The 120995-nt window shown below is 47.9% G+C and overlaps 5 protein-coding genes and 1 pseudogene across 5 annotated transcripts; 5 read left to right on the top strand and 1 right to left on the bottom strand.

Annotated features, from left to right (window-relative positions):
* Positions 1–1589: 1589 nt before the first annotated feature.
* On the top strand, positions 1590–11733 carry LOC136639143 (zinc finger and SCAN domain-containing protein 16-like). The gene is made up of 6 exons (XM_066613156.1): positions 1590–2291; positions 4563–4704; positions 5156–5214; positions 8082–8205; positions 10961–11243; positions 11496–11733. Exons 1-6 carry the CDS (start codon positions 1590–1592, stop codon positions 11731–11733), a joined length of 1548 nt encoding a protein of 515 aa, XP_066469253.1.
* A 3250-nt stretch (positions 11734–14983) lies between these two features.
* Positions 14984–29125, top strand: LOC136640337 (zinc finger protein 271-like). The gene is made up of 7 exons (XM_066615384.1): positions 14984–15032; positions 18072–18813; positions 19612–19753; positions 20162–20259; positions 25043–25166; positions 25394–25501; positions 26675–29125. Exons 2-7 carry the CDS (start codon positions 18190–18192, stop codon positions 28339–28341), a joined length of 2763 nt encoding a protein of 920 aa, XP_066471481.1. The 5' UTR covers positions 14984–15032; positions 18072–18189; the 3' UTR covers positions 28342–29125.
* Positions 29126–32741: 3616 nt separating this feature from the next.
* Positions 32742–59254, top strand: LOC136639142 (zinc finger protein 845-like). Its single transcript, XM_066613155.1, has 13 exons — positions 32742–32801; positions 33733–34444; positions 35045–35186; positions 35534–35634; positions 37166–37289; positions 38767–40046; positions 47464–47705; positions 49191–49926; positions 51974–52115; positions 52503–52600; positions 53934–54057; positions 54796–54903; positions 56683–59254. Exons 2-13 carry the CDS (start codon positions 33821–33823, stop codon positions 58299–58301), a joined length of 5340 nt encoding a protein of 1779 aa, XP_066469252.1. The 5' UTR covers positions 32742–32801; positions 33733–33820; the 3' UTR covers positions 58302–59254.
* Positions 59255–60910: 1656 nt separating this feature from the next.
* Positions 60911–76289, top strand: LOC136640403 (zinc finger and SCAN domain-containing protein 30-like). The gene is made up of 7 exons (XM_066615516.1): positions 60911–60983; positions 62817–63819; positions 69380–69521; positions 69910–70007; positions 71513–71636; positions 73313–73444; positions 74064–76289. The coding sequence occupies exons 2-7, from the start codon at positions 63034–63036 to the stop codon at positions 74645–74647; spliced, it is 1866 nt and encodes a 621-aa protein (XP_066471613.1). The 5' UTR covers positions 60911–60983; positions 62817–63033; the 3' UTR covers positions 74648–76289.
* Positions 76290–81907: 5618 nt separating this feature from the next.
* Positions 81908–90130, top strand: LOC136639141 (zinc finger protein 165-like). Its single transcript, XM_066613154.1, has 6 exons — positions 81908–82621; positions 84666–84807; positions 85196–85293; positions 86946–87069; positions 88183–88248; positions 89226–90130. The coding sequence occupies exons 1-6, from the start codon at positions 81908–81910 to the stop codon at positions 90128–90130; spliced, it is 2049 nt and encodes a 682-aa protein (XP_066469251.1).
* Positions 87544–87658, bottom strand: LOC136642752 (5S ribosomal RNA; annotated as a pseudogene).
* Positions 90131–120995: the final 30865 nt, after the last annotated feature.

The following is a 120995-nucleotide window of genomic DNA, read 5'->3' as shown; positions in this document are numbered from 1 at the left end:
AATGTCATTTTGGGGCTTTTATTCTCTGAACCTGGGGAAAGAAGGAAGGAGGAGAAAACTGAGACCCAAATCAGTCCTTGGATCAGCACCGTGATCTGCACTGAAGCAGCCCCTATATGCTAGTCACACTTGTGTATGCACCAAAACTGGTTTCAAAATGAAGAACAAGAAATATAAGGAAAACTGCTTAAAGCAATGATACTGAGCCTGTGTGGTAAGAAGCGAGACAGACCGATTGTAAAAGCACAAACTCATTTTTTTTCCTCTTCTAGTTAAAACAAAGACCTATTCATTCAATGTAGCGACATTGTTCTGCAGAGAACTTGGCACGCGGCCAAGTCTTGCCAAACCCTTGACTTTGAAAAAACCAAAACCATTTTAAAAACCGAAACCATTTTTTTTGCTCTAGTTGAACATTCAGAGATGGACCGTGCTGTTTACATTTCAGGTAAGCATATAGCATAACTAGCAGTCCTTTATACCTTGTATCACTGGTTATGCCAGAACTGGTTAGCAAATGCTTAGCAAGCAGTGGAGGATGGGGGGAAGGAAAGCTCCTTGCTGCCTCCTCATTCACTTTCCCCCCACTAGGCTCCGCTCCCCACCTCCACTTTCCTTCTCTATTACCATTTCCTCCCCCTGCAGCCCTGGGACTCCCTTTCCCCCCACCCCCAGCCAGCTTTGAACTCAGCCCCACACCCAGAAGGGGCTGCTAACCTTGGGCAAGTGGGCAGGAGAAGCCACATGAGTCAGGAAGTGACCTTCACATCCATTGCCCCTTCCCCTGTTTGCCCCTCCAGGAAACTGCAATCACCCTTGGGCAGGGGGACCAGAGGTCCTCTTTTTCTAGCACATGTCCACTTTTTTAGCCTCATGTCCTGGAAAAGAACTTAAATGCCCTCCTTTTCCTTGTGAGCAGCCCCTGCAGGCAGTGCATAGCCTTGGAATTAATAAATTATGAGCCCTATCCTATGCATGTCTACTCAGAAGTAAGTCCCATGGGCCTTACTCCCTGGTAAGTGTGGATTGGATTGCAGCCTATATGTAATAAACAGGGTTACCAGATGTCAAAACTCTAGAAGAGGACAAGGCACCCCAAAAATGTAGGACATCCAAGAAAAATGTAAGACATGACAAAATGAAAGCTAAAAACACTCATATATTGAGTTCATATGGTTAATTTAAACAGTGTATTACATTTAATTTATTACATATAATTTATTAATTTCAAGATTGCTATGAGCTGCCTGCAGGGTTGTGTTTTAAAGGTTCCACTATGTCTGTCTTTAGCTCAGGAGGAAACTCTCCTTTCAGCTCAGTAATACCTCCAGGCAATGGCCTTGGATTGCTGGGGACCTCCTACAGTTGCAGCTCTTTTGTTGACATGTAAATCTCATTCACCTGAGCCATCCTTTTTGGGAGGAGAAGAAGACTAGCCAGGACCACAGAAGTTGGGTCATTTCCTCCTTCTCCCCTTCAAGCAAGTTCAGGGAGTGGAGAGAAAAGGTGTTTGCCTGAATTCCCTTCTCCAGAAGGCCATCCCAAGTCTCTGATTCCCAACTTGTAGGAGAGGAGCTAGTACTGAAGCCATGAATGAGCAAACATCTGAAGGTCCACAAGCAGCAGAGGGATCTGGAGGGGCTGACAGAGACCAGCCTGAAGCTGTGATGGAGTCACAAGAGGGCCAAGAGGAGCCAGGCAGGGAGATGGAGCAGCGCTGGGAAGCCCAGTGGCAGGAGTTCCTCAAGACCCTGGAAGCCCCTCACTCCACATGGGAGATGCACCAGTTGTCAGAGGACACACCCTGGGAAGATGCCAAGGCCTTCCTGGCCTCCTTTGAGCAAGTGGCTGCAGCCTGTAGGTGGCCCCGAGGAGAGTGGGTGGCTCGGCTCCTGCCCGCCCTGAGTGGAGAAGCCCAGCAGGCCTTCAGCCTCCTGGCAGCCAGAGACAAGGAGGACTATGGGAAGGTGAAGGCCACCATCTTGAGAGGAGATGCCCTGAGAAGGGAGGTGCAGCGCCAGCACTTCCGGCAGTTCTGCTGTCAGCAGCTAGGAGACCCGCGAAGGATGTACAACCAGCTGCAGGAGCTTTGCTGCCAGTGGCTGAAGCCAGAGAGGCACACGAAGGAGCAGATCCTGGAGCTGCTGATCCTGGAGCAGTTCCTGGCCAGCCTGCCGGTGGACATCCAGAGCTGGATCCAGGCTGGAGGGCCGGACGACTGTGCCCAGGCTGTGGCCCTGCTGGAGGATTTCTTGCTGAGCCAGAGGGAGTCCGACACAGGGACATGGCAGGTGAGGTGTTGGTATTCAATTCCAAGATTCCAACAGGGTACAGAATGTGGGGTGGGTTGTTTGGAACATCTGCCAGTCCACAGCTACAACTGGAGAGAATGGATTTCAGGTAGGCAAGGCCAAAACCCTCCTGACAATCCCAACTTTAGTCACTGAACATTATTTTTTTCCACAAAAGCATCTCTGCAAGCAGACAAAAGATGTTCAAGCTACATATTAATAAATCTCTAACTGGAGGACATTCGGAAGACTATCCTTCTTTGTATCATTTCAAGTGGCTCACATTGACTGAGTACATTTAAACAAGATTTAACCTTTGTGTTGGATACCAAAAAAATATGTTTTTGGATTTACAGTAGAACCTCTTTAAGTTGACAACCCAAGGGACTGGAGGAATTGGTCAACATAGGGAGGTGGTCAACATATGCACACAAAAAAAAGGCTATAGAAAATTAGGTCTAGAAAAACCCAAGGCTCTAGAAAATTAGGTCAACTTAAGGAGGTGGTCATTATAGAGAGGTGGTCAACTTTGGAGGTTCTACTGTATATGTATTTAGTGGTCCTGCTTGTGTAGAAAAGGAAAGAAAATATTCAGATCCAAGAACAACTGGAGTGATGTCGAAAATGAATCATTATTGAGAGAGGTGTTTGTTTCCAGTGAGCAGGATAGGATTTCAGCCAAGGGCTACAATCCCATCCACACTTACCTGGGAGTAAGCCCCATTTACTCTAATGAGACTTACTTCTAAGTAAACATGCCTAGGATTGGGCTGTAAGTCCTTCTGAACACAATGGGCTTACTTCTGAGTAAGGAAAACAACACCGTTTTCAAACTCCTCTACTCCAAACTCTATATGATTGATTATCATTTTTAATATTCCAGCAGATGTTTTGATACTATCTATCCCAGGGGTGTCAAACTCGTTTCATACCAAGGACCGAATGGCATTCATGATGCCTGCTGAGGGCCAGAAGTGATGTCATTAGGCAGGAAGTGATGTCATTAAACAACTCAAAACCAAAAATAGCACTTTTTCTCACTTAGGAATTCATTAACTTCAAATGACATAACAGAAAACATGCAAATCTTTATCATATTTCAAGATATGGCAGAGCCCAATTTTCATGGGGCTGCCCTTTTAGCAGTAACACCTCAGTACTGCTCAGCAGCTGAGAGCCTGAGGGTCGGATAAAAAGCTTCTGTGGGCCGCATCCGGCCCCCGGGCCTTCTGTTTGACACCAATGATCTATCCTGTTGGTTTTCTGTTTCTCAAAAACTTTTCAGCATATGTCGTCCTTTCAAGAACACATCCAAGTGAGTATGCAATTCTATACACAGTTGCCTAGGTGTAAGTCCCATTGACCTTCGTGGGTCTTACTTCTGGGTAAATGTGGACAGAGTGACACGCTTACAACCCAATCCTATACTCCTCAGGCTGAAGCCGTGTGCGCTACCTACCATGGGGGGAGGGTAGACAGGGTGACCAGATACAATGGAGGACACAGTGCCTATACCTTTAACCATTGCAATAGAAGAGGGAATTTTGGCAGGTGCAGCTTAGTTCTGGTGTTGCTGGTTGCCAATAAAGTTGGACTGTTAGATTCAAAATTATCCTGCAAGGGAAATTTATGTTGTCATTTTCCTGTGCCTTTAAGCGCAACAGGGTAGAAAATCCACAGGCATAGCTTTACCCCAAATATAAATCGCAGTACTGAAGGAGCACTGAAACTGCGCTGTCAGTCTTAATTGTCCCCAAGTTGTGAATGAGAAAAACACTTGGCCACTTTACTTGGTTCTCTTAGGCTGCAGTCCTATGCACACTTACCTAAGAGTATGCCACATTGAATAGAATGGGACTAACTTCTGAGCAGACTTGCAAAAGGCTGGACTGATAGTAGCATAGTTGCCCCAGTCGCAAGGTATCTTGAAAGCTATTGAAAAATTTATTTGTCACAAACCACATCTGGAATTACGCACCAAAGGGAATAGGATGTACGAGAGCAGGACTTGTCTCTTGTCTGTAGTCCAGTGATTTTCAACCATGAATGGCCCACAGGTGTGCCGTGGAGTTTGGGGGACGGTCATTTACTAGTAGGGCTGTTGGAGGATGTGAGCCCCCCCAAGCAGTGTGGTGTGCCTTGTCAATTGTCAAAAAACTGATGGTGTGCCTTGACAATTTTAATGCCTTGCCAGTGTGCAAGAGATTATAAAGGTTGAAAATTGCTTCTGTAGTCCCTGTGTTCTGAGTGCAGTTCTCTTCACTGCTTCAGGAGCCAATGCAGGAGTGGGCTTTGGGGCCCCTGGAGGCAAACAAGGAATTCCTGGGCACGGTGCAGGAGGAGATCTCCACAGAGCAAGCAGAGAGATTCAGAGGCACCCAACAGAATGCCAATGGGGAGGTCACTGTGCCAGGTAAGAGTTTAGCCTGTGACCCTCAGTGCTGTCATGATGGAGGTAACAAAATGTCAAAGGAGGTCAAAGTCCTGCACCTTTAGCAGTCATGTGGGAGTTTGGGATGATTCAAGTGAGGGTGCAGAGGGCAAGAAGGCACCTGTGAAATGTCCCTCTTCTGCCCAAGTTATAGTCCTTCTGCTCACCCTCCACTTGCCAGGTCTAGTAATCCATAAGGGTGATAGTGGTCGGGATAGAGGGAATTTTAGCAAGGGCAGATTTCCTTGCCCTTGGGATGACAGAGACTCTGTACCCGCTTGTACACAAGTGTTCAAGGGACAGGAATTTGCCCTGCTTTGCCTCTGGCCACCTCTAAGGATGAACAGGTGGACCAATCCTTCATCTCTTTAAAATGTCCCTTCTATCCCTCACAGGCATTGAATCGTATGTCCAACTGCATTGCTTCCTCCAGAAGGTCAGGACATGGCTGAAACTGAGTTGAGGAAAGTTCTTGGTGTCCAGCTGGACCAGGTTGGTTTCTGTAGGGCTGGGACAGACACGTGAACCAAGTGGCATCCAATGTTCCTTTGTCGGAGGTAACCGGGGCTGATCCATCATGGGCCAACTGAGGTGTTTGCCTTGGGTAACAGATCAGTGGACAGCGTCCACCTCCATCCATCCACTTGCCTCCTGGGCCTCTTCTGCTCCATAGTCCTCTTCAATTTCCAGTCGAGGGAATGGGAGGAGCAGATCTAACACATTACACAGGCCAACACAAATTTTGCTTCCTTAAGCGTTACACCAATTCCTGGGTATATTTGGGGTGCTGATTCCAAAAATGGCATATGTTTTGCCCTGTCTAGTTTTGGAGACACTGCATAGCCTCTTTAGTGAATGGTTCAAGCAGCTTCCTCATGAGGAAGCCTACACCATGGCTTCCACATAAGGAAGCTGATTGAACCATTCACTAAAGAGGCTATACTATATCTCCAAAACTAGACGTGATAGGGCGAAACAGATGCCATTTTTGGAATCAGCACCCCAAATTCATATCAAACCACCATTAAGTTTGGGAAAAACTTTTCTGACCCTCAATTTTGTAGGCCTGTGTTACCAGTAATGAAACATAAGAACAGCCCCACTGGATCAGGCCATAGGCCCATCTAGTCCAGCTTCCTGTATCTCACAGCGGCCCACCAAATGCCCCAAGGAGCACACCAGATAACGAGAAACCTCATCCTGGTGCCCTCCCTTGCATCTGGCATTCTGACATAACCCATTTCTAAAATCAGGAGGTTGCACATACACATCATGGCTTGTAACCCGTAATGGATTTTTCCTCCAGAAACTTGTCCAATCCCCTTTTAAAGGCGTCTAGGCTAGACACCAGCACCACATCCTGTGGCAAGGAGTTCCACAGACCGACCACACGCTGAGTAAAGAAATATTTTCTTTTGTCTGTCCTAACCCGCCCAACACTCAATTTGAGTGGATGTCCCCTGGTTCTGGTATTATGTGAGAGTGTAAAGAGCATCTCCCTATCCACTCTGTCCATCCCCTGCATAATTTTGTATGTCTCAATCATGTCCCCCCTCAGGCGTCTCTTTTCTAGGCTGAAGAGGCCCAAACGCCGTAGCCTTTCCTCATAAGGAAGGTGCCCCAGCCCCGTAATCATCTTAGTCACTCTCTTCATTTGGCACTCTGCCATAGGAGCCAGGAGATTTGGAGGAGTCCCTGGAAACAGCTCTGATTTTGTGGAATCTCTAAGGAAATCTTTGTCTCTTGGGTGAGATGCCAGAGCACTACTAGAGTCACCATTCTTTGGTTTTCTAAATATTACACTGGTCAGGCAAATTGATCTTGTTTCAAGTACACAGCTGTGAAGACACACATGTAGACATTTAAGGCTCCATAATGGTGCACAGCCTGCCTTTCTGAACTCTCGGTAAGATATTGGAGGTTTTCTTTGATATCTTTACGCAAAGGAATAAACACTCTATTTGCTTTTAAATCAGTGTGCATGATGGGCCACTGGGGAAGCCTATACTGTAGGGAAGCATAACTATAGCAGGCAGGAGCTGATCTCCAGCCATGTGCGGTAAGCAGGATGAGGGTGAGACTTGGGGAAGTGACCTGTGGTGTGAGATGTCTTGCAAGCATCCCACCACCTGGGACACCCATATCCATGAGTGGATCCCATGGGACTGCCTCTTAATGACATAACCACATGGAACACTTTTCAACCTCTTTTCAACCTCTTCATAAATGCTTTTCAACCTCTTCATAAATGACCTGGAGACAGGGTTGAGCAGTGAAGTGGCTAAGTTTGCAGACGACACCAAACTTTTCCGAGTGGTAAAGACCAGAAGCGATTGTGAGGAGCTCCAGAAGGATCTCTCCAGACTGGCAGAATGGGCAGCAAAATGGCAGATGCGCTTCAATGTCAGTAAGTGTAAAGTCATGCACATTGGGGCAAAAAATCAAAACTTTAGATATAGGCTGATGGGTTCTGAGCTGTCTGCGACAGATCAGGAGAGAGATCTTGGGGTGGTGGTGGACAGGTCGATGAAAGTGTCGACCCAATGTGCGGCGGCAGTGAAGAAGGCCAATTCTATGCTTGGGATCATTAGGAAGGGTATTGAGAACAAAACGGCTAGTATTATAATGCCGTTGTACAAATCTATGGTAAGGCCACACCTGGAGTATTGTGTCCAGTTCTGGTCGCCGCATCTCAAAAAAGACATAGTGGAAATGGAAAAGGTGCAAAAGAGAGCGACTAAGATGATTACGGGGCTGGGGCACCTTCCTTATGAGAAAAGGCTACGGCGTTTGGGCCTCTTCAGCCTAGAAAAGAGACGCTTGAGGGGGGACATGATTGAGAGATACAAAATTATGCATGGGAAGGATACAGTGGATAGGGAGATGCTCTTTACACTCTCACATAATACCAGAACCAGGGGACATCCACTAAAATTGAGTGTTGGGAGAGTTAGGACAGACAAAAGAAAATATTTCTTTACTCAGCGCGTGGTCGGTCTGTGGAACTCCTTGCCACAGGATGTGGTGCTGGCGTCTAGCCTAGACGCCTTTAAAAGGGGATTGGACGAGTTTCTGGAGGAAAAATCCATTATGGGGTACAAGCCATGATGTGTATGCGCAACCTCCTGATTTTAGGAATGGGTTAAGTCAGAATGCCAGATGTAGGGGAGGGCACCAGGATGAGGTCTCTTGTTATCTGGTGTGCTCCCTGGGGCATTTGGTGGGCCGCTGTGAGATACAGGAAGCTGGACTAGATGGGCCTATGGCCTGATCCAGTGGGGCTGTTCTTATGTTCTTATGTTAACACATGTGCAACACATTTTGAAGTTAGGGTGGGGATGTTTTCTTATTTCCTACAGGTGACAAACCCCAGTAAGACTGGTGGGACTTTGCACGTGGTGGAGCAGACACCGATGCAGTCAAGCCAACAGACCATGTTCTGGAAGGTTCTGCAGGAGGAGGATGAAAATGTGGATTCCCTGGGTAAGGACCTGCTCTGCTCAGCTCCAGTAAATCCAGAAACCTATTGCCCAAATAGTTCTCATATTTAAAATTTGAGATATGCCTATAGATCCTTTCCTGAATAGTACATTTATATGCATATATGAAGCAAGACAGAAATTAGTTTTTGACACAAACATGTAATGACTAAAATATCCATCAAGTGATGGAGAGGTAAAGGAACTGTGGATGGATGAGTTGCAGCCAAGAAGATCCATTGGTTCCAGAACGTTTTCTGGAACGTTCTTTCTACTGATTTTTCCTCCTTTCTTTCTCTGCTTCTTCACCTCTCATTCACACGTCTGCCTCCTTTGCATCTCAGATTGTTATGCATGGCAACCGTTTCCTCTTTCTGAGGTGTTTTAGGATTGTTGATGACTAATTCTGCAGTGAACAACACCTGTGAAGACTCTGTGAAGCTGAAGAATGAAATAACTTTTATTTCTTTTTCACATTTCCATACCGCCCTTTCTCCAAGAAGCTCAGGGCAGTGAACATAGCTCCTTCCCTCCATTTGTCCTCACAACAACCCTGTGAGGTAGGTGGGGCTGAGAGATAGTGACTGGCCCAAGGTCACCTAGAAAGCTTCGTAGCTGAGCAGGGATTTGACTCTTGGGTGTTCCAGTCTTTTCTAAATGAAAAGATTGGAGGTGACGCTCCGTCCCTTTCAACCCATGTGGACCATTTAAGAAGAGTTTAAGAATGGCCCAAGAAGGCTTGTCAGGATTTGAGAGGCAATCCCAATGATGAGTGGAGGAAAAAAGATATACCTGATGATATAAGCTAAGATCTGGACATCCAAATCTTCGAGTGTTTAAAAGTTGTATCTTGTAACACATATACGATATGAGGAATAACATTCATTTTTAAAGTGTTAACTTGCCCCAGTGGAATCTTGGGGAGAAGAGGAATTTAGAGGGGGGGGGCGGGCTTTCTCCAAAGGAAAAGGTTTATTTAGGAGCAATGCATTCGATCTATCAGTTCACATCTTATTGATTTATTGCATGGTAGAAAAAAAGGATGCAATACATAACGTTAGGAATCCATGAATGTTTTTGTTTTGAGAGATTCCCAAGCCAAGGCTCAGATAAGGGGTTGGAGTGGAATTCTGGGGTTCTTCTTGCAACATGGGACGATATCTGGGTTCCTTCAGGAAGACACTCCCATCAGTGTTCCTTCTCTGCCAGAAATACATGGCTCAGATTTCCTGATACATAGTTAGCAGGAACAGATTCACAGCCCAGTCCTATCCAGTGCAGGTGCAGTGGGACCACAAGGCCCATGCAGTGTTGGAACTGAGCAGGCTGGAGGTGTCCTTGGGGTAGAAGAACATTTGCTGGCGCAAGTCCCAGAAGCCCTATGTAAGGCTTTTAGACCCGGGAAAGGGGTTAGGGTATGGCAGGACTCCTCCACTGACCCTGCCCCTCTCCCGTGCCTGCTCCACCCCCATTCCATCCTTCCCCCACCTTGCTACACTCACTTCCCATCTCCATTCTACCCTTCTCCACACCTGCTCTTTTCAGCGCTGTACTCACCAGCGCCAGTAATTGCAGCTCTGGATTCAGCACTGGCAGAACACTGCAGGCCTTCTATCCACGCTCCTTATCTCAAATGTGTTTTACGGCACATTTGGGATGGCTAGCATTGGCACAGCTATTGTTGCACCAGCTTTATTTATATATTCATTCATTCATTTTTATACCACCCTTCTACCAAAGAGCTCAGGGCAGTGTACATGGCTGGTCCCCTCCTTTTTTCCTCACAACAACCCTGTGAGGTAGGTGAGGCTGAGAGAAAGTGACTGGCCCAAGGTCACCCAAGAAGCTTCATGGATGAGGGGGGATTTGAACCTGGATCTTCCAGGTCTGAGTCCATAGTGACCAATAGGATTGGGCTATCTGTTCTATTGAATAGGACAAGATGAGCATCCCTCTTCATCTCTGTGTATTTGCAGAAACCTTGCAGAAGATGGTACTGGGATTGCCTTTGATTGATCTTTTAGTGATCCTTTTATCATTAGTTCAATATATTCATCTGTTTATTTATTTAAAGAATTTATAGCCCATTGTTCAGCCACTGAGGGCAATCTAGGTGGCTTACAATATTAAAAACAATAATAAAACTGTAAAAAGAGTTAAAATTACATTTTGTTAAATCCCAGCCCACCATGACAGCTATCAAATGCCATCCTTAAAGTCTCCAGGAAGATAGAAGTTCTTAATTGCAGGGGGAGGGAATTCCACTTTCGGGGCAGCACAACCTAGAAGGCCCTCTTCCTTGCAGCCATCTCCCTCACTTCCTTCAATGGTGGCACAGACCTTAGCCAGGTTGTTAATGAGCCCTTAGTAAAACCAAAGATCAGCTTGGTTGTATGACCTTTCTGTAGTCCGATAGCATGGGGTCGGTCAGGGCTGGATAAGAATTCCAGTGGTCCAGGGGAAAGTCTTCACTGGCTTCATTCCTTTTCCTGCTGAGTACCAGAAGTAAAATCCATAATACAAAACAGCTACATTTCCTGAGCTGTGTAAGCACTAGGAAGTCCAAGTGCAGAATCTGTGTTTCCTTGGCAGCGAAACTTGGTTTTCCTGTTTTAGCAGAGATGGCTCATGATCTTGGACAAGAATAGACTTTGGGGGCTAGAAAGGGAGATGGGCAGGAGGGGAAAGGCAGGATGTGTCAGGAAGCTTAAAAAGAGGTCCCCACAATATAGACGAAATTCCTCTCTCTGTCTCTTCAGATGATGGGAAGGGAACTCAGCTGAAGGTGAGGAGTACTCAGCTTGGAGGAAATGAGCCAGTGGAAACACTCAGGAGAGGACAAGAGAGAACCCAAGAGGATGTCCCCATGACAGTTCAGATGCGGGAGGAAAGGTGTGAGCCCAACAGCAGACAGAGAACGGAGCCAGTTCTGGGATCTAAAGAATCTGATGAGCTCCCAGAAGGTCGTGGAGCTGCCTGCAACAATCCCAGCCCAGCGGATACAGATGGGGAAAAGGCATCATTTTCCAAGTATGGCAGAAGGTACAATCCTAAATCAGGACTTGTTTTTGAGCACACCGGAGAAGAGTACAATGAAGGCCCCCCAGTGGGGGAAAAGATTCAGCCAAAATCAGACCTTGAGAAATATCACAATAGCCAGCTAGAAGTGAAAAATGATGATTGCCAAGTGTTTGGGGTCCGTCTCCACTCCAATTCATTAACAAAACACCCAAAAAATCATACTGCAGAGGATCTTCACAAATGCTCCAAGTGTGGAAAAAATTTCTCTTGTAGATCAACTTTATTAAGGCATAAGCAAATTCATACTAGAAAGAAACCACCTCACAAGTGCCCTGAATGTGGAAAGCGCTTCAGAGATGTGACAGATTTGAGCAGACATCTGACAGTCCACACAGGGAAAAGACCACACCAGTGTCCTCAATGTGAAAAAAGTTTTTCTCAGAGATCAGCTTTATTACGTCACCAGAACATTCATGGTTGTGAAACCATCAGAACATTCAAACAGGAGTGAAACCTCACAATTGCCCCGATTTTGGAAGAGGCTTCTTTTGGAAATCAGATTCCAGACAAAATTCTTTTGTTAAACCATCAGAAAAATCATACTGAAAGAAATCTTGTGGGTGTCCTGCATATGCGAAAAGCTTAAATGAGAACCAAACACTGATTAGCCACCAGAGAACCCCTGTAGGATATCAACAGTTAATAGATCAAAGGTACAATGTTCTCTCAAACTCTGATGATTTCTATAGTACACTTTGCTTTGTTTGTTAACAAGTTGGTGGCTTATGCTGCAGTCATTAGAAGCAGAGTTACAGGGAAGGAGTTTGAACATTGATGGGCTCAGTGCTGCGTAACTGTGTATTGATGGGCTGAAAAATGGCAGTCAGTGTTCAGTAACATGACCTGGGTTAGGTAAAATCCTCAGGACCACAGAGAGCTCCATTTTCCACCTTGTGGCCAGCAGCTGCAGAATAAATATTTGGATAACCAAGATGCATATATGGGCTTGTCTTGTGGAATTGATACAAGTTTACATCTCATCCATGTGGGTAAAAAAGGATCGGGCCCTCACAGGCACCCAACCCTTTTTTAGGATTTTGCTATTCCTGGTTCTGCTTGCCAACACAGAGCAGCCCAGGAAAGACTGTCTAATTAGAATCTTAAGCCAGTCTTGGTAGAACTGCCACCCAGGGCCTCTGAGAGGAATTTTATCTGGGGGTACAAAGTTTCTTTTGGGCCCCTTTGCAAAGGGGGAGGGGTGAAACAGAGCAGGGGAAGGTAGTGATGGGTGAGCAGAATAGGAGCAGGGAGGGATGAAGCAGGGTGAAGGGAGGGTAGAGACAGGTGGAAAAGTCTTAGGAGCCCAGGTCTACCCACCCGTGTGGCATCAGTAGTGTCCCCAGCATCCCGTACGTGCAACATGTCTGAGTAGGCAGGAAAATGTCAGATCCCAGGAAATTTCTGGGCCCCTCCTTTGGCTTCTGGGCCCCCCTTTAGACCCTGGGCCTGGGGACAAATTACCCCCTTTACCCCCCTCTCCTAGACCCTGACTGCCACCACCCTGATTCTGCCAGTGCCCCAGTTCAGAGAGGCTGGGGCCCTATGGGCTTGCAGTAGCCCTTATAGGTGCTGGGCTCCCTCTAAACCTAGGCAACAGCTCTCAAGGCTCTAGGCTGCAACAAACCATTTCTTAATAGCTTGACCAATTGGCTAGGCTGGATTCTGACCCCCATGCCCAGTAGTACAATAACTCAGACTTGTAAAAGACATTTTGATTTATTAAATAAAATAAGGTTACACGTGCTAAGTTTAAGGCAGCAAGGTGCAAGAGGTTTCCAGACATCTGGAAATACATCAGTATAAAATCACAAAGCTAACTTCCTAAAGGTGCAATCCAGAGGCATCCTTAGGCCAACACAAGTCACCTACACGGTCACCTTGTTTCTTACGGCAAGAGCATCAGGACTCAGCATCTCACGTGCAATGTCATCCAGACTCATCCCAGAGAATCCTCCCCAGCCTTATAAGGGTGAGACGAGCCCCCCCTATGCAAGTTGCTCTCAGATCTCCCTGCTCTACACATCTTCAGGGTTAACAATGCCAACATTTGGAGTTAATGACACTACAAGTCCGCTTTTGAGAGCAGCTGAGGGAGAAGGCCTTATGACAACCCTGCAGTGTAGTTCATTGCTAACTGGGCATCCTTTAAAGTGGATTCCTCTTATATGTATCATTCCCTCCTGCCCCACATAGTGTTTTTTTCAAGTGGCTATGGCTAATTTCTCTTCTGCGCAGGAGGACCAGGCACAGCCACTCAAATGGAGTATTGGGAGAGTTAAGACAGACAAAAGAAAATATTTCTTTCCCCAGCGTATCGTTAGCCTGTGGAACTCCTTACCACAGGGTGTAGTGACGACATCTGGCCCGGATGCCTTTAAAAGGGGATTGGACAAACTTCTGGAGGAAAAATCCATTACAAGCAATGCTGTGTATGTGCAACCTCCTGATTTTAGAAATGGGCTATGCCAGAATGCAAGGGAGGGTACCAGGATACAGGTCTCTTTCTGTCTTGTGTGCTCCCTGGGGCATTTGGGGGGGCCACTGTGAGGTGCCCAAGCACCCACAAGCCATATGCAGAGCAGGGAGGGCAGAGGAACAGGCAGGCTTGTGTGTTCTTGGGTGTCTCACATGGTGTCTCACAGCGCTTTGCAAAGGACTCTGGTGGAGAGGCCCTGCCTCCCCACCCACCGCAGGTCCCTGGCTGTTGGGCAATAGCCATAGTTCTTTCATTTATTTATCAATGTTGTTCAAACAAGCAATCTTCTGGCACCTTAAACTGACTTCCGTTTTCCTGTGTCAAACTAAGGCCATGCACAGACCATCTGGTGCCAGAGGTTGTACGCCCAACACTGCCCCCTCCTACCTGGTGATGTGCCAGCCTCTGCCCCGCCCACTCCCTCACCTGGAAGCAGAAGAGGATCCTTCCTAGATCCTTGCCCTCTTCATTCAGTCCTCCTGTGGCTGAACTGTATTTAAGCCCAAGCTGGTCTTTACTTTGAATTTAAACTAAATTGGCTTCAGAGATTTAGAACTTGGCAGAACTTAAATACTCAAATTTAAATCCTGTTTCAAGTTAGAACACTGAGGCTGCAATCCTAAACACGCTTAATAGGGAGTAAGCCCACAATGAGACTTATTCTGAGTAAACATGTTTAGGATTGTGCTGTAAAGTGTGCTTTCTCCCATCTTTTACCCTCTTCCTCTAACTCAGTGATTTTCAGCGTTTTTCAGCTCAGGGCACAATGACAAGGTACTAAAATTGCCAAGGCACATCATCAGGTGTTTGGCAATTGACAAGGCACACCATGCTGTTGGTGGGGGCTCACATGCCCCAATGGCCCTACTAATAAGTGACCCCCCAAAACCCCTGTGGCACACCTGCAAACCATTGCAGGTGTTCATCCCCCCCCCCCCAAAGCCCTGAAAGGGGAAGAGGAAGAAGAGGGAGCCCAGCCAGAGGGGCTCCTTGGGGGGCAGAGCAGCCCAGTCCTGGCTCCAGCGGCCGCAGAGGGAGGGGGGCTTCCCGTCCAGGAGCGCGGGTGGGAAGCGGGCCAGGCTGGAGGGAGCCGGACTCTCCCGGGGCTGCTGCGGGGAGGCGGCGCGGAGAGTCCGGGGCAGGGGCGGGGATGCTCGTGGGGACGCCTCTCCCTACCGGGGCGGGAAGGGAAGGGAGGCGGCAGGAAGGGGAGGCGCGGGAGGGACGGAGGCTGTGCAGAGCCGCCTGGCCGGAGACGGGAGGGCTGCACCCCGGTGAGTCCCCGCAGGAGCAGAGCCCGGGAGGGTGCGACCCCCGCAGCGCAGCCCCAGGCCGGCTGTAGGCACGCGGGGGACGGGGACGGGCGGTGGGCGCGCTGCCCGGGAGGGATCTTGCGGGGGGCTCAGCGCCAGCCTGGTCGGGGCTCATCCGGAGCGAGAACGAGACCCCTTGGATGCCCGCAGGCTTGCAGTGATGGGAGAGGGGAGGGGGCGCCCACTCCAGGGGGGGGGCAGGCCGGGCAGCAGAAGAAGACATCAGAGACATTTCCGGTCCCTGGTGATGCTGAAAGTGTCCAAGGACAGGAGCTCACAGCTGGCTGAGGATCCTAAGAACATAAGAAGAGCCCCGCTGGATCAGGCCAGAGGCCCATCTAGTCCAGCTTCTCACAGCGGCCCACCAAATGCCCCAGGGAGCATACCAGATAACAAGAGACCTCATCCTGGTGCCCTCCCTTGCATCTGGCATTCTGACATAACCCATTTCTAAAATCAGGAGGTTGTGCATACACATCATGGATTGTATCCCGTAATGGATTTTTCCTCCAGAAACTTGTCCAATCCCCTTTTAAAGGCGTCCAGGCCAGACGCCATCACCACATCCTGTGGCAAGGAGTTCCACAGACCAACCACACGCTGAGTAAAGAAATATTTTCTTTTGTCTGTCCTAACTCTCCCAACACTCAATTTCAGTGGATGTCCCCTGGTTCTGGTGTTATGTGAGAGTGTAAAGAGCATCTCTCTATCCACTGTATCCTTCCCATGCATAATTTTGTATGTCTCAATCATGTCCCCCCTCAGGCACCTCTTTTCTAGGCTAAAGAGGCCCAAATGCAGTGGCCTTTCCTCATAAGGAAGGTGCCCCAGCCCAGTAATCATCTTAGTCGATCTCTTTTGCACCTTTTCCATTTCCACTATCTCTTTTTTGAGATGCAGCACCAGAATTGGACGCAAGACTCCAGGTGTGGCCTTACCATAGATTTGTACAACGGCATTATAATACTAGCTGTTTTGTTCTCAATACCCTTCCTAATGATCCCAAGCATAGAATTGGCCTTCTTCACTGCCACCGCACATTGGGTCAACACTTTCATCGACCTGTCCACCACCACCCCAAGATCTCTCTCCTGATCTGTCACAGACAGCTCAGAACCCATCAGCCTGTATGTGAAGTTTTGATTTTTTGCCCCAATGTGCATGACTTGACACTTACTGACATTGAAGCGCATCTGCCATTTTGCTGCCCATTCTGCCAGTCTGGAAAGATCCTTCTGGAGCTCCTCACAATCACTTCTGGTCTTCACCACTCGGAAAAGTTTGGTGTCGTCTGCAAACTTAGCCACTTCACTGCTCAACCCTGTCTCCAGGTCATTTATGAAGAGGTTGAAAAGCACCGGTCCCAGGACAGATCCTTGGGGCACACCGCTTTTCACCTCTCTCCATTGTGAAAATTGCCCATTGACACCCACTCTGTTTCCTGGTCTTCAACCAGTTCTCAATCCACGAGAGGACCTGTCCTCCATTTCCCTGACTGTGGAGTTTTTTCAGTAGCCTTTGGTGAGGGACCGTGTCAAACGCCTTCTGAAAGTCCAGATATATAATGTCTACGGGTTCTCCCAGGGATCGGACAACCCCTCCAACACCAGGGGTTAACTAGGCTGCCCCCCCCCAATTTTCTGGCAGGCTCTTGTGTGGCAGGCAGAAATTCCACCGGTGCAGTTGCTCAGCAGCCAAAACACTGATGTGCAGCTTCCCTGCTCCCCGCCCCACAAGACTGTCGCAGTCTCAGGCACCTTTTCTGGCCTTTGTGCTCTGGGCGCTCCACCTTTGGCTAAGTGGGAAACTGCCTATTTGGCTCGGCTCAGGGATTCCTGGATACCTGCAGCCCTTTTGCCACCAGGTCGATAAAACTCCCCCACCCAAAGCCCTCCTCTGGGGGTGCACTAAGTGCAACCAGGTGGCAGAAATCGGACCCTTCCTCCTCCCTCCTTCAGGCAGAGTCCGGGATTGGAGAACAAGGCGCTTGCTTCAAGGAACTGCTCCAGAAGGTCATCCCCACTCATAAGAACATAGGATGAGCCCCACTGCATCAGGCCCAAGACCATCTGCTCCAGCCTCCTGTACCTCACAGTGGCCCACCAGGTGCCTCAGGGAGCACACCAGACAACAGGAAACCTGCATCCTGGTGCCCTCCCTTGTCAGTTGACCGTAAGAGCCCCACTGGATCAGGCCCATCTAGTCCAGCTTCCTCTATATCAGGGGTGCCCAAACCCCGGCCCGGGGGCCACTTGCGGCCCTCGAGGCCTCTCAATGTGTCCCTCAGGGAGCCCCCAGTCTTCAATGAGCCTATGGCCCTCCGGAGATTTGTTGAAGCCCGCACTGGCCCAACGCAACTTCTCTCAGTGTGAGGGCGACTGTTTGACCTCTCGTGTGAGCTGTGGGATGAGAGCCCTCTCCACTGCTTGCTCTTTCACATCTGTGATGCAGCAGTGGCAGCAAAGGAAAGGCCAGCCTTGCTTTGTGCAACGCCTTTTATAGGCATTAAGCTATTGCAAGACCCTGATTCATTCATATAAGTTCATCTTTAATATATTCATTTATGTAAACTTATGCAAATTTATTCAAATTTTAAATGTAAATTAATTCTTTTTTCCCCCAGCCCCCGACACAGTGTCAGAGAGCTGATGTGGCCCTCCTGCCAAAAACTTTGGACACCCCTGCTCTATATCACACAGTGACCCACCAGATGCCTCAGGGAGCACATATGACAACACCACAAGATACCTGCTTCCTGCTGGCACTCCCTTGCATCTGGTATTCTGAGGTAGCCTCAAACCAAGAGGTTGCACATACCCATCCTGCCTTGTAACCTGAAATGGACTCTTCTTCCAGAAATCCGTCCAATCCCCTTTTAAAAGCATCCAGGGCAGACACCATTACCACATCCTGTAGCAAGGGGTTCCACAAATTAATTACCCACTGGCTTAAAAAGTATTTCTTTTGTTTGTTCTAACTCTCACATCTCTGTTTCTAAAGTTGCAAGAGTGGAGCCAGGAGCAAAGCTGTGAATGAGGAAACATGTGAAGGTCCAGGGACAGAAGAGGGACCAGGACAGGCAAGAAAAGCCCCAGGCAGAGATCAGCCTGAATCTGAGATGGAGCCTGACAAGGGCCAAGAGGCACCAGGCAGGGAGATGCAACAGTTCTGGGAAGCCCAATGGCAGGAGTTCCTCAAGACCCTGCAGGCTCCGCATTCGACATGGGAGAGCCTCCAACAATCAGAGCCCACACCCTGGGATGATGCCAAGGCCTTCCTGGCCTCCTTTGAGCAAGTGGCTGCAGCCTGTAGGTGGCCCAGAGGAGAGTGGGTGGCTCGGCTCCTGCCTGCACTTGGTGGAGAAGCCCAGCAGGCTTTCAGCCTCCTGGCAGCCAGAGACAAAGAGGACTATGGGAAAGTGAAGGCCGCCATCTTGAGAGGTGAGGCCCTGAGGAGGGAGGCACAGCGCCAGCACTTCCGGCAGTTCTGCTGTCAGGAAATGGGAGACCCGCGAAGGATGTACAGCCAGCTGCAGGAGCTTTGCTGCCAGTGGCTGAAGCCGGAGAAACACACGAAGGAGCAGATCCTGGAGCTGCTGATCCTGGAGCAGTTCCTGGCCAGCCTGCCGGTGGACGTCCAGAACTGGATCCGGGCAGGAGGGCCAGATAGCGGTGCCCAGGCTGTGGCCCTGCTGGAGGATTTCCTGGTGAGCCGGAGGGAGTCCGACACAGTGACATGGCAGGTGAGGTCTTCATATTCAATTCCAGGATTGCTAACCAGACACAGAAGGTGGAGCGGGTTGTTTGGAGCACCTGCCAATCTTCAGCTCAAACTGGAGAGAATTAATTTCAGAGAATTAAAGGTGGACCCTTGATATCCGTGAGAGTTCTGTTCCTGGACCCCTCACGGATACCAAATTCTGCATGGAAACCAAGTCACACAGATTTCGGCACTGAATGCAGCTGGAGCCTTGCTCCGGTCGTGTCTGGAGCTGTTCTGAGGCCTGCGGAGGCAGCCTCAGATTGATATATTTCCAGTGATTGATATATTGGTATTGGTATTGATATATTTCCAGTGGATACAAAGAAGTGTGTTGTGGACTTGTTTGTATTTTCTGTGTCTTGCTTTGTGTAAAAGAAGCAAGAGAAGATGCTCAGATCCAAGAACAGCTCCAGTGTAGCCACAGTGCAGCCCCATGGTAAAGGAATACATGTTCCCATACCTTAAGAAGGCCCCAGTGACTGCCCCTCCACCACAGGATTCTGCGCACACCCCACTGGTACAACTGCACCAGCACTGGAAAATTGGATAGGATCGGGCCTTAGGCTGCAATCCTAACCACACTTTCCTGAGAGTAAGCCCCATTGGACAAAATAGGACTTGCTTCTGAGTAGACCTGGCTAGGATCGTGCCCTGAGAGTTCTATCTGTCACGAAGCACTTTTTCAGTTATGCACCAAAAGGAATAAGATGTCCGGGAGCGGGATGTGTCTCTTTTGGTAGTCGCAGTGCTCTGAGTGAGATTCTCTTCACTGCTTCAGGAGCCTTTGCAAGAATGGACTGTGGGTCCCCTGGATGTAAAGGAGGAGCCCTTGGACATGGTGCAGGGGGGGATCTCCAAAGAACAGGCAGAGAGATTCAGAGATACCCAGCAGAACGTCAATGGGGAGGTGGCTATGCCAGGTATGTGTTCAGCTTGAGACCCTTGGTGCTGTCGCAATAACAGAATGTAAACAGAGCACAACAGTTCAATACCTTTAGCAGCCACATGGAAGAGGGAATTTGGGTGGTTTCAAGTGATGATGCAGAGGGTGGGAAGACATCTGTCAACCTTCCTTCTTCTGCCCAGGTGAAGGTATCTCTTCTGCCCAAAGACAGCCCTTCTGCTCACTCTTCACTTCCCAGATCTAGTAATCTCTAGTGGTACGGAGAATTTGAGCAGGGGCAACTTGATTTGCTGAACCCAGCTCCTGCTTTGTACACAAATATCCTAGAGAAAGAAGACTGCCCTGCTTGCCTCTGGCCACCTCTAAGGATGAACAGGTGGACCAATCCTCCTTCTCCATAAAATGTCCCTTCCGTTCCTTACAGGCATTGTAATTGCACATCCAACTTCGTTGCTTCCTCCAGAAGGTCAGGATGTGACTGAAGCTGAGCTGGCCAAGGCTCTTGGCATCCAAGTGGAACAGGTTGGTTTCTGCAGGGGCCGGGTAGACACATGAACCAGTGGCGCTCAATGTTCTTATGCCAGAGATAACCAGGGCCAGCTGAGGTATTTGCCTCAGGTAACTTAAGTGGGTGGCACTCACCTCCTTCCATCCACTTGCCTCTACTGCCTTTTGGGCGTCTTCTGCTACTTAGCTTTTTTTCCAGTCCAGGGAGTGGGAGGAGCAGAATCTGACATAATACCAGTGATGAAGGGACAGTGTGTGCCATGCTTCCTCAGGCATGCCTTGCCGACAGCTCTGATCCTGAGAAAACTTTCCCTCTTCGGGGCGGTGTCTCTTGAGATGGAGCACTACCAGAGTTGCCATTTTGCTTTGCTGGATGTTACATTTGCAAGGGCCAAAGGAATCTTGTTTCTTTTGAACACATACGCAGGTGTGAATGCAGATGCAAGGGAGGGCACCAGGATGCAGGTCTCTTGTTATCAGGTGTGCTCCCTGGGGCATTTGGTGGGCCACTGTGAGATACAGGAAGCTGGACTAGATGGGCCTATGGCCTGATCCAATGGGGCTGTTCTTGTTGGCAACCTTCAGTCTCGAAAGACTCTGGTATCGCGCTCTGAAAGGTGGTTCTGGAACAGCGTCTAGTGTGGCTGAAAAGGCCAATTCGGGAGTGACAATCCCTTCCACACCGGGAGCAAGTGCAGTCTGTCCCTGGTCTGTCTCCCTGGCTATGGGCCTTCCTTCTTTGCCTCTTAGCCTCAGACTGTTGGCAAAGTGTCTCTTCAAACTGGGAAAGGCCATGCTGCTCAGAAGTCAGGGTCGCTCAGAAGCCAGGGTTTCCCACTTGTTGAGGTCCACTCCTAAGGCCTTCAGATCCCTCTTGCAGATGTCCTTGTATCGCAGCTGTGGTCTACCTGTAGGGCGCTTTCCTTGCACGAGTTCACCATAGAGGAGATCCTTTGGGATCCGGCCATCATCCATTCTCACGACATGACCGAGCCAACGCAGGCGTCTCTGTTTCAGCAGTGCATACATGCTAGGGATTCCAGCACGTTCCAGGACTGTGTTGTTTGGAACTTTGTCCTGCCAGGTGATGCTGAGAATGCGTCGGAGGCAGCGCATGTGGAAAGCGTTCAGTTTCCTCTCCTGTTGTGAGCAAAGAGTCCATGACTCGCTGCAGTACAGAAGTGTACTCAGGACGCAAGCTCTGTAGACCTGGATCTTGGTATGTTCCGTCAGCTTCTTGTTGACCAGACTCTCTTTGTGAGTCTGGAAAATGTGAGCCAAGGTACACAAAGTCATGGACAACCTCCAGTTCATGTTCTTATGTTCTGGGGCTGTTCTTATGTTCTTATGTTCCTACATTAGCCCCCTCCTTCAGCTCTCCACTTTGATAGGAATCTTTGTGTCCTGTCTCCCATGCGCAACTCTTGAGAAGCAACCTAGATCTACAGCTTCACCATTTGTTTTTCAAATATTTATTTATTTGTTCAATTTATATCCTATCTTCTAACACTGCTGGAAGGCTTCCAAAGAAGGAGTGGTTCTCAACCCAAAAGGGAGGAAGTTCCACAGAACAGGTGCCACTAGTATGGAGAAGGTCCTATTTCTGGCCGCCATTCTCTAAACCAGTGGTTCTCGAACTTTTCTGGCCCGCAGCTCCCCTGATCCTTGTGGCCATTGGCCACGGCTCCCCATTACAACACCTCACCTCAGTTACCCCCAAAATGGGGATGAAGGTGTTATAATTATACACTAGAAACAAAAAAAAGCTGCCAGCACTCTGAGGCTGCAATCCTAACCACACTTACCTGAGAGTAAGCCCCATTGAACAAAATAGGACTTACTTCTGAGTAGACCTGGTTAGGATTGTGCCCTGAGTTTGTTACCAGCACACCTGGAGGGTTTTGGAAAGGGGGGGGAGAGAGAGAAGTGATGAACTTGCTGGGGGAGGGAAAGACTTTTTTTGTGTGTGTCTGCTAATTGCAAACTGATGCAAACTCAGATCCAGAGACTGTTTGGCTGCAATCCTAACCTCACTTTCCTAGGAGTAGTCCCACTGAACACATTAGGACTTATTTCTGAGTAGACCTAGGGTTGTAGGATTGTGCCTTTTGTCTTACAATAGCAGCCAGTGTGGGAAGTACCCCCCCCCCCAGGAGGCAGGAGGAAAAATGGGGGTGGCTGAAAAGGAATGGGTATTTTTATTTTTTAATGAATTTTTGGAGACAAAGCCATCAAGAGTGGCTTTTTTTCTCTTTTTTTGAAGGGGGAGGAAAAAGAGAAAGGTGAAGATCCTTGGTTGAACTGACACAGACCCCAAGCCTATGTAGGTCTACTCAGAAGTAAGTCCCATTTGAGTCAATGGGATGCCCCTAGTGGCTAGCCACACCTCCCTAGGGAGCCAGGATTGACACAGATTTAATACCTCAGTTCTAAACCATTGATTCCCAAACTTTTTAGCACTAGGACCCACTTTTTTAAACAACACTCTATGAGGACCCACCTAGGTTTACCAGACTTTTAAAAAAGGAGATCTAGAAAGAAATTATTCCTTCCTTCCTTCCTTCATTCATTCATAAGTAATAATAACAAAAAAAGACCCTCAAATGTTTTTCTCTCTATATTTACACATGCTTGCAAACTGCAGGAGCTGAGCTCTTTGCAGGATACAGTAGAACCTCTTTAAGTTGACCACCCAAGGGACTGGAGGAAATTGGTCAACATAGGGAGGTGGTCAACATACAGGGGAAAAAAGGCATTTAAATATTATCATGTTTAGCTCCCAGGACAACAAATGCAAGGCCAAGTTATTATATAGATTGGATTTTTTTTAAAGTTTTATTGCAAATATCAATAAGAATTGATCCTCTTGTGAGGCTTACTATTTATATCATCTCTATCTATATCAAGTGACAGAGAATAAACAGCCCACAATCAGTGTTTAAAAAAAACCCTGAAAATTCATAAGCTTAAAAAAAATTGTAAGTTAAAAAAAAATACTTGGTTTCATAGCAGACAGGCAGACCAATCCAGCCCATAGCATGTAGCATGTTACATAGCCCCAACAGCTAAAAAAAACAACAACACTTTTTTACTTAGGCTGCCTGGCCTCCACTGTGTCTCCTCAGATTCACTAAATGCCAGAAGGTGTCTGATATGGTCCCTCACTAAAAGCTGTTGAGAAAACTCCGTAGTCAGGGAATAAGAGGACAGGTCCTCTCATGGATTGGGAACTGGTTGAGGACCAGGAAACAGAGAGTGGGTGTCAATGGGCAATTGACAAAAAAAAGTGGAGAGAGGTGGAAAGTGGAGTGCCTCAAGAATCTGTCCTGGGACTGGTGCTTTTCGACATCTTCATAAATGACCTGGAAACAGGGATAAGCAGGGAGGTGGACAAGTTTGTGGATGACACTAAACTTTTCTGAGTGGTGAAGACCAGAAGGGATTGTGAAGTGCTCCAGAAGGATCTATGCACAAGCAACCTCATGTCCCTCACAACTTGGTACATGTCCAGGTACAATCGGCAGCTGGTGCAGGTCTGTCGGCTATGTGCAGTGTGCCCACCTATAAAAACCCTTTCACACACTCACTAGCAGGCATAGGGGAGGGATTGTCGCGTGGCTTCTTGCTTTTCCAAGATGGGAGAAACCAGGTAAAACACAGGCCCACAGTATCGTGTTCAGTGGGCAACTTACGGAGGGTAAATTAATACTCTGTGCATTGGTCTGGGCAGTGGTCAAAGTGGTCAAGACACAGCTTATGGAGGTGGTCAATATAGAGAGGTTGGTCTCCCATAGTGTATATGCAGTGTCTGTCCATACTGTGAAAATTAGGTCAGCTTAAGGAGGTGGTCATTATAGAGAGGTGGTCAACTTTGGAGGTTCTACTGCAATTAGCAGCTACAACATCTGATTTTTGAATAGCCTCAGGGCTTGAGGCAATTAGTTATCTGTTCTTTCCATCACCGTTGGCGACTCATCAAAAATCAGGGTGCGACCCACCAGTGGGTTCCAACCCACGGTTTGGGAACCACTGCTCTAAACTTCTCTCATAAGAACATAAGAACAGCCCCACTGGATCAGGCCATAGGCCCATCTAGTCCAGCTTCCTGTATCTCACAGCAGCCCACCAAATGCCCCAAGGAGCACACCAGATAACAAGAGACCTGCAAGGCCTCCTGGGAATTGTAGTTAAGAACATAAGAACAGCCCCACTGGATCAGGCCATAGGCCCATCTAGTCCAGCTTCCTGTATCTCACAGCGGCCCACCAAATGCCCCAAGGAGCATACCAGATAACAAGAGACCTGCATCCTGGTGCCCTCCCTCTCAGTGGCAGAACTTCCAAAGGGCCTCCTCACATGATTGAAGAAGATGGTCGGGATTATATGGCGGTCACTCAAATACTCTGACCCAAGCCATAAAGCACTTCAAAGGTCAAAACCAGCACCTTGGCCTGAGCCCTGAATTGAACCATTGCAGCCACCGAAGCAGAGGGCTGACAGAGTCAAACCGTCAAGCTCCAGTAACCACACAAGCCTCTGCTTTCTGCATGCATTCTTCATACAACAATAATAACTTAACAGAAAACACTATTCAAGCTCACCTGTCCTTGTATAGCACACCTTGGTTGATTGTAGCATTTATGAAAGCAGAATCAGTCTTAATTCTTCTGGATGTTGGAGTTAAAAGACTATTTAGGAATTGACACTGTTCCACGTGCAACAGAATTTGAAGTAGAAGCATGATGTGGGAGCTTGAATAGCCATGCCCCTGCAGGTAATGAACCCATGTTTCCTGCAGGTGGTGAACCCGAGGAAGATGGGAGTGCCTTTGCACATGGTTGAGTGGACGCTGATGCAGTCAAGCCAACGGACCATGTTCTGGAATGTTTTGCAGGAAGAAGGTGAAAATGTGGATGCCCTGGGTAAGGACGTGCTCTGCTCAGTTCCAGTAAATTCAGTTAAAAACTGCACATTTCAATCTTATAATTTGAGTTATATACATAGATCCATCTGTCTGATGTGGAATTTATTTTTCATTTACATCTCATCTAGACAAAAGAATGTAAAACTCAAAGCCAAGAATCCATGAATGCTTTTTGTACTGAAATGCACAAGTAATAATTTTTCTGTTTCACTCTCTGTCTTCAAGAGGGATCTTTGAATCCCCGACTTGGCCTTGACCCCCATCTGGTGAAAAAGGAAGAGATGTTCCTTTCGGATCCTGTGCAAAATCTGAGACTCCCAGAGCATGAGTCAGGTAAGGAGTTGGAGTGGAATTCTTGGGTGCTCCTTGCGACATGTGACGATACCAGGGTTCCTTCAGGAAGACTCTCCCAGCTGTGCTTCTTCTCTCCCAGAACTACATTGCACTATTTCTTTATAGCTGGCAGGATTCAGTTATGTCAAAAAAGCCAAGGGCAGTTCCTCCCTTCTGATATCTCTGCATTTCTGTGTACCTGCACAAACCTTGCAGAAGTTGGTACTGGCGTTGCTTTATCTCTTTATTACAATAATAAAAAGACATACATTGGCCCCCATAATCCACGGGTCCAGCATTCACAGAATTGACTCACCGTGGATGCCAGCAGATACCAGAGTCCACATTTAAAGTGTTGAAAAACAAACAAAAGCACCAAAATCGCGGATCCTGCCATTTCATGACCAAATAGCACTGTTTAATAGCCTGTGGAGCTGTTTTTAGCACTGAAAACCCACACCTGGGTCTCATGGACGTTTCTTTCGTCTCCCAGAATGCTTTGGTTGTGAAACGGCAGGAGCGCCAATGTTTGCCCCTTTTTTTTTGTTTTTCAAGCACGTTAAATATGGACTTGGATTACGTGGGTCCTGGTATCCATGACTGGGGTTGTGGGTCCTGTGGATACCAGGATCCAACTGTAGTTAAATGTGTACTTAGACAAAGCATAATAGATTTGTCTAAATCTGTGTGTTAAGTGCACTACAATGACAAAGAGGAGGTAAGAGGGATTGGGAGAGAGGGTGGAATAACACAATAAAAAGACGGTTACATGTGCCCGTACAGAAACCGTTGGAACTGGCCTGATGACATCTCAGTAGGCCGATGGTGTGGGGTTGGGCAGGGCTGAATAAGAATTCCAGTGGTCAAGGGAAAAATCTTCATCTTGCATCATTTTCCTCCTGCTGAGTAGCAGAGGAAAAATCCATGATGCAAAACTGTTTTCTGAATTGCATAAGCACCAGGAGTCCCAAAGTTCAGCTACAAAATCAGTGTTCCTGGGCAGAGAAACTTGGTTTTCATATTTTAGCGCAGACTGTTCACACTCCTGCATAGGAACAGGGTTGGGGCTAGAAAGGGAGATGGGCAGAAGGGGAAAAACAGGAAAGAGGATGTTGCAGGAAACTTGAAGAGATGTCACCAGAACGTAGACAAAATTCCTCTCTGTCTTTTCAGGTGATGGGGAGGGAACTCATCTCAAAGTGAAGAATTCTCAGGTTGGAGAAAATGAGACAGTGGAAACACCCAGGAGAGGACGAGGGAAATCACAAGAGAGTGTATTGGTAACAGTTGAGACGAACAGAGGGCACGGAACGGAGCCACGTAAGGGATGGAAGAAATCTAATGAGCTCACAGAAGGAGCTACCTATAGTGACCCCAGCCCAGTGGGGGAAAAGGCATCATTGCCCAAATATGGTAGAAGGCACTGTCCTAAGTCAGAACGTGTTTTTGAACACAGTGGAGAAAAGTGCAGTGAAAGCCCCCCATTGGGGGAAGAGATCCAGCCAAAATCAAAGCCTTATAAACATCATGGCAGCCACATCGAGGAGAAGAATCATGATTGTCCAGAGTTTGAGGTAATCCTCCAGTCTGAGTCATTTGCAAAACCCCAGATAATTCAGACTGCAGAAAAGATTTACAGATGCATCAACTGCGAAAAAAGCTTCTCTCGGCGATCTGATTTATTAAGACACGAGATGATCCACACAGGGAAGAAACCACACCAGTGTCCCGAGTGTGGAAAAAGCTTCTCTCAGAAATCAACTTTGTTAACCCATCTGATGGTCCACACAGGAGAGAAACCTCACAAATGCCTCTACTGTGGAAATAGATTCTCTCAGAGATCAGCTTTAGTAACCCATCAGATGATCCACACAGGAAAGAAACCACACCAGTGTCCCGAGTGTGGGAAAAATTTCTCTCGGAGGTCATCTTTGTTCATCCATCAGAACACACACACTGGAGAGAAGCATCACAAATGTCCCACCTGTGGAAAAGGCTTCTCTCACCGATCAAGTATGTTAACTCATCATATGATCCACAAGGGAGAGAAACCTCACAAATGTCACACATGTGGAAAAAGCTTTGCTCACAGATCAAGTATGTTGACTCATCATATGATCCACAAGGGAGAGAAACCTCACAAATGTCCGAATTGTGGGAAAAGCTTCTCTCGGAGATCAACTTTGTTAACCCATCAGATTGTCCACACAGGAATTAAACCACACCAATGTCCTGAGTGTGGAAAAAGCTTCTCTCAGAGATCAAAGTTGTTAATCCATCAGATGATGCACTCAGGAGAAAAACCTCACAAATGCCCCGACTGTGGAAAAAGTTTCTCGCAGAAATCAGATTTATCAAGACACCAGAACATTCACAGTGGAGTAAAACCTCACAAATGTCCCAACTGTGGGAAAAGCTTCTCTCGGAGATCAAATTTGTTAACCCATCAGATGATCCACACAGGAAAGAAGCCATACCAGTGTCCTGAATGTGGAAAAAATTTCTGTCGGAGATCACAGTTGTTGATCCATCAAATGATCCACACGGGAGAGAAACCTCACAAATGTCCTGAATGTGGAAAAAGTTTCTCTACAAAATCAGATTTATTAAGGCACGAGATGATCCACACAGGAAAGAAGCCACATCAGTGTCCCGAGTGTGGGAAAAGCTTCTCTCAGAAATCAACTTTGTTAACCCATCTGATGATCCACACAGGAGAGAAACCTCACAAGTGTCCCAACTGTGGAAAAAGCTTCTCTCGGAGATCAGATTTATTAAGCCATCAGAAAACTCATACTGAGAGAAAACTTACGGGTGTCCTATGTGTCGGGAAAGCTTAAATGAGAAACATGCTCATTAGCCACCACAGAACTCATGTAGGACATTAATGGCTAATTCACTGAAGGTCCAATGTTTGAGAAAACCTTTCTCAAACCATGTTAATTTCTGTAGTATATTTTGCATTGTTTGTAACAACTTGGCTGGCCTATGCTGCAGTCTTAGAAGCAGAACTACAGGAAAAGTGTCTGAACATTGCTGGACTCACTCTTGCATAAATGTGTATTGATTGGCTGATAAATGGTGGTGGCTGTTCAGTAACATGACTTGGATTAGACGAAGTCCTCAAGGCCACACAGAGCTCCATGCTCCACCCTGTGACCAGCAACTGTAGAATGATTTGGATAACCAAGATGTGCATATTGGCTTGTGCTGTAGAACTGATACAAGTTTGCTTGTCTGTCTGATTCAGTTGGAGGGGGAGAAAGCCCAGCAAGAAGGAGGTAGAAGAACAGCAGTGATCAGAGCATGGGCAAAGTTCTTCCCTTTGCCTTTGGCAGTGAGAACAGAATTTGTTCAATGGAGAGAGCTCTTAGCAGGGAGGACTGGAGCCAGAATAAAGGCAGGAAGTATGGAATAAACTTATCTCATCATGCTCTTGTTTGTGTTCTGAGGGTGGTAAACAGGGACATTAAGGAGCACATGTTGAATGGAGATAATATGAATGGGAAATGGTAGATCATTCTCAGAGAAACAGCTGACCTTCACACTAAGGAGAAACTGCATGTATGTTCTCTCTGCGTGGGAAAAGCTTCACTCGCAGATGTACATGAACAGGAAACTTGATCACCCAGAGAGGAACTGTTCAGAGTGTGAGAAATGCTTCAGACAAAGAGTGCATGTTATGTGTCATCAGAAATCCTGCACTGGAAAGAAACTTTTCAGATACCCCCAAAATGGCAGAAATATCTGGGAGAGAGGGCTAGTGCACATTAGGCAACCGAGGGCCCAATCCTATCCAAATTTCCAGCACTGGTGCAGCCGCAATGTAACCCTGAGGTAAGGGATCAAATGTTCCCTTACCTTGAGGAGGCCTCAGTGACCGCTTCCCACTGCAGGATGCAGTGTATGCCCCATTTGCACAGCTGCCCTGCCACTGGAAACTTGGATAGGATTGGGTCCCGAGACAGGTAATACCCTACTATATGTCTCATCTATGAGAAATGTTTGGTCAGACATGGGAGCACCCATGAAAGGAACTGAAGGACTTGGTAGTCTTTGCTCTGCAGTGATTTTTCTCAAAGTGCAACTTTATGGAAAAGTCAAGAGACTAAATTCCCAGACCCTAATTCCTCCCTTCCCCTCAGATTCTGTAGGCGGAGAAGCCCCAAAAGGAGAGGCTAATCCTTAATGATACTTCTCACAATTTATTACCACAACTGTTTCCCTGCATGTGCTCAATCTCGTCTGATCTTGGAAGCTAAGCAGGGTCAGGCCTGGTTAGTACTTGGATGGGAGACTGCCTGGGAATACTGGGTGCTGTAGGCTTATACCATAATCTTTTGAGACTGAAGGTTGCCAACCAACCATGCCAGGCAAGAAAGAAATATGCATAAGGTAGCAATGTGTGAACAGGTCCGCTTCCTAGCATTTGTCCTTCAGGGGCATTTTTTAAAAATCTAATTCTATAATTGGCCAAGGGATTACAATGGGAGAGGAGAACAACCTGTTCGTATTTTGCCACTCCCTGAATAAAGCACAAACAGGAAACATGAAAATAGGTCTGCCGGCACATAATGCTTAAAGTTTACTCATTAAGAGGCACCATTAAGAGGTATTCCTGTGCGCCATGATATACATAATGTAAACCACTGGTTCCCAAGCTGTGGTCTGGAGACCACAGGCAGTCCTTGAGACCCTGAGAAGTGGTCCGCAAAGTCTCAGGGAAAAAAAGATTGCCTGTGATAAGAACATAAGAACAGCCCCACTGGATCAGGCCATAGGCCCATCTAGTCCAGCTTCCTGTATCTCACAGCGGCCCACCAAATGCCCCAGGGAGCACACCAGATAACAAGAGACCTGCATCCTGGTGCCCTCCCCTGCATCTGGCATTCTGACACTTCCAGTGTGCTCCCCCACAGACCACCTGAGGGGGCAGAGAATTAACTGCCCACAGCCAGTGACAAAAGCAGCAAATCTTCATTATAAATACAATCTAATAAATCTCTAATAAATTTCTGTAATTATTACAAATTTAATTGTATTATTGTGCGAAGGGGTGGTTGTTGCATGCAGGGCCCATGAGATGGGGTACTTTGTATCTAGGGCCAGGGTCAAAGAGGGCCCCTAGAAGCCAAAGGAGGACCCCCAGAAATTTCCTGGGATGTTTTTCAATCTAACTTGGACTTGCTGCACATGTGGGACGCTTAGTGTACGGCAGCTGCGAATGCTGCAAGCCATATGTACTGGGCCAAGGAATGCATACACGACACTCCTGAACACTGTCACATCTGGGAGGAAATTGGCCTGCTACAGTAGTTCTTTGTGGATCTGCTTACCATGAGGGAGCATATCAGGGACACAGCTGCAAGACTACAGCTGCTGCAGAAGTACATTTTGGTACGCACAGAACACTTTCCATTCTAGTGTGAGCCTAAATATGACAATCTAATTCGCTGCAATGATTTTCTATATTTAAAATTTTTTTGAGACTTAGGAGTGTGTTTGGTTTTCTGTATTACTGTATCTAGCTGTATTACTGACACTGTATGGACAGGTAGACCTGGGCTCCAAAAACTCTTCCTGCTGTTGTCACCCTCCCCACACCTGTTCTGCCCACCCCTGTCACCACCCCCCTTTGGGAAGGCGCCCAAAAGAAACGTTGTACCCCCCTGATAAATTTCCTCTTGGAGGGCCTGGCTGCATGTGGTCCATGCCAGTTCCAATTTTTGTCTCAGTGGTCCTCGGCTTCCTAAAGGTTGGGAACCACTGATGTAAACCAAGTACTGTACCTTGAAAAGTATGGGTAGCAGGCAGTGTGAGAAATAAAAAAAAAAACACACTTGCAAAAGCGGAGATCATACAGGTGTAAAAATGTCTGTGAGTATAATTGTGTCACAATCACCGCAAAGCACAAACTCAAAGTGTTTCCATGATAGCTGCCTTAGCCGAGCATGTCAATGTAAGCCTTTGCTAGCCTATGCATTCTTTACATTTTGTGTCTGCTTAGATGTGTCATTCAGGTGTTTAGCCTTAGGTGGACAGGCTGTTTGAGCTGTTCACCATGTCCCTCCTAGCAAAGAGGGTCTAATCTGAGCCTAACTACGACGATGCTCATTTTCTGCAACCATTTTCTATATTTAAAAGGTTTTAGAGAGACTTAGGAGTGTGTTTGGTTTTCCATATTACTGTATTTAGCGGCTGACAGGTAGGTAGGCCTGGGCTCTGCATTGCGAAGCCCAGTAGACCTGGGGTCCAAAGACTTTTCCAGCTGTTGCCACTCTGCCCTGTTCTTTACTGTTTTGTCCCCTTCTCACCCCTGTTCAGCCCATCCTTGTCACCACACACACACCCCCACTAGGAAGGGGCCGGAAAGAAACTTTGTACCCCCTGATACAATTCCTCTCCGAGGCCTTGGTAGCTGGTCCAGGCAGCTGCAACTTCCCTCTTTGCCCCTCCAGCTGGCTGTCCAGAGTGGAAGATTTGCAGGCGCCTATGAGGGCCTGGACTAAGGTCCACACTGACAGTCTGGTTGCAGGGAATGAGCTGAAGTCCAGAAAGGCCGAGAGTCACAACCCCAAGGGACCTCCTTGGTTTTTGGTTTTTTTGGCAACAGCACCAGGCCTTTGAACACAAGAGGGTGTCCAAAGCCCCTCCACAGCCTCCTCCCCAGCTTGCAGTGGCAGCACCCAACCAACTTGCTCTCAGACCTCCCCTGCCCTACACATCTTCAGTGGACTACCCTGCAGGGGTGTCATAAAGCCTTCTCGCTCAGATGGGAAGTTGTGGTGTCAATAGCTCTGAACATAGTCAAGTCTCCATTCAGTAGCTTGTCTGTAAGAAGAAGAGTTGGGGGGGGGGGTGATTTGTGGACCCTGCTGGGTCAGCCCCATAAGTGTGTGTGCTCTCCTCCATGGGCTGCTTCCAGATCAGGTTCGATCCTGCATCCATCAATAGAATTAAAACAACCCAAAGTAACAGAGGAAGAGGAAGGACCCCGAGCAAGAAAGGACTTCTTGGGGCCAAGAAAGAGCGGCTGGGGAGGGATGGAGGGAGGCAGGACCTCAGCCTGCCTCCGCATCCCGGTCCCAGGAGCGGGGGGGGGGCGAGGCTGGAGGGCAGGAGTGGGCCTTGCTCCCTCCCTCCCTCTGCCGGGAGGCGCGTGGAGGGTCCGGGGCGGAGCAGGGGCGGGGATGCTGCTGGGCACGGGCGGGGAAGGGAAGGAGGCGGCAGGAAGGGGAGGCGCAGCAGGGACGGAGGCTGAGCGGAGCCGCCTGGCCGGAGACGGGATCGCTGCGCCCCGGTGAGTCCCTGCAGTAGCGGAGCCCGCGGAGGCTCCAGCCCGGGAGTGCGACCCCCGCAGCCCAGCCCAGCGCAGCCCCCGGCCGGCTCCGGGTGGTGGGGACGCTGCCCGGGAGGGATCCTGCGGGGGGCTCAGTGCCAGCCCGGGCGGGGCTCAGCAGGAGGGAGAGGAAAAGGGCTGGTTGATGCAGATGGTCTTGCGAAGGGGGCGCTGCGTGTCCGTCCCGTCCCCCCCAGTGTGACTGGCAGGCCAGGCGGGCAGAGGATGAGCTGGAGGCTTTCCCAGTCCCTGGTGGTGCTGAATGAGCCCACGAGCAGGAGCTCAACTGGGGCTGAGGATCAGACCCCTCAGACACCCCCCAGGTTGCCACCTTCTCCTGGCATGATGCTGGTGCTTTTTCGTGGCAGGCGGAAATTCAACAGGTCTCCCTTGGTGAAACTTCACCTGTTCCCCCAGCCCTTGGAGATCCCACTGGGGTGTCTGTCCCCAATACATGCCCCTTTCCTCCCCTTTGTGTTTTAAATGCTCCGCTGAGTTTCAGTGAGTTTCCAGAAGAAAATCCCCCTTCAGCTCCCAAGGCTTTCAGGTGATGCTTTGGGCCGCCTGGACTTGCAGCTCTTTTGCCAGCAGGTCAGACACATCAGCCCTGAGCCTCCCTTTTGGGAGGACAAAGCAGGCAGAAATTAGGTCATTTCTTCCTCCCTCCTTCAGAAAGATCAAGGATTAGAGAGCAAATATTTTGCATCTTTCTAGATTGTGAGCCCTTTGGGACAGGGAGCCATGAGTTTGTTTGATTTTCTCTGTAAACCGCTTTGTGAGCTTTCCATTGAAAAGTGGTATAATAATAATAATAATAATAATAATAATAATAATAATAATTCTGTCTAAATCAGCTGTTCCAGAAGACCAACTCCAGCCTCTCTTTCTGTAGTTGCAGGAATGGAGCTGTGAGCAAAACCATGAAAGAGGAAACCTGAAGGTCCAGAAGAGCCCCAGGCAAAGTTCAGTCTAAATCTGTGATGGAGCCACAGGAGGGCCAAGAAGAGCCAGGCAGGGGGAGGCAGCAGCGCTGGGAGGCCCAATGGCAGGAGTTCCTCAATTCCTTGCACACTCCACACTTGGCATGGGGGACCCCCCACCTATCAGAGGCTGCACCCTGGGATGATGCCAAGGCCTTCCTGGCCTCCTTTGAGCAAGTGGCTGCAGCCTGTCGGTGGCCCCGAGGAGAGTGGGTGGCTCGGCTCCTGCCCGCCCTGAGTGGAGAAGCCCAGCAGGCCTTCAGCCTCCTGGCAGCCAGAGACAAGGAGGACTATGGGAAAGTGAAGGCTGCCATCCTGAGAGGGGATGCCCTGAGGCGGGAGGCACAGCGCCAGCACTTCCGGCAGTTCTGCTGTCCGGAGCTGGGAGACCCGCGAAGGATGTACAGGCAACTGCAGGAGCTTTGCTGCCAGTGGCTGAAGCCAGAGAGGCACACGAAGGAGCAGATCCTGGAGCTGCTGATCCTGGAGCAGTTCCTGGCCAGCCTGCCGGTGGACGTCCAGGGCTGGATCCGGGCAGGAGGGCCAGACAGTGGTGTCCAGGCTGTGGCCCTGCTGGAGGATTTCCTGATGAGCCGGACGGAGGCTGAGACGGGGACATGGCAGGTGAGGTCAATACCAAGGTTGCTAACCAGATAAGGAATGTGGAGTTGGTCAGTCTCCAGCTAGGCTGCAGATAAGTAAATTTGGGTAGGAAAGGCTAAAACCCTCCTGACAATCCTTCCTCCTCCCACTGACCATTAGATACAATGTTCAGACTTACACTTTAGTGAATTTTTTCAATGGACCTGATTTTTGCATCCTACTTTCTGTAGAAGTAAAAAGCAAGAGAAGACACCCAGTTCCGATAACAACTGTACTGATACTCAATAATCAGTAATTATATTAATATTAATTGAATTATAATCATTTGTTAATGATTCCAAAGATGCTTTGATCCTACTGTGCCATTCTGCCATGACATTTTGGACTATGGACTCCTTCGCAGAACACTGATCTGGGAGCAAGTCCCATCATTTAGAATGGGATTTAGTTCTGAGGAGGCAGACACAGGCTGTCAGTTACATTGTTGGCTCAGCTTCACCCTACTGAGAACTCTGCAACCTACTGGAACTCTGCAACTAAGGGAATAGGGTGTATGGGAGCAGGATGTGTCTCTTGTCCCTAGTCGCAGTGTTCTGAGTGAGGTTTTCTTCACTGCTTCAGGAGCCATTGCAAGACTGGGCTGTGGGTCCCCTGGATGTAAAGGAGGAGCCCTTGGACATGGTGCAGGGGGGGATCTGCAAAGAACAGACAGAGAGATTCAGGGACATCCAGCAGAACACTGATGGAGAGGTCGCTGTGCCAGGTAAGGGTTCAACAAGTGACCTTAAGTGCTGTCAGGATGAGGGTGTGGAATGTAAAGACCTGTATCTTTAGCAGCCATGTGGAGGGGGGAGTTTGGGCGGTTGCAAGTCGTGATGCAGAGGGCAAGAAGGCATCCGTCAGACTTCCCTCTTCTGCCCAAGGACAGCCATTCTGCTCAGCCAGCTTGCCCAGTCGGATAATCCCTAGGGAATCTGAACAGGGGCAACTTGATTCACTGCATCCAACACAAATGTCCTAGAGACAGAAGACAGCCCAGGTTTGCCTATTGCCACTTCTAAGGATGACCAATCTTCCTTCTCTGTAAAAAGGCCCTTCCATCCCATACAGGCACTGGAATCGCACGTTCAACTTTGTTGCTTCCCCCAGAAGATCAGGACATGGCTGAACAAGTTGAGCTGAACAAGGCTCTTGGCGTCCAAGTGGAGCAGGTTAGTTTGTGCAGGGCAGACATATGAACCAAGTGGCAACCAACATTCTTGTGTCAGAGATAACCAGGGCCTGTCCATTATGGGGCCAAATGAGGTGTTTGTCTCAGGTATGGCACCTACATCCATCCACTCGGCTTTATGACCTTTTGGACCTCATCTGTTCCTTGGCCTTTTTTATACTCTGGGGAGTGAGAGGAGAAGTGTCTGGCACAATAGCAGTGATGAATGGACAGCATTTGCCACACTGCCTCAGGTGACAGGAGATCTTTGGCCAGCCCTGGGGACAGCTTTGATTTTTACAGATGCTCTCCCTGGAAAATCTCTCTGGGGAGGTGCCAAGTGGATCTTGTGCATGGATTCACCAGGACCAATGCACATGTGTAGACATTAGCCCCCTCCTGCATCTTACCACCACAGTTGGAATCTTTGTCTTCAGTCTTCCATGCACTTAACTCTTGAGAAGCGACCTAGGTTCTAATATACAGTTCCAACTTTTCTTTTTCAAATATTTCTTTCTTTGTTTGATTTATATGCTATTTTCAGGCCCTCTCAGATGACCAAAGCAGACAGGTCAGATTATACAGAAGGAGGTGCTGGTCCCAAGCCATAAAGCACTTTCAGGCACAATCCTAACCGGCAGTCATGCCGGTATAGGTGGCCCTGGAGGGTCGCAAACGTGCCATAAAGCACGTTTGCGCCTCCTCAGGCGGGAGCCGCGTTGGCGCATTCAGATGCGCCGACACACGGATGGAGGCAGAAGCCTCCACCACGGCTCCTGCGCTGCTGCTTGTGTTGGTGCGAGCGTGCTGACATGAGCAGCAAAGGTAGGTGTGGGGGGGGCGTGGGGAGGGGGCAGGAGGGGGCGTTACTGGGCGGGGGGAGAGCGGGCCCAGGGGGAGGGCGGTTGTGCTGGATCCCAACCCCCGTCCCTGGGGCGAGTGGAGCGGCTTCAAGCTGCTCCGCTCTGCTCAGACTTGCGCCACCTCTGGAGGTGGCGCAGGTCCAAGGAGACCCATGGGGTGCGCAGTCCTTACCCACGGGTAAGAAGAGCTTCCCCTTGCCCATGGCTGAGCCGCTGCTCGCTGCAATCCCTTGTTGGATGCAGCGCAAGCCTCTTGGCTTGCCTGCTCCAGCGCGGGTTAGGATTGCAGCCTTAGATATCTAAACCAACATCTTGCCTTGAGCCCAGAACCGAACTGGCCAGCATTGCAACTGCCAAAGCAGGGGGGCTGGCAGGAGTAGGACCATTCAGCTTCAGCAGCCATGTCAGCCGCTGCATTCTGCATGCGTGCTACCTATGACCATGCAACATACAGCAAAACGATAACACACCGAATGGCTGGCTCCCCTGTCCTTGCGTACCTTGGTTAATTTATTGTCGCATGCTGAGTTCCATTTGTGAAAGAAAAGACTGTCTTGATACTTTTGGATGTTGGAGCTAAAAGGGCAGGATCTTATATCTACGAATGATACGATTCCTTGTGCAACAGAATTTGAAGTGAGAGCACGGATGCTTGCCTTTTTCCTGCAGGCGATGAACTCGCAGAAGATGGGGCTGCCTTTGCACGTGGTCGAGCAGACTCCAGTGCAGCCAAGCCAACAGACCATATTCTGGAAAGTTCTTCAGGAGGGTGGTGAAAATGTGGATTCCCTGGGTAAGGACCTGCTCTGCTCCGCTCCAGTAAACGCAGTAAAGCCGTGTTTTGCCGAAATCCCTTTCCAAACTGGGTCTAGAGAACTTATGTCCACTTATGTTCCGCTAATTAGTCCCCCTGGCTCAAGCACAGCTAGCTCTAGCGGCGTACTACTACTACTGAATCCCAACGGGAAGGTAATTAGTTAGTAGGTTCTCTGGGAGGCTGCAGGGTCCCTCCTCCCAGTTCTCCAAGCAGCCACTCTTCTAGGTACAGCTCTTCTAGGTACAGCGTTCAGGTAGTCATTTTGCTAGTCAGTGAGTTAGGGCGCAATCCAAACCCGCGCTGGAGCAGGCAAGCCAGGAGGCTTATGCTGCATCCAATGCAGGTTACTGGCCAGCAGCGGCTCAGCCAGAGGCAAGGGGAAGCTCTTCCCCTTACTCCTGGGTTAGGGCTGCTGGCCCCAATGGGTCACCTCAGAGGTGGTGCAAGTCCGAGGAGAGCGGAGCTGCTTGAAGCCGCTCCATTCTCCCCGGGGACGGGGGTTGGAATGCGTTATAATCACTGGGACCCAGCCCCACCCCTAGCTCCCTGCACACCCGTCCCAGCCCCGCCCATTGCCTGCCCTCCCCCCACCCAGAATCACCCCCCTCCTACCTCTGCCCCGCCCCCCACGCCTGCCTTCGCACTTGTGTCGGTGCGGGTGCCCTGGCACAAGTGGCAGGGAGGAAGCCGCCACAGAGGCTTCTGCCAGCCTCCGTGTGTCAGCACATCTGGATGTGCCGGCACAGCTTCCTCCCACAGAGGCTTCCTCCTCCCAGGACTCCTATGCCGGCATAACTGCCAGTTAGGATTGCACCCTTAGTTAGTCAATCCGCCAGTCAGTCAGTTTGTCCTCTCTCCTTCTTTCTTCCAACCTTCCATCCTTCCACTACCTATAAAACTCTCCCTCTTCCATGTGCTGCTTTTATCCCTGAGGGCCCTGTTGGCTTCAAGTGGCTGCAACTGTATAGCACACTCACTGCATTCTAAGACCGTTGTGTTATTATTAACTTATTATTATTAACAGTATTTATATACCGCTTTTCAACAAAAAGTTCGCAAAGCGGTTTACAGAGAAAAATCAAATACCTAATGGCTCCCTGTCCCCAAAGGGCTCACAATCTAAAAAGATGCAACACCAGCAGACAACCACTAGAAAAGACACTGCTGGGGTGAGGTGGGCCAGTTACTCTCCCCCTGCTAAAAAAAGAGGAGCACCCACTTGAAAAAGTGCCTCTTACTCAGTTAGCAGAGGTGTTAACCCCATGTTTCCCAGATCTTTCAGAGCAAGGTGCCATTGTTGACTCCACACCCTGTCTCCTCAAGGGATCTTGCATGTTTTCAGTGCACTCCAAGGGAAATGGGCAGAAGGGGAAAGCTGGGAAGGAGGAAGTTGCAGGAAGCTTGAAAAGAGGTCACCAGAATGTAGACAAATTTTTTCTCTCTGTCTTTTCAGGTGATGGGAAGAGAACTCAACTCAAGGTGAACAATTCTCATCTTGGAGGAAGTGATCCAGTGGAAACACCCAGGAGGGGACCAGGGAGAACCCAAGAGAAGGTGCTGGTGACACCTGAGGTGAAGGAGGAAAGATGCGAGGCCAGCAGAGAGCAGGGAACGGAGCCCCTTATGGGATGCAAAGAATCTGATGAGCTCACACAAGGACTTGGAGCTGCCTGTAGCAATCCCAGCCCAGTGGATTCAGAGGGGGGAAAGGCATCGTTTTTCAAATATGACAGAATGTACCATCTTCTGGTACCTTCGAGAACAGGACTTGTTTTTGAACACACTGTAGAAGAATGCAGTGACAGCCCCCCATTGGGGGAAAAGATCCAGCCAAGATCAAAGCTTGGTAAACATCACCGCAGCCACATGGAAGAAAAGAATCACGATGACCCAGAGTTTGGGGAGGCTCTCCATTCTAAGTCATTTCCGAAACACCAGCTAAATCATAGTGTAGAAAAGACTTACAGATGCTCTAGTTGCGGAAAATGTTTTTCTCAGAGTTCCGATTTATTACGACATAAGATGATCCACACTGGGAAGGAACCACATCAGTGTCCTGAGTGTGGAAAAAATTTCTCTTATAAATCAACTTTGTTAACCCATCAGATGGTCCACACAGGAGAGAAACCTCACAGATGCCCCCACTGTGGAAAAAGCTTCTCTCAGAGATCAGCTTTAGTAACCCATCAGATGGTCCACACAGGAAAGAAACCACACCAGTGTTCTGTGTGTGGAAAGACTTTCTCTCAGAGATCCACTCTGATCATCCATCAGAACACTCACACTGGAGAGAAGCATCACAAGTGTCCCACCTGTGGAAAAGGCTTTGCTCACAGATCAAGCATGTTAACCCATCAAATGATCCATAAAGGAGAGAAGCCTTACAAATGCCACACTTGTGGAAAAAGCTTTTCTCGGAGATCGTATTTATCAAGGCATCAGAAACTTCATACTGGAGTAAAACCTCACAGGTGTCCCAACTGTGGGAAAAGCTTCTCTCGGAGACCGTATTTGTTGGCCCATCAGATAATCCACACAGGAGAGAAACCACACCAGTGTCCCGAGTGTGGAAAAAGCTTCTCTCGGAGATCATATTTCTTAACCCATCAGAAGCTCCACACAGGACAGAATCCTCACCAATGCCCTGAATGTGGAAAAAGCTTCTGTCAGAGATCAGATTTAATAAGACATCAAAAAACTCACGCTGAGAGAAATCTTATGGGTGTCCTATGTGTCCAAAAGGCTTAAATGGGAAACCAGCACTGATTAGCCACCAAAGAACCCATATAGAATTAACAATATATCAGCGATTAAAAGAATGAAGGTGCAATGTTATTTCAAACTATGTTAATTTCTCTGTTATTGATTGATTGATTGATTGATTGATTGATTGATTGATTGATTGATTGATTGAGACCTTTATTGGCATAAAACAATTTCCAGGAGATAGAGACAATGGACAATATAAAATACACACAGTTAAAACATGAACGAATTTCTCTATTATATTTTGCCTTGTTTGTAATAACTTGGTTGATTTATGCTGCACTCATTTGAAGTAGGGTTACAGGGAAGGAGTTTGAACTTTGATGGGTTCCATGCTGTGTAACTGTGTATTGACTGGCTGATAAATGGTGGTCACTGTTCATTAACTTGGCCTAGGATAGGAAAAGTCCTCAGAGCCCTATGGAGCTCTGTGCCCGACACTGTGACTGGCAGCTGTAGAATAAAGGATTCAGATGAACAAGTCCTGCATATTGTTTTGTCTTATGGAATTGAAACAAGTTTACCTGTCAGCCTGAATCAGTTGGAGTGAGAGGAAACCCAGCAAGAAAGGAGGTGGAAGAACGGCAGTGATCAGAGCATGGGCAAAGTTCATCCCTCTGCCTTTTGCTGTGGCAAGAGCAATGATCAATGAGGAGAATTCTTAGCAGGGGCCAGAATGAATGGCAGGGAGTATGGAAAAAACGTATCTCATAGGCATCATGCCCACTTGTGATCCAGGCTCCTGTGCCACCCGGGGCCAGGACTGGAACATGTCCCTCCTACCGGTTGCACCCCTTACGATTGCGTCTGGGGTACGTACAGTCTCCTCTGGCCCTCCACAGGCCTTCTGTAGCCTCTGGAGGGCTTTTAAACGTCACTTGCAGTTTCCTAACGAAAACCATAAGTGACCTTTAAAGGTCCTTCGGAAGTCGGTGGAGGCTGTGTGCAGCCTCCCTGGTCCTCCTCAGAAGGTCTCCGGGGGCATGGCCAAAGGCAGTGGTGGCAGAGATGGCAATAGGGGGGCTGGTTGGCACCCCCATAGATGTAGCACGCTGGGGCATTAGCCCTTCCATGACTCCCCACCCAGGTACACCAGTGATCATGTCCTTGTTAGGGTGCAATCCCAACCAATTTTCCAGCTCTGGCATAGCTGTGCTAGTGGGGCATGTGCTGCATCCTGCAGTTGGGGGGTAGTCACGGAGGCCTCCTCAAGGTATGGCAATGTGTGTTCCCTTAACTCAAAGTTGCATTACCCTTATGTCGGTGTTGGAAAGTGGGTTAGGACTGCGCCCTTAATGTCCTAAGGGTGGGAAATAGGGCAACACTAAAGAGACATTGGGGACCACATGTTGAAGAGAGATAATATGAATGTGCTGAGGGGTGGGAAATAGTAGATCATCTTCAAAAAAATATCTGAACCTTCATGCAAGGGAGAAACTACATGTATGTTTCCTCTGTTAAGAAAAGCTTCACTGGTGGAGTAGCACAAACAGGAAATCTGATAATTCACCCAGAGAGGAACTGTATGAATGTTCTCAGACTAGGAAATGCTTTGGACAGAGAGTGCAATTTGCACCATCAGAGGTCCTGAATGGGAAAGAAATTATTCAATTTCCCTAAAAATGGGAGAAATGTCTCTTGGAGAGAGGGGGTTATCACTAATCAGGGAACTCTGAGAAAAGTAAGACCCATTATGTGTCGCAGGGCACAATCCTAACCAGGTCTACTCAGAAGTAAGTCCTATTTTATTCAATGGGGCTTACTCTCAGGAAAGTGTGGTTAGGATTGCAGCCTCAACTGCATAAGAGCTGCAGGGCCCAATTGGAAACATTTTTTGCAAGGACCCAGGTTCACAGCCAATCTTTGTGCTACAAATTCTAGTAGAATCTTTGTGCTACAAATAAAATTTAGTATAGACTTTATGTCTCTGTGGACTGCCTTCCACCTGCCCTCCCCCTGTCCTGGAATGCCTCTTCCCGCCCCACCTCCTCCCCGCCCTCCCTAGACCCTTATTTTAGCGAGCTCAGCTGACGCAACCCTCCCTACCCAAGTCGGTGCAGAGGCTGGATTCATCCTCTGTGGTGCGGCACACGTCCCTCGCCAGCCTAGCCAACTCTTGAGGAGGCGCAAATGTGCTTTATGGCACATTTGTGACCCTCCTGGGCTGGTGCAAGGGACTTGACTGGCCCAAGGATCAGTCAGGATTGTGCCCTTAATTGACCAAATGAATCTAAGTACACTTGAAAATAAAACTGCATGTAAGAGTAGATTACCCCTAGGGTGGTGGGTCCTTAGGCTGGGGCCCAGTTGGGAGCAATTGACTTAAAGCTGGCCCCGGTCTCAACTATGAGAAGAGTTTGGGTCAGACATGGGAGCGCCCATGAAAGGAGCCGAAAGACTTGATAGCGCAGGCCAACACACATTTTGCTTCTTTCAACGTTACACCAATTCCTGGGTATATTTGGGGTGCCGATTCCAAAAATGGCATCCGTTTTGCCCTGTCATGTCTAGCTTTGGAGACACGGCATAGCCTCTTTAGCGAATGGTTCAATCAGCTTCCTTATGAGGAAGCCTACACCATGGCTTCCTCATGAGGAAGCTGCCTGAACCATTCACTAATGAGGTTTTACTGTATCTCCAAAACTAGACGTGATAGGGCAAAATGGATGCCATTTTTGGAATTGCCACCCCAAATTCATATCAAACCACCATAAAGTCTGGGAAAAACTTTTCTGACCCTCAATTTTGTAGGCCTGTGTAGTCTTTCCTCTGCGGTGCTTTCTCCCAAAGTGCAACTTTATGGAACAAGTTAAGAATCAGGCAGCCCAATCCCGAGCTGCCCAGCACACGGGGGTGCAGTGGCGCCGCAAACACAGTGCCATCACATCCTGCATGCTCCAGGCAGCTGCCACCGGCTCCTCAGGAGAAGGGGACTTTCATCCCCTTCCCCCAGATAAAGCAAGTAGCCCCACAATGGGGCTGCTCGATTCGACAGCGACCCAAATGTCACCGTAGACTCAAAGCAAGCGAGCCCTACACAGAGGCTCTGGATCCAATGGAGCTAAGCTCCAATGGTCCCACCTCCTTCCTGCCCCACTCCCTCCCCTGCAGAATGCCTCCCAATGGGAGAGAAGAACAACCTATTCTTATTATGCCACTGCCTGAATAAAGCACAAGCAGGAAACATGAAAATAGGTCTGCTGGAGCATAATAAGGGATGCTTATATTATTGTATATTGTATTGGCAACCTTCAGTCTCGAAAGACTCTGGTATCGCGCTCTGAAAGGTGGTTCTGGCACAGCGTCTAGTGTGGCTGAAAAGGCCAATTCGGGAGTGACAATCCCTTCCACGCCGGGAGCAAGTGCAGTCTGTCCCTGGTCTGTCTCCCTGGCTATGGGCCTTCCTTCTTTGCCTCTTAGCCTCAGACTGTTGGCCAAGTGTCTCTTCAAACTGGGAAAGGCCATGCTGCACAGCCTGCCTCCAAGCGGGCCGCTCAGAGGCCAGGGTTTCCCACTTGTTGAGGTCCATCCCTAAGGCCTTCAGATCCCTCTTGCAGATGTCCTTGTATCGCAGCTGTGGTCTACCTGTAGGGCGCTTTCCTTGCACGAGTTCTCCATAGAGGAGATCCTTTGGGATCCGGCCATCATCCATTCTCACGACATGACCAAGCCAACGCAGGCGTCTCTGTTTCAGCAGTGAATACATGCTAGGGATTCCAGCACGTTCCAGGACTGTGTTGTTTGGAACTTTGGAACTTTCCAAAGTTTGGGATGCTTATAGCTTAGTCATTAAGAGGCACCATTAAGAGGCATTCCTGTGCACCGTGATGTACATAATGTTAACCAAGTACTGTTCTTTGAAAAGGAAAAGCATGGCTAGTAGGCAGTGTGACAAATAGACAAAAAACCCATGCAAAAGTGGAGACCCTGGTTGCTTGGCTGGTTGGCAACCTTCAGCCTCGAAAGACTATGGTATAAGCCTACAGCACCCGGTATTCCCAGGCGGTCTCCCATCCAAGTACTAACCAGGCCTGACCCTGCTTAGCTTCCCTACAGGTGTAAAAATGTCTGTGCATATAATTGTGTTACAATCACTGCAAAGTGAGAACTGAAGAGAAGAGAATGCGCTTCTATGATGGCTGCCTTAACCCAGGGTATCAATGTAGCCTTTGCTAGCCTATGCATTCTTTACATTTTGTATACCCTTAGATGTGTCATTCCAGGGTTTTTTTTCCATTAGCCTTTGGTGGGCAGCCTTTTGGGGTTGTTAATCAGATCCTTCCTAGCAAAGAGGGATGCTTTAGATAACTGGAATAGAAGCATGTCCGAATCCTATGTCCTTTACAGCAGTTCGAAAGCGCAACCCCGCATTGTGTGCACAGGGACCACCACTGTAAATAATGCCTTCTGAACAGTCCCTGCACCAGTAAGCTAGGCAGGAAGGGACAGGGACAGGTCAAAGAACGGAACAGGGACAGATGTGTGCCAAGGGTGGACTAGGGTAGTACCAATATCCTATCTCCCCTTTTGGCATGGTGTGTGTATGTGTATGTGCTGGGGAGCATCTTTGGTGTAAACAATGGTACACATTGTTTTTCTCTTCTGGGGAGTTTGCATGAGTTGAACCTTGGACTGCCCAGCAGATGTTCTTGGCCCCTACACTGTCTCCATTTTCCTGAGAATGACAGTGCTGGATGACTCTAGTGTTGTGGTCCTCAACCTTTTTTTGTGCCGTGACTGCAAAAAAACAAGCAAATAAATAATGAGACTGGGGACCGACCGCCGATCTTGCTTCCCTCTTGGGCCCTGCTCTTGGGCCTCATCCCCCGTTTCCACCAACCCTGTTTGTCCCTAACTCTTATGTCTTCACAACAGCCCTGTGAGGTAGAAGCATGAGCAGAGCCAGTCTTAGGAGCTGCGGGGCAAGACTGTGAGAAGAGGCTGTGCAGGATGAGGAACTCAGTTTTAATAAGGCAGGACCATTACTGAGTTGCGAGTAAGTCCCAAAGCCTCTTTTGCACAGGCTTTGAAAGGTTGCACAGTCCCCAGAATAAGGCCAGCAGGTTCTGGAGTCACTTTCTTGGCTGGAGCAACAAGCGTTACAAGGATGCCAAGAGAAGCTTCCCACTCGCTGCCCTTTCCTAATGGAGCCTAAAAACCTCCACATCCTTTGCTTTCTCCCACCCAGATCTGCAGGTGTTACCCTCACATAACCTAACATGGATGACACTTTTCAAATTACTCTTGCTCTGAGATATGGTCAAGTTAACCTTCCAACACGTAACGCCAGGAAGTGCGGAATGCACTGGGGGGGGGGGTTCCCATCACAGTGTGCCTGCCATCTTGGTTTGTTCAAAGGGACTGCACAAGGAAGGACCGAGAGAAGGGAAGGGATGTGGGTCACTGCCTTTCATAGGATCATAAGCCCAGCTGGATCAGGCCCAAGGCCCATCTAGTCCAGCTTCCTATATCTCACAGTGGCCCACCAGATGCCTCAGGGAGCACACAAGACAACAGGATGCCTTCATGCTGGTGCAGCCAGCTACAGAGGGAGGGAGGGAGAACACCGGAAGTCTCTGCATCCCCATCAGAAGCATGTACAGGAAGGCAGCAGTACTGATATCCTTCCCCAACAGCCACATTTCACCCTCCCCAGACTCGTCTCAGCAAAATCACTGATGCATATCCAAGTAAGCCCATCATGGCAGCAGAGGCTCAGTCCAATGTAAAGGAACAGATGTCACCTCTAGATTACGTCTGGGACCACCCCTGCGCAGGATGCATCCTGTGTTCTGGTGTTGTGGCTACACTGGCAGGGTACTTTAGACATGGCTGGGGTGCAAGATGGTTCATGTTCCCTTCTTTTCTCTTTCCAGAAATGCCAGATTCTCTGCCCTTCTTTATCAACTGAGCAGTCCCTCGGCAGAAACCAGAGGCTTCCGAAGCCTCTTTTCCGCACTCTGCACAATTCCCCAACCTTAAGTGTGAACCATTCCATTCCATCCCATTCATTGCCTTATGTCTCTCTTTTTGGTGATAGGTGGAATAGATTAGTGTTGGCAATATGGGTATGTGTGAATCTCAGGGAGCATCTGTGTGAACAGTGCGCATTTCAGATGCTTTTTCTCAGTCTGTTTCACAGGTTCTTCAAATACGTAAGAAGCAGGAAACCTGCCAGAGAAACGGTTGGCCCACTGGACAGTGAGGCAGGAAAAGGGGAAATAAAAGAGGACTTGGAGATGGCAGAGAAATTAATTTTTTGCATCGGTCTTCATAGCAGAAGACCTTGGGCAGAGAGGGCTGCCTGAAGGGCCCCTCCTGACTCAGGGCCCAATCCTATCCAATTTTCCAGTGCTGCTGTGCCAATGGGGTATTCACTGCATCCTGCGTTGGGGAGACAGTCACAGAGGCCTTCTCAAGGTATGGGAACATTTGTTTCCTACTTTCCAGCACCGGTGCAACCGCAATGCAGCCCCGAGGTAAGGGAACAAATGCTCCCATATTTTGAGGGAGCATCTGTGACTGCCCCCCCATCGCAGGATGCAGTGAACGCCCCATTGGCATGGTTGCACTGGCACTGAAAAATTGCACTTCAGACAGTGCTTCCCAAACATTCTAGCTGGACCCACTTTTTGAAATGACACTCTGTTGGGACCCACATAGATTTATCAGACTTACAAAAGGAGATGTAGAAAGAAATACTTTCATTTATTTATAAGTAATAATAACAACATGAAATGACCCTTAGATATTTATCTGCCTTTATTTACACAAACTGCAGGAGCCGAGCTCTGTGCGGGGCAACCAGCAGCTACCTTGCAGACTGCAGGAGCCGAGCTCTTTGCAGGGTAAGGGGCAGGTATAGCATCTGATTTCTGAATGGTGTCGGGCCTTGAGGCACTTGGTTATCTGATCTGCCTTCGCCCTTTGGGGACCCACCAGAAAGCAGGATGCAACCCACCAGTGGGCCTCTCCTGACCCAGAGTTTGGGAACCCCTGGACTGAGGCCTTAGCAGCCCAGGCGAGGTGGTGGAGGGCTGCAGTGTCCAGGGCAGCTCAGAGGCGGCTGGGGGCCCAGCAACTCCTCTGGGAAGGGCCAGCTCCAGGGGACAGCCAGAGGCCTCTCCCTGCAGCCACTGCCCAGAGGGGGAATCAGGGCAGGTGCAGCTCGGCATGCAGGGGGTTAAAAAGCCGCCCTGTCACATTCCCTCCTCTATGCAACCCTTAAAGGGGCAGGCACATCCCGGAAGTCCCAGCCCCGGAAGAGGAAGCGGGTGCCGCCAGGGCCACCACCCGCTTCCTGACGAGACCCCCGCACGTGACCGGGGAGCAGCCAATCCCGGCTCGCCCCTGCACGTGACTAAAGTGCCTGCCGTCCTTAAAGGCGCAGGCCCCTGGAGGAGTCCCCAGCAGAGGAGGCTTTGTTTCCTGCCTTCCGGGGGAGGGGACTGCACTGCAGGGCCCTCGGACGGGCAGCTCTCCAGCCGCAGCCGCCCCAGGAGCCGGGCTCTCCCTCCCTCCCTCCCTCCCTCCCTCCCTCCGCCGGGGCTGGAGCTGCTGGGGACGGGCGGGGGGGACGGAGGCTGAGCGGCGCTGCCTGGCCGGAGACGGGAGGGCTGCAGCCCGGTGAGTCCCCGCAGGAGCGGAGCCCGGGAGTGCGACTCCCGCGGCTGAGCCCCCGGGCGGTGGGGATCCTGCGGGGGGCTCGGCGCCATCCCGGGCAGGGAGGCGGAGGGAGAGGTCTCCGCAGGCTCCAGTGTCCTCCATGCTTTCCTGGGAGTAAGACCCACTGACTGTAAGGGGACTTGCTTCTGAGTAGACACAGGATCGGGCTCATACTCCCCGAGAGACCCAGCGCGGGGGTGTCTGTGCCCCCCCAGGGTGGCTGGCAGAGGAGGCGCTGGAGGCTTGAGAGTGTCCAAAGACAGGAGCTTGCAGCTGGCTGAGGATCAGACAACCCCCCCAACTCGGGGGAACTAGGCTGCCCCCTCCCCATTTTCTGGCAGGCTCCTGTGTGGCAGGCAGGAATTCCACCGGTGCACTTGCTCAGTAGCCAAAACACTGATGTGCAGCTTCCCTGCTCCCCACCCCACAAGGCTGCCCCAGACTCAGGCACCTTTGCTGGACCTCCACTGTGTGTGTCTCTGGCTCAGGGACACCTGGACACCTGCAGCCCTTTTGCCACCAGGTCAATAAAACTCCCCCACCCAAAGCCCTCCTCTGGGGGTGCACTAAGTGCAACCAGGTGGCAGAAATCGGACCCTTCCTCCTCCCTCCTTCAGGCAGAGTCAGGGATTGGAGAAAAGGGTGCTTGCTTCAAGGAACTGCTCCAGAAGGTCATCCCCACTCATAAGAACATAAGATGAGCCCCACTGCATCAGGCCCAAGACCATCCGCTCCAGCCTCCTGTACCTCACAGTGGCCCACCAGGTGCCTCAGGGAGCACACCAGACAACAGGAAACCTGCATCCTGGTGCCCTCCCTTGTCAGTTGAACGTAAGAGCCCCACTGGATCAGGCCCAAGGCCCATCTAGTCCAGCTTCCTGTATATCACACAGTGGGCCACCAGGTGCCTCAGGGAGCACACAAAACAAGAGACCTGCCCCCTAGTCCCCTTCCTTGTCACCTGTACATAAGATGAGCCCCACTGGATCAGGCCCAAGGCCCATCTAGTCCAGCTTCCTGTATATCACACAGTGGCCCACCAGGTGCCTCAGGGAGCACACAAAACAAGAGACCTGCCCCCTAGTCCCCTTCCTTGTCACCTGTACATAAGATGAGCCCCACTGGATCAGGCCAAAGCCCCATCTAGTCCAGATTCCTGTATCTCACTACCAGATGCCTCAGGTAGCATATACGACAACACCACAAGATACCTGCATCCTGCTACCACTCTCTTGCATCTGGTATTCTGAGACAACCTTCAAAAACCAGGTTAAATATACCCATCCTGGCTTTTAACTTGCAATGGACATTTCCTGCAGACATCTAGCATCTAGGCCAGATACCACTGCCGCATCCTGTGGCAAGGGGTTCCACAGATTACTTGCCCACAGGGTAAAATCTTATTTTCTTTTGCCTCATCTAACTCCCCCATATTTGTTTCTAAAGCTGCAGGAGTGGAGCCAGGAGTAAAGCGGTGAATGAGCAAACATGTGAAGGTCTAGAAGCAGGATCCAGAGGAGCAAGAAAAGCCCCAGGCAGAGATCAGCCTGAATCTGTGATGGAGCCACAGGAGGGCCAAGAGGAGCCAGGCAGGGGGAGGCAGCAGCACTGGAAAGCCCAAGGGCAGGAGTTCCTAAAGACACCACAGACTTTGCACTCAGCATGGGGGAGCCCCCATCTGTCAGAGGCCACACCCTGGGATGATGCCACGGCCTTCCTGGCCTCCTTTGAGCAAGTGGCTGCAGCCTGTTGGTGGCCTAGAGGAGAGTGGGTGGCTCGGCTCCTGCCTGCCCTGAGTGGAGAGGCCCAACAGGCCTTTAGCCTCCTGGCTGCCAGAGACAAGGAGGACTATGGGAAAGTGAAGGCTGCCATCTTGAGAGGCGAGGCCCTGAGAAGGGAGAGGCAGCGCCAACATTTCCGGCAGTTCTGCTGTCAGGAAATGGGAGACCCACGAAAGATGTACAGCCAGCTGCAGGAGCTTTGCTGCCAGTGGCTGAAGCCGGAGAGGCACACGAAGGAGCAGATCCTGGAGCTGCTGGTCCTGGAGCAGTTCATGGCCAGCCTGCCACTGGATGTCCAGCACCAGATCTGGGCAGGAGGGCCAGACAGCTGTGCCCAGGCTGTGGCCCTGCTGGAGGACTTCCTGGTGAGCCGGAGGGAGGCCAACAAGGGGACATGGCAGGTGAGGTCTTAATACTGAATTCCAATATCGCTAACCAGATACAGAATGTGGACTGGGTTGAAACCACCCACCAGTCTTCAGCTAAAACTGGAGATGATTAATTTTGGGTAGGAAATGCCAAAACCTCCGGACAATGCTACCTCCACCCACGGACCTCTGTTTCACATTAAAGCATCTCTGAAAGCTGCTCAGGCTTACACTTTAGTGAATCTGTCAGTGGAGGAAATTCTACATGCGATGCAGCCATCCACAGTAGCTGTTTTTGTACACTTCCAGTTATCTCATGTTGATGGCGTAGATTAAAAAGTATTTATATTTTCTGTTAGATTCAAATTCAAAGCAACAATGTGTTGCTTGTACAGGTGGGACCTCGGTATCTGCTGGGGTTTGTTCTGGGACTCCCCGCAGATACTAAAAACCATGTTAAATAAAAACAGTTAATACAAAACAAAATGCCATTCAGTTAATTAGAACGGCTGTTTTTGCTCTGGGAAAAGTGTCTCCCTCTCTTAGCACTGGCTTGTGGCTAGTGATTAATCACTTCTGATTCCATTGTTCAGTGAGCCAGGGGAGGCAAGGGGCTCACTTTTGGAGCAAGCTGCAAAGTAGCAGTTCTCATACTCTGACTCCCTAAAAAACTGTTTTTAAAATGGGGATTTTAAAGAGATTTTTTCCCCATTCACCAGGGATCGGAAGGGTCCTTCTTATCTGCAGTGGAGTCTAATTCATGGAAACACACACACACACACACACACACACACACACACACACACTTTCTGTAAAAGAAGCAAGAGAAGACGCTCAGATCCAAGAATAACTATATTGATACTCAAAACTAAAAAATTATAAACATTTTTGTTAATAATTCCAAAGATACTTTGATACTACTTATACTGTGTGCCATTCTGCCATAACCTTCCACAGCATGAACTCCTCAAAACACATCTAACTGAGGCTTTCGTCTAGCCACGGTTACCTGGGAGTAAGTCCTATTGAACTCAGTAGGTCTTACTCTAGAGTAGTTATGCCTCAAGTTGCACTTTAGACTCAAAATGATCCTACAGGGGATGTTTACGTTATTTCTAATGGCTGGCAGAGTGCCTGTGCCTTGAAGTACAACAGGGAGGAAATTCCGCAGGCACTGCTTTCCCCTCAAACGTAAATAGCAAGATAGAGTGAGTATTGAGGCTGCCCTGTCGGTCTTAATGGCCGAGGAATTGTGATGGAGAAAAAAACTTGGTCACCTTACTTGGTTCTCTTGATAGAGATTTTAGAGGGTGAACTTATCTTCTCTTTTGAGAAAAATAAGTGAAATTGGAGCCAAGAGAATGACTGTTAAATGACCCTTAAAAACAGGATAGGAGAGTTATGTCAAAGTGACCTAAAGAGATCATGGTTGGCAGAACATGTAGATCATAACTTTCCCAAAGGGAGAATTCCAGGATCTTGTGTAACCAGAGTTGTGGGCCAAGAACACTTTGAGATGCAGGGCAAACTGACCTCCAAATTAAAGCTGGGACCATGCACCAAACCTGTCATAATATGCCCAATAAGGAGGTGGAAGTGTCATACAGTGTCACATGGGTAACTTGTTTATCTCACTTTATTTAATGTGATTTTCTGGGTGTGGTTCTTTGAGAAACAAGATGGGAAACGAAGGGTGAACATTTGTATCCAAACTGAATCAATTGGCTTGTGTCACTTACTATTGTTGTAATAAAAGCCTCCAAACGCTTTTAAAAGGTCTTTGACTGTTTGGCATTGCGTCAGTGAAAAGAATCTGAGAATCTTTTCAACACTCTCTTGTTGCAGTCCTATCTGCACCAACCTGGGAGTAAGTCCCATAGCTTAGAATGGGATTTAGTTCTGAGGAGACATACATAGGGTTGGGCTGTCAGTTACATTGTTGGCTCAGCCTCACCCTACTCTTATTTGTCAGAAACCACTTCTGGAACTCTGCAGCTAAGGGAATAGGGTGTATGGGAGCAGGATGTGTCTCTTGTCCGTCGTCACAGTGTTCTGAATGAGAGTCTCTTCGCTGCTTCAGGAGCCTTTGCAGGAGTGGGCTGTGGGTTCCCTGGATATAAAGGAGGAGCCCTTGGACATGGTGCAGGAGGAGGTCTCCACAGAACAAGCAGAGAGATTCAGAGACACCCAGCAGAACGTTGATGAAGAGGTTGCTGTGCCAGGTAAGCGTTCAACACGTAACCCTAAGTGCTGTCACGATGAGGGTAACGGAACGTAAAGGAAGGTCAACAGTCCACTTGTACCTTTAGCAGCCACGTGGAAGGGGGAGTTTGGGTGGTTGCAAGTGGTGATGCAGAGGGCAAGAAGGCATCCGTCAGACTTCCCTCTTCTGCTTAAGGACTGCCCTTCTGCTCACCCTTCACTTGCCAGGTCTAGTAATCTCCAGTGGTAGGGGGAATTTGAGCAGGGGCAACTTGATTTGCTGAACCCAGCTCCTGCTTTGTACCCAGGTGTCCTTGAGACAGAAAGTGGCCCTGTTTTGCCTCTGGCCACCTCTAAGGATGGAACAGTCCTCCTTCTCTGTAAAATGTCCCTTCTTTCCCTTACAGGCAGTGGAATCGCACGTCCATCTTTGTTGCTTCCCCCAGGAAGTCAGGTCTTGGCTGAAACTGAACTGAACAAGGCTCTTGGCATCCAAGTGGAGCAGGTTGGTTTGTGCAGGGCTGGCTGGGGCAGACACACAAACCAGATGGTAACCAATGTTCTTGTGTCAGAGATAACCAGGGCCAGTCCATTATGGGGCCAACTGTGGTGTTTGTCTCAGGTATGGCACGCACCTACATCCGTCCACTTGGTTTTATGGCATTTTGGGCCTCTTCTGCTCCTTGGCCTTTTTTCCACTCTGGGCATTGGGAAGGGCAAATTCTGGCACATGACCAGTGATGAAGGAACAGCATTTGCCATACTGCTTCGGATGACAGGAGGTCTTTGGCTGGCTCTGGGGACAGCTCTGAGTTTTATGGATGCTCCCCCTGGGAAATCTTTGTCTCTCCAGGGAGGTGGCAAATGGATCTTGTTCCTGGTGAATCCATGCACAGGTGTTAATGCACATGTGTAGACAGTAGCCCCCTCCTCCAGCTTATCATCTCAGTAGGAAAATAAGTCCTCTGTCTTCCATGCACTTGAGAAGCCACCAAATTCTAATATACATTTCCACCTTTTTCATATATTTATTTGTTCAAGTTATATCTTGTCTTCAGGCCCCACTAGAAGGCTCCCAAAGAAAGAATGGTTCTCAACCCAAAGGAAAGGGAATTCCAAAGAACAGGTGCCACCGTCAAGAAAGCCCTATTTCTGACACCATCCATGACGCTCAATGGCAGCCCTTCCAAAAGGTCCCTCTCAAATGACCAAAGAGGACGGGCCAGATTATACGGAAGGAGGCAGTATGTCAAATGCGCTGGTCCCAAGCCATAAAGTGCTTTAGGGCCAAATTCTATCCAACTTTCCAGCCCTGGTGTAGCTGTGCCAATGGGGAATGTACTGCATCCTGTGATGGAAGGGTAGTTACAGAGGCCTCCTTGAGGTAAGGGAATGTTTGCTCCCTTGTCTTAGAGATACACTGCAGCTGCACCGGCGCTGGGAAGTTGGATAGGATTGGGCCTCAAATGTCTAAACCAGGGGTGTCCAAACTTTTTGGCAGGAGGGCCACATCATCTCTCTGACACTGTGTTGGGGGCCGGGGGAAAAAGAATTAATTTACATTTCAAATTTGAATAAATTTACATAAATGAATGTATTAGAGATGGAGCTTATACGAATGAATGAAGGCCTTGCACAAAGGCCTTGCACAAAGCAAGGCCAGCCTTTCCTTTGCTGTCACTGCTGCATCACAGATGTGATACAGCAAGCACTGGTGGGAGTCCTCTTCCCACAGCTCACGATGTTGGAGTTAAAAGGGCATGATCTCATATCTACGAATTGATCTTTGTGCAGCAGAATTTGAAGTGAGGGCATGGATGTTTGCCTTTTTCCTGTAGGTGATGAACCCGAGGAAGATGGGGCTGCCTTTGCACATGGTTGAGAGAACTCCGATGCAGTCAAGCCAACAGACCACATTCTGGAAAGTTCTTCAGGAGGATGGTGAAAATGTGGATTCCCTGGGTATGGACCTACTCTGACTGGCTCCAGTAAATGCAGTAAAACTCCACATTTCATTCTTATGAGTTGCATACATCAAACCTCTTCTGCATACTAAATTTATATGCTTGTATCAGGCGTCTCTAAACCTTTTGGCTAAAGGGCCACATCAAATATCTGGCAGTGTCGAGGGCAGGAAAAAAAATTTTAATATAAAATTTAAGTAAATACATTAGAGATAGAAATTACGATGAATGAATAAATGAATGAATGGGCTCAAATTTCCAGGATTTCTCCAAGCACCAACACACACCTCCGAAATAAAGCACACACTTAAATCTTCACCCATTCCCTCACCCCACAAGCACACTCGTGTTTGGTCAACTGTGCCAGAGGCTTGCAGGGAACCAGAGGCTGGCCAGGGGATGAGTAGAGGCTTGCCGTGGGCCGCATCTGGCCCTGGGCCAAGGTTTGGAGTCCCCTGGCTTATAAGATACAAAGCAAGACAAAAATTTGTTTTTGACACATTCCCCGAATATAACCATTGCAATGACTAAAATATCTACCAAGCCATGGTGAAGCTTCAGTGTATACAAGATGTCAGTCTGTCCAATGTAGGATATGTTTTCCTTTACATCTTACAGATTTATTGTGAAATAGGAAAAAGAATGGAAAACACAGTAGTAAGAATTCATGGATTGTACTTATTCGTATATTGAAATTCATGAGAAATAAATTTTTCTCTGTTTCTCTATTCTCAAGAGGGATCTTTGGGACCCCAACTTGGCCTTGCCCCCAATTCAGTGAAAAAAGAAGAGGTGTTCCTCCCAGATCCTGTGCAAAATCTGAGACCCTCAGGCCAGGAGTCAGGTAAGGAGTTGGAGAGGAATTCTCAGTTGCTCCTTGCAACAGGTGAGGATTCCTGGGTTCCTTCAGGCTCCTCCTGTATTTCTCTCCCAGAAGTACATTGCACAGATTCCCTTATAGCCGGTAGGAACTGATTCAGTTATGTTGAAAAAGCCAAGAGCGTCTTCTTTCTTTTTATCTCTGTATTTCTGCTTACCTAGAGAAACCGTGCAGAAGTTGTTAGTGGGGTTGCTTTGTCTCTTTATAGTAGTAGTGCAGTAGTAAAAACAATAAAAAAATTGGTTGAATGTCTCCTTAGACAAATCTGTTTGTGAAGTGCCTAAATTTGCACATTTGATTGAAAGCAGATTGAATCTGCTTTCAATCTGCTTTGATTGAAGCAGATGCGCTTCATTGTCAGTGCAGATGCGCTTCAATGTCAGTAAGTGTAAAGTCATGCACATTGGGGCAAAAAATCAAAACTTTAGATATAGGCTGATGGGTTCTGAGCTGTCTGTGACAGATCAGGAGAGAGATCTTGGGGTGGTGGTGGACAGGTCGATGAAAGTGTCGACCCAATGTGCGGCGGCAGTGAAGAAGGCCAATTCTATGCTTGGGATCATTAGGAAGGGTATTGAGAACAAAACGGCTAATATTATAATGCCGTTGTACAAATCGATGGTAAGGCCACACCTGGAGTATTGTGTCCAGTTCTGGTCGCCGCATCTCAAAAAAGACATAGTGGAAATGGAAAAGGTGCAAAAGAGAGCAACTAAGATGATTACGGGGCTGGGGCACCTTCCTTATGAGGAAAGGCTACGGCGTTTGGGCCTCTTCAGCCTAGAAAAGAGACGCTTGAGGGGGGACATGATTGAGACATACAAAATTATGCAGGGGATGGACAGAGTGGATAGGGAGATGCTCTTTACACTCTCACATAATACCAGAACCAGGGGACATCCACTAAAATTGAGTGTTGGGCGGGTTAGGACAGACAAAAGAAAATATTTCTTTACTCAGCGCGTGGTCAGTCTGTGGAACTCCTTGCCACAGGATGTGGTGCTGGCGTCTAGCCTAGACGCCTTTAAAAGGGGATTGGACGAGTTTCTGGAGGAAAAATCCATTATGGGGTACAAGCCATGATGTGTATGCGCAACCTCCTGATTTTAGGAATGGGTTAAGTCAGAATGCCAGATGTAGGGGAGAGCACCAGGACGAGGTCTCTTGTTATCTGGTGTGCTCCCTGGGGCATTTGGTGGGCCGCTGTGAGATACAGGAAGCTGGACTAGATGGGCCTATGGCCTGATCCAGTGGGGCTGTTCTTATGTTCTTATGTTCTTATGTTAAAGGCTGCAAGATGGATTGGGAGAGGGATGGATTAACCCAAATAAAAAGACAGTAATATGTAGCCTTAAAGAACCACAGGATCAACTTGAAACACCTTCATAGGTGTGGGGTCAGGCAGGGCTAAATAAGAACTAAATTAGTCCAAGGAAAATTTTCACTGCCTTGCATCATTCTTCCTTCTGCTGAGTACCAGAAATATAACCCATGATGCCAAATACCCATATTTCCTGAGTTGGGTAAGCGCCAGGAGTCCAGAAAGAAGCAGAATTGGTGTTATCTGTATAGAGAAATTTGGCTTTCATCTTTTAGCACAGTGTTCACATTCCTGGATAAGAATGGGGTTGGAACCTAGAAAGGGAGATGGGCAGAAGGAGAAAGATGGGGAGGAGGATGCTGTAGGTAGCTTGAAAAGAGGTCACCAGAACATAGACAAACTTCTTCCCTCTGTCCTTTCAGATGATGGGAAGAGGACTCAACTCATGATGAAGAATTCTCAGCTTGGAGGAAATGAGCCAGTGGAAACACTCAGGAGAGGACAAGGGAGAACCCAAGAAAAGGTACTGGTGTCAGCTGAGGTGAAGGAGGAAAGATGCGAGGCCAACCAGTGGCAGGGAATGCAGCTGCATACAGGATGCAAGGAATCCAGTGAGATCACAGAAGGTCTTGGAGCTGCCTGCAGCAATTCCATCCCATTGGATGTAGAGGGGGAAAAGGCATCGTTTTTCAAGTATGGCGGATGGTACCACCCTACGTTAGGGCTTGTTTTTGAACACATTGTTGATGATTGCAGTGGCAGCCCCCCATTGGGGGAAGAGACCCAGCTGAAATCAAAGCTTGATAAGCATCACAGCAGCTACATGGAAGAGAAGAATCTCGATTGTCCAGAGTTTGGGGAGGCTCTCCGTTCTAAATCATTTCCGAAACACCAGGTAGTTCATACTGCAGAAAAGATTTACAGATGCTCTAGTTGCGGAAAAAGTTTTTCTCGGCATGCCGATTTATTAAGACATAAGATGATCCACACTGGGAAGGAACCACATCAGTGTTCCGAGTGTGGAAAAAATTTCTCTTATAAATCAACTTTGTTAACCCATCTGATGATCCACACAGGAGAGAAACCTCACAGATGCCCCCACTGTGGAAAAAGCTTCTCTCAGAGATCGGCTTTAGTAACCCATCAGATGATCCACACAGGAAAGAAACCACACCTGTGTTCTGTGTGTGGAAAGACTTTCTCTCAGAGATCCACTCTGATCATCCATCAGAACACTCACACTGGAGAGAAGCATCACAAGTGTCCCACCTGTGGAAAAGGCTTTGCTCACAGATCAAGCATGTTAACCCATCAAATGATCCATAAAGGAGAGAAACCTTACAAATGCCACACTTGTGGAAAAAGCTTTTCTCGGAGATCTTATTTATCAAGACATCAGAACATTCACACTGGAGTAAAACCTCACAGGTGTCCCAACTGTGGGAAAAGCTTCTCTCGGAGATCGTATTTGTTGTCCCATCAGATGATCCACACAGGAGAGAAACCATACCAATGTCCTGAGTGTGGAAAAAATTTCTGTTGGAAATCACAGTTGTTAATCCATCAAATGATCCACAGTGGAGAGAAACCTCACAAATGTCCCAGCTGTGGAAAAAGCTTCTTTCGGAGATCAGATCTATTAAGACATGAGATGATGCACACAGGAAATAAACCACATCAGTGTCCTGAGTGTGGTAGAAGCTTCTCTCAGAGATCAAAGTTGTTAACCCATCATATGATGCACACAGGACAGAAACCTCACAAATGTCCCAACTGTGGGAAGAGCTTCTCTCGGAGATCCTATTTGTTGGCCCATCAGATGATCCACACAGGAAATAAGCCACACCAGTGTCAGGAGTGTGGAAAAAGCTTCTCTCGGAGATCATATTTCTTAACCCATCAGAAGTTCCACACAGGACAGAAACCTCACCAATGCCCTGACTGTGGAAAAAGCTTCTGCCAGAGATCAGATTTATTAAGACATCAAAAAACTCATGCTGAGAAAAATCTTACAGGTGTCCTATGCGCCGGGAAAGCTTAAATGAGAAACAAACACTGATTAGCTACCAAAGAACCCATATAGGACTCACCACCAGAGAACCCATATAGAATTAACAGTTAATAGAATGAAGGTGCAATGTAATTTCAAACTATGGTGATTTCTGCATTGTATTTTGCCTTGTTTGTAACAGCTTGGTAGGCTTATGCTGCACTTATTTGAAGCAGGGTTACAGGGAAGGAGTTTGAACTTTCTTGGGCACGTGCAGCGTGACTGTGCACTGATTGGCTGATAAATGGTGGTCACTGTTTGGTAACATGACCCAGGGTAGGTAAAGTCCTCAGGGCCCTACAGAGCTCCATGCCCCACCCTGTGACTGGCAGCTGTAGAATAGCTATGCATATTGTTGTGTCTTCCATATTGTGTGCCTGTTGTTTTGTCTTGTAGAATTGATACAAGTTTACCTGTCAGTCTGAATCAAGCAGGTGGAAACCCAAATTGACTGATTAATAAATTGACTGACTCACCCAGCAAGAAGGGAGGTGGAAGAATAGCAGGGATCTTAGCATGGACAGAGCCCTCTGCCTTTTGCAGTGACGAGAGAATTAGATCAGTTAGCCCTAGCATGGGGGACCCTTAGGCATGGGTCTAATTGGAAGCAGTTGGCCCAATTGGCTTAAAGCTGGCCCTGGTCTCAACTATGAGGAGAGCTTGGGTCAGACATGGGAGCACCCATGAAAGGAACTGAAAGCTGTGATAGTCTTATCGTCTGCAGTGATTTCTCTCAAAGTGCCACTTTATGGAACAAGTCAAGAGTCTAAATTCCCAGACCCTACCTCCACTCTTCCCCTCAGATTCTGTAGGCAGGGAAGGCACAAAAGGAGAGGCTAAACCTCATTGGTGCTTGCAACAATTTATTGCATCCTAGGCCAGGCATGAAAGAAATATGTGCAAGCTGGCATGACATGAACTGGTCTGTGCTACTGTTTGTGTTTCTGAAGCATTAAAAAAGAAAACAAAACCAATTCTCTGATTTGGGCAGGGTTTGGGCAGGGCATCTCAATGGGAGGGTTGAATAGCCTGTTCTTATTATGCCACAGTCTAAATCAAGAAAGGGCAGGAAAAATGCAACTAGATCTGCCAAAGTAGAATATGGGATCCTTGGTCATTAAGGTAACAAAGGCATTATTATTAAGGCATAATTATTAATTATTAATAATTATTATTATTAAGGCATTATTATTATTATTGTTATTAAGATAACAAAGGAAAAGGTGCAAAAGAGAGCGACTAAGATGATTCCTGGGCTGGGGCACCTTCCTTATGAGGAAAGGCTAGGGCATTTGGGCCTCTTCAGCCTAGAAAAGAGACGCCTGAGGGGGGACATGATTGAGACATACAAAATTATGCAGGGGATGGACAGAGTGGATAGGGAGATGCTCTTTACACTCTCACATAACACCAGAACCAGGGGACATCCACTAAAATTGAGTGTCGGGAGAGTTAGAACAGACAAGAGAAAATATTTCTTTACTCAGTGTGTGGTCAGTCTGTGGAACTCCTTGCCACATGATGTGGTGACGGCATCTGGCACAGTGACACCTTTGATAACAGGTTATCCAAAGTCACCCCAGAGCCTCCTCCCCAGCCTGCAATAGTGAGATGACAGCACATAGGGGTCCAAAACAACTTGCTGTTAGGCCTCCCCTACTCTTCGCATCATCAGTGGGCTACACTGCAGGGTCATCATAAGGCCTTCTTTCTCAGAAGGGAACTTGTGTCAGTAACTGAATATTGTCACCTCACCACCCACAAGTCTGTGAGAACAGCAGTGAGGAGGGATAACATTGTGCACACCTCCTCCTCAGCCCGATCAGCTTGTGCTGTGCAGGTATTTCCTTCAATAGGCTGCTTCCATGTTGGGGTTCTGAATCTGTGATCTGAAGTATTTGCTTGGTCTTTGCCTTAATGGGCATGACCTGGTATTGGTTGAGGGCTCAATCCTATCCAGTGTTCCCGCTGAGCCAATGGGTGGTGTGCTGCATTTTGTGGTGGTGGGGCAGTTATGAAGGCCACCTCAAGGTAAGGGAACCTTGGGGCTGCATCAGTGCAGGAAAGTTGGACAGGATTGGGTCCAGGGGTTTCAGTGGGGGAGGGGGCCAGTACAAGGTGTTCACTTTGACCCTTATTAAGTCCTTTCTTTGCTAATGGGGGGGAAAGGGATCCCTAAAAGGGAAGGCTCTTGTCCCAACCAGGGGGGATTTTAAGACCCAATCATCAGTCCTACTGACCCTTCTGAGCGGGACTGATGCTCGCTGGCCTGAACTGTGTCACCTGGCCAGGTGTGTGTCCTTCCCAGGGAGGAAGGGAAGGCAGATGGGGGGCCTCTGCAGAGGCTGAAGTCCTTGATCCCTGGGACTTCTCTAGATGCAGCCCTTCTCAGCAAGGACTGGGGGGCAGGCACCCTTTGGGAAGCAGCGGAGGAAGAGGAGGGAGCCCAGCAGGAGGGGCTTCTGGGGGGAGCAGAGAGCAGTCCAGGGAGGAAGGAGCCGGGCAGGGCGAGGCTGGAGGGCAGGAGCCGGACTCTCCCTCCATCCCTCCCTCTGCCGGGGCGGAGCAGGGGCGGGGATGCTGCTGGGGAGGCAGGCGGCAGGAAGGGGAGGCGCAGCAGGGACGGAGGCTGAGCGGAGCCGCCTGGCCGGAGACGGGATCGCTGCAGCCCGGGTGAGTCCCCGCAGGAGCAGAGCCCGCGGAGGGTCCAGCCCAGGGGTGCGACCCCCGCAGCCCCGCGCAGCCCCCGGCCGGTGGGGACGCTGCCCGGGAGGGATCCTGCGGGGGGCGGAGGGAAAGGTCTCTTTGGGGTCTAGCCTGGCGAAAGATGGGTGGGGGGGAGAGGACTGCAGGTGTCCCCACCTCAGCGGGGGGGGGGCTGGCAGGCCAGGCAGGAGGAGAAGAGGCTGAAGGTCCTTCCAGCTCCTGCCCGCGCTGAAGGAGTCCAAGAGAAGCAGTTGAAGAGCCCGGGTCCAAGTCAGGCTTCAGCCCCCCCTGTGTTCAGTGGGACCTGCGCCCAGCAAAGTGCGTGCGATGGAAGCCTAAAGCTGGCTGAGAATCAGCCTGCACCCATCGCAGGCACCCAAAGGGCGAACGAGGTGGTCACTGCCTTTTCTGGTGTGTCTCTTGTGCCCGGGCTTTACTCATTTCAGTGTCGTCGTCCCCAGGCGAGGGACCCCCCCTTCCGCCTGGAGCGCAGGAGAGAGGGCAAAGCATCCTTGCTGCACGCTCTGCAAGCTCTTCCAAGCCCCCTGGAAGGAGGGAGGGAGGGAGGGTGATTGATTAATCCTCTGCCTTTCTGCTGGGGGGAGGGGAGAGAGAGATGGATCGATCCTCTGCCTGCCTCCGGCCACTCTCCTCCCCCATGACAAAGGGAAGCCAGGTTGTTTTGCAAAAGGACATTTCTCAAGGCCTGGAGATGAAACCAGAGGTGAAAAATAGTTAGATTCTGCCTGTACCACTGTTGCAACTGCCAGTTGCGGAAGAAGCTTCTCAAAGCCTCAATTAATCCAAATCTATCAGAGATATAAATCTCACAAAAGACCGAGGAACCTGTCGATATTGTCAATTGAGAGAGATTTCAACTTCAGTGTTGTAGAAAAACGTGCACTAATTTAATGTGCAAAAATTAAAACCAGGCTACTTTAAATTTGCATATACTAGCATTAAATTCATTTTGCAGGTTGAGTCTCAGGTTTCCTGAGGGTTCCCTTCCCAGAACTCAAGTGGATGGATGGCAGAAGTAACATGAAAGCCATTTAAAAAACAAGCTCCCTTTGCTGAGGGATTTAAAAACAGCCTTGCTGACCTTTGCTATGCAAGACAATCCATCAATCAGTCTCTCTCCTGGCACTTAGAAAGGATTCATCCAAGCCAGCAATCCTCCCTTCACCAGCACAGGGCTGGGAAAGAATGCAATTATTATTATTAACAGTATTTATATACCGCTTTTCAACTCAAAGTTCACAAAGCAGTTTACAGAGAAAAATCAAATAACTAAATGGCAATGTGATATATCTTTCACATGCTCAGGAGGAAGGGAGGGGTTGCTTGCCTTGGAGTGAAGCTGTTCTAAGTGGGAGGAGAGAGAATGATGGATCCTCAGCCAGCTGCCTGTAGACAAGTTTTTTCCTTTAATTAAAGGACCCTTCTCATTGTGATAAAACAGAGGGTGAAAAAATCTGTGGATAATTAGGTTATACTTGTACTTTAATTACAGTGGTCTATGGCTTAGGGTTGCAATACTTTCCTTCCCTTGCCCCAGGCTCTGGCAACATTTATTGTAGTGTGAAACTTTTTAAATAAAAATCTATATTCCCCCCCCCCCAAATATCTATATTTCCCAGGCTCTGGCAACACGATCTAGGCCACTAATTTTAGATGTAAAAACTTGACCTGTTCCCCACCCTTTTAAGATTCCATGGAGATGTCTGTTCCAAATTCATGTACCTTTTCTTCCCTTTGTGTTCCTTGTAATCTAATTCTGTGTGTGTCTCTTTGGCTCAGGAGAAAACTCCCCCCTTCAGCTCAGGAATATCTTCAGGCAAAGGTCTCAAGGATTCCTGGGAGCCTCCTACTGTTACAGCTCTTCTGTTAGCATGTAAATTTCATTCACCTGAATTTCAGACAGACAATAAGACCAGCCAAGAAGACGGAAGTTGGGTCTTTCCTTCTCTCTCCTTCAAGTAAGATTAGAGATTTGAGAGTAAAAGTGTTTGCCTAAATGAGCTTCTCCAAAAAGTCACCCCAGATTGCAGTTTCCAAAGCTGTAGAAGTGGAGCCAGGAGCAAAAGCCATGAAAGAGGAAACATGTGAAGGTCCAGAAGCAGAGGAGGGATCAGGAGGGGCAGGAAAAGCCCCAGACAGAGACCAGCCTCCATCTGTGATGGAGTCACAAAAGGGCCAAGAGGAGCCAGGCAGGGAGATGCAGCAGCGCTGGGAAGCCCAGTGGCAGGAGTTCCTCAAGACCCTGCAAGCCCCTCACTCCACATGGGAGATGCACCAACTGTCAGAGGACACACCCTGGGAAGATGCCAAGGCCTTCCTGGCCTCCTTTGAGCAAGTGGCTGCAGCCTGTCGGTGGCCCAGAGGAGAGTGGGTGGCTCGGCTCCTGCCCGCCCTGAGTGGAGAAGCCCAGCAGGCCTTCAGCCTCCTGGCAGCCAGAGACAAGGAGGACTATGGGAAAGTGAAAGCTGCCATCTTGAGAGGTGACGCACTGAGGAAGGAGATGCAGCGCCAGCACTTCCGGCAGTTCTGCTGCCAGGATCTGGGAGACCCGCGAAGGATGTACAGGCAACTGCAGGAGCTTTGCTGCCAATGGTTGAAGCCAGAGAAGCACACGAAGGAGGAGATCCTGGAGGTGCTGATCCTGGAGCAGTTCCTGGCCAGCCTGCCAGTGGATGTCCAGACCTGGATCCAGGCTGGAGGGCCAGACAGTTTTGCCCAAGCAGTAGCCCTCCTGGAGGACTTTCTGGTGAGCCGGAGTGAGGCTAACCCAGAGACGTGGCAGGTGAGGTCTTCGTATTTAATTCCAGGATTGCTAACCAGACACAGAGTATGAGGTGGGTTGTTGGAATCGCCTGCCAATCTTCAGCTAAAACTGGAGAGAATTAATGGCAGGTAGAAAAGGCCAAAACCTTCCTGGCAATCTTGCCTCCAAACACTGAACATTATTTCACATAAAATCATCTCTGAATGCTGACCAAAGACTTTCAATCCCAACTTTACTGAATCTGTAGTTTGAGGAAATTCTACCTGGGGTACATCCATTGCAATAGCCATCTTTGTATCAATTCAATTATTTTATGTTGAGGGGGTGCATTTAAATTATTTTAAACCCTCATTTAAGATGCAGAAATGTGTGTTTTGGATTTACAGGTGGAGTTGAGGATTTGCAGTTTAAAAACAACCTACTAATGGGGCAGGCAGGCAGGCAGGCAATCCATAGATCTCTCTCTCTCTCTCCAGGACTTGGTTTCATCTGGCAGACAGACCTCTCCCTCCCCCCTGGAGCAGCAAAAGAGTAAATCAGTTCTTAATTGCCTTGCATTCCTTCCTGCACCAGGGGGAAGGGAGGAGGTCTGCCTCTCAGCTGAAAGGAAGCTGTTGATATTTTAAGCCATTTTGTCTTTTAATTTGAACTATGGCCAACCTCACTGGGGTGAGATAAAACTGTGCCCACTGATAATTAGGTTATACCTAGATGGTTTGATTTTCTCTAAACCGCTTTGTGAACATTCTGTTGAAAAGTGATATATAAATACTTTTATTGTTATTACAGGTTGAGCCTCACTATTCTTCAGTTCCAAGCACTCACCTGGATGGCAAAAAAAGCAGTATAGCAAATCAATTTAAGAAACATAGTTTCTTTGTTCCAGTGATTTAAAAACAGCCTTGCTGACCTTGGTGATGTAAGATAGGAGTCATTAACAAGACATAAGAACATAAGAACAGCCCCACTGGATCAGGCCATAGGCCCATCTAGTCCAGCTTCCTGTATCTCACAGTGGCCCACCAAATGCCCCAGGGAGCACACCAGATAACAAGAGACCTCATCCTGGTGCCCTCCCTTGCATATGGCATTCTGACATAACCCATTTCTAAAATCAGGAGGTTGCGCATACACATCATGGCTTGTACCCCATAATGGATTTTTCCTCCAGAAACTTGTCCAATCCCCTTTTAAAGGCGTCTAGGCTAGACACCAGCACCACATCCTGTGGCAAGGGGTTCCACAGACCGACCACACGCTGAGTAAAGAAATATTTTCTTTTGTCTGTCCTAACCCGCCCAACACTCAATTTTAGTGGCTGTCCCCTGGTTCTGGTATTATGTGAGAGTGTAAAGAGCATCTCCCTATCCACTCTGTCCATTCCCTGCATAATTTTGTATGTCTCAATCATGTCCCCCCTCAGGCGTCTCTTTTCTAGGCTGAAGAGGCCCAAACGCCGTAGCCTTTCCTCATAAGGAAGGTGCCCCAGCCCCGTAATCATCTTAGTTGCTCTCTTTTGCACCTTTTCCATTTCCACTATGTCTTTTTTGAGATGCGGCGACCAGAACTGGACACAATACTCCAGGTGTGGCCTTACCATAGATTTGTACAACAGCATTATAATACTAGCCATTTTGTTCTCAATACCCTTCCTAATGATCCCAAGCATAGAATTGGCCTTCTTCACTGCCGCCGCACATTGGGTCGACACTTTCATCGACCTGTCCACCACCACCCCAAGATCTCTCTCCTGATCTGTCACAGACAGCTCAGAACCCATCAGCCTATATCTAAAGTTTTGATTTTTTGCCCCAATGTGCATGACTTTACACTTACTGACATTGAAGCGCATCTGCCATTTTGCTGCCCATTCTGCCAGTCTGGAGAGATCTTTCTGGAGCTCCTCACAATCACTTCTGGTCTTTACCACTCGGAAAAGTTTGGTGTCGTCTGCAAACTCAGCCACTTCACTGCTCAACCCTGTCTCCAGGTCATTTATGAAGAGGTTGAAAAGCACCGGTCCCAGGACAGATCCTTGGGGCACACCACTTTTCACCTCTCTCCATTGTGAAAATTGCCCATTGACACCCACTCTCTGCTTCCTGGCCTCCAACCAGTTCTCAATCCACGAGAGGACCTGTCCTCTAATTCCCTGACTGTGGAGTTTTTTCAGTAGCCTTTGGTGAGGGACCGTGTCAAACGCCTTCTGAAAGTCCAGATATATAATGTCCACAGGTTCTCCCGCATCCACATGCCTGTTGACCTTTTCAAAGAATTCTATAAGGTTCGTGAGGCAAGACCTACCCTTACAGAAGCCATGCTTACTCTCCCTTAGCAAGGCCTGTTTGTCTATGTGTTTTGAGATCCTATCTTTGATGAGGCATTCCACCATCTTACCCGGTATGGATGTGAGGCTGACCGGCCTATAGTTTCCCGGGTCCCCCCTCTTTCCCTTTTTAAAAATAGGCGTGAGATTTGCTATCCTCCAATCTTCTGGCACCATGGTTGTTTTGAGGGACAAGTTGCATACCTTAGTCAAGAGATCTGCAACTTCATTCTTCAATTCCTTAATAACCCTTGGGTGGATGCCAACAGGGCCCGGTGACTTATTGATCTTTAATTTATCAATGAGGTCTGAAACATCTTCTCTTTTAACCTCTATCTGACTCAACTCCTCGGTCAGGAGGGGCCATTCGGGCAGCAGTATCTGCCCAAGGTCTTCTGCCATGAAGACAGATGCAAGGAACTCATTTAATTTCCCTGCCATCTCTAAGTCTCCTTTTATCTCCCCTTTCCCTCCCTCACCATCCAGAGGGCCAACCGCTTCTCTGGCGGGTTTCCTGCTTCTAACATATTTGAAGAAGCTTTTATTATTCCCCTTAATGTTGCTGGCCATGCGTTCCTCATAGTCTCGCTTGGCCTCCAGTATCACCTTCTTACATTTCTTTTGCCACAGTTTATGTTCCTTTTTATTCTCCTCATTAGGGCAAGACTTCCATTTATGGAAGGAAGCTTCCTTGCCCTTCACAGCCTCTCTAACTTGGCTGGTTAGCCATGCGGGCACCCTCCTGGATTTAGTGGAACCCTTCTTTCTTTGCGGTATACACCTCTGCTGGGCCTCTATTACTGTTGTTTTAAGCAGCCTCCATGCACTCTGGAGAGATTGGACTCTTTTTACCCTCCCTTTCAACCTCCTTCTAACCAGCCTCCTCATTTGAGGGAAGTCCGCCCGTCGGAAGTCAAGGGTTTTTGTTAGAAATTTGCCTGGTATTCTTCCCCCAACGTGCATGTCAAAACGGATCGCAGCATGATCACTGTTACCCAATGGCTCAGTAACATTTACATCTCTAACCAGGTCCTGCGTACCGCACAAAATTAAATCCAGAGTCACCTGTCCTCTGGTGGGCTCCGTGACTAGCTGCTCTAAGCCACAGTCATTTAGCACGTCAAGAAATCCAGTTTCCTTATCGTGACCAGAACACAAATTGACCCAGTCAATATGAGGATAATTGAAGTCCCCCATGATTACAACCCTGTCCCTCCTTGTCACCTCCCTGATCTGTTTCCTCATTTCAAGGTCCCCATCAGATTTCTGGTCTGGAGGACGATAGCACGCCCCCAGTATTACATCGCTGCACAAGCCTGGTAATTTAACCCACAGAGATTCTACGGTGGAGTCGGACCCACCTTCAATCTCTACTTTGCTGGATTCTATCCCTTCCTTAACATAAACGGCCACCCCACCTCCAACACGCCCCTGCCTGTCCCTCCTGTAGGGTTTATAGCCCAGGATTGCGGTATCCCACTGATTCTCCGCATTCCACCAGGTTTCCGTTATGCCCACTATGTCAATATTTTCCCTTGTCACCAGACATTCCAGTTCTCCCACCTTTGCTCGTAGACTTCGGGCATTTGCATAAAAGCATTTATACACTGAATGCCCCAGGATGCGCTGCTTATTCGCTCCTTTGTCCCTGCATCCTCTCACTGTGCCAAACCGTCTATCACATCCCATCACCCTACCATTCCCAATTCCTTCTCCTACTCTGCCTTTGTCTTGTTGTTCTCTAACCTCCCCATCCTCATCCCATAGGACAATCCTCATCCCATAAGACAATCCATCAGTCAGTCAGCTTCACTCAGCCCCTCCCTTCACCAGTGCAAAATGATCACCTTTCTTTCTTGCTCAGGGGGAAGGGAGGGGAAAGAGAAGGATTGATGGATTGTCAGCCAGCTGCCCTCTCTCTCTCTCTCTCTCTCTCTCTCTCTCTCTCTCTCTCTCTCTCTCTCATTAAGGAGGCTGTTAAAGGACTGTTCAGTTTTTAAAACTGATTTTAAAGGAATGCATTTTTCCCCTTCTCCAGGGATTAGCTCATTCCTTCTCATTTGCAGGGGCCATTCCTGTTGAGTCAAATCCATGTATGAATAGGCTTGACCTGTATTATTATTATTACAGGTTGAGACTTAATTATTTGCATGGGTTCTGTTCCAAACACCCACACCTGGATGGCAAAAAAAAAGAACTATAGCAAATCAATTAAAAAAAACAAATTTCTTTGCTCCAGTGATTTAAAAACAGCCTTGCTGACCTTCTGACTCTAAGATAAGAGTCATTAAGAAGACAATCCATCAATCAGTAGTCCTCAAAGCACTTAGAAAGAAAGGCAATTCACTCAGCCCTCCCTTCACCAATGCAAAGTGATCACCTTTCTGCTCAGGGGGAAGGGAGGGGGTCCATGGATTGTCAGCCAACTGCCCTCTCTCTCATTAAGGAGGCTATTGTTAAAGGACTGTTCAGTTTTTTAAACTGATTTTAAAGGGATACATTTTTCCCCTTCTCCAGGGATCAGCACATTCCTTCTCATTTGCAGGGGCCATTCGTGTTGAGTCAAATCCGTGTATAAAAGTCCATGTATAAATAGGCTGGACCTGTATTAATAATACCTGTGTTTGTATTTTGTATGTTTTCATTTGTCTAAAAATGACAAGAACAGACACTTAGATCCAAAAACAACTGCAGTGATGTTAAAAACTAATCTTTGTTGATTGTTAAGAGTGTTTCCAGAAACATCTGAACATTGGGATCCACCTTAAAAAAAAGTTTCACTTTACTAGCCACTGAAGCCTCTATGGATATGATGGTGATTGGGCAGCAGTGCCCCCAAGTAGCAGGTTGTTTAACCCTTGATGCACATAGCCTCATTTGCCTGCATCTGCCAAAAATAACCCATAGAATCATAGAGTTGGAAGGGGCATAATAGGTCATCTAGTCTAACCCCCTGGCTGTAGCAGGAAATCCTCCTAAAGCATCCCCAACAGGTGCTTTTAGAGCCTCTGCCTGAAGATCTTTAGTGAGGGAGAGTCCACCACCTTCCTTGGCAATCTGTTCCATTGCTGAACTGCCCTTACTGTCAGGAATTAGCCTCAAGGTGTTTAGAAAGCTACTGTGAGCTCTTTGTCAGAAATCACTTTTTCAATTATGCCACCAAAGGGAATAGGATTTAAGGAAGCAGGATGTGTCTCTTGTCCCTCATCTTTGTGTTGTGAATCAGAGCAAGATTCTTCTTCACTGCTTCAGGAGACACTGCAGGAGTGGGCTGTGAATCCTCCGGTTGTAAAGGAGGAACCTTTGGACATGGTACAGGGGGAGAGCCCTGAAGAACCTACAGTGAGATTCAAAGACACCCAGCAGAACGTCGATGGGGAGGTCGCTGTGCCAGGTAGGGATTTAGCATGTGACCTTAAGTGCTGTCACAGTGAGGGTAAAGGGAAGACAAAAGTCCTGTGCTTTTTGCAGCCACGTGGAAGGAGGAGTTTGGGCAGTTGCAAGAGGCGATGCAGAGAGTGAGAAGGCATCCCTCTAACTTCCCTCTTCTGCCCAAGTACAGCCCTTCTGCTCCGCTGCTGCTTGCCACGTCTAGTACTCCCTAACAGTGATAGTGGTTGGGGCAGAGGGAATTATAGTAGGGGCAGCTTTCTCTGACCAAGTCCTCTTTTCTACACATTTGAGGGACTGGAATCTGCCCTGCTTTGCCTCTGGTTGCCTCTAAGGATGAACAGGTGGACCAATTGTCCTTCTCTGTAAAATGTCCCTTCTGTCCCTTACAGGGATTGGAATCGCATGTCCAGCTTCGTTGCTACCCGCAGAAGGTCAGGACATGGCTGAAGCTGAGCTGAGCAAGGCTCTTGGCTCCCACGTGGGCCAGGTTGGTTTATGCAGGGCTGGGACAGATGCATGAACCAGTTGGCAGTGAATGTTCTTATGCTGGAAGTAATCTGGACGGCCCATTATGAGGCCTACTGAGGTGTTTGCCTCAGGTAAGAGATGGGTGGCTCTCTGTCATTTTTTGCTTTGCTTGATGTAACATCTGTAAGGACCACGGTTGGGTCATAGACGTAATTGCGTGAGCAGGTAAAAGGCATTGTGCTGCCCGGTGTACATACAATTGCAGCCAGAGGTCACTGTCAGGCATCTGTCCATGGGACCTTTTTACCCAGAGGTGTGATGTGTGGTCCAGAACGTGCCAAACTCTTTCCCCTGCCTCAGCTTCTGTCCTCTGGTCCCATTTTTCTCCCAGTTTTTTCTCATTTCAGGGTCTGCTTGGGATATAAGCAGCTGGCAGGATTGGATGTTTGGGGGTTGGAGCAAGAAAGAGTTGAATCCCTCCCTCAGTGTACCACCTTTGTTGAATCTTTGTCACACATCCACTTAAAAGCCTTGAGAAGTTATCTAGGTTCAAATGCAGTGGTTTACAAACTTTTTAGCACTAGTACCCACTATTTAAAACCACTCTCTGTTTAGTCTCTACAAGACTAAAAAAATTTTTCACTTTGCCAGCAGCTCAATTACCTAGTTTTATCCTTTTTACTATTTGGGGGGGGGAGGGGAGGCCACCTTCTGGTGCATTTGTTTAGCTCCTAAGTTGGCAACCTTCAGTCTCGAAAGACTCTGGTATTGCACTCTGAATGGTGGTTCTGGAACAGCGTCTAGTGTGGCTGAAAAGGCCGATTCGGGAGTGACAATCCCTTCCACACCGGGAGCAAGTGAAGTGTGTCTCTGGTCTGTGTCCCTGGCTATGGGCCTTCCTTCTTTGCCTCTTTGCCTTAGTCTGTTGGCCAAGTGTCTCTTCAAACTGGGAAAGGCCATGCTGCACAGCCTGCCTCCAAGTGGGCCGCTCAGAGGCCAGGGTTTCCCACCATCATTGGATTGAGACCATTCTGGTGATCTGTGTTCCCTTCAGTAACAGCTGAGGCATACTCGTGAGTAAACACACATGTGTGGCTCAGTTTCATTTTCTATAGGGCTCAATACATTTTCCTGGCCATTTTGGAGAGGTGGGAATAACTTTTTGAGGAATTTTTGGGGCCTGTGTTCATCATTTAGGGCCTGGGACCATTCTGGTGGCCTTGGCGAGCCCTTCAAACTGGACTGAGGCACAGTTGCTTACTTATGAGTTCTAATACACAGGCCCGCCATTGGTCTTCTCAATATGACTACATAACTTACAGAAAACAGATAGTACCAGGCACACAATGTCCAGCTCACCTGTCGGTGCATACCTTGATCTAGCATGCTAAGATCCATTTGTGAAAGCAGAGTCTGTCTTAATTCTTCTGGACTTTGGAATTAAATGGACATGATCTCATAGCTATGAATTAACACCATTCCTAGTACAACAGAATTTGAAGCGGGAGCATGAATATTTTGCAGGTGATGATCCCGGAGAAGATGGGTGCAGCATTGCACATGGTAGAGCAGACTCCGGTGCAGTCAAACCAGTGGACCACGTTCTGGAAAGTTTTGCAAGAGGATGATGAAAATATGGATACCACGGGTAAGGGCCTGCTGTGCTAGGTTCCACTAAAGCCACCTTGGGTCCCTTCGGGGAGAAAGGCGGGGTATAAATAAAGTAAATAAATAAAGCCAGAAAGATATTGCCCGTCTAGTTCTTCCATTTAGAATTTGCTCTTCAACTGAACAGATGCTTATGATGTGTGTGTGTGTGTGTGTGTGTGTGTGTGTGTGTGTGTGTGTGTGTCCATCCACCAAGTGATGGAGAAATGAATGGAACTGCAGCCAAGGGGATTGTAGGCTCCAGCACCTTTACTAGGGTGCTGTGATACACTTTTTCTTCTGCTGATCCTTCCTCCTTCCTTTTTTCTGCCCTTTCTCCCCTCATCCACACCCCACCTTCCTCCTCCTCTTCCATGATTTTTAAGCATGGCAGCCTTTGCCCCTTTCAGTAGTGATTTAAGATATGTTGATTGTTAATTGTGCAAGTAGGACTGAGATGAGAATGCTGGTTGGTCAAAGATATGGGGGCTCCCTAAAGCAGGAGAAAGAACTGACGTAATCATACAAAATTTTTAGGGGGAAGAAGCATTGGGTTGAAGCTTGTTTCCCATGAAAAAAATATTTTTTTCAGGAGAAATTGACTCACTATCAGTTCACAATCTCATGAGGCATAAGTGTGTATCATTCCAATCTGTCCAATTTAGCTCTTTTTATGTACATTTTATTAGTTTACTTTGAAGTAGAAAAAAAGAATTTAAAGCATAAAGGTAAGGATACGTGAATGCTTTTTGCATTGAAATGCATGGGAAATTTTTCCTGTCCTCAAGAGGGATCTTTGGATCCATCCCATGAAAAAGGAAGAGGCTTTCCTCCTGGATCCTATGGAAAGTCAGAGACCCCCAGGCCAGGAGTCTGGGGGTAAGGAGTTTGAGAAGAATTTTTTTTTGCTCCTTGCAACATGTGACAATACCTGGGTTCCTTCAGGAAGACACTCCCACCTGTGTTTCTTCTTTCCCAGAAGGACATTGCACAGATTTCCTTAGAGCTGGCAGGGACAGATTTCAGTTGGGTTGAAAAAGCCAAGAGCCACTTCTTTCTGTGCACACGTGGAAACTTTGAAGAATTTACTGCTAGGCTTGCTTTATATTTTTATCTGTAGCACAATAACGACCATTAAATTGCAGAGTTAAATGTATCCTTTAAACAAATTTATTTATGAAGTGCCTCAAATTCCGTTTTCAGTGCACTGCAATAAAATAAACTTTAAAAAAGCAGGTCCCTGTTGGTCATTGACAAGTGAACACAGGAGCTGCATGGCCTGATGTCCTCTTGGTAGCCTGGTGGGTATGGACAGGGCAGGGCTAAATAAGAATTACAATGGTCCATGGTCAAATTGTCATTGTTTTGCATCATTCTTCCTCCTGCTGAGGACCAGAAGTAAAATCTGTGATGCAAAATAGCCACCTTTCTTGAGTTGTGTAAGCACCAGGATTCCCTAAGTCCAGAAGCAGAATTAGTGTTTCCTTGCTGGAGAAATTTGGTTACATATTTTAGCAAAGAGTGTTCGTATTTGTCTTTTTCAATAGGAATGAGATTTAGGGGTATATTCAGGTGGCTGGAAAGGGAGATGGGCAGAAAGAGAAAGATAGGATGTTGCAGGAAGCTTGAAAAGAGGTCATTGTAACATAGACAAAACTCATCTCTCTGTCTCTTCAGAGGATGGGAAGGAAACTCATTTCAAGGTGAAGAATTCACAGGTTGGAGGAAATGAGCCAGTGCAAACGCCCAGGAGAGGACGAGGGAAAACCCAAGAGAAAACCCAAGAAAACCCAAGAGTGCTGGAGCCAGGTGAGATTCAGAAGGAAAGGTATGAGTCCAAGAGAAGGCAGGGAACAGAGCCCTGTATGGGCTACAAGGAATCTGCTGAGCTCACCAAAGATCTTGGAGCTGCCTGCAGCAATACCAGCCCAGTGGATACAGATCATTCATATACCTTGTCCCAGGCACCTCCTTTGCCTTGGGCACGAGTTGCACTCCCTGAGGTGCAGTCCCACAAAGATGTCTGCACATCGTGCAGGTGCAGAAACTGCCCCCAGAGCCATCAGAAATGGCTCACTCACATCAGGCACCTTGCCCGGTCTCTGATGCAGACCCCAAAGCCACAAAGTTGCCATCAAAATTGCAGCACTGAAGCCCCAATGCATGTCCCCAGAAATGTTTTTTTTTTTTTGGTGTTAAAAAGCACTGTTCTGAACAAAAACATTCACATACAGCAGTTCCTTGTGCGTTTGCAGCCTCAAAGTCTGCATTTCTCACCCCCCTCCCCAAGTCATGCTGGCTCAGATGAACTTCCCCAAACAGTAATTAGTGTTCCGCAGCAGACAGTTCAGTAACCCACCAATTTGCAGCTCCCCCCTTTCACTGATCTGTCGCTTATCTTGTCAATGTCTCCTGCAATCTCACACAGGCAGCGCACATGCTGAAGTAATGGCTTTGAGAAAGGCAATCAGGGCTAAGGGCGGTCCCTCGAAGGCCAAGAGGACGCGTAAAGTGCTGTCCCTGAGCAAGAAAATAGAAATCTTGGATCTCCTGAAAAGTGGCATGACGGCTTCTGCGGTGGGGCGCAAGATTGGGAAGAACGAGTCCAGCATCCGCGCAATCAAGCAAAAGGAAGCCGAAATCCGTGCCAATGTGAGAACCGACCCCACGACTGCCAAGCGGGTATCTCTGGTACGGGACAAAGTGCTTGTGAAGACTGAGAAAGCCTTGCGTGCGTGGCTGGAGGACATGAACCAGGAGTTCATCCCTGTGGATGGCGCAATTCTGCGCGAGAAGGCGCTCTGCCTGTATGAGCAGTACTGTGAGGGGGTTGAGAAGAGTGAAAGGAAGCAGTTCAAGGCAAGTAAGGGGTGGCTGGCCAGCTATGTGAAGCGCTATAACCTCAAGAACCTGACGCTCACAGGGGTATCGGCATTGGCTGATGCCCTGGCAACACCAAGAGCTTCCAGAAGAGTTCAGGAAAGCCAAAGAAGAGAGAGGCTGCCTTCCTGAGCAAGATTTGAACTGTGATGGGGTGGGCTCTGCTTTCCAAACAAGAATGTGGAAGTGATATTCTTGCCTCTTAACACAACTTCACTGGTGCAGCCACTGGATCAAGGTGTCGTTAAGTGCATTAAAGCAACTTATATTTGCGTGTCCTTCAGCGGTACTGCCCTGGATGCTAATCCTGTCTGCAGCACCGGGGATTTCTGGAAGAGCTTCACAATTGCAGGTGCCATTTTGCTCACTGCAGAGGTTGTTGATGCCCTAAAGCAGGGGTGCCCAAACCCCAGCCCGGGGGCCACTTGCGGCCCTCAGGGACTCACAGTCCGGCCTGTGCTGGCCCGACACAATTGCTTTCAGTGTGAAGATGGCTGTTTGACCTCTCGCATGAGCTGTGGGACAAGGGTTCCTCCACTGCTTGGTGTTTCACATCTGTGATTCAGCAGTGGCAGTGAAGGAAAGGCTGGCCTTGCTTTGTGCAAGAACGTTTATAGGCCTTGAGCTGTTGCAAGGCCTTCAATCATTCATACAAGTTCCATCTCTAATATATTCATTTATGTAAATTTATTCAAATTTGAAATGTAAATTAATTCGGCCCCCAACACAGTTTCAGAGAGATGATGTGGCCCTCCTGTCAAAAAGTTTGGACATCCCTGCCCTAAAGCCTGAGACAGTCCAGGCAGGTTAGGGGGGCATTATGAGGTCAGGGCTATCTTGGATGTTGGTGAGGAAGGGTTCTCTAACATGGTCGAGAAAGATGCTGAGGAACACAGAAGAGCACAGCACAACCCGTACGAACTAGGAGCTTGCAGTGCTTTTGCTCCTCTACCAGATGGTGAGGACGATGATGCAAGATCGTTGGAGAAAGCCGAACCATCGGTTTGGACACCTGGAAAATCTGTGGCAGTTTCTCAGCAGGCGCAAGTGTTAAAGAAAATGAATATGACCCTGCAATGGAATGAGCCCTCAGTGTCACCTGAGACCTAACATGCCTACATCCATGCATTTGTCTGATGACACAAAGAAAAGCAAGAAGCTGCTTCCTATAACAATATTTCTGACTAAAGTTCAACCTGCAGTTGTGAAGCCTGGACCTACAGCGCGTGAAGATCTTCAGCCCTCCACTGCCACAGACCCTGACATCAGTTTCACTGAGCCTCCTCAGAAGCGCTTGCATTGGAGGAACGGAACCTCCATGTTCAGTGGCAAGACCCTGCGATCAGTGGCAAGACACACTTGTAAGGCTGCAGTTCATTGTGAGCTTTCCAGAGTTCTCGGAGTAGCCACTGTGAAAAGCAGTGACAGTAGAGTGACTTTTTCTCTAGGAAAAGCAGTTTTCAGAAAGCTTGTTGAATGACACTTCGTGCAGCTCTAATTGAGATCTTTGTTTCTCATACATTAATTGCAGTACAGCAATTTTCTCTTCCCATCCAAAATTGTGCCTTAATTGAGCTGTACTGTATAAATAAATGAACCTTAATGGAGCTGTCTTGAGAAATACTGTACTATAATAAAAACAGAAAAAGCCATTCATGCAAGTTCTGTAAGTTAGTTATGTTAACTTATTGTTCAGCAATTTACCTTTCTAGAGCTGTGTGGCGCATCCTGGAGTTGTGTGCATAAATACAGTATAGTATTTACATTGATATTTACAGTAATAAAAAAGCGTATGTCTTAGGACGGTGGTTCCCGAACTTTTTTGCACCGGGACCCACGTTTTAAAATGACATTCTGTCGGGACCTACCTAGCTTTATAAGGCTTTTAAAAAGGAGATCTAGAAAGATATATTTTATTTATAAGTAACCATAGCCATAAAACCCTCAAACATTTATCTCCTTAAATGTATATATATACTTGCTTGCAAGCTGCAGCAGCTGAGCTCTTTGCAGGGTAATTAGCCGCTACAATATCTGCTTTGCAGTTTTGCCATAGGGCTTGAGGCAATTAGTTATCTGAACTTTGCATCACCCTTTGGCAACACACCAAAAATCAATTTGTGCAAATTTACACAATTTGTGCATATTAAGTCATTTTTAATGTAATTTTGGGCAACACTTGTACATCTGCAGAATGTCATCCACAGGGGGTTTTAGGACCAAAGGAGGGTGCTGTTTATGGCTTAAGGCAGGACTTCTTTTTGAACACAGTTGAAGACATGTGCAGTGAAGCCCCCCCCCCCCCCAGTGGGGGGAAAAGATGCAGCTGAAATTTGGAACTGGAAAATCTGCAGAAGAGAGTGACCAAAATGATTACTGGGCTGGGGCACCTCCCTTATGAGGAAAGGCTACAGCATTTGGTACTATTCATTTCAGAAAAAAGGTGCCTTGGGGACATACAAAATTATTCAGGGGATGGATAGGAGGATGTTCTTTCCCCTCTTGAACAACACTAGAACCAGGGAACATCCTCTAAAATTGAGTGCTGGGAGAGTTAAGACAGACAAAAGAAAATACAGGTCCAACCTTGTTATACACGGATTTGACTCAACAGGAATGGCCACTGCAAATGAGAAGGAATGTGCTGATCCCTGGAGAAGGGGAAAAGTGCACCCCTTTAAACTGGACTGGAAGGCTGCAATCCTAACCACACTTTCCTAAGAGTAAGCCCCATTAAACAAAATAGGACTTAGAAGTAAGTCTACTTAGGTCTACTTAAGGTCTACTTAGGATTGTGCCCTAAGTGTCTCAACTGTGGGAAGTTTTCATCAGAAGTTTATGCTTAGTAAACTTAGGTGCACCCATGAAATGCCATGTTAAAAAACAAGTCAAGAGGCTAAATTCCCAGGCCCAAATTCCTGTGACCACCCCTTCAAATTCTGTAGGCAGAGAAGATGCAAAAGGCCAAACCTCACTGGTGCTTGCAACAATTTATTGCAACCTATGCCAGGCAGGAAAGAAATATACCTAAGGTAGCAATGCATGAATAGGTCTATTTGCTAGAATTTGTGTTTTTGAACCTTTAAAGCAAACAAAAGTCTGGAATGGGCTAGGTTATCTCAACTGGAAAGATGAGCTCTGAATGAAGAAAGATTAGGAAAAATGCTAACAGATCTACCAGAGTATAATAAACATAAGAACAGCCCTGCTGGATCAGACCATAGGCCCATCTAGTCCAGCTTCCAGTATCTCACAGTGGCCCACCAAATGCCACAGGGAGCACAACAAGAGACCTGCATCCTGGTGCCCTCCCTTGCATCTGGCATTAACTAAACAATGCTTAGTCATTAAGACCACAGAGATACCAGAGATTCATATGTGTATAATCCATACAATCTCTGTGCACGAACTGGAGGTTATCCATGACTTTGTGTACCTTGGCTCAACGATCTCCGACAATCTTTCTCTCGATACCGAGTTAAACAAGCGCATCGGTAAAACAGCTACCATGTTTCCCAGACTCACAAAGAGAGTCTGGTCCAACAAGAAGCTGATGGAACATACCAAGATCCAGGTCTACAGAGCTTGTATCCTGAGTACACTTCTGTACTGCAGCGAGTCATGGACTCTTCGCTCACAACAGGAGAGGAAACTGAACGCTTTCCACATGCGCTGCCTCCGACGCATCCTCGGCATCACCTGGCAGGACAAAGTTCCAAACAACACAATCCTGAAGATGAATATATATCTTGTGATATACATTTTTGTGCAATAGAGAGCATGTCCTCAGATGCATCTTTTAGGCTGGCACAGCCATGAGGTCAGGTGAGGCAACTGCCTCAGAAACAGCATGGCAGGGATTTCCAACTGCACTCCCCTGTGCCTTCTCCTCTCACTGTCTGGAAAAGGAAGATTGGGATGAAGCAGAAGTGGAGAGGAGAGGTGGTGCAATGATTCCCAAACTGTGCGCCATGGCACCACATCAGGAGTGCCCTGGCAGGACTGGCTCAGAATGCTTGCTCATGACTCAACACTGCACCACCCAACAGGGGAGGCTGCCACATCCTGCCCCTGTCCCTCAGGAAGTGGTGTCTGGTTGGCTGCAGGGCTGCTGCAATGGCAGGATTGACAGGGAACGGAGTGGGGCCTCCTTGTACCACTACTTTATTCCCTGCAGCGTAGAGTAGAGCAGTGTTTCTCAAATTGTGGATCGGGACCCACTAGGTGGGTCATGAGCCAATTTCAGGTGGGTCCCCATTCATTTCAATATTTTATTTTTAATATATTAGACTTGATGCTCCCCTGGGATGTGACTGCATTTGGGGAAATGTGACAGACCTGTGCTTTTAGCAAGCTACTCTGTTTATTCTTTTAACAACGATAGTAAATGGGACTTACTCCTGGTATGTGTGGGTAGGATTTGCAGCCTAGGATTGTTGCAAATGTTCCTGCTTGATGATGTCACTTCTGGTCATGACATCACTTCCGGCGAGTCCTGACAGATTCTCATTCTAAAAAGTGGGTCCCGGAGCTCAATGTGTGAGACCCACTGGATTACAGGAATACAGGCTGGAGCATCAACATGTAAAGTGGGGCAGCATTTGGCATATGGCACCAGGAAGTCCTGGGTTCAGAACCAAGAAAACTGAAGTTCATTTAAGGTGCCACAAGATACTTTGGTTGATTAAATAAACAAAGAAATACAGCTACTGCCCAATTATCATATATGGTTCTCAAAGAAAATATGTCCCACTCTGTCCAGTGAGACTTACTGGAAAGTCAGGGTGCAAACATGTCCTACTATTAATTGTGTCTTGTGAGGAGCTGTGTAGTTACAGCTTGTGTTTAGGCAGCATAAGACCCTGATCCAGGGCGGATCTTGGCAGCAGAAGCATATCCTATCCCCCATTTTTCATCCTGACATGTTCCCTTTCTTTGGATGTGTGCCAGCCACATAGCCCATAGGTTTGAGGAGACCCATAAGGCAGCCAGGAGGACTACCCAGACATAAATGAAAAAAGGTTTTGTTTTTTTTAACTTACCTTGACAAAAGATTTAAAAGATAAGACTTTTGCTTTCTCTGGTTGACCTTCCAGTCAAAGTCCCCCAGCAGTGGATAAAGCACATGCTCCGTCAGTGCAGCTGCATCGTCATTGGTGGTGGTGGGGGGATAGGACTGGGCTGTTGTTCATAGGGGGGTAACACTGACACACAGGGCAAGAGGGTGGGGGGACAACTCCTTCAGGAGTCCATTTCAGGATGGTGCAGGGGGTAAATTGTACTTGGGCCCATGAGCCAAAGGAGGACACTCAGAAAATTTCTGCACCTGTGGTTCTGTCCATCATAGTTTGTAAACTGTGATGGATTTTTCTTCTAGAAATTTGTCCGATCTCATTGTGGCAAGGAATTCCACAAACTAATTACATACTGGGTGAAGAAATATTTTCTTTTGTCTGAACAGGCCAGATGCCGTCACCACATCCTGTGGCAAGGAGTTCCACACACCGACCACACACGCTGAGTAAAGAAATATTTTCTCTTGTCTGTTCTAACTCTCCCAACACTCAATTTTAGTGGCTGTCCCCTGGTTCTGATGTTGTGTGAGAGAGAAAAGAGCATCCCTCTATATCTACTTTATCCTCTGCGTAATTTTATGCATCTCAAAGTTAGCTGCAGACATAGGGTCTAAGCTCCACACATAGGGTCTGGTTCAAAGAAATGAGCTGAAGCCAAGAATGGCCGAGGGTCACAACCTCACATAATTACTTCGTTCCTTATGGCAAGAGCATCAGGAGCCTGCACATAAAAGGTTATCCAAAGTCACTCTAGTGCCTCCTCCTCAGTTGGCATTAGTGAGATAAGGGTGGGGATCCCAAAGAAATTGCTGACAGAGCTCCCCTGCTCTCTACATCTTCAGTGGACTACATTGCAGGGTTGTTGTAAGGCATTCTCCCCTACTGAGAGTGGAATTCACTGAAAGACTTGCCTGAAATGAGTACTACTCATGAGTACTACTCATTTCAAGAGGGAGGGACATTTACTCAGCATGTGGTCGGTCTGTGGAACTCCTTGCCACAGGATGTGGTGATGGCGTCTAGCCTAGATGCCTTTAAAAGGGGATTGGACAAGTTTCTGGAGGAAAAATCCATTATGGGGTACAAGCCATGATGTGTATGCGCAACCTCCTGATTTTAGAAATGGGCTATGTCAGAATGTCAGCTGCAAGGGAGGGCACCAGAATGAGGTCTCTTGTTATCTGGTGTGATCCCTGGGGCATTTGGTGGGCCGCTGTGAGATACAGGAAGCTGGACTAGATGGGCCTATGGCCTGATCCAGTGGGGCTGTTCTTATGTTCTTATGTTGGTAGACAAGGAAACCAGGTGGCTTTACAGGTATGTTTTTAGGAGGCTTGAAAGGGTTAAATGGTGACTTCTAGAGCACTGGAGAAATTTGAGAAGGAGGGTGGGGATGTCAATGAGGAAGCCTTCCTCTTCCCTGGGAGGGGATTTTATTTTTGAATGGCAGCAGGAAAGGTGAGTTCAGGGACTGGGGCTGGAGGGAGAAAGTGTGAAGAAGTGTGGACAGTAGAGACCAACAGGAGGAGGAGTTGGAAAAAAAAAAAGTGCTGTCTCCCCACTGGAGAGAAAGGCAGCTTGCCACAAACTTCCTGCCCTTGAGATGGGGAAACTGTTGCTGGTTTAGTTCAAAACCTCTCTGCACTATGAAACCTGAGAATTAACCCCTCTGTCTCTTATCACCCAAGTGAAAGGAAATCTGCAGAGCTGTAAAAGGCTCATGTTGTCTCCATTGCCCAGCTGCCCCCCATCCCCCAAATTTTGATTGCAAGCTCCTAAGGGCAGGAGCCTAACTTTTTTGAGTTGTAAAGTCTACACTGATCACAAAGTACACAATGCTACTAATAATAAACAGTTAATTTTGTGGAAGGTCCTAGAGATAATAAAGAATATTTATATACCACTTTTCATCAACAGGAAGCAAAAAGACCACAAAGCAGTTTACATAGGAAGACAGGAAAATGCACTTTCCTGTCTCAAAAGGGCTCACTAGAAGTCTAAAGAGAGGCACAGGAAACACCTGCAGGTTCCACTGTTAGTGTCTCAGGAGGAACTGCCCCTTTCAGCTCCAGAATACCTCCAGGCAATGGTCTTGAATTGCTGGGAGCCTCTTACAGTGGCAGCTCTTTTGTTGCCATGTAAATCTCATTCCCCCTGAATCATCCCTTTTGGAAGGACAATAAGACCAGCAAGAAGGCAGAAGTTGGGTCATTTCCTTCTCTCTCCTTGTGGGCAGATCAGGGATTTGAGAGCAGAAGTGTTTGCCTAAAACAGCTTCTCCGGAAGCTCAGCCCTAGTTTCTCTTTGGAGCAGAGCTATGAAAGAGGAAACCTGTGAAGGTCCAAAAGCTGAAGACCGATCTGGAGGGGCAGGAAAAGCCCCAGACAGAGACCAGCCTGAAGCTGTGATGGAGCCACAAAAGGGCCAAGAGGGGCCAGGCAGGAGGGTGCAACAGCACTGGGAAGCTCAATGGCAAGAGTTCCTCAAGACCCTGCAAGCCCCTCAGTCCACATTGGGAAGCCCCCAACTGCCAGAGGCCACCCCCTGGGATGATGCCAAGGCCTTCCTGGCCTCCTTTGAGCAAGTGGCTGCAGCCTGTCGGTGGCCCCGAGGAGAGTGGGTGGCTCGGCTCCTGCCCGCCCTGAGTGGAGAAGCCCAGCAGGCCTTCAGCCTCCTGGCAGCCAGAGACAAGGAGGACTATGGGAAAGTGAAGGCCGCCATCCTGAGAGGGGATGCCCTGAGGAGGGAGGCACAGCGCCAGCACTTCCGGCAGTTCTGCTGTCCGGAGCTGGGAGACCCGCGAAGGATGTACAGCCAGCTGCAGGAGCTTTGCTGCCAGTGGCTGAAGCCAGAGAGGCACACGAAGGAGCAGATCCTGGAGCTGCTGGTCCTGGAGCAGTTCCTGGCCAGCCTGCCGGTGGACGTCCAGAGCTGGATCCGGGCAGGAGGCCCGGACAGCTGTACCCAGGCAGTGGTTCTGCTGGAGGATTTCCTGGTGAACCGGAGAGAGGCCAGCACAGGGATGTGGCAGGTGAGTTCTTGATATTTAATTCCAAGATTGTAGAATCTGGAATGGGTTGTATGGAGCACCTGCCAACCTTCAGCTAAATCTGGAAAGAATTAATGGTAGGTAGGTAGGAACTGCCAAAAGCCTCCCAACAATCATCTCACCAGCTGCTGAAGTTTCTCAAACTGTGGATTGGGACCCACTAGGTGGGGTACAAGCCAATTTCATGTGGGTCCCCATTCATTACAATATTTTATTTTTAATGTATTAGACTTGATTCTACCATGGCATGTGACTGAATTTAGGGAAATGTTACACATCAATACTTTTACTCTGTATATGCTTTTAACAGTGATAGTCAATGGGACTTACTCCTGGTTAAGTGCGGGTAGGATTGTAGCCTAGGATTGTTAAAATTTTTCCTGCTTGATGGTGTCACTTCTGGTGCTGACATCACTTCTGGTGGGTCCCAACAGATTCTCATTCTAAAAAATGGGTCCCTGTGCTGAAAGGTTGAGAACCACTGACTTAAAGGCATCTCTGCAAGCGGACATATGATGTGCATATGTAGAAGGAGGAAATTCCCAAGCCATTCAGAATAAACATCTTTTTACCATTTCAATTAGTTCACATTAATTGAGTACCTTTAAATGAGTTTAAACATTTGTGTTGGATACAAGAAGAAGTGCGTTTGGGATTTATGTGTATTTTTCATATATATGCATTTTTGGCTCAAATCCTAACCAACTTTCCATCATTGGCATAGCAGTGCCAATGGGAAATGTGCTGCATCCTGCAGTTGGGTGGCACTCAGGGAAGCCTCCTCAAAGCAAGGGAATGTTTGTTCCCTTGCCTCGAAGCTGCATTGCCCTTACGTCAGTGCTGGAAAGTGGGTTAGGACTGCGCCCTTCTTGACTGAAAAAGGTAAGACATTCAGATTCAAAAAGAACTGCAGTGATGTTGAAAGTGAATCACTACTGATAGTTAATGATTCCAAAATGCATTGAATTCGTGAAAATTAAGGGCAAAGAAGCCAAATCCACAAACAACACGTATCTGGAGAATAGTGGAGTTTCCACACAAAGGCTACCTTTTAGGCGGCAGAGAAGCCTCTGGAGAGTTGTCCCAAAAGTGTCTAAAAACACCAAACAAAATAGGGGCAAACAAGGCACTCTTCACACACCCAGGTTTCCCCCATTCCTGTCTCTTACCTGGCCTGGATGAGCAGCAGCCATTTTGGCTCCTCCACAAGGATGTGATGGACTAATTTCTTTACTATCTGTCAGGGAGAGAAAGGAAGAGATCTGTAAAAGGTTTTTATTTAATATACATGCTTCCTACTGGACAACCTTCTCTGACTTGCTTTCTCCTTAATGTGGTGACAGTTGCAAGGGAGATTGGACAGACTCCTGGAGGGATATAGCAATGGCCATGGGTGGATGCTGCCTATCTTGTAGAGTTGGTCTTGGCTGGACAAGGACCTTTGCCTCTTTGCCCAACACTGGTGGGTTCCAGCAATCCCCTGACTCCTGGCTTACCAGGACCTGCAAAGCTTCCCAGAGCTGCTGCCACACATCTCTTGCCATGTGCAGCAGTGGCTGGGCAGCGCACAACATTAGTCCAGGTTTGGCATCTCTTTCAATTGCCAGAACCTTAGTTCTGGCAGCACAGGGTGCCAATAAAATTGGGCTGTTAGATTCTTAATGCTCCTGCAAGAGAAATTTATACTGGCAAATTTTATTGTCTGTACCTTTAAGCACAACAGCATAGAAAATTCACAGGCATAGCTTTTTCCCTAATGAAAATAGCACTAGGGAGGGAGCACTGAACATGCCTGGTCAGTCCTAACAGCCCAGGAATTGACATGGGGAAAAATATTGGCCACCTTATTTGGTACTCTCAGTTAGGTAGTTTGCTCAGCTACAAGAGGCCTAGAAAGCTGCAGAGACTTTCTTTATCAGAAACCACTTCAGGAATTATGCACCAAGGGAATAGGGTGTATGGGAGCAGGATGTGTCTCTTGTCCCTAGTCCCTGTGTTCTGAGTGTGATTCTCTTCACTGCTTCAGGAGCCATTGCAGGAATGGGCTTTGGGTCCCCTGGATGTAAAGGAGGAACCCTTGGACATGGTGCAGGGGGAGATCTCCAATGAACAGGCAGAGATATTCAGGAACACCCAGCAGAACGTCAGTGGGGAGGTCGCTGTGCCAGGTAAGGGTTCAGCCTGTGGCCCTCAGTGCTGTCATGAGGAGGGTAATGGAATGTAAAGGGAGGTCAACCGTCCTGTACCTTTTGCAGCTGTACCTTTTGCAGCTGTAGCAAGTAGTGATCCAGAGGGCGAGAAGGCATCTGTCAACCGTCCTCTTCTGCCCAAGTATAGCCCTTTTGCTTGCCCTCTGTTTGCCAGGTCTAGTAGTATCTAAGTAGTAACAGTGGTGGTAGTGGAAGAGGGAATTTAGCAGGGACAACTCACAATTCCTGCTTGTCTGCAGCTGTCCAAGGGACAGACATCTGTCCTGCTTTACTTCTGGCCACCTCTAAGGATGAACAGCTGTACCAATCCTCTCTCTCCATATTATGTCCCTTCCGTCCCTCACAGGCACTGGAATCACACGTCCAACTTTGTTGCTTCCCCCGGAAGATCAGAACATGGATGAAGCTGAGCAGTCCAAGGCTCTTGGCGCCCAAGTGGACCAGGTTGGTTTGTGCAGGGCCAGAGCAGACACATAAACCAGGTGGTAGCGAATGTTCTTGTGTCAGAGAGAACTGGAGCCAGTTCATCATGAGGCCAACTGAGGTGTTTGCCTCCGGTAAGATTGAGCTGGGTGGCATCTGTCCATTTTCCTCCAAGTCTCCTGGACCTCTTCTGCTCCATAGCCCTCTTCTTTTTCCAGTCAAGGGAATGATCAGTAATTACCATTCATTCATTTAATTTATTAATTCATTCATTCATTACTCTTCATTCATTAGCAGTATTGAAAAGACTGTATTTGGCACACTGCCTCAGACACCAGGATATCTTAGGAAGGCCCTAGGAAAAACTCTGATTTTCCAGACTCTCTCCCTTTGTCTCTTCGGAGAGGTGCCTTTTGAGATGTTGGAGAACTACCAGCATTGCCATTCTTTGGTTTACTGCACGTTAGGTTTGTAGGGACCAACTGGATCTTATTTCTGGTTTTCATATGCGCAGATGATATTTAATGCACACGTGTAGACATTTAAGGCACCATCTCCAGGAAGATACTGAAGAATGACTGGGTTTTTCTAGGATATCTGTAAGGCCCATGGCTGGGTCTCTGACATGAATGAATGAGCAGGTAAAAGGCACTGTGCTGCCAGGTGTACATACCATTGCAGCCAGAGGTCAATGTCAAGCATCTGTCCATGGGGGAATTTTAACCAGAGAGGTGGTGCACTGTTCAGGGCATGCCAAGCTCTTTCCTTTACCTCTAATTCTGTCCTCTGGTCCATTTTTCTCCCAGCAAAGTTTCTGGTTTCAGGGCCAACCTGGGATTTATATAACTGGATAGAACAGATGTGTGAGGGTGAGCAAGAAAGGGTTTAGTTCCCTCTTCCAGCTTACCACCTTGGTATGAATCCATGAGTCCTGTTTCCCATGCATTCAATAAGCCATCTAGATTCTAATGCACAGCACAATCTTTAGTTTTTCCAAGTAAGACCACATAACATCCAGGAAACGTTGTTGGCAACCTTCAGTCTCGAAAGACTATGGTATCGCGCTCTGAATGGTGGTTCTGGAACAGCGTCTAGTGTGGCTGAAAAGGCCGATTCGGGAGTGACAGTCCCTTCCACACCGGGAGCAAGTGCAGTCTGTCCCTGGTCTGTCTCCCTGGCTATGGGCCTTCCTTCTTTGCCTCAGACTGTTGGCCAAGTGTCTCTTCAAACTGGGAAAAGCCATGCTGCACAGCCTGCCTCCAAGCGGGCCGCTCAGAGGCCAGGGTTTCCCACCTGTTGAGGTCCACTCCTAAGGCCTTCAGATCCCTCTTGCAGATGTCCTTGTATCGCAGCTGTGGTCTACCTGTAGGGCGCTTTCCTTGCACGAGTTCTCCATAGAGGAGATCCTTTGGGATCCGGCCATCATCCATTCTCACGACATGACCGAGCCAACGCAGGAAAAAGTCATTACAATATGTGTGTGTGTCTGTCTGTCCCAGCATACCTTGGTTATTGATTGTAGCAGGCTGATATCCGTTCATGAAAGCAGAATCTGTCTTAATTCTTCTAGACGTTGGCGTTAAAAGTGCGTGTCCCCACATATGTAAATTTCCTCTATTCTTTGTACAACAGAATTTGAAGTGGGTGTGGGGATGTTTTCTTATTTCTTGCAGGTGATGAACCCCAGTAAGACTGGTGGGACTTTGCACATGGTTGAGCAGACACCAATGCAGTCAAGCCAACAGACCATGTTCTGGCAAGTTCTGCAGGAGGATGGTGACAATGTGGATTCCATGGGTAAAGATCTGCTTGGCTCAGTTCTGGTATATCCAAAAAGATATTGCCCATCTAGTTCTTGTATATAAAATCTGAGATCTGTCTATACATCCTCTTCTGAATTGTACATTTAGGACTCAGTTCCATTCAGCTTTCTAGCACTAATGCAGTCACAACGCAGCTCCGGGGTAAGGGAACAAATGTTCCCTTGCTTTGAGAAGGCATCTGGGAGTGCACCCCCACCGCAGGATGCAGCACACACCCTGTTTGGCATGGCTGCATCTGTGCTAGAAAATAGGAAAGGATTGGGTCCTTATATGTATGTAAGATACAAAGCAAGACAGAAATTAGCTTTTGCCACATTCCCTGATTATAAACATGTAATAACTAAAATATCCACCAAGGGATGGAGAAGTGAATGGAACTGTGGATGGATGGGCTGCAGCCAACAAAATGGTTGGTTGGCAACCTTCAGTCTCGAAAGACTATGGTATAAGCCTATAGCACCCGGTATTCCCAGGCGGTCTCCCATCCAAGTACTAACCAAGCCTGACCCTGCTTAGCTTCCAAGATCAGACGAGATTAGGCATGTGCAGGGTAACCAACAAGCCCAAAGCTATACCCTCCTTTCTCCTGGTTCTTCCTCCTTTCTTTCTCCACCCCTTCACCCCTCATCCATCCCCCTGTACGACTCCTTGTCTTCCAAAATTGTCAAGCATGGGAGCCCTTGCTCTTTCTCTTGTGGTTTAAGTTACGTTGATTGCTAATTCTCCAGCGAAAGTCACTGGGAACTCTGCAAAGCAGGAGAAATAATATATAAACTTATGTAGTGCTCAGGGAAAAGACAAATTAGGAAAGGGGCTTCTTTCTGAAGGGAAAGGATTTTCAGGAGAAACGCATTCAATCTATCACTTCTCAGGCAAATGCAGCATTTGTTTATGCATGATGTCAATCCATCTCATATTTTATTTACAATCTTACTGATTATTGTGAAATCCAAAAAGAACTAACACAAAAGAGTAGGAATCCATGACTGTTTTTTGCTGCGAAAGGCATGAAACAAATTTCTGCCAGTTTGACTCTGCACACAAAAGGAATGTTTTGGTCCCCAACCTGATTTTGTCTCCCATTCAGTGAAAAAGGAAAAGACATTCTTCTTGGATCCTGTGGAAAGTCAGAGAATCCGAGGCCAAGACTCAGGTAAGAATTCTTTCATACTTCTTGCAACATGTTCTTGCAACAATACCTAAGTTGTTTCAGGAAGACACTCCCAACTGTGTTCCTTCTCACCCAGAAGTATGTTTCTAGATTTTTATAGCTGGCAGGAACAAATTCAGTCATGTTGAAAAGGATAAAGGTGGCTTCTCATTTCTCTTCATCTGTAAAACAGATGTGTGAAAACTTGCAGATGTTGCTACTGGGATTGCTTTATTTATTTGGTTTTTTATTAGTAGTAGAATAACAAAAATTTATTAAAAATTTTGAAGACCTTGAAAAAATCAATGTAGCCAGATTATTATTATTAATTATTATTAACGGTATTTATATTCTGCTTTTCAACTAAAAGTTCACAAAGCGGTTTACAGAGAAAAATCAAATAATGGCTCCCTGTCCCAAAAGGGCTCACAATCTAAAAAGATGCAAAAGAACACCAGCAAACAGCCACTAGAAAAGACACTGCTGGGGTGAGGTGGGCCAGTTACTCTCCCCCTGCTAAAAAGAGGAGCACCCACTTGAAAGAGTGCCTCTTACCCAGTTAGCAGGGGTTAGCAGATGAAAGGGAAAGAGTTAAATGTGTCCATAGGAAAACCTAAGATCCACTTTGAAGTGGCCTGATGTCTTGACCATAGCCCAGTGGTGCCGGGGTCAGGCAGGGCTGAATAAGAATTCCAGTGGCCAAGGAAAGAGCCTTCATTGAATTTGCACCATGCAGAATAGCCATATTTCCTGAGCTGTGTAAACACCAGGATTCCCCACATCCAGAAACAGAATCAGTGTTTCCTGGATAGAAAAATTTGGTTTTCAAATTTTAGTAGAGAGTGTTCACAGAGAGTGGATAAGGAACGGGATAGGAAAGGGAGTTGGGCAGAAAGAGAAAGGCAGGAAGGAGGATGTTGCAGGAAGTCTGAAAAGGGGTCACCAGAACATAGACAAAATGTGTCTCTCTGCCTCTTCAGATGATGGGAAGAGAACTCAGCTCAAGGTGAAGAATCCTCAGCTTGGAGGAAATGAACCATTGGAAACACCCAGGAGGGGACGTGGGAGAACCCAAGAGAAGGTGCCGGTGACAACTGAGGTGAAGGAGGAAAGATGTGAGTCCAACAGCAGACAGGGAATGGAGCCATATATGGGATGCAAGGAATCTAGTGACCTCACGGAAGGTCTTGGAGCTTCCTGTAGCACTCCCACACCAATGAACACAGAGGGGGGAAAGGCATTGTTTTCCAAGTATGGTAGAAGGTACCGTCCTAAGTCAGGACTTGTTTCGGAGCACTCTGGAGAACAGTGCACTGAAGACCTTGAGAAACATCACAGTAGCCAGATGGAAGAGAAAAATAATGATCGCCCTGAGGTTGGAGCAAGTCTCCATTCCAGTCCATTAACAAAACACCAAAGAATTCATCCTGCAGAGAATCCTCACAAATGCCCCACCTGTGGAAAAAGCTTCTCTTGGAGATCAAATTTATCAAGGCATAAGAACATTCATATTGGAGAGAAAGGCCAGAAATGCCCTGAATGCGGAAAGCGCTTCAGAGATATGTCAGATGTGAGGAGACATCAGACAATCCATGCAGAGGTAAAACCCTACCAATGCACTGAGTGCGGAAAACAATTTTCTGAGAGATCAGTATTTTTGAGACATCAAATGATCCACACAGGAAAGAAACCATACGAGTGCCCTGAGTGTGGAAAAGGGTTCTGTCGGAGATCACAGTTGTTAATCCATCAGTACGTTCATACTGGAGAGAAACCTCACAAGTGCTCTGACTGTGGAAGAAGCTTCTTTCGGATGTCAGATTTATCAAACCATCAGAAAATTCACACTGAGAGACATCTTGCAGGTGAAACAAACATGGATTAGCCACTAGATAAGCCATGTAGGACATTAATGGTTAAAGAACTGAAGGTCCAATGATTTCTCAAAGTATGATAATGTGTGTACAGGTGGGACCCTGGTATCCACTAATTTGGTATCCACTGATTTGACTCACCTCTGATACTGAGGTCTGCCTTTAATGCCTTGTAACAAGGAAAAAAAGGCACCAAAATCCCATTTTCCTACCTTCACACAGTTAAATAATTATAATTTCATTCCATTAGATTCCATTATTCATCCCACCTAGTGGCTGAATGCAGTAAAGTGTCTACCATGTTTCCCCGAAAATAAGACCTACCTCAAAAATAAGAGCTAGTGTGTTTTTTGAGAATTGCTGAAATATAAGACCTACCCTGAAAATAAGACCTAGTTGTGATCAGAGTTGGGGGGGGGCGGAATGGGTCCTCAGGCGGAGGTGGGTGGACAATGTGACCGGGAACGCTGCACTCCCGCATGTGCCACCTCGAAAGTGCCTGCTGTGCTGCCTTGGGCAGAGGACGCGGAGGAGGAGCTGAGACGGGAAGCAGCAAGCGAGGTAACCCTGCCTTCCGGGCTCTGAGGCTCTCCACACTTCCAGGGAGTAAGTCCCATTAACTATAAAGGGACTGACTTCTGAGTAGACAGGCAGGCATCCTCCTGGGCACTGCGGGGACACCCTCTCCACACCTTCCAGGGAAGAAGCCCCAGTGACTATAATGGGACTTGCATGTGAGTAAGCATGCCTAGGATTGGGCTTGGAGGCTTCAATCTTGTACACACTTTCCTGGGAGCAAACCCCATAGACTAAAATGGGACTTACTTCTGGGTAGTCACGCCAAGGATTGGGTTCTCTCAGACTGCAAAGTTATCCACATTTACCTGGGAGCAAGCCCCATTGACTATAATGGGACTTACTTCTGAGTAGACATGCATAGGGTTGGGTGAAGACAGCAGTCTGTCATCCCCAAAAAGGGGGGTGAATGGGGAAAAAAATAAAGGATGTTTCATGGTGAAACTGCAGGGTGGGGTAGACATGCCAAGGATTGGGTTCTCTTAGACTGCAAAGCTATCCACATTTACCTGCAAGGGGGGTGGGAGGAGGAAGGAGGTCAGCTTTTGCTCTTCTGTTCCTTTTACATAATGAGAGAATCCCAGCCTTTCCTACCTTGAACTGGGGGCCCAGTCCTATCCAATTTTCCAGCACTGGTGGAAATACCATTGGGAATTAACCACTTGCTGACCCGCTGCAGTATTATGGATTGCCTATGCAGTTTCCTGGTATCGTATTATGGTATTGTACTGTATTTAATGGTAGATTTAAACAGAACAATATTTTGACCCCCAGACAAGATGAGTGCAAAAAGAAAGAGCTATTCCGTCGAGCACAAGAAAAGAATCGTAGAGGACTCGTGCGGCAAGAATCTTACGGCTTACTGCAAAGAGAAGAGGCTAGATCTCCGATTGGTCCGAAAATGGCGAGCAGATTACAGTAACCTCAGTCAACAGGTGGACATGGGAAATGCTAAGAAGCGCAAGTGTGGATCAGGTCGGCAAACATTATTTCCAGATTTGGAAGACATGACCTGTGAATGGATTGCTGACAGGAGAGCAAAGGCTTTGGCTGTGCGCAGGGCTGATATTCAAGCATTTGCCCTTGCAATGGCACCAAAGTTAGATACCGGTAGATCCCCAGAAGAATTCAGAGCGTCACAACATTGGCTGGATAACTTCCTTCATCGATATGAAGTGTCTCTAAGAAGATCAACAACCGTTCAAGCTGGAAGATGCTGAAGTTGTTAAATGTGTACAAGTCCTTTGTTGATGGCATCGACTTTTCTAAATACCAACTCTCCAACATGATTGCTATGGATGAAACTGCAGTGTTTTTGGGCCAAGGATCTCAAATGACAATAAATCAGAAGGGTGCCTCATCAGTCTACATTCCCTCCACTGGTTACGAAAGTCACCTGTATTTTGGCAATTCCTCTGGATGGAAAGAAAGTTACCTCTAATCATCAGGGAAAGAAAGATAAGATTGAAAGTGTTTCAGGGATTTATGTTCTTGAACCGAAAAAGCCTGGTGCACACCAGCAGTTATAAGTATTGCAATTTATTTGGGAAGCACACAAGGCATAGAGCCTTGTTGCTTGATGGAGTGCAAGGAGGGAAGCCTCTGAGGGTTGAGGGAAGGAACTGAAGCAGCAGGGAGTCAGACAGGCAGAAATGAAGAGACGGCAGGCAGGTTTCAAAGATAGAGTAGCAGGGAGGGAAGCCCCCTGACCAGCTTCCTCTCAGCCTTTTTATTCACCCTCCTCCAACAATACAGAGCAAGCTGATGTTACTTTCGGTTAGAGATAACGCTAGCTGGCAACAACACATTCCTAGGTCTGACCGCTTCCTATTTCATCCTGTTGTTTACAGCGCTGGGCTCAGACATTCAGCATAGTACCAAGGCCAGCAGAGTTTGCTCTGTGCAGAAGCAGGCATGCCTGCTGTTGCCACATATGCTAAAGCATTTCAAAGCCCAGTGCTTCTGCACTGCTACAATAAGGAAGTGGGTCAATTTAATGCTGCCACTTATTTTGCGAGGTGGCCAAAGAGGTGTGCTAGTCTGGGATTCAGCCAGCACGCACCTCGCTAAAGACATGAAGAACTTCCATGAAGAGAGAAGAATAGATCAAGTTCCTGCAAGTCATTCCTGCAAGTCATTCCTGCAGGAATGACTGCCTATCTCCAGACTCTTGATATTGCAATAAACAAGCCATTCCAGGATCATTTGCAGGTAGAATTCAATGATTTCATTGAAAATAGAATGGAGAGAAATCAGCGTGGAAACTTTGTGAAGCCTGGGCTTGAAGAGGTCCTGACTTGGGTGAAGAATTTGTGGGATAAAATCACTGACACCTGTGTTGCCAATGCGCTACAAGCAGGCTACGTGGACAAGAAGTGTTCATTTAAGGAGAGCTCTATTACTAGGCATGAAAGATTGGGATCAATGGTTCTAAAGGAAATGTAGTTAGAAGAAAATCAGGTCAGGATCCAGGATTTGGAGAGTGATGATGTTTCAGAAGAAGATGACATGACTGTATCTGAATAAATGTATATTTTTGTATATGAATAAATGTAGACTGTTGTACATGAATGACTGTGGATTGTTGTACATTAAAAAAAAATAAGACCTAGTGTGTTTTGTTGAGCCAAAAAAAATATAAGACAATGTCTTATTTTTGGGGAACCAGCCTAACCAGGCCCACCCCTTTTGTCTCTTTGGACTGATGCCAAGTACAAAGGGTCTTAGGAGACACACAGGTGACCAGGAGATCTACCTAGCAGTAAGTAAAAGACATGTGTCTATTTACCTCTAGTAAAGATTTAAGATTTTTATTTGCCTGTGGTTGACATTCCAATCAGTGCCCCCAGCACTGGATTCAGCATGTGCTCCTTCAGTAAATCTCTTGCACAGTACAAACCTTTTCTACAGAGCAAGATAAAGGTTGGGGAATGAAGACTCCGTAGTAGCTGGTCTGTGGAGCTTCAGCTTCCCTTTTTGCCCCTTTGCCCTGCAGGCATCCATGAGGACTCCTCCCTGGCTGACCTGGACTAAGCTGCACACAGACCATCTGGTTCCAAGAAATGAGCTGAAGTCAAGAAAGGCCAAGAGTCACAACCCCACATGGCCCCCCTGTTTCTTATGTCAAGAGCATCATAAGCACACAGAATGGTGTCCAAAGCCACTTAGGAGCCTTCTTCCCAGCCCGCAGTAGTGAAATGAGGTGACATGGGGGAACCCAAACAACTTCCTCTTAGGCATCCCCTGCCCCACATATATTCATTGGACTACACTGCAGGGTTGTCATAAGGTCTTCTTCAGCCTCTCAGGAGGGAACTTGTGGTGTAAATTGAATATTGTAAAGATTACATTCCTAAGCCTGTCTGTCAGAAGCGCAGTTAGAGGGGGATTGATTTGTGGGCACAAGTTTGTATTTCCTTTTTCAGTGGACTGCTTCCATATCAGGGTTCTATCCTGCATCTGTCATCTGAAGTACTTACTTAGCTGTTGCCTTAATAGACAAGATCTGTTATTTGTTGAGTTATGCCAGGGATCCCAGCTGGGGAGGGGGTACTTTGTTTCACTCTTTTGCCCACCCTAAAGTCCAGTCTTTGTTAATGCAGAAACCTGATCCCTAAAAGGGAATATTGTTCACCCAGGGGTGCTTTTAAGGCAACTGAGAGCCCAATCCTGAGCTCCTGAGTAAGGTACACCCATGACAGTGCCACGTCAGCGCTGGTGCCAGCTCGGTGCGAAGACCAATGCCAGCAGGAGACCTGTCGCATACCATCTGGACAAGGCAAGAGATCGGGGTGGTGGTCAGTCAGGGCAGGGGGAGGCTGGGCAGGGGAGAGCAACCAGGATGGGATGGGGGTGGGAGTGATGGAGCTGTATCCTGAACCCCGAGTCGAGCCTTCTGACCCAACACGGGGACTCACAACTCTACACTGACAAAATAGCCAGCGTGGACTTTAGTGGCCCCATTGTGGGGCCTGCAGCTTTACCCAGGGGAAGGGGCGAATGTCCCCTTCCCCCAAGTAGATGCCAGCAGCTGTACAGTGTGCACATTATGCTGCAGCAGCCATGTTGGCGCCACTACTCCTCTGGGCAGGTCAGGATTGGGCTGTGAGGTGGCCCCTGCTGATCTTTCAGAGCGGGACCAATGCTCACTGTCCTTGAAATACATCACTTGGCCAGGCGGAAGGAAGGAAGGAAAGAAGGTTGGATTTAGAACCTCTGTATATCCTGAAGTTATTTCGTATTGCAACATCTTTGGATCCTGCCCTTCGCCACCAGGATTCAGGCAGACTCAGCACAGCAGAATTAAACAACCAGAACCAGGAGAGGAAGAGGAGGGAAGGCAGCAGCAAGAAGGGATCTAGTCAAAGGTCTCTTCAGGGTATAAGCTTGAACAAGGGGGGAGGGGTCTGTCACCCATCCCGGAGCATGGCAGGCCAGGTGGGCAACAACCCAGAGGCATGGCTAAGCCATTTGCTGCCCAGCGCAAAGAACATTTTGTAGCCCTCCCCCCTGCAACAAAATAAAATTTAATTAATTAAATTGGGTCTTTTCTATTTGTTAAAGTGAGTGAGAAAAGTTAGTTAATATTTTGAAAAAGCAAAGACTTGTTGAAAGTTAGGATTGGGTCATAAATTGTATGAATCAAAACTGTGTCATTTGTTTGTTTGTTTGTTTGTTTGCCTATTTAATTTTTTATTCCACTTTTCTTCTGTGGGGCATCCCAAGTGGCTTCCAACAATTTAAAGATGTATACATCTAAAATAAAACTGTAAAATGCAGTGTAAAAAAACAGCAAACAGTCACAAGCATGATGGATGAACACAGTATACAGTACAGTATTGGCAACCTTCAGTCTCGAAAGACTATGGTATCGCGCTCTGAAAGGTGGTTCTGGCACAGCGTCTAGTGTGGCTGAAAAGGCCAATCCGGGAGTGACAATCCCTTCCACACCGGGAGCAAGTGCAGTCTGTCCCTGGTCTGTCTCCCTGGCTATGGGCCTTCCTTCTTTGCCTCTTAGCCTCAGACTGTTGGCAAAGTGTCTCTTCAAACTGGGAAAGGCCATTCTGCACAGCCTGCCTCCAAGCGGGCCGCTCAGAGGCCAGGGTTTCCCACTTGTTGAGGTCCATCCCTAAGGCCTTCAGATCCCTCTTGCAGATGTCCTTATATCGCAGCTGTGGTCTACCTGTAGGGCGCTTTCCTTGCACGAGTTCTCCATAGAGGAGATCCTTTGGGATCCGGCCATCATCCATTCTCACGACATGACCAAGCCAACGCAGGCGTCTCTGTTTCAGCAGTGAATACATGCTAGGGATTCCAGCACGTTCCAGGACTGTGTTGTTTGGAACTTTGTCCTGCCAGGTGATGCCGAGGATGCGTCGGAGGCAGCGCATGTGGAAAGCGCTCAGTTTCCTCTCCTGTTGTGGGCGAAGAGTCCATGACTCGCTGCAGTACAGAAGTGTACTCAGGACGCAAGCTCTGTAGACCTGGATCTTGGTATGTTCCGTCAGCTTCTTGTTGGACCAGACTCTCTTTGTGAGTCTGGAAAACGTGGTAGCTGCTTTACCGATGCGCCTGTTTAGCTCGGCATCGAGAGAATGAGTGTCGGAGATCGTTGAGCCAAGGTACACAAAGTCATGGACAACCTCCAGTTCATGCTCAGAGATTGTAATGCAGGGAGGTGAGTCCACATCCTGAACCATGACCTGTGTTTTCTTCAGGCTGATTGTCAGTCCAAAATCTTGGCAGGCCTTGCTAAAACGATCCATGAGCTGCTGGAGATCTTTGGCAGAGTGGGTAGTGACAGCTGCATCGTCGGCAAAGAGGAAGTCACGCAGACATTTCAGCTGGACTTTGGATTTTGCTCTCAGTCTGGAGAGGTTGAAGAGCTTTCCGTCTGATCTGGTCCGGAGATAGATGCCTTCTGTTGCAGTTCCAAAGGCCTGCTTCAGCAGGACAGCGAAGAAAATCCCAAACAAGGTTGGTGCAAGAACACAGCCCTGCTTCACTCCGCTTCGGATGTCAAAAGGGTCTGATGTGGAGCCATCGAAGACAACAGTGCCCTTCATGTCCTTGTGGAAGGATCTGATGATGCTGAGGAGCCTGGGTGGACATCCAATCTTGGGGAGAATCTTGAAGAGGCCGTCTCTGCTGACCAGGTCGAAAGCCTTTGTGAGATCTATGAAGGCTATAAAGAGTGGCTGTCGTTGTTCCCTGCATTTCTCCTGCAGTTGTCTAAGGGAGAATACCATATCAGTGGTGGACCTGTTGGCTCGGAATCCACACTGCGATTCTGGATAGACGCTCTCTGCAAGTACCTGGAGCCTCTTTAGTACAACTCGGGCAAACAGCTTTCCTACAACGCTAAGGAGAGAGATGCCGCGGTAGTTGTTGCAGTCACCCCTGTCACCTTTGTTCTTGTACAGCGTGATGATGTTTGCATCCCTCATGTCTTGAGGTACTCCACCTTCTCTCCAGCAGAGACAGAGGATTTCATGCAGCTCAGTGACGATGATCTCTTTGCAGCATTTTAGGACTTCAGCAGGGATGCTGTCTTTTCCAGGTGCCTTGCCAAAGGCAAGGGAGTCCAGGGCCACGTGAAGTTCTTCTAGGGTTGGTTCACTGTCAAGCTCTTCCATCACAGGCAGGCACTCAATGTTGTTCAGTGCTTCTTCGGTGACTACATTTTCTCTGGAATATAGCTCAGAGTAGTGCTGCACCCAGCGTTCCATCTGCTGCGCCCGATCCTGGATGACCTCGCCTGTGGCAGACTTCAGAGGGGCAATTTTCTTCTGTGTTGGACCTAGGGCCTGCTTGATACCATCGTACATCCCCTTGATGTTGCCCGTGTCAGCTGCTATCTGTATCTCGGAACAGAGCTGGAGCCAGTAGTCGTTAGCACATCTCCTGGCAGTCTGTTGGACTTTGCTGCGAGCAGTTCGGAGGACCTGCAGGTTGCGCTCACTGGGACAGACCTTGTATGCTGCTTGAGCTCTCCTCTTTTCCTCAATGACTGGTGTCAACTCCTCAGAGTGGGCTTCAAACCAGTCTGCCGCCTTGTTGGTCTTCTTGCCGAATATGGACAAGGCGGTGTTGTAAACGGTATTCTTGAAATGTTCCCATCTGTTGGATGCGTTTGCGTCGGCCGGGCCTGGAAGAGATTCCTCAAGCGCTTGTGCAAATTCCTCCACTTTTCTCTGATCCCGGGTCTTGCTGGTATCAATGCGAGGTCTTCCTTCCTTTTTCGTGTGATACAGTCGCTTTGTTTGCAGTTTCACTCTGCTGCACACCAGGGAGTGGTCAGTGTCGCAGGCAGCACCATGATAACTGCGTGTGATCTTGATGCTGGGAAGGCTGGAGCGTCTGGTGAGGATCAGGTCGAGCTGGTGCCAGTGCTTTGATCTTGGATGTCTCCAAGAGACTCTATGTTGGGGCTTTGTGTTGAAGAACGTGTTGCTGACACAGAGACCGTGATGACAGCAAAACTCTAGCAGGCGTTGGCCATTTTCGTTCATCCTCCCAGTGCCAAACTGACCTAAGCAAGTGGGCCATGAACTGTTATCAGCACCAACTCTAGCATTGAAATTGGATGAACACACAAGCACATAAAATACAATAAATCATAAAAGCATCAATAAAAGCAGCAGGTGTCAGGTGCCAAAGAAGACTAAGATCAGAAGGCTTGCTGGAATAGAAATGTTCTTAGAGATCACTGGAGGCTTCTTGAAAGGGGGAAACCAAAGGGGCCCTGCCCTCTGTCAAAGCATCACCCCTCTTACTTCTGTAAGTGACCACAAATCTAAAAGGCATATCTAATTTAGAGCCCAATCCCGTGCCTGTCTACTCAGAAGTAAGTCCCACTATAGTCAATGGAGCTTACTCCTAGGAAAGTGTGTTCATACAGTTTGAGAGGGGCAGGGGGCTGGAGACCATCATAAGAGATAGCAGCTGACCTTTAGGAACTGGAATAGAGTGGGAATCAATGAATTAAAAATAAATGATGAGATGATGATTATTACTAAGAGGCCAGGCCAGGCCTGCTCTGGGTGCCACATGCTGCTTAGTGCTCCCATTGCAGCTCACCTGGCATGCCTTGCCTTGCCTTGCCTGCTCCCTTCTTCAGGTTCCTGTGCAGGGAACTCATCACAGCCCAATCTCATCACCTGAGAGCCCAATCCTAAGCATGCCTACTTGGAAATCAGTCCCATTGTAGTCAACGGGGCTTACTCCCAGGAAAGTGTGCATATGATTGCAGCCTTGGAGCCCAATCCTATGCATGCCTACTTGGAAGTCAGTCCCATTATAGTCAATGGGGATTACTCCCAGGTAAGTGTGGGCAACTTAGATTGGGCTGCAGTTGTAGGCGAGCATGGGCTTAACTGTGCCCCCCCACAGGTTCATGTGTTGTCCCAGCGCTGTGTGGCAGGTTGCTAGCTTTGGGAAGATTGTGGGGCCCAAGTCCACATGACTGGCACGGGGTGAGATCGCAGGCAGGAGGGAAGGCAAGGGGAGAACAGGAGAGGAGCAACATCAAGCAGTTCCCTCCTGACTGCCAGCCAAACCTAGGCTACAATCCTATGCAGTTTCCTGGGAGTAAGCCCCATTGCCTATAAGGGAGGGCTGCCTGTCACTCAGAAGTGACATGCATGGAGTTGGGCTTCTAAGTCCCTCCTCTCTCCTGTATGCCTCCCTCCTGGGAGGCCTTGGATTGCCGGGGACTTCCTGCAGCTGTTTCATCACCAGGTAAAACTGAGTCAGCCCTTTTGGGAGGACATTAAGACCAGTCAAGAAGACAGAAATTGGGTCATTTCTGCCTCCTTCCTTCAAAGGATTTCAAGATCAGGGACTGGGAACAAAGGCACTTGCTTAAATCAACTGCTCTGGAAGGCTGTCCCAAGTCTCTTTTCTAGAGTCTCAGGAGTGAAGCCATGAATGAGCAAACATACGAAGGACCAAAGGTAGAGGGATCAGGACGGGCAGGAAAATCCCCAGGCAGAGATCAGTTTGAATCTGTGATGGAGACATGCAAGGGCCAAGAGGAGCCAGGCAGGGGGATACAACAGTGCTGGAAAGTCCGGTGGCGGCAATTTCTCAACACCCTGCAGGTGCCACACTCAGCATGGGAGAGCCAACACCTATCAGAGACTGCATCCTGGGAGCAAGTGGCCTCTTTTGAGCAAGTGGCTCAAAAGAGGAGAGTGGGTGTCTCAACTCCTGCTTGCCCTGAGTGGAGAAGCCCAGCAGGCCTTTAGCCTCCTGGCCACCAGAGACAAGGAAGACTATGGGAAAGTGAAGGTTGCCATCCTGAGTGGCGATTCCCTAAGAAGGGAGAGGCAGAGCCAGCACTTCCTTCAGTTCTGCTGTCAGGAGCTGGGAGACCCAAGAATGTGCAGCCAACTGCAGGAGCTTTGCTGCCAGTGGCTGAAGCCAGAGAGGCACACAAAGGAGCAAATCCTGGAGCTGCTGGTCCTGGAGCAGACTGCAGGTCACCAGGTGGATTCTCAGGTATGCTTTAGGAGGCTTGAAAGGGTTAAATGTGACTTCTAGAGCATTGGGGAAATTTGAGAAGGGGGTGGGGATGTCACCCCATCTAGTGGCTGAATGCAGTATAGTGTCTATACCAGTGATTTCCAACCTTTTTCATCTCTCAGCACTCTGACAAGGTGCTAAAACTGTCAAGGCACACCATCAGGGTTTTGACAGTTGACAAGCCACACCACATTGCTGGTGAGAGGCTCAAATCCCCAGTGGCCTACTAATAAATTACACTCCCCCAGACTCCTGCGGCACACCTGCAGACCATTTATGGCACATGAGTGTGCCATGGCACAGTGGCCGAAAATGGCTGGTCTATACAAATGCATTCTGGGGCAACAGTGGCGGAGAAGAGACCTGGAAATGCGTCTTTAAAGCTATGTTTAATCCCAAGAAGCTTGCAAGCTTGTGCGGTTTAACAGCATGAAGGTAGGAAATGGGATTTTGGTGCTTTCCCCCTTGTTACAAAGTATTTAAATGTGGACCTCTGTATCAGTGGTGAGTTAAATCAGTGGATGCCAAATCAGTAGATACTGAGGCATACGGATTGCATTGTATAGTAATACTAACCATAAACATTTAATTTTGAGGAGGTCTGAAAAATAATAATAAAAATAAAGAATATTTATATCCTGCTTTTTATATATTTATATAACCATCAACAGAAACAAAAAGGTCACAAGGTAGTTTATGTAGCAAGATGAGAAAAATGCACAGATTCCTGCCTCAAAAGGGCTCAGGGTCTGGTCAGGAGGTCTGGGCAGGAGGTCTGGTCTAGAGGGTAGAGCCTCCATTTGCCTGAAGACAACTGAAGGCCACCTTGAAGCAGACCTTGAAGCAGCTGACAAGCCTAGCCCAGTTATTCCACCTGCTCTTTGGCCACTGTCAGCCTGTGTGGGAGAAAAATGGAGGCCAGAATGTGATACCAGATCATAAAAGATCCATCTGAAATGTTGTGGTTCTTGAAAGACAGAACCTTCTTCAATTCTAAAAATCCCTATTGGGATTTAGTATAGCCTGCCTATGTAAACCGCCTTTAATTAAAGTCTGAGGAGAAATCGACCAAGAAAGTCGGTATATAAATACCTGTATTATTATTATTATTTTTATTATTATTCAGGGTCTGAAAAAAATTGGCAGAAAACAGCCATTGGAAAAGAAGCTGTGCTAGATTGAGTAGGAAAGATTAAGAGGAGAGTTCAGGGAGGTGTCTGTCCCAAATACATCATCTCTTTTCCCCTTTGTGTTCCTTGTGTTTTAAAGGTTCCACTGTGTGTGTCTTTATCTCAGGAGGAAGTGCCCCTTTCAGCTCAGAAATACCTCCAGGCAATGGCCTTGGATTGCTGGGGACCAACTACAGTTGCAGCTCTTTTGTTGCCATGTAAATCTCATTCACCTGAGCCATCCTTTTTGGGAGGACAAGAAGACAGGGTCATTTGCTCCTTCAGGAAAGTTCAGGGAGTTGAAAGCAAAGGTGTTTGCCTGAATTCCCTTCTCCAGAAGCTCAGTCCTAGTTTCTGTTTCTAAAGTTGGAGTGGAACCAGCAGAGAAGCCATGAATGAGCAAAGGTGTGAAGGTACAGGAGGGGCAGGGAAGGCCCCAGGCAGAGTGCAGCCTGAATCCGTGATGGAGCCACAAGAGGGCCAAGAGGAGGCAGGCAGGGGGATGCAACAGCACTGGGAAGGACAGTGGCAGGCTCTGCGCTCAGCATGGGGGAGGCCACCCCCTGGGATGATGCCAAGGCCTTCCTGGCCTCCTTTGAGCAAGTGGCTGCAGCCTGCCGGTGGCCCCGAGGAGAGTGGGTGGCTCGGCTCCTGCCTGCCCTGAGTGGAGAAGCCCAGAAGGCCTTCAGCCTCCTGACAGCCAGAGACAAGGAGGACTATGGGAAAGTGAAGGCTGCCATCTTGAGAGGTGACGCACTGAGAAGGGAGAAGCAGCGCCAGCACTTCCGGCAGTTCTGCTGTCAGGAGCTGGGAGACCCGCGAAGGATGTACAGCCAACTGCAGGAGCTTTGCTGCCAGTGGCTGAAACCAGAGAGGCACACGAAGGAGCAGATCCTGGAGCTGCTGGTCCTGGAGCAATTCATGGCCAGCCTGCCATTGGATGTCCAGCACCGGATCTGGGCAGGAGGGCCAGACAACTGTGCCCAGGCTGTGGCCCTGCTGGAGGACGTCCTGGTGAGCGGGAGGGAGGCCAACAAGGGGACATGGCAGGTGAGGTCTTAATACTGAATACTGCTGGTGGACGTCCAGAGCTGAATCCAGGCAGGAGGGCCAGATGATTGTGCCCAGGCTGTGGCCCTGCTGGAGGACTTTCTGATGAGCCAGAGAGAGGCTGACACAGGGGCCTGGCAGGTGAGGTCCTCATATTAAATTCCAAGGTTGCTAAGAAACTTCAGCTCACACTGCAGAGAATTAAGGAAAGGCTGAAACTTTCTTGGCAATCTTACCTCCCACCACTTAACTTTATCTCACATAAGAGCATCTCTGCTCGCACATTAGTGAATCTGTAACTGGAATAAATTCTACATGAGGTGCAGCCACTCAGAATCTTTGTAGACAATCAGAGTCTTTGCATCATTTCCATTCTTTAGTACACTCAGATGAGTTTAAACATTTGTGTTAGTTACAAAAATTATTTGTTTTGGATTTATATGTACCTTATATGGATTTCTATGTATTTTTCCTATATATGTATTTTTTTCTTGTCTAAAAAAAGGTATTACACAGATCCAAGAACTGTAGTGCTGTGAAAGTGAATCATTATTTATTGTTAATGATTCCAAAATGCATTGAACTGGAGAGAATTAATGGCAGTTATTGTAACTTTGCTGTTCCCCATAAACAGTGAAGGATGTTTTGAGTGGATATAGTCCCTTCAAGAACACATCCAAGCTGGTCTGCAGTCTTAACACACAGTTAGGTGGGAGTAAGTCTTCTTTAACTCAGTGGGGTTTACTTCTAAGTAGATATGAATAGAGTGACACTCTTAAAACCCCAGATTGAATCCTGCAATCCTGCATTCTGTGTGCTATGGTGGGGGAGGGGAGATCTAAAGGCAAAGCAGAGGTAAGTAAAAATCTTTTGTATGTGCTTCCATGCCTACTGGCCGCCCGTGGAGCTCCTTGAACATATGCCAGCTTTATAGGTGGCGCAAGTCTCAGGACAGAAAATGGAACTGGGCAAAGGGAAGGGCATAGGATTCTGGCACATGCTAGTGCCACCAGAATTTACATTCTCTGCACCCTATCCATGGTACATCCCCAGCAACAACTTACCAGGGCCTGTGTAGCTTCCTAGAGCTGCTGCCTGAATGCTACAGAGAGCTTTCCTTCTCAGAAACCTCTTCTGGAATTATGCACCAACAGGCATTAGAATTAAGGGAGCAGGCTGGGTCTTGTTCCCTTGTCTCCGGGTTGTGACTCAGAGTGAGATTCTCTTCACTGCTTCAGGAGCCACTGCAGGAGTGGGCTTTGGGTCCCCTGGATGTAAAGGAGGAAGCACTGGGCATGGCGCAGGGGGAGATCTCCAAAGAACAAGCAGAGAGATTCAGAGACACCCAGCAGCTGGGGAGGTTGCTGTGCCAGGTAAGGGTTCAACATGTGACCCTAAGTGCTGTTGCGATGAGGGTAACAAAATGTAAAGAGGGATCAAAAGTCCTGTACCTTTTGCAGCTATGTGGAAGGGGAAGTTTGGGCAGTTGCAAGAGGTGGTACAGAGAGTGAGAAGGCATCCCTCAAACTTCCCTCTTCTGCCCAAGTACAGCCCTTCTGCTCCCCTGCTGCTTGCCACGTCTAGTAATCCCTAAGAGTGATAGTGGTTGGGGCAGAGGGAATTATAGCAGGGGCAGCTGTGAGACAGGGCCTTTGAGACATCAGAGCACTACCAGAATTCCCATTCTTTGCTTTGCTGGCTGTTAGATCTGTAAGGACCAGTTGGATCTAGTTTCCGATGAACACATGCACAGGTGTGAATGCACATGTGTAGACATGAGCTGCCCTCCTCCAGCTTACCTCCTTGGCATGAATCTTTGTGCCCTGTCCCCCAGACAGTTAAAACTCTTGAAAAGTTACCTAAATTCTAACATGCAGGTCCACCTTTTCCAATTACTGTACCTGTTTACTGTACTTCTTTGATTTATATCCCGCCTTTCTTTATAAAGGGCACTCACGAAAGCTTACAAAAAACTTACATGTATAAACACATTAAAAATACATACAGACCAGAATGTTAAAAACCAACCAGTGTCAAACAGCAACTCATAAACCCTTTGGTTTTAAAAACAGGCAGCATTTAATGAAAAATCAAGCACTCCTGTGCAATTAGCAGACATACCCCTAAAAATGCTGAGTTCCGAAGGCTTTTTTAAAGAGACATATTTTTGGAAGGCTTCCAAAGGAGAGGGAATTCTACCAAACAAGTGCCACTTCCAAGAAAGCCCTATTTCTGCTTGCCATCCCTGAAACCTCACCCAATGGTGGCATTTCCAAAAATGTCCTCTCAGATGTCCAAAGAGGACAGACTGGATTATACAGAAGGAGATAGTCTCTCAGATACACTCGTCCCTAGCCACAAATTAAATTAACACTGTTCTTTGTGCAGTACATTTTGAAGTAGGGGGCGAGGATAATTTTTTATTTCCTACAGGTGATGAACCCCAGTAAGACAGGTGGAACTTTGCACATGGTTGAGCAGGACACCGATGCAGTCAAGCCAACAGACCACGTTCTGGAAGGTTCTGCAGGAGGATGGTGAAAAAGTGAATTCCCTGGGTAAGGACTGCTCTGCTCAACTCCAGTAAATCCAGAGAGAAATTGCCTATCTAGTTCTCATATTTAAAATTTGAGATATGCACGTAGATCTTCTTCTGAATAGTATATGCATATAAGTAGAGGTGGGTTTTGTCTGTGATAACAAAATACATGTTTTCTACACTTCTCATTTTTGTAAAAAAAAACATAAGAAACTAACGTTAAAAAAAAAACTCTCTGACACCTCTACGTTCATGTGGCTGCATCTGCGGATACTATACCGTCTTATATCACTTACCTAGTACAGGTAAGCGACAGGGGTGACTGCAACAACTACCGTGGCATCTCTCTCCTTAGCGTTGTAGGAAAGTTGTTTGCCCAAGTTGCATTAGGAGTGGACCTCAACAAGTGGGAAACCCTGGCCTCTGAGCGGCCCGCTTGGAGGCAGGCTGTGCAGCATGGCCTTTCCCAGTTTGAAGAGAGACTTGGCCAACAGTCTGAGGCTAAGAGGCAAAGAAGGAAGGCCCATAGCCAGGGAGACAGACCAGGGACAGACTGCACTTGCTCCCAGTGTGGAAGGGATTGTCACTCCCGAATTGGCCTTTCCAGCCACACTAGACGCTGTGCCAGAACCACCTTTCAGAGCGCGATACCAGAGTCTTCCGAGACTGAAGGTTGCCAACAGCTCAATTAAATAACTTATGATTGGTCATTTTGGGTCCTTTTAGGGGGAGAGGGGTGGGTTGGAAAAATGATAGATAAAATTTATGAAAATGTGTCTTTGGAATAAAAACAATAACAGCTTTCTGCGCTTCTAACTTTGGAAAACACCAAAATTGGTGAAAAAATAAAACTGTTTACATCCACTTCTACACAGAAGGTACAAAGCAATACAGAAATGTGAACATTCCCCAGTTATAATACAGGCATATCCCTGTATCCATAATTCAGTGTCTGCAGTTTCAGTTACCTTTGGGTACTGGGGAGACCTTTCAAAAGACAAGGGGACATGTTACACAAAGGGGAATGTTAAGAGTAGCTTTTTAAAAAACCTTACAGTAACCTTCCTGGTCCTTACAGGAACCTTCTCTCTCTGGTCCTTTGAGGCTCCTCTTTTCCCCCCAATGTTGCCCCAGAATGCATCATGACCATTGTCGTACGCTTGTGCTCACTCCCAGGGTTTTGGGGTGCTCAGAGTTGTTGGTTCTGAACCCTAGAGCCCTCAAAGATCCCTGTTCGGTAGTACTGCCACCACCCTGTAAGAGCCAGTGCCTCAGTCCAGGGACACCGAGACCCTCTAGGCTTAACTATATACCTTGTAGGCACTGAGCACTTTCTTTACTTAAAGTCTCAGTCCTCAAGTTTCTAGTCCACAATGAGGATTTTTGGTAGCTTGCTGAACGGCTAGGCAGGATTCTGAACCTTTGTCCCCAACAGACAATGAACCAACATGGTAAAAGGATTTTTACTTTATTAAGTACATAGGGTTACAAAAAGTTATAAAAGGCAGCAAATGCTAGAGGCATAAAACTTCTAGGAACATATCAGCATAAAACAACAAAGCTAACTGGCTATCTCTATTATTTCCTAATGCTCACCTGTGTCAGCTTCTTTTGTAGATCCTCAGTTACCTATGAGGCCACATGGTCCTGGCCTGGGGCAGGATGTGCACCCATGCCAAAAGACAAAGACCAAAGACGAAGACAAAGGGCAAAAGGCCAAAAAGACACCCCTTTGGGCTTGGTTCTTATACTTCTCTTGCCAAGAGGATGGTGTGAGACTCTACTCATTTCAAATTGCCCAATCAGAACTCTTGGGGACAGAATCTTCTCGAAGTGGGGCTGGATGCTAGTTCTCTTAGTTCTCCCCCTCCCCACTGGGGAGTCCTGGGTACCTCTCTGGCTACTGAGGTGCTACATTTATCACCTTCCATGAGTTGTAAATACCTTTCAGCTAGGATTCAAGCCATTCTTTGTTACTGGGTTACTTTGGTTCAGGCTTTGCAATGCTACTAGGCCTGAACTGCACATATTCATGACAACCATGAAGTGTATATACAATGTTAATGTTTCATTTACATCTTGTTGACTTATTGTGAAACAGAAAAAAGAATGCAATACATCAGGATATAGTGATCAATGAATAGAAATCCAAGAGCGGCTTCTCCATTCTCATATTTTTCCCTTTCTTTATGCATTCAAGGCCCTTGAAGAATTTACTGCTGGGCTTGCTTAATCTTTTTATTAGTAGTGCAGTAAGTGAGAACAATAAAAAGACACAGTTAAAGGTGTCCTAATTTATGAACTGCCTAAAGGTGTGTGTTAGGTGCAGTACAGTAAAATAAGCATTGAAAAAAATCAGGTCCTTCTTAGTCATTGACAATGTACACAGATGCTACATAAGGGAGTGGAAGGGGAATAGGATAACACAAATAAAAAGACAAAGTTAAATGTGCCCTTAATCTCCCAAGATCAGCCTGGAAGTAGGCCAATAGTATGGAATTGGGCAGGGCTGAATAAGAATTCCAGTGGTTCAGGGAAAAATCTTCATTGTCTTGCATCATTCCCCCTCCTGCTGAGTATCAAAAGTAAAATTTGTGATACAAAATAGCCATTTTTCCTGAGTTGTGTAAGCACTAGGATTCCCAAAGTCAAGAAGCAGATCTGGTTTTTTTCTGGCAGAGAAACGTGGTGTTTACCTTTTTTTAAAAAAATTTTGTAATATTTTTCAAAGACAAATATAAGCAAACACACATAACACATAACACAAAGGACATAACGCACTTCACTACACAAAAAGGGGTGCAGGAAATAAAAGACAAATATAAACAAACACACATAACACAAAGGACATAACACTTCACTACACAAAAAAGGGGTGCAGGAAATCATATATTGTCATATATCACTAAAACTAATAAATCATTAAGTATCTTAATCAATTTCCTTCTCTAAATTTACCTCAATATCATTTTTCATTCATCATTCACCTATCATATATCAAGTTATATATATAATACAATCATCTAAATGCCCTATCATATAGATGTTTACCCTTTTACAGCATATGTTCACTTGCCTGGGTAGGAACTTGATTTGGGGGTATCTTCAATTGGGTGGAAAGCAAGGTGGGCACAAAGGGACAGGTGGGAATGAGGATGCTGAAGGAAGCGTGAAAAGAGTTCACCTGAACATATACAAAATTTCTCTCTCTGTCTCTTCAGATGAGAGGGATGGAACTCAATTCAAGGTGAAGAATTCTCAGTTTGTAAGAAGTAAGCCAGTGGAAACACCCAGGAAAGGACAAGGGAAAACCCAAGAGAATGTGCCAGTGACCATTGAAATGCAGAAGAAAGGTCTTGAGTACAACAGCAAACAGGGAATGGAGTCACATATGAGATGCAAGGAATCTGGTAAGCTCCAGGAAGGTCTTGGACCTGCCTGCAGCGATCCCAGCCCAGTAGATACAGAGGGGGGAAAGGCATTATTTTCCGATTATGGCAGAAGGTACCATCCTATGTCAGAACTTGTTTTTGAACACAGTGGAGAAGATTGCAGTGAAGGCCCCCCATTTAGTGGAAAAGATCCTCCCAATAGGAGAGAAACCACATCCTGAATGTGGAAAAAATTTCTATTGGGGAACACAGTTGCTAAACCATCAGATAATTCACACAGGAGAGAAACCTCATAAATGTCTTGACTGTGGAAGAGTCAAGAGTCACTAAAAAATCTAGTTTGGTGCGCCATCAGAAGATACACGCAGGAGAGAAACTTCACAAATGCTCTGACTGGAGAAGACTTTCTTAAATCAGATTTAGTAAGACAGTGGGACATTCATACCAGAGAAAACCCTCACAAATGTCTTGACTGTGGCAAAAGCTTCTCTCACAGATCAGGTATATTAAGACATCAGAGCATTCATACTGGAGAGAAACCTCACACATGTCTCGACTTTGGAAGAAGCTTTGCTCAGAAATCAAATTTATTAAAACATGAAAAGATCCGCAAAAGAAAGAAATCATCAATGTCCTGTGTGTAAAAAACTTCGGATGATTCACACAGGGGGAACCTCACAAATGCCCCAACTGTGGAAGAGGCTTCCTTGGGCGGTCACATTTATCAGGCCATCAGAAAATTCGTACTGAGAGAAATCTTATGGGTGTACTTTGTGTAGGAAAAGCTTAACTGAGAAAAAACACTGATTAGTCACCAGATAGCTTATGTAGGATACTAGCAGATAGTAGACTCACAGTTCAATCCTATCCACACTTTCCTGGGAGTAAGTCCCACTGACTCTGATGAGACTTTCTTCTGAGTAGACATGCATAGGATTGGGCTGTGAAGGTCCAGTGTTTTCTCAAACTATGATAATTTCAATGGCATATTTTGTCTTGTAAGAGGTTGGTTGGTGTGTGCTGCAATTTTCTAAAGCAGTGTTACAGGGAAGGAGTTTGAACATTGATGGGCTCACTGCTGCGTAATTATATTGACTGGATGAGAAACGGTGGTCACTGTTCAGTAACATGACTTGGGTTAGCAAAGTCCTCATGGCCATACAGAACTCCATGCCCCACCCTGTGAATAGCAACTGTAGAAGAAATGATTTGGATAAAGAAGATGAATGTATTGGCTTGTCTGGTAGAATGTATACAAGTACTCGTGTTGGTTTGGGCAGGAACCCCAGGAAAAAGGAGGTGAAAGAACAGCAGTGAACAGCATGGGCAAAATTCCTCATTCTAACTTCTGCAGTGGCAAGAGAATTTGACCAATATGGAGAATTTTCAGCAGGAAGGATCAGGGCCAGAATAATGGCAGAGAGTATAGAAGAAACTTATCTCAAAGAGCATCATGCCATTTTTTATGTCCTGAGTGTGGGAAATAGGGTGGCACTAAAGGGACATTAAGGAGCACGTGTTGAAGGGAGAAAACATGAACGTGTCAGGGGTGAGGCATGGTTTAGAGCAGACAGAGTTCAAAGAAAAATCAGAACCCTTATGAAACGGCATGAATTGTTTGTGGGAGAAGCTTTACTGGTAGAGTAGATGAGCAAAAATTCAGAGTATTCACCTAGAGAGGAAATGTCAGAATGTTCTCAGTACGGGAAGTGTGGCGGACAAAGAGTACATGTCCTGCCTCCCCATAGAACTTGCATGGGATAAATACATTTTAAATGCTTCAAAAATGAGGGAAATATCTCTGGGGTGAGAAGGTTATCACATATCAGGCAGCTCCTAGAGAAGTGAGACGCCTGGATCAGCCCAGTCCTCTTATTTTCCCTGCCAGGGCTGCACTACACAATGGCCGTAGCTGTGCCAAAATGAGCTACATTGCATGCTATGTGGGGGAGGGGCCACTGGAAGGCTTGGGTGGGAAATGGGAAAATATTTTGCCTTATCAGCCCCTTGATGGGCAATGGGTCTCCATGGACCTGTGCCAGCTCTTTAGCTGGTGCATGTCCAAGGACAGAAAAGGGTTGAATCAGCTGGCACTGGAGGGGAATATCATCCAGCGCAAGTCATCCTCAAGGGTTACCACCCCCTTCTGCTTCTGCCATGTCTCTTGCCTTCCCCCATTCCGCCCTCCCCCCATGCTGTACCTCTCTCCCCCCCAACAATTTCCCTCTGTTGACAGTCCTTCACCCTGCCCTTGTGTGTGTTGTGTACAATGGCTTCTTTTTTCACCTCTTTTTTTTCTGGGGTTCCCACCCATCCCAGCTGATTCAGCCTGGAATGTCATGGAATGCTACAGAGGGATTGGGCTGCAAGTGTCTCAAACATGGGAAGAGTTTGGGTCAAAGTTATACCTATTAAATACAGGAGCACCCTTGACAGAAATGGAAAGATTTGGTACAGGGCAGGGTGGCACATATGTCAAGGACTGAACGGGGGCAGTACTGATATCCTCTCTCCCTCTCTCAGTCTCAATCCACCTTTGTGGGTCAAATCAGAGTTGCACAAGCAAAATTGCTGCTGCTGTCCAAGTAGATGCATTATGGTAGCAGAGGCTCACCCCGATGCAAGGGAACAAATGTTCCCTTACTTGGAGATGACCTCTGGGACTGCCCCGCAGGATGCAGCATGTACTCTAGTGGATTGGGCTGTAAGACAGTACATGTTCCCTTCTTTCCTCTTTCAGAGATGCTGCATTCTGGACGCTTCTTCATTAACTGAGCAGTCAGTCAGCAGCCTTCTGTAGAAATCGGAGGCCCACAGAAGCCACTGCTTCACTCTCTGCACCATTTCCTGACTTTGTGAATTGTCCCATTCCACTTCACCAGAGAATGCTTTTCCCCCTTCTCTTTTTGGTGATAGGTGAATCAGGTTGGTCCTAGCAGGGTATGTGTGTTTGTATACTGGGGAGCAGCTTCTGTGTAAATAGTGGTGCATTTCAGTTGCATTTTTCACGCTGTGGCTCTTGTGTGATTTGGACCAGGGACCACCCAGCAGATGTTCTTGGCCCCTATACTCTCTCTGTTCTGAGATAGGCAGTGCTAGATGACTCTAGGGTCCACCTAGTCTAGAACAGTGTTTCTCAACCAGTGGTACTTGGGTGATGTCTGGTGGTAGTTGTGGGGCTCCTGGACACCTGTTGCCTAGCAGCAAGACCGGGAACTTGACTCTACAAACAGTGTTAGGACTCTTGGTTCCACAAGCAGAGCTTCAAAGTACGCTTTTCCTTAGTTTAGTTGACATCCTTCAGTTTCGGAAGACTATGGTATTGCGCTCTGAATGGTGGTTCTGGAACAGTGTCCTCTCCAGTGCACAAAGCCTGGGTAAAGTAGATATGGAGGATAGACTGTTACCCATGCAGCAAATCCCCCCTCTCCAATGGTCCAATGGAAAGGCAGAAGCCAATATGGTTGGTTCCAGCGGCGTTGCAGGAGTTGCCAGAACGTGACTGTGTTCAGCCATGAATTGCCTCAGTGGTTCTGGCTCTGGATTTTGCCTCGAGGTTGACTCCTGAAGCCTCTTCCATAACTGGATGTAGCCACAAGGCAGTGGAGGTTTGGGATCAGAGTTTTCCTTCTGTCAGATGAGCTGCCTTCCCAGGCTAATGAGTCCCATCTACCTGGTGGCTATTTAGTCGCCTCTTAGGACAAGTACAGCCAAACCGAGGGCCTATTCTTATCCCCCAGCCACCAGGGGTGTATGCTTTTCCACAGTCACAAAAACCCTCCCATCCACCCTGAACCTCTTACTGGTGTTTGTCTGGCCTCCCAACCCAGATGTCATCACCAGTTACTTCCGCTAGTACTTCAAACAGGTGGGCCATGTGAAGTGGTGCAGTGGAGGGCAAACGTTGAGAGGCGCTGGTCTAAAACCTTTACGTGTCAGCCCAATAAGTTTGTATTTCCTCTGTCAATGAATTGCTTCCATGTGGGGTTCTATCCTGCATTCCATGTGGGGTTCTATCTATCTGTCACCTGAATGACTTGGCCTTTGCCTTAATAAACAAGACCTGCTATTTGTTGAGTTATTTCACGGGTCCCAGCCTGGGGGGTGGGGGGAAGTACAATGTGTTTGTTTTATTCCCATTGTAAAATACCTTCTTTGCCAAAGGGGAAAAGGGATTTCTAAGGAGGAAGGTCCTCGTCCCACCCAGGGCGGCTTTTTAAAACACTGAGCTGGCCCTAGAGGATAAGTGAGGCCCATAAGTCAGTTCACTGGGTGGATTCAGAACCTGGGCAGAGCCTGAAGTCATTTCTTCTTCCAACACACCGTACTCAGAAGCTGCCCTTCTCAACAAGGATTCAGGGAGACTCAGGCTGCGATCCTATGCATACTTTCCTGGGAGTAAGTGCCATTGACTATAATGGGACTTACTTCTGAGTAGACCAGCATACGCTGGGCTCTCAGGCTACAATCCTGTGCACACTTACCTGGAAGTAAGTCCCACTGAACATAATGGGGCTTACTTCTGAGTAGACAAGCATAGGCTTGTGCTGTTGGCACGGTGGAATTAAGCAGCCAAAAGGAGCCCAGCAGGAGGGAGCGGAAAGCAGCCCGGTCCTGGGAGGGATGGAGGGGGGCAGGATCTCAGCCCGCCTGCGCATCCCGGTCCGGGAGCCGGGGAGGGCGAGGCTGGAGGGCAGGAGTGGGCCTTGCTCCCTCCCTCCCTCTGCCGGGAGGCGCGTGGAGGGTCCGGGGCGGAGCAGGGGCGGGGATGCTGCTGGGCACGGGCGGGGAAGGGAAGGAGGCGGCAGGAAGGGGAGGCGCAGCAGGGACGGAGGCTGAGCGGAGCCGCCTGGCCGGAGACGGGATCGCTGCGCCCCGGTGAGTCCCTGCAGTAGCGGAGCCCGCGGAGGCTCCAGCCCGGGAGTGCGACCCCCGCAGCCCAGCCCAGCGCAGCCCCCGGCCGGCTCCGGGTGGTGGGGACGCTGCCCGGGAGGGATCCTGCGGGGGGCTCAGTGCCAGCCCGGGCGGGGCTCAGCAGGAGGGAGAGGAAAAGGGCTGGTTGATGCAGATGGTCTTGCGAAGGGGGCGCTGCGTGTCCGTCCCGTCCCCCCCAGTGTGACTGGCAGGCCAGGCGGGCAGAGGATGAGCTGGAGGCTTTCCCAGTCCCTGGTGGTGCTGAATGAGCCCACGAGCAGGAGCTCAACTGGGGCTGAGGATCAGACCCCTCAGACACCCCCCAGGTTGCCACCTTCTCCTGGCATGGCGTGGCAGGCAGAAATTCAACAGATCTGCAGTTTCTCAGGCACACAAAACACTGATGTGCCAACTTCACCTGCTCGCTGCCCCTTGAGGCACCACTGACGTGTCTGTCCTGAATACCTGCCCCTTTCCTCCCCCTTGTGCATTAAATGCTCCACTGTGCGTGTGTCTCTCTAGCTCAGGAGGAAGCTCCCCTTTCAGCTCAGGAAGGTCTCCATGGCAAGCAAGGCCTTGGACTGCTGGGAGCCTCTGACACTTGCAGCTCCTTTGTCACCCTGAGCCATCCTTTGGAGAGCCCCATAAGTGCAGCCAGGCAGGCAGAAACCGGGTCACTTCCTCCTCCCTCCTTCAAGCAAGATCAGGGCTTTGAGAGCAAAGGTGCTCGGTTGCCTAAATCAGTTTCTCTGGAAGGCTGTCCCTAAGTCTCAGTTTTGCAGGAGCGGGGCCAAGCCACGAGTGAGCAAACATGTGAAGGTCCAGAAATAGACAAGGGAGATCTGGGTGGACAGGTGAAGTCTCAGGCAGAGATCAGCCTGAATCTGAACCAAGGAGGAGGAGGGAGAGTGCCACAAGAGGAGCCAGGCAGAAGCAAGAACTTGGTGGTCTCAGTGAAGCGAGAACTCAGCGAGAACTCAGCGGTCTTTTCAACATCTGGTGTAATAAAAGATCTGCATGCTTCTGAGGGGCAAAGAACTTGTCAGCATGACTTGTCAGAACTAAGTGCATCCAGGTCTGGCCCACAACTTTCTGGTGCCAGAGGCAGCATGGCCTGTTCTTTCCTCCTGCTGCTGCAGGGTCTGCACCACCAACTCTCTCAATTGGAAAGGGAAGTTCTAGCTTGCATCTCCTCCACACTGCCTGTTTGGTTCATCCCCTTCTTCCCTTTCCAAATCAAAGAGCAGTGGAGGCAGGTGGATACACAGAGGTGGGTGTCCCCTGCCAATCAGCCTGAGGCAACTGTCTCAGTTGGCCTTATAGATGGGCCTATCCTGTAACAAATTCAGGTAATTTATTTTTTAAAAGATTGATACTCTGCCCTCCCCCGTCCCCCTTCCACTGTGAGATACAGGAAGCTGGACTAGATGGGCCTTTGGCCTGATCCAGCGGGGCTCTTCTTACGGTCTTATATGTTCCCCCACAACTGGGCATCCAGGTCAGATTACAAAGTTCATTAAAATACAGATAAAAAAGCAAAAAGCTGTAGAAGAAAAGCCAGAATATGCCATCATAAAGTCACAGACCCAATACAATAAAGCATAAAATGCAGCAGTGATTAAAAATAAGCACATAAATATTTTTTTCCCTTTTTAAAAAAGTAATTCATAAGCACATATCAATGTTATACTCTCTTCTTTTTGTTTTTGTTCTGTTTATGTAATATAATAAAATTTAAGGGGGAAAAAAATAAGCACATAAATTGTATAGGCAACCTTCAGTCTCGAAAGACTATGGCATCGCGCTCTGAAAGGTGGTTCTGGCACAGCGTCTAGTATGGCTGAAAAGGCCAATCCGGGACATAAGCACATAAAGCACAAAAGCACATAAAGCACAAAAGCACATAAAGAAATAGCAAAAAAAGAAAAAGCACTATCCAAACCACTGTTTCCCACCCTGTGGTCAGTTTTCCTCTTCTGGAGGAAAAATCCATTACGGGTTACAAGCCTTGATGTGTATGCGCAACCTCCTGATTTTAGAAATGGTTTATGTCAGAAGGCCAGATGCAAGGGAGGGCACCAGGATGAGGTCTCTTGTTATCTGGTGTGCTCCCCGGGGCATTTGGTGGGCCGCTGTGAGATGCAGGAAGCTGGACTAGATGGGCCTTTGGCCTGATCCAGCGGGGCTCTTCTTATGTTCTTAGGTGGTCCGCAAGACCCTCAGAAAAAACAAGATCACCTTTGATCATTTCCAGCATCTCACTGAGTAGGCATTCCCCCATGGACCATCAGAGTGGGCTGAAGTGCCAGCTGTGGGCAGTCCATTCTCCACCATCTCTGGTAGTCCATGGGACAGTGCTCGCTCAGGAGATGCTCCCCCATAGACCATCAGAGAGGACAAAGAACGGACGACCTGCAGCCTCAGCCAACAACAAAATCTTCTCTATAAGTCATAAATTGAATACCTCTCTAATAAATCTTCTTTAATTATGACAAATTTAATTGTATTTTTGTGTGTGCAGGGATGTGGGGTTGCATGTGGTCCATGTCAATTTTAATTTTTGCCTCAGTGGTCTGCGGGCCACTAAAGGTTGGGAACCACTGATCCAAACCAAAACTAAGGTGGGAAGCCACCTAAAAAAGGAAAGGTGGGAGTGCCATATTCGCATTTAGGGTCTGTGCCTCAGGTGACACTGCCCCCCATTGCTCCTGTGCCCTATCCATCCTCCAAGCAGCAGGCATTGGTGGTTCTGGCATCCCACAAGCAGGTCTGGGTTCATCTGAAGGGACCACATCAGGAAGGTGGTGGAGAAGCAGATCACCTCCTTCTTTGCAGGTTTTTTGGGGGGGTGTGCATGCATGGAGGCGCCCTTACCTTAGACCTTCCTTGCTCAGTCTGTTGAACAGTGTGATGTGAGCCCCTGGCCCTTGCAGCCTCCAAGGGGGCTGCCTTGAGATTCTGGTCCCAACTGCTCGTCACCCAGAGCAATGCCAGCAAGTTCTGGAGTCACTTTCTTGGCTTGATCAACAAGTTCTCACTACTTCTCATTGCCACAGGATGTGGTGATGGCGTCTGGCCTGGACGCCTTTAAAAGGGGATTGGACAAGTTTCTGGAGGAAAACTCCATTACGGGGTACAAGCCATGATGTGTATGCACAACCTCCTGATTTTAGAAATGGGTTATGTCAGAATGCCAGATGCAAGGGAGGGCACCAGGATGAGGTCTCTTGTTATCTGGTGTGCTCCCTGGGGCATTTGGTGGGCCACTGTGAGATACAGGAAGCTGGACTAGATGGGCCTATGGCCTGCTCCAGTGGGGCTGTTCTTATGTTCTTATATTCTTAAGCACTGTGAGGTAGAAGCCAGAGCAGGGCCAGCCTTAGGAGCTGCGTGGCATCTCACAGGGGTCCACCAGATGCCTCAGAGCACACAAGACAACAAGAGACCTGCATCCTGGTGGTCTCCCTCACATCTGGCATTCTGAGGTAGCCTACTTCTGAAATCAGGAGGTTACACATACCACTCATTATGGCTTTTAAGTTGTGATGATCTTTTCTTCTAGAAATCTGTCCAATCCACTTTTGAGGGCATCTAGGTCAGATGCCTTCACCACATCTTGTGGCAAGGAATTCCACATATTAATTACAGGCTGGGTAAAGAAATATTTTCAGTTTTTTGTTCTAACTCTCCCAACACTCAATTTTAGTGGAGGTCCCCTGGTTCTGGTATTGTGTGAGAGGGAAAAGAGCATCCCTCTATCCACTCCATCCCTTGCATAATTTTGGACCTCTCAAACATGTCCCCCCTCAGGCTCCTCTGTCTGTCTCTCCGTGTCTCCAAGTTTATGGTTTGGGAGGTGCAACTCCCCTCTTTGCCCCTACAGTCTGCTAGCTGTCCACAGTCCTGCTGGCATCTCCTTGACTGCTCTTGACTAAGCTACACACAGACAATCTGATTCTATGAAATGAGCTGAAGCCAAGAAGGGCCAAAAATCACAGTACCCTGGGACCACCTAATTTCTTACAGCAAGCACATCGGGCATCTGCACCCAAAGGGTGGTTACTCCAGAGCCACTCATGGGCATCCCAAACAACTTGGTACCTCTTGCTCTCCGCATCTTCAATGGACTACATTGTGGGGTTGTTGTAAGGCCCTGAGAGACTTGTTTGACGTGAGTGCTATACATTTCAAGAGGGAGGAGGATTTGATAAGCAGGTAACCAGGCACCTCAGGGATGTTTTTAGGAAGATTGAAAAGGTTAAATAGTGACTTCTAGAGCACTGGAGGAATTTGAGAAGGGGGTAGGGATGTCAAGGGGGAAGCCTTCCCCTTTCTTGGAAGCGGACTTTATTTTTGAATTGCTGCAGGAGAGTTGGGTGGGGACAAGGAGGGAAAGAGAGAAGGAATATGGACAATAGAGAACCTATAGGAGGAGCAATTGACTGCTCTGCCCTACCAGAGAGAAAGGCAGCTTGCCATAGATTTCCTTCCCTCCAGATGGGAAAACATGCTTTAATTCAAAGCCCCTCTGTGCCATGAAACCCAAGTATTAACCCCTCAGTCCCTATCACCCAAGTGAAAGGAAGTCTACAGGGCTGTAGAAGGAATTGGCTCATGTCCATCCCTTGTTGTATCCCTTGCCTAACTGTCCCCATTCCCCTAAATTTTGACTGCAAGCACTTCAGGGCAGTGCCCTGGCTTCTGCTTCTGTTAAATGTAAAGTGTATACTGAATGCACTGTACAGTACTACTAGCAGTAAACAATTTAGTGAATGATCCTAATAATAATAAGGAAGACATTATTATCCTTATTATCCTGCATTATCCCTGGGGATTCTGTTCCCCGAACAGAATAAGGAAGGGAAACCACGGGTCCCCCCCACCCACCGAACCTGTTTGGAGCTGAGATCTGGTCGGGTCTGGAGGATCTTCTAATGCCCGCAGAGGCAGCCTGTGACTGCCTGCTACTAGTGAGGGCTTCAGAATGGCTGTTTTGGCAAAAAAAAGAGTGACTTTTTATACCTTATAGGCATTCTGAGACTTGGGGAAGTTCCTGGAGAGGCTTATAAGTCATTAAAAACATCACTTCCGGCTTTCACGAAAAAATTGGAAGTAGCCTTTATATAAGGCAATAAAGCGTTTCTATAAGGCATTAAAATCATCACTTCCACTTTTCACGAAAAACTGGAAGTACTTTTTTTTTTTTTTTGCTATTTTCAATCTTTCTGAGCCCAGTGGAGGCTGCGGGCGGATTCTCAGAAGACCCTCTGGAGGGACCCTCCCTTGGAGGGCGATGGTGGGGTACAGGGGGGTGAGGAGTTTAGATTCATTAGGCACTGGGGAACGTTTTGGGACAAGCGAGGCCTGTACAAGAGGGACGGGCTCCATTTGAACCAGAATGGAACCAGACTGCTGGCGCATAACATTAAAAAGGTGGCAGAGCAGCTTTTAAACTGATCCCTGGGGGAAGGCCGACAGGAGCCGAGGGGCATCCGGTTCGGGACTCCTCATCCCTATGGGATGAGGATGGGGAGGTTAGAGAACAACAAGACAAAGGCAGGGTAGGAGAAGAAATTGGGAAAGGTAGGGAGATGGGATGTGATAGACGGTTTGGCACAATGAGAGGATGCGGGGACAAAGGAGCGAATAAGCAGCCCATCCTGGGGCATTCCGTGTATAAATGCTTTTATGCGAATGCCCGAAGTCTACGAGCAAAGGTGGGAGAACTGGAATGTCTGGTGACAAGGGAAAATATTGACATAGTGGGCATAACGGAAACCTGGTGGAATGCGGAGAATCAGTGGGATACCGCAATCCCGGGCTATAAACTCTACAGGAGGGACAGGCAGGGGCGTGTTGGAGGTGGGGTGGCCCTTTATGTTAAGGAAGGGATAGAATCCAGCAAAGTAGAGATTGAAGGTGGGTCCGACTCCACCGTAGAATCTCTGTGGGTTAAATTACCAGGCTTGAGCAGCGATGTAATACTGGGGGTGTGCTATCGTCCTCCAGACCAGAAATCTGATGGGGACCTTGAAATGAGGAAACAGATCAGGGAGGTGACAAGGAAGGACAGGGTTGTAATCATGGGGGACTTCAATTATCCTCATATTGACTGGGTCAATTTGTGTTCTGGTCACGATAAGGAAACCGGATTTCTTGACGTGCTAAATGACTGTGGCTTAGATCAGCTAGTCACGGAGCCCACCAGAGGACAGGTGACTCTGGATTTAATTTTGTGCGGTACGCAGGACCTGGTTAGAGATGTAAACGTTACTGAGCCATTGGGGAACAGTGATCATGCTGCGATCCGTTTTGACGTGCACGTTGGGGGAAGAATACCAGGCAAATCTCTAACAAAAACCCTTGACTTCCGACGGGCGGACTTCCCTCAAATGAGGAGGCTGGTTAGAAGGAGGTTGAAAGGGAGGGTAAAAAGAGTCCAGTCTCTCCAGAGTGCATGGAGGCTGCTTAAAACAACAGTAATAGAGGCCCAGCAGAGGTGTATACCACAAAGAAAGAAGGGTTCCACTAAATCCAGGAGAGTGCCCGCATGGCTAACCAGCCAAGTTAGAGAGGCTGTGAAGGGCAAGGAAGCTTCCTTCCGTAAATGGAAGTCTTGCCCTAATGAAGAGAATAAAAAGGAACATAAACTGTGGCAAAAGAAATGTAAGAAGGTGATAGGGGAGACCAAGCGAGACTATGAGGAACGCATGGCCAGCAACATTAAGGGGAATAATAAAAGCTTCTTCAAATATGTTAGAAGCAGGAAACCCGCCAGAGAAGCGGTTGGCCCTCTGGATGGTGAGGGAGGGAAAGGGGAGATAAAAGGAGACTTAGAGATGGCAGAGAAATTAAATGAGTTCTTTGCATCTGTCTTCACGGCAGAAGACCTCGGGCAGATACCGCTGCCCGAACGGCCCCTCCTAACCGAGGAGTTAAGTCAGATAGAGGTTAAAAGAGAAGATGTTTCAGACCTCATTGATAAATTAAAGATCAATAAGTCACCGGGCCCTGATGGCATCCACCCAAGGGTTATTAAGGAATTGAAGAATGAAGTTGCAGATCTCTTGACTAAGGTATGCAACTTGTCCCTCAAAACGGCCACGGTACCAGAAGATTGGAGGATAGCAAATGTCACGCCTATTTTTAAAAAGGGAAAGAGGGGGGACCCGGGAAACTATAGGCCGGTCAGCCTAACATCTATACCGGGTAAGATGGTGGAATGCCTCATCAAAGATAGGATCTCAAAACACATAGACGAACAGGCCTTGCTGAGGGAGAGTCAGCATGGCTTCTGTAAGGGTAAGTCTTGCCTCACGAACCTTATAGAATTCTTTGAAAAGGTCAACAGGCATGTGGATGCGGGAGAACCCGTGGACATTATATATCTGGACTTTCAGAAGGCGTTTGACACTGTCCCTCACCAAAGGCTACTGAAAAAACTCCACAGTCAGGGAATTAGAGGACAGGTCCTCTCGTGGATTGAGAACTGGTTGGAGGCCAGGAAGCAGAGAGTGGGTGTCAATGGGCAATTTTCACAATGGAGAGAGGTGAAAAGCGGTGTGCCCCAAGGATCTGTCCTGGAACCGGTGCTTTTCAACCTCTTCATAAATGACCTGGAGACAGGGTTGAGCAGTGAAGTGGCTAAGTTTGCAGATGACACCAAACTTTTCCGAGTGGTAAAGACCAGAAGTGATTGTGAGGAGCTCCA

The sequence above is a fragment of the Tiliqua scincoides genome, chromosome 2 (genome assembly GCF_035046505.1).
Source record: "Tiliqua scincoides isolate rTilSci1 chromosome 2, rTilSci1.hap2, whole genome shotgun sequence".
NCBI classification, from domain to species: Eukaryota; Metazoa; Chordata; class Lepidosauria; order Squamata; family Scincidae; genus Tiliqua; species Tiliqua scincoides.
Note: the sequence above shows the minus strand (reverse complement) of the source record. Positions and strands in the feature narration are given on the sequence as shown.

Excerpts from the sequence above, each read along its gene's own strand:
- LOC136639143 (XM_066613156.1), top strand. The coding sequence starts at position 1,590 with ATGAATGAGCAAACATCTGAAGGTCCACAAGCAGCAGAGGGATCTGGA. Across the intron at positions 2,292-4,562 it reads CCGACACAGGGACATGGCAG|GAGCCAATGCAGGAGTGGGC; the intron begins GTGAGGTGTTGG and ends TCACTGCTTCAG. Across the intron at positions 11,244-11,495 it reads TTTTCCAAGTATGGCAGAAG|ATCAACTTTATTAAGGCATA; the intron begins GTACAATCCTAA and ends TTTCTCTTGTAG.
- LOC136640337 (XM_066615384.1), top strand. The coding sequence starts at position 18,190 with ATGGAGCCTGACAAGGGCCAAGAGGCACCAGGCAGGGAGATGCAACAG. Across the intron at positions 20,260-25,042 it reads TTGGCATCCAAGTGGAACAG|GTGGTGAACCCGAGGAAGAT; the intron begins GTTGGTTTCTGC and ends TGTTTCCTGCAG. Across the intron at positions 25,502-26,674 it reads ACTCCCAGAGCATGAGTCAG|GTGATGGGGAGGGAACTCAT; the intron begins GTAAGGAGTTGG and ends CTGTCTTTTCAG.
- LOC136639142 (XM_066613155.1), top strand. The coding sequence starts at position 33,821 with ATGGAGCCACAGGAGGGCCAAGAAGAGCCAGGCAGGGGGAGGCAGCAG. Across the intron at positions 35,187-35,533 it reads TGGAGAGGTCGCTGTGCCAG|GCACTGGAATCGCACGTTCA; the intron begins GTAAGGGTTCAA and ends CATCCCATACAG. Across the intron at positions 54,058-54,795 it reads TGAAAATGTGGATTCCCTGG|AGGGATCTTTGGGACCCCAA; the intron begins GTATGGACCTAC and ends TCTATTCTCAAG.
- LOC136640403 (XM_066615516.1), top strand. The coding sequence starts at position 63,034 with ATGAGCTTCTCCAAAAAGTCACCCCAGATTGCAGTTTCCAAAGCTGTA. Across the intron at positions 70,008-71,512 it reads TTGGCTCCCACGTGGGCCAG|GTGATGATCCCGGAGAAGAT; the intron begins GTTGGTTTATGC and ends AATATTTTGCAG. Across the intron at positions 71,637-73,312 it reads TGAAAATATGGATACCACGG|AGGATGGGAAGGAAACTCAT; the intron begins GTAAGGGCCTGC and ends CTGTCTCTTCAG.
- LOC136639141 (XM_066613154.1), top strand. The coding sequence starts at position 81,908 with ATGAAAGAGGAAACCTGTGAAGGTCCAAAAGCTGAAGACCGATCTGGA. Across the intron at positions 82,622-84,665 it reads CCAGCACAGGGATGTGGCAG|GAGCCATTGCAGGAATGGGC; the intron begins GTGAGTTCTTGA and ends TCACTGCTTCAG. Across the intron at positions 88,249-89,225 it reads AATCCGAGGCCAAGACTCAG|ATGATGGGAAGAGAACTCAG; the intron begins GTAAGAATTCTT and ends CTGCCTCTTCAG.